General features: G+C 45.8%; 2 protein-coding genes across 2 annotated transcripts; both read right to left on the bottom strand.

Annotated features, from left to right (window-relative positions):
• Positions 1-9437: 9437 nt before the first annotated feature.
• Positions 9438-43562, bottom strand: ELMOD3 (ELMO domain containing 3). Its single transcript, XM_066593164.1, has 13 exons — positions 43493-43562; positions 38827-38974; positions 38663-38740; positions 33631-33703; positions 32927-32986; positions 30070-30090; positions 28729-28820; positions 23945-24068; positions 23087-23209; positions 22808-22938; positions 22631-22707; positions 20943-21070; positions 9438-16794 (listed from the first exon to the last, which is right to left on the bottom strand). The coding sequence occupies exons 2-13, from the start codon at positions 38836-38838 to the stop codon at positions 16574-16576; spliced, it is 1140 nt and encodes a 379-aa protein (XP_066449261.1). The 5' UTR covers positions 38839-38974; positions 43493-43562; the 3' UTR covers positions 9438-16573.
• An 8127-nt stretch (positions 43563-51689) lies between these two features.
• DBNL (drebrin like) lies at positions 51690-81631 on the bottom strand. The gene is made up of 13 exons (XM_066593166.1): positions 81458-81631; positions 72967-73022; positions 72680-72792; positions 72526-72600; positions 66228-66371; positions 66047-66124; positions 65816-65967; positions 65632-65665; positions 63928-64021; positions 63619-63807; positions 63436-63533; positions 63262-63346; positions 51690-54668 (listed from the first exon to the last, which is right to left on the bottom strand). The coding sequence occupies exons 1-13, from the start codon at positions 81538-81540 to the stop codon at positions 54529-54531; spliced, it is 1341 nt and encodes a 446-aa protein (XP_066449263.1). The 5' UTR covers positions 81541-81631; the 3' UTR covers positions 51690-54528.
• Positions 81632-134196: the final 52565 nt, after the last annotated feature.

Genomic DNA, 134196 nt, shown 5'->3' on the forward strand with positions numbered 1-134196 from the left:
CCATGTGACTTGGACAGGGCTCGCACGGAAAACTTGCCCATGTGAATAAGCCTAATCCTTCTTCTTCCCCGGCTTTGTCTGATCTGTAAGTCATGCTGGTTGGACAAGCTGAGAAGTGTATAACAACCTCAAGATCCGCCGACTGTCTTCCCCGCTTGTCAATCATTAAATATGGGATTAGTCCATAAGGCTATGGATGCTTCATATTCCTTCCGACAGGGTTAACATTCCTGAGCAGTGCGTCTGAGTCTGGAGAGACGGAAACCGAGCCGCAAGTGTGCAGATGTTCTGCTGGACCTACTGCTCCACCTTGGAGAAGAAGAAAGCCCGTTTGTAGTGGAGCCGCATCATCTGCTCAGGCTCCGCTCTGGCACAGACAATAAAGACGGGAAACAATGCAAAGTGCATGCAGAATGTCGGCTCCCGGGCTCACTTAAAGGAGACGGTTCCTCCTTTCTGGAACCAGAAAGCCTTTCCTCGTGTCTCTACTCCGGGAAACACTCACTTTTATAGTTATTTGTCTCTACATGATCTGTGAGGAACGCTGCAGTCCTATCAACAGAGTTATCAGACAGGGGCGTAACAAAGAAACATGGGGGCTCATAGAATATACTCAAAACAGGGTCCTATTCTACCCTTGGGCCATCACCACCAGCAAATTCGGAACATACAGAGCTTAGGACTATTTTGCACAGGGATAATGCACAGAGTGATGTTACAGTACAGGGATAATGCACATAGTGATCTCACAATAAAGGGGTAATATGCATAGTGATGTCACAGTACAGGGATAATGTAAAAAGTGATGTCACAGTACAGGGACAATACACATAGTGATGTCACAGTACAGGGATAATGTACGCTATATGTCACAGTACAGAGATAATACACATAGTGATGTCACAATACAGGGATAATGTACGCTATATGTCACAGTACAGAGATAATACACATAGTGATGTCACAATACAGGGATAATGTACAGAGTGATGTCACAGTACAGAAATAATGCACGGTGTGATGTCACAGTACAGGGGTAATACACAGTGATCTCACAATAAAGGGGTAATATGCATAGTGATGTCACAGTACAGGGATAATGTACAGAATGATGTCACAATACAGGGATAATACACATTGTGATGTCACAATGCAGGAATAATATACATAGTGATGTCACAGTACAGGGATGGTACACATAGTGATGTCACAGTACAGGAATAATGCACAGAGTGATGTCACAGTACAGGGATAATACACATAGTGGTGTCACAGTACAGGGATAATGTACAGAGTGATGTCACAGTAGAAGGATAATGCACAGAGTGATGTCACAGTACAGGGATAATACACAATAGTTATGTGACAGTGCAGGGATAATGTACGGAGTGATGTCACAGTACAGGGATAATGGGCATAGTGACATCATAATAGTAGGATAGGTTGCATGTTGTTGTCACAGTGCAGGGATAATGAGCACAGTAATGTCCATTACAACTTACAGCCCAGGAATTGTACCCCTCAGTGCCTGTAAGTGAATACCGACCCCAGACCACTGTTTGTATATTTCTTAAGGGGATCTGTATTTACTGCCATGCTTTGGTCTGGGTGAGTCTGTATTGTCTAGGGTGTCTTTAGGGGTGTGATGGGAGGGGGTCATATGCAATTTGTGATTCCTATGGCACAGTTTGGGGCATGTTCTATACAAACAGGTGGAGCGTAATAATCATCATCATCCTAACAAACCAGCGGGCACCACTATGTATCCTATCATAGACTGAGCGCCCGGCCTCTCCTCCTCCTGGATCACTCGATCACGTGAAGTGAAGCTGTTTGCTATTATAAAGCTGCTCTTGGACTTTTCTTGCTTTTATTAAGGTTGTTCCTTCAAATCCAATAAAATAACGCTAACGTTGTACAGGACTCAGCATCTTCACAATGTGATTCTCGTTAAGCCGTACAGTTCGCCGCCGTTCCAAGTTGTGCACTGGCTTCCATGGCGCATCGTAACATCCTATCCTGGAGAGAAGAACAGACCGCTGTGGAATAACACACATCGCCGTCTTCCAGGAACGCTTGGCTGGCGGCTCGTGTCACGTATACAGGGATTCGGTGTCATGGGTTCGCATTCAAAATGTGTTTTTCGCACTTAATTCCATCGTTTTTGAACATTTGCAGCATTTCAGATCTTTTGAAAAAACCCGTAAAAGTTTTCTGTATTAGCGGGTAACCAGGAGGGGAGTTTTTTTCTACATTAGCCACTCCTGTTACCGACTATTACGTGAAAAAACCGCGGGCCGCTGCTACATGATGATTTTCAGGGAAAAAGCGCAGCTGATGCTCAAACATCGCATGAACAAAAATGCGATATTGCCATGATTTTCGCCCTGCGATATCGCGCTCGCCAGTGTGAAGTAGCCCTTAGGCGGTATTTACAGGGGTTGTTTTTTGGGCAGCTTTTTGGACATAATTTTTTTTTCTACAATTGATGCAAAACTACATTTTTGATGAGTAATCAGACATTTGAGCCGTGGATTCCTGCATTCATTTCTGCTCATCATCCCATGTGAATGGAGATGAGCTACTTACCAGTTCATGGACAAAGTGGAGCTATTACAAACCGCTGCCTGCACCACCAGACTTCATTTACATTGGCTGCAGCAGTCATGTGTGTATACGGAGCGTCAGCGCTGCAGCCAATCAGTGGCCTCCGCTATCTCAAGACGTATACCGCTAAGGCCACTGTGTATAAATGCTTCTACAGACGAACGTATGCGCAAATATACTCATCGCAACGGTGACAGAGAAAACAACGTTGTTTTTAACCATTTTCCGCCCTTTACCCAATTTTTAAGTGACTCTGAAAACTTCTTTAGCAAGAAACAAGGTAAAGCAGGAAAACCCAACGAGGATTTGTTACAGATACTGACAGAGAATAGCGGATTACTCAGTCTTCAATGATTGTGTCCGGAATAGGATGTTAGTCATAAAGGACTGGAAAAGGAAGTTTATGTGCGGGAAGTAAACTGAACTCGGCTAACGAGAGTCAGATCTGCGGATCCTGACATGAGGGCAGCCAGAGCTTTGAAAGGGATTACAAGAAAAAAAAAAAGAAAACTTTCACTGAAAAACAAATAGAAGAGAAGCCGCAAAACACCCCCAAGTGGCTCTTTTAGAGAACTGCAGGGTAAAAAAAAAGTCATCAGTCAGCAAGAAATCGGTATATGCTGTATGGACTCCACAGGGACCTCCAATGCTGTAGGTTTGCTTCAGCAGAAACGTAGGAGGTCTGAGGCCGGATTTGCGTGCGTATTTTATGCACGTAATACGCAGAAAATGGAACCCATTCATTTCAATGCATTTACTCAAATGCGCGTATTTGCTGTGCGGAAATCAGTCAGACAAATAAACACACAGCATGCTCTACTTTCTGGCGCATTTATGTAGGGAAAGAGAACATTTTGATCTCATGAAACTATTGGCCATGTCAATGGCTGAGCACACCGCTGCGGGTTTTTTTTTTTTGCAAGTGCAAAAAATACATTAAAGTATATCAATGCAAGCAAAATATGCCAAGCACAAATATGCAACGCCCCATCGCAGAAATGTGCGCGAATACACTTACACTTCTGTAAATCCGGTCTGAGTGTTCTAGACGGACAGAATAAGGACAGATAAACGTTGTTCTAGCGCACCAGTCAGAGTGAGGCCTCAGGGCTCCGTCACAGGGGCGTTTATGTGTGCGCAAAAATATAGGCAATAGAACCCATTGAAATCAATGGGTTCCATCATATTCAGTGATTTTCTGCTCGCAATTCTGTCGCAGGAAAAATACATTAACCACTATTTTTCTGCGCATTTGTGCATTCAAGGCTCAATAGGAGTCTGTTGGGGGTGGCACAAATGCGCCCCCATCTGCACGAAATTGCACGCAAAACCGGCTGATTTTGTTCCAATTGCCAAGACCGGGGAATAATAATTAGGCTGCTGGCTCCGCGTGAATGTGAACGGGCTCAGCAGCGCAAAAATGTGCAGTCAAGTACGCTGAAAAGGACGTGATTGCGCTCCATTCAGAGTACAATCACGTCATTCTCTTGCGAGCGTACTGTATATACGCATACGCTCGTGTGCAGTCACTCAGGCTGTGTTCACACAAAGCTGATTTTGGTGCAGATCTGCGGGAGAATTTACTCCTTCAACTTGAATTTAATCGAAAGGATGAAATCCGCTACCTGTGAACGCACCCTAAGACAGATTTTCCATGCGCAAGTGCAATTTTCCATATCAGAACTCTGCCCCTTGACCGTGCTAGATCCACGTGCGGATCCATGTAGAAAACTGCGGATCCGGTTGTTAAACAGGCTAATGATGATGTTACGCTCTAATATATACTGTATTGTTTGCAATCCTCTTCATGAAGTCCCACGGAGATCGTGGCGCGGCTTCAGCTCACACAGTACATGTGGAGGAGCTACAGAACACATGTCATTCCCATTAACCCGAGCGAACACTGGAGGCTTTTGTACGTCTGGCAGTGAAACGCAGTAAAATGAAATTCCACGTGTGCAGCAGAGATGTGTAAGGAGCGCCGCTCCCCCAAGAAAACGCCAAGTTATGGAGATATCTTACTTAACATAACATGAGGGATAATTGCTTTCCTTAAAGGACCCATCGCCACAACTACCATATATGTACACGGCGCAACCAAAATCTACTTCTCCGATCTAATAAAAATACGGGGCCATGTTTAATGCCAGATTCACACGGGCGTATGCACATTTACGCCATGTATTTGCGCACCAAGCGTTGCGTTTTTGCACTTGCCTCTGCTTTTTAAATACAATTTTTCAACGATATGTGCAAAAAAAAACAACACACAACCACCATCCCAGCCCTGGAAGTGGTCATAGTGTAATCAGCTCCATATGTTCTATTTCCCTGCGCAGATGCATGGAAAAATACAATAGACCGTGCAATTTTTTGTGCAACGGAAATGTGCGTGCGAAATACGTGCTTGCAAATGATTGGGTTCTACTCACTGCGTATCGCACGCGCAAAAATACGGTCGTGTGAATCCGGCCTTAGTGGTCAAAATACCATTAATTTGCTCATTTTACTTTTTTTTTGACCAAGGTCGATGTCACACAGGCGTAAGCTCCTTTACGTTGCGCATTTGCAGGATGGACATTGCCTGTCTGTAAGCCAATAAAACCCATTGAGGTCAATAGGTTCGTTCATACGAACGTATTTTTTGCATGCATTTCGTGCCACGTACAAAAAAAAGTAGAATATCCTCTGTTTGCCTGCGTATTTGCGCACAAAAGGGCTCCATAAAAGTCTAGTCGCATGCGCAAATGCACAACGGGACGCGCAATACACTGTGCAATTCTGTGAAAAAGAACACATGTGGACCTCATTAGGCTAGATGATCTTTTAAATTACAGTGGGGGGTGTTGTGAAGCGTGCCTTGCGTGCACAAAAAGTACAGTATAAAGCGCAGACACACATGCAAATCAACCTCGTTTATTTTGCACTGAAATGTGCGCATTTGCGCATACCCTCATCTGAAGCCAATCTCATTGAATTAGTTCAATATGCGCCATTTTCGTGCGCAAATGCGCAGGACAATGGAGTATACTGTGTATTTTTTTGTGCATATGGAACGTGCACGCAAAATATGCTTATGTGAACAAACCCATTGAAATCAACGGGTTCTATTTACGGCGTATTCCGTACACAAGTTTTGCATGCGCAAATACGTTCGTGTGACACAGGCCTTACGCTTGTTACCCCAGAGTCACATGACCAGAAAAGTGCAGCACCTTTCCTTGCAGCCGGTAGCCCCACCTGGCAATCATGTGATCTTCTCCCCTGCTTGGTCCGCCCCTTCAACAGAATGTGACAGCTACCTGCTCCTTCCTGTAGCTGAGCCGTACAGCGCGCCTGCACTGTAGAAAGGAGTCAGGGGTTTGTGTACATGTTCTGCCCAAGTGGTGGGGTGAGCAGTAATATTATATATATATATATCCCTGCACATTTGGAATCCCCATGACTGCAACAACCTGTGCTATTCGTTGAAAACACGGTTTGTTTGCAAGTACAAAACAAGGACGCTCTCAGCCTCCGTGCCTAGAGCAGCATATGCTGTGAATACGGGACTAAAGCCAGCGCTTTCACTTCCTGCCCTAACCACTTATGACAACATCGGGCCCCGCTGCACTGCAGATGATCAGCTGATGGATCCACCCTGTACCAGTCACTGCACCAATTGCCCATCCAGTATAGAGTACCTCACTCTCATCCGTAAATCTCTACAGTACTGCACCACCCTATAGCTCCTTCATCTGTCTACTTCTCTACCCCTGCTCTTTGTTCAGCCAATGATCTGAGAATAACATCCTCCATAATCTAAACCTCCCACTTCCGTTTGCAAGACTTTCCCCGAGCTGCACCAGTTCTCCGGAATGCGCTACCTCAAACAATCCAGTTAATTCCCAATATCTACAGTTTTAAGCGTGCCCTAAAAACACATCTTTTCAGGCAAAACTATGCCGTTCCCAGTCTAACTCTTCTCAATTTACCTCTCTTCTGCATTATTCCTCAGAATGGGATCCCTTCATCCCACTGAATCCCCCACATGCCAATGCACTTCATTTCTTTACACAGAGAGCGGACGGTGAGTGGCTCCTGCAGCTTTATGTATACTACCCCATTTATATAGATGGTTCGACCATTGTACAGTGCAAGCCCTTGTGCCTCTTGATTGTAAGCTCTTCTCAGCAGGGTCTTCACCCCTATTGCTTAAATTATTTATTAGTGGACCATGCAGTGAGCAGGGGTTGGACCTGATGACCCCGGAGGTCCCTTCCAGCCCCTCCATTCTGTACTGTATGATTTTGCCCGTGTACCTCTGATGTGTAACAGAATATGTTGGCACTATATAAATAAGAGATATTATTACTTACTAGTGTTAGAGGTGATCGGCAGCGTCAGTAGGGCTCCCAGAGCGAAAACCAAAAAACTATTATTGGAAAGAGACTTCATAATTTGTAGTTTCCATGTGGAAAACCCATTAACTCCAACTGTGACACACAGAATGCAGCCAACTACATACACTCATGGCAATAGCGCAATGAACTACGATCATCCATGCAGAGTCACCTCATCGCTTAAGTTTGAAGTACTTTTATGGAAGTTTCCTTTTAAAGAGAACACAAGATTAGGGTCAGACAGAGAAAACCTCAGCCGCAGAGTATGACGGAGGCCGGCTGTCTGTGGCCTGAGGTTCCATACAGCTAACATTAACCACTCTCTGTTAAAAGGAACATCTCACAAGTTTGTCTGGTTAAGCTAATACCGTGATGGAAACACTTCGGATTTCTTCAGCCGTGTCTGTGAAGATGTTGTAAGGCTGGGTATAGCCAAGGAGAATTTGCCCCAAACACACTACTGGTTCCAGATCTTCACATTCAGCAGGATCGGCGTTTCCACACTAGAATATATGTTATAATGGGAAAAGTTTTTAAAGAGATCAGAAACTTCCTTGGAATGGAAAATTAGTAACAGATTCGAATGACAATTGGTCAGACGGTAGGAAAAAAATATCACCTAATGTCAGCTTTTACACTTATTTCCATAGATATAACTTTGTGGCAAAAAGATTTTCAATGTCAGCTTTTTAAAGGAAAGCTTTACTGTCTGACTGAGGCATGGGATAGAGGAGAAGACGCTGAGCTGGGGGATATATAGTTTTATATGGTTTAATACAGTAGTTTATGTAAACAGTACTGCTTTCCCAGCCCACACAGTTGTCAATGACTTTATGGGCAGGAAAAGCAGGACTCACAGGCTCTCTCTATAAGGGCTCACACCCACTTGCGTTTTTTTAACGCAATTGTCAATGGGACTTTCTAATGTTAAAAACGCATCGCTTTGCAATTTTTGTGTGACGCATTTTTAACATTAGAAAGTCCCATTGATAATCACGTGAAAAAAATGCAGCGTCGCTGCCTGAAAAAAACGTGCAAGAAAAACACAAGTGCGCAAGAGTCCTAAGTCTGGTATTATTGTATCTTGTCACCACCAGGAAGTACTGGTGGAGACAAGAGTGACAGGCCGGTTACATTCCCTGTAGTTGATTGGCTGCAGAGCTGGCTGGCGTGTAGGTCCTGGCAGGGTACTAAGGTTCCCGAGGCAGCCTGTAGAGCAGGTATATGCCAAAAACTGGGAGCGGTGGCACGAGATCCACAGGTAACGAAAACAGTCGAAGCGCCGGTGGCAGCAGAAGATCCTGAGGATGCACAGGCTGCGAGCGGTGGCAGCGCCTCCGGCAGGACATGCAAGGGCAGCAGTGGCAGGAGAGCCACAGCCATCCCTAATCCCCCAAGTGCAGACTCGGAGCGGCTGCGGCGCCGGCAGGAGACACACTGGCAGTGCAGCGGCGCAAGCACAGCCGGAGCAGTGAGACAGCCGAGCAGAGCCTCAGCGCAGGGGGATTGCTGCAGCACAGAGGTGCCGGCTACAAGGGGACATGCAAGGGGGGTGGCTGCTCCGGGGAAACTCCTAGCAGCAGCGTCTGTATATAATGATGCACAGTTAGGGTGAGTTTTGATCTTAGGCTTAGATTATTAACTGTAACTGCTTCCATGTTACCCCTGTAACATGCAAGTATTTACAGCTAAGCTATAAGTCTTAGCAGCATTTATGTTTTTTTTTCCTTTTACATATAAAAGCAGAATCGATACATTGAAAACTATATATCTAATTGTTTGATTTCTATGCTTCTATTGTTTTCCAAGACACTGCAGACTGGAGGACCTAAATCTTAACAAATTCTGTCAGTGTAAACTTATAACTCCACCCCTAGCCCTGCTCCCCTGTTGTGAATGTGCATTAACTGCCTTTCCACTGAGCTATTACAGAGGGCTGTATGATAGTGCTGAGGTCATGGTGGAGAGCAAAGCAGAGGAAGCTACTATTACAGGAGGGCTGTAATTCACTGCAGGTGAATTTTCTGCTATTAGCAGCAGCATGGGACCAGCAGAGAGGAGATAGACAGAGGTGTAGTATTGAGTGGGTGTGGTTATGCTACACAGCCTCTGAGAGAGAAGGAGGAGCAAAGCTTGTGCACATTCCTGAGAGAGACCAGCTGATCAGTGCTGGCAACACCTCCTGAACCAGAAATGTGAACTGCAAACCAAGTATGAGGCTTTTTAAAATGCATCGAAAGGAAAACTGAATGCAAAAAAAAAAATATATATATATATTGTCGTCTATAGGGACTTAGTAAGATCTTTAAGGTCACATTTACCCTAACTTTACAGGCCAACCAGCTTTTCCTTTTTCACCTTGCCAAAACCAGTCCGGGAGTTGCCTTAACAAATGTTCTGCATCAATATAAGCAATAGAAGACAAAAAGTTTAAAATATCATGCACAGATTTATTGTTGCACATGCACATATTACATAGCATCACATTCCCATGTAGAACAGTACACATACAGCAAGTGCTCTATGATCATATACATATCATTAGATGTCCAAAGCATGAAATTATTTCCTTGTGTTTTCAATGGCTCATCTAAAATTCTATATTACTCTCAAAATATCCAAAATATTGTATATCACATTCATTCACAATCATCCACAGTGTGCCTTTCAGCGATATCACATACAAGGTTCATGAATGCGGCAGACATCTGCTGGCTTCTAGCTGCCAAGACGCTCTGAAAGATGGATAGTACATAGTGCTGAGCCAAGCCTCACAGCGTAATATACCAGAACAGATGATGGAATGAATATCATGACTGCAGCCCTTTAAAGCCACCTAAGTGCAATAATATTTCATTAGCTCCAAATTATGACCAATCTATAATGTTAAGTATGTGTATGCACTATATCCAGTGCCTTCAGGCCTATGGTAATATACTAGAACCCATAAGTCCTGGTGCTAGACCTGGTGCCATATTCCCACCCCTTATAACACCTATCACAGAATTAGCAATCACTGACTCTTACTAATGTAGAAAAAGTCCCAAAATTGGCAAATAGGCCATGCTGGTGATTCTGCAGTTATAAGGCAAGGGAGGGGGAAAAAAACGATGCGCCTGTGATCCCCTGGTGCGTTATAGGAAAGGTGCATATGGTCCATTGAAGCTTGTCCACATTACTTAGAAAAAGTTAATTAATAACACAGGGTGTAGTATGGAATGGCATAACTGGTGACCAGACGATTTTCCGCGTTTCTTTTGGTAGCACGGTGCCTATTCAGCTTTAAAGGGGCTATGTCTCTTATAAAACCCATTTTCGTAGACCCCTATTACGGAATTCAGAGTTAATAGAGGTGGGTTCTCTGTTCAGGATCCCCCTCTCTTGACCAGAGTGGAGAACCGTTCTCACTCTAGAAGACCTGTCCTCTTCTGCATTACACAGACAACCTATTGATTTCAATGGGCATTGTGTAATGCTTCATTTCCACTGTGGGGGCGCTGCAGGAGAGATGAACACTTACTGTCAAGTTTTTCTACAAATCACCATTGATTTCTGGGAGGGACAGCAGGGGTGCATTTTGTGATCTGCTAGTAATAGACGCTTCTAAAAAAGTAGGGATTGTCCAAAGAACCTTTTTAAGATTAAAGTGACCCTCCGATTTTAGGACAAAATTCTGTCCCGGGATAAGAGGAACAGGAGGGTATAGTACTTGCAGTTGCTCTTCTCTGCCCTTCTATCCCCAGTTTTGGGACCCATTTTCAGTTGTCAAAGATGTCTGCAGCAATTTTCTATCTACCTAATGCGCTACTCTCAGATTGGGTAGTCCTGATCACATGAGCAACTCTGGCCAGAGAGCAGGTATAGTGCATTAGGAGTCTAACCCTACCTCTAAGATTGCGTCGGCCATCTTGAATTAGGATGGATGGCCAAAGGTTAAATAAAAAAAAATAAAAAAAAGAACCTGGAAGCAGAGGATCAGAGCGGTGGCAGAGAAGAACAACTGCCGGTAATATACCCCGCATCTGGTCCTTGGACGGAATTTTGTCTAGAAACCAGAGTGTTGCTTTAAATGACTTGTCAGTTGAGACAGAGTGCTTACTATGGACACACTGCCTAACTACTGCATTTTATATACAGTATAAATACATAAAATAAGCCAATTATCCTTTACATTACCATCTTATAGGGATAAGCTTAAAGGGGTATTATAGTAATACCAGGTTATCCCCCATCTACAAGAGTGCTTGTACCCCCACCAATCCCAAGAAGTCTTCCCCATTTTCTGTTGTCCTGCTGTTTGCAATCCACTATCATGTGTAGCAAGCTTAGTATTCGGTCAGTAGTTCATTGTCCTACACTTCTCTGCCCTTACTTCCTATGCTGCATTACATGGTCTCTGGTCCAGTCAGCAGGGAGGCAGTATCCCTAACACCATACAGGCATTCTGGCCAAATGGTGAGTAAACCCAACATAATGTGTGTACAGTCACCCCCAAGAGAGGCGGACATTGTATTGATCCTTATCACAGTGTCTGCAGATCTGTAAGCCTGCAGGCTGAGTGCAGGGGAGATAGCACCTCCCATGGTTGCTATGGAAACATCTATGTGTCTTTGGGTACAGGGCTCCTGTAGTAACAAAGACAGAGAGTGGATTGTAGAGAAGCTGGAAGGGAAACCTCTAGTGGCAGCCACTTTAAATGTGATATACAGTGCTAACACAAGCTAATAAATGAGCAGACGTTGTCTGAAAAGTTATTGCCCCTTTAAAGATTGATTTTTTTAAAAAACAATATTGGACTCGCTTCTGTCCTGCACTGATCGGACAGGGATAAAGAGGATTGTACAGCCCTGGCATATATGGCTGCAGAGATCTCCCGATGATCGGGCAGCAAGCTTCACCCATGCACTGCCAGATAATTAAGGCAGTGGTCAGGGGGCTCTGAAACTATCAGACCACCCCACCCCCAGCTCTGGACGATAAGGCGCAGGTACTTTTCAGAAAGATTTTCTGAAAACTGCGTCTTACAGTCAGAAAAATATGATAATCTGCAGTGTTTTTAATATTTATAAAAATAGCTTTTTCATCATTTTTACCTCCATGTGCCCTTTTTGGGGGTGCTGCTAGTCTGTGCTGCTGGGGGGAGACGCTTAGCAGAATCAAGTCTCCTTCCCTGTCTACCAGCTGACAACATAGTCCCTTCTTATTTTCTGTGCTGAAAAAGACTTCTCAGCTATACTTCCATGTATGATAAAGGTTCTTTTCCTTCTGACAAGTAGAAAGCCATTTCTTTTCGCTGCCCTACAGTGAACAGAGGTTCACAATGTAGAGATCTGGTTGTGGGGAGAGTGACTGAGCAGGTGTGTCCTCTTGCACTCAGCTTATTAGGTGGTCGTGCACATTATTATACATTGTGAACACCAGGTGGCACTATCTTATGTAAATAAATGTCATAACTCTTCACTGGATTGTTTTTTTAACAGCATGTAAATGGCAAAAACTGTTCTCTTTTTAGGCTCTAAACAGTGAATATGATATTTAATGTCAAGATGACCTGTTTGAAGCACCATTATGCCAGAAGAATGGTGCTTTAAATAAATTATATGGTCACTTTAAAAGAAACGCAGTGAACGTACAGACCTCTCCTGCCTAAGCCAACAATTAATGTAGAGGACAAAAACATATGTCACAAATACAAGAGTATTATTTTAGTTTCATTTATACGAAACTGGAAACCCTTGTTAACCTTAAGAGGAGTGCCTAAAGTGGCAGACACCAAAGGACAATAGCATCAACTCATGTATATCATCATATACTTTATTATACTTGCTCGTTTCTGAACCTATAACCTGTAATGCACAGAGAACAATGGATGAAATCTGGCATCAAAAATAGAAGTTATGATACTTTATTTAATCCATTAAAATGGCAACTTTACAACTTCCTACATGTTTCAAGCGATGACACTTTTCCTCATTCTTAGGCCAGTTTCAGAAAAGCATATTGTCACGTCTAACAAAGATCCCTTATATGAAAGTGGCTTTGATCAGCATTTGCCTCCATATTTGCCATTAGCTTTTTAAATAAATACAGATCCATATCTGCCCAACAGAAAATAATACCAATGAATGCAAACAGAGAAGCAAAAAAACAGCACACTCTGCATGTGTAAAACACTGGCATGCAACATACGGCCATGTGAATAGATACATAGATTTACAATAGCTCCATATTACGATTTCCAGAACACGGCCCGAATATAGAGCAAAATTACTCTCTGAAAGTGGCCTTATGAGTAAGAGTGTCATGGCTCGAAACGCGTAGGTTGTTGTAAAGTTGCCTTTTTAATGGATTACATAAAGTATCAAGTTTATCCATTCTTCTCTGTGTAAGTTGTGCTTAAAGCTCTTCCGGTGTACAGCTAATTCTCGCACCAGGGAAGTAACACTTGGACTATTATACAGGGAAAGTCGATCTACAGGTTTGGTAAGCTGTATTTTTTTCCCTTTCTTTGGATATAACCTGTAATTGTGCCCTCATTTATATTTTAAAACCATTTTGCAAAAACAATCCGCGCTCAAAAATTTTTTGTGGCACTCAATCTATAAAACACAAGTTACCAAATCACACAATGTCACAAACACGGAGGAAAATGAACAGAGTTGTATCCTGTGTAGTAATATACATTATATGCTTCCCTAGTAATGAACGAGCAATCAGCAGGAACCTCCATGAAGGTAAGCAAAGTATAACATGGAATTTTGGATACAACGCTCTAGTAACCTAACACATTCGCTAAAAACCTCGTTGCTCCTCCCACGCTTACAAAAATAAATAATTGTTGAAAAATAAAATCTATCCCTTTCCCCTCCATTCACATTCTACATGTCCACTTTACTGTCTCCTCTTATAAATAGGCTATTTACAGAGTGGGCGACGCGAAAGTAGCCTGACACCGCACTCCTATGAAAGCTGTCTACAGAAAAATGGGTCTTTGTTGTCATAGCAGCCAATCACAGCGCTGCTTTCATTTCTTATACTACTGAGGAAAAATGAACACTGCGCTGTGATTGGTTGCTACGGGCAACAAAGACAGATTTTCTTTTAACCGGCTTTCATAAGAATGCGGTGCCGAGATACTTTCCCATGGCCCACCATGCATTTGGACTACAACAAAATGGCTTCTGATGCCTTAAAAGTGCTAAAAACGCCCGTACACAGGCAAACTCTGGATAAAATGTGAACATATACCCGATTCAGCATAAAGTCGAATCACCAGGAGCCTATCAGAATGCCTGGTGGGTGACCAAGCAAGAGAAATGGGCTAGTGAATCATTTAGGTGTAGGCTATCTGTATAGGTAGCAAGGAGAGGGGCGACTACCAGACATGACTGGTGCCTCTTTAACTTAGGGAAACAATAGAACTGGATATCAGTCGCTTGATTTTTGCTGTCACTGTTGCAACTGTACTAATGAGTGCGTGGTGTCGCAGGTAAACTTTGGTAATATCAGCAAAATTGTGTGGCCAATTAAAGGGGTTTTCCAGAAAATTTTTATTTTCTGGATAGGTCATCTACAGTTGATTGCTGATCAGTTGGGGTCTTGAGGAGCGGACCCCAGCCAGTTTGGGCACCTGTTGTTACTAATAAAATACAGAGGTAGATAGCTCTAATCCCTGTGTTATATAATAGGTCACCAGTGCTGACTGCACAGGGGTTACCTGCCTTCCAATTGCATCATTAGTGGCCCATTCGAAGGGTGGAGCCCTGTTTAATCATGCAGTGGACAGACTTGATCACAGCAATCATAGCCCTAAACAGCTGGGATCAGAGGGTCTCCGATCCTGGCTGTTAGAACAGTAACTAGGCTGTGAGACAACCAAGCACATGCTCTAGGGCGGCAAGAGACATATGACAATGCCAGAGCTGCAGAATAAGGCCAGTTACAGGGGTTTTCCATCACATGGGTGTATTTTCTGTCCATATTGTTCACTGACTTATTGAATTAAATGTTTGTTTTTTTTATAAAGCCAACCAATTCATGCATGGAAAGGAAAAAAAAAACAAAAAACAAGCAGTCAATGTGCATTAGCATCCATATTTACTGCGGTTTTTGTGCGCAACCTGTTTTCTGTTGCCTTCTTGCATTATTTTTGTGTGCGTGAAGACGGAGCAATATAGGGTATGCTGCGTTACGGACTAAATACGGACAGAAAATACGCCTCTGTGAATGGGCCCTTACAGTGATATAAATGCAGGTCCTAGAGGTGGGACCCGCAGCTATCTTTATTTAGGCCCTCCACCACAACTGACCCTACCGTATACGATGGCCAAGATCACAGAAGCAGCCAGGTAGGCTTTGCTACGCTGCTTACATAACCTCCATAGAAGTCATCAGAAGTTATGCGAACCGTGCAGCAGAGTAACCCATGTACGCAGTTATCCATAGCTCCCACTGACTTCTATTAGACCAGCTTGGCTCTTTCTGTGCTCCTGGCCACATTATAGAGAGACGAGTTCCTATTGCAGCCATATTTGGCCAGGTTGGGAACACCCCTTTAATAACCGCCATAAAAAGGTGCATTGGCAGTCATTAAGCTGTTAATCAATGCAGAATTTTGCACCCATTACATTAGAACAAAATTAAAACAAGCCAAAAATGCTTTGATTTATTGTGCATTTTAGACCCTTTCAGGCCTTTTTTTGCCATACCTGCCAAACGGGCACTCTTCTGTTAAAAAGGGGGCATGGTCTAAATTCTTCCCAAAAAATTGGGCCAATTTGCGCCAAAATTGTGGAGCAATTTTTGACAAACTAAATTAACTAAAATGTGGTCGGAACTTGGACTAGATAGTCTTAAAATGTGACAGCTTTATCGTTCACCAATCGATCTGGCACATTGTAAGACTGTCTAGTCTACGTTTGCACCGTCTAACTTATTAGTAAATAGGCCCCATTGACTATAAGCATCAGCGGTGTAGACTTGCCTGAAATCGGCACCACATATTCACATTACAGAGAAGGAAGCATCATCTCGGACCCGGGTCCCTAGGACTCATCCTGGATAATCATCAGGGGGATGCTCGACGGATGAGCTAACATTTATCTACTTGTTGCTGGTGGCCAGCGAGATGTAAGCCAGATGTGCATGGAATATTCATGGCTCAGACATTAACAGCAAGCAGACGATCACGAGAGCGGTGGAAAATTTTAGAAACTGGTCTCGGAATCACAAACTATTTAAAGATCAGAGCTGATCTACATCACAGAAATAGGAGATTATTCCGTCCTCACGCCATCACCCTGACTGATGTATATGTGCCGTATAGGACTTCTGCATTATTGATCAGCCTGGATGAAAAGCCCTGAGCATTTTACATTCTCATACCGGGCGTGCAGCTCAGTTTTTACACCTGATCTATAGACTACGCCCTAGAAAAGCAGTAACCAAACATCATCCATTACCGCCGTCTACATTCCTCAGTGTTTGTTCGTCAAATGCAGACACGGACATTGAGAAAATTGTTGAGCAAATTAACTCAACAGCTGGTTTTCAATGCCATCCAGTATTACCCACTGTGCCCGCTCTCAAATCAGCCTATCCTCCTGCACCTGCTGCTCGCAGACCCCCGTGAAACAGATCCCCCCTGTCTGTGCATCGCTCCCCTCGTGATTTTCAATCCGTTGCTCAGCAGGGTGGTGCGTCCAGATCTCAAGGGGCAAATCCTTGGGCAAAGGACGTTCTTTCAGATGGGTATCCAGCTGGCGGAAAAGCTCTTTGGGCTTTTTCTTGGCAAGAACTTCAAGCTCTATAAGAGGAAAATAGAAATAAATCATAGTGAATTGGTGACTTCCCATTCGTCACTTTAATGGGGTTTTCTCCAATGGGGCTGGACAATTGATGACCCATTCTCAGGATTGGTATTGCAGGCACAGCTCCCATTCTCTTCAATGGGAATGTAGCTTCAGTACCATCTCAGGCCACTGCAGAGTGTATGGAGCTGTAGGTTTCTGGTGCAATGCACTAACACAGCAGGCAGAGAAACAGCTGATCAGCAGGGGTCCGGAGGGAGGGACACCCACTAATTAGCTCTTAATGACCTGTTCTGAGGATTGATAATCAATTCACCAGTTCTGGAATATTCCTTTAGCAACATTTCCTGATCAATAAACACATTACATAAATTTGCACACCCTTAAAAGAAAGAAAAAAAATGATATATTTCATATCTATCTATATCTGTATACATACAAACATTATTGCGTTCCGTGGTACCACAAGATTTCCGCTTCTTTGTCATTTGACGATCTCCGCCTTTGATGATGCCATATGCGAATTAGCCCATCATCCAGCATGTTGATCATGAGTGAGTGCATTGCATTTATTATATATGTTGTTTCTGTCTTATATGTTATTTGTATTGCTTGAAAAAGGCGTTATACGCCGAAACATGTTGCAATATAGAACATTATAGCTATATCTGATTACTCTGCCTGATATCCCCGGACCTGGTGAGCGCGGAGTGTTCAGTTTTTCTACTTGAAATTCCTATTTGTGGCGAGGCTTCACTGTTGGTGAAGCTACTTACACTATTTGTACACTTTTCTCAAATATCTTTCTCTGTTATCGGTATACCCAGGATGCATGGGACGCGATTTCATTCTCTGAAGAGCATCTGAAAGTGATCTTGGGCCCATGTCAGAAGCTTTGCTTCTTCTGCCATGACCGCCAAGCTGCGGGTCCCTCCTTGGTGATTTATGTATGCAACGGCCATTGCACTGTCGGTTTGGGCCAGGAGGGGCACAAAGTGCTGCAGTGACAAAAGAATGGCCCAAAGTTCTAAGAGGTTTATTGGCAGGGTGGACTGCTGTACTGTCCAAGTCCCCTGCACTGTTCGTTTCTGCAGCGTACACCCCCAGCTAAGTAAACTGGTGTCCGTTGTGAGAACCTGGCAATGCAGCATCAGGGGTGGCCCAGAATGATCTGCAAGAGTCCAGCCACTAAAGAAGATCATGTTGAAGCTGTCGAGGTAGTTGGAGATTACGATTGAGAGAGTTCGCTGATTTGTCCCACCAGGAAGGAATTGCCTACTGGAGAGACCATGTATGAAACTGCCCGGATGGGATGGCTTCAAAGGATAAGACCATCAGTCCCAGTACTCTTATGCAGCGGTGAATGGTCACTGGAGACTGGGTCTGCAGTGAGCGCACCTTTGACTGAAGGAAATGTTTTTTCTGGGATGGGAGCAGGACTCGGCCCAGGTCGTGTCGAATTAAAGACCCAGAAAGATCAGACGTGGAGTCGGTAAGAGGCAGGATAATCCACCCGAAACGAGACAAAGTGTCCAGTGTGATGTGGAGACTGTGGAGATTGTGCAACAGAGTCGGAGCTTTCACCAAAAGGTCGTCGAATTAGGGAATGGCCACTATCGCCTTGAAATGGAGAAGAGCCATGGCCAACCTGAATGGAAGAGCCGTGAACTCGTAATGATCCAAGTGGATGGAAAAGTGAAGGAATCTTGTGCACTCGACATACAGAGACACAAAGATGTGTGCTTGATTTCTATAGAGCTTATTGGCATGGTTCTAGGGTATTTATGTCTAATTGTAGTGTCGTTTTTCACTTGGTGCAGATTCACTTTTAACCCATTACTTTCCTAATACAGTTTCTATTTGTGATGGGGCATTCTGTTCTCACCATTCCACACAGAGGGGCTTTTATAATTCAATAAAGCTTTTATATTAATTCTCGGTTTACATTTGCTGTAATTTTTTCACTGCTTTTCATCTATCTATAGACACACACACACGTATTATATATACTCACACATGCATACATATACACACATATGTGAATATATATAACATATAGGTTGCGTAATCAAATTTGATCCTGTTAATTGCTCATTCAGTGTTATTTGATATCTATTCCCCTTAGTTCTGAGGAGTTTCCATGATTTCTATATATTTTCATATCAGTTTTCCCAGTTATGGAGAAAAATCTAGGTTTTTATTTATTTTTTTTTAGCCCTTTTTGACACATAGGAGGTTGTGGAACATCACCCTATTTTCATATATACATTGTCTTTATATTCACTTTGCTTTCCCTGCTTACGATTTTTTAACTCTTTAAACTTTAACTTTACTTTTTTTTTTTTAATCATTTTGTTAATAAAACTCTTTTTCTAATTATACTTTATATGCTAAATAGAGATGAGCGAGCACACTCGGATAAGTCAGTTACTTGAGCGAGCATTGCTCCTCTCGAGTAACTGCATTCTTGTTCGAGCAGGCTCGGGGAAAGCCGGGGTGGGGGGAGAGACAGAGAGCTCTCTCTCACTCTCTCCCTCGCTAACCCCCGCCGCCCCCCCGAGCCTGCTCGGACAAGAATGCAGTTACTTGAGAAGAGCAATGTTCGCTCAAGTAATTGACTTATCCGAGTGTGCTCGCTCATCTATAATGCTAATCACTGCTAATTGTTCTTGACCCGATTTCTCTACTCCATAGGAAGGAATCTTACTTATCCCTAAGTATATGTTGACCCATGAATTGCTATACACTGTTTGCAAAGTCATCTATTTCATTATGTCCTATAACCACCATGTTCCAAATGTTGGAATGTATGAGGTCTTCATTTTATATTGTAAATGTCATTACCAGAGATGAGCGAGTATACTCACTAAGGCACATTACTCAAGCGAGTAGTGCCTTAGCCGAGTATCTTCCCGTTCGTCTCTAAAGATTTGGGGGCCGGCGCCGGTGACAGGTGAGTTGCGGCGGGGAGCAAGGGGGAGTGTGGGTGGGGGGGGAGAAAGAGGGAGAGCGAGATCTCCCCTCCGTTCCTCCCCGCTCTCCCCGCCCCCCGAATCTTTAGAGACAAGCGGGGAGATACTCGGCTAAGGCACTACTCGCTCGAGTAATGTGCCTTAGCGAGTATACTCGCTCATCTCTAGTCATTACCCTTTTGTTTTTCATTTTCTTTTTTCCTTTCTGCAATTGTCTTCCCTCACCTTGATAATGGTTTCATGTAACAATTAATGTGCCACCACCAGCTAGGCTGAGGAAGGGGCTATCTACCCCTAAACACATTTTGCTGGGTTTTGTCAATAAAAGACAAGTCAAACTTTTCAATTTTGTCTCAAAATTGTCTATATTAGAAGCTTGCGCCGCTACAAGTTTTTTGATTTACGTTACGAATAACAATAGCGAACTATTATAAGCAGCGCTAGAGTCTTGGGTTCAAATCCAACCACAGAAACATCTTTATGGAGTGGTGCCATTTCTGGGGGCAGGAATCCCTTTTTTTTTTTACTTTAATCATGAATATACATGGCATCATAATTAAAGAAGCATGCAGGCTGAGGGCACGTGTAGTACAGCAGCGTCCCCAGGACAGTCCGTGCTGTTCATCACTAGAAATCTGCAACTGGAATGAATCATAGAACTCCCTGGCACATATGGATTTACAAGGAGAAATATGGATTTAGGAGACCGGAGATCTATTTGCATTTCACGTGTTGGGTTGGCAGAAAACAAATGAGGAGAAATGCCGAGACATCCATTTGGTACAAAAAAGGTCATGGGCAGCATAAGTAGTGCAAAACCGGACATCAATTATGATGCATCTTTTACTCCCCCAACAACAAACAGCGACGTTTCGACTTTTTTCAGCTTAAGAAATACCTTTTGCAGAAGGTCGAAACTTCGCTGTTTGTTGTTGGGGGAATAAAAGATGCATCATAATTGATGTCAAGTTATGCACTACTTATGCTGCCCATGACCTTTTTTGTATTGGACATGTAGTTGGATTCAGGGCCAGGATCCTTTATTTTGGGCTTACATCTAGCCACTTCCCTGGATTGAGGTGCTAGGTATGTGCTGCCGATTACATATCTTATATCGGAAGACATGAACATATACAGAGTGACGTATAAAAGAGGTGAAGTCCTGCACCCACCTTTCAGGATAAAGCCAGAATCGCTGATTGTTTTGTTCTGCGTCTTCCACACGTGATAGAGGTGGTAGTACATGGCCACATACAGGTCATTGAGTACAGCAAACACCTGTTGTCTGCGGTTACATTCCCTGTAAGTATAGGAGGGGAATATACACATTCAAAGGAGAATGATAAGGTCTCAGATGTAGACTAGAACAAACTATATATCAGACCAAGGGTCTACTGCATGAAGCAATGCTTCTCACCACAACTGTCATGGCATCACTACTTAATCAGCATCATGACATTATCACAACTGACCGCTTATGGCTTCTGAAACCAGAAAACATCTTATCCCCTGCATAATGATCAAAGTACAGCAAGTCATATAAAAAGATGTAGCAGAGCTGAAGTTCAATATCTTAGATATTTAAGGCATAGCCACAGAATATGCCATAAAGATCATATAGATGCTTGTTCTACCTTTTGGACCCACACCTACCTGTCACACCTGTTGAGGCAGCCACTATGAACGAAATAGGGGCTGGGATTACAGAAACAGATGTGCTCACTGTATAGCACACCGAAGTGGGCCATTTCTGTAATTCCAGCTACCTCTCCATTTACAGTGTCCACCTAAACAGGGAGGAAGAGGAACGGTTAGAGGACCCCCATTCTGGAATCAGATAGGTTTGGGTGCATGAGGTTGCATACATCAGACATTTATAGCATATCTTGTTGACATGCCTTATATATCTAAAATGAGAGTGCCCCTTTATTCCATTAAGGTCCAAGCACCGTGAATTTGTGGCGCTTGGTCCTGTGCTTTAATCCCGGCCGATAGCAAAAAATATGTCGTGGGATTAAAGCCCCTCCTTCTGCAGTGCAGTAACAGTAACAGCCAAGGATCCGAAGGAAGAGGCAGCAGCCACTATGTAGCCATCTCTCTTGCAAGCTACATAGTGTTTAATGACTGCTGGGTGCCCCCTGCCACAGCAGAGCTGCCAGTGACTAATGTTACTACAAGGGGAGGTTTTCCTCTGTAACTGGGGCTCCAATGGGTGCCCCAGCTACAGTGAAAAAGTAGGAAATTAGGAAGAAAAAAAAAAAAACAAAAAAAAAAAAACAGGACAATGTCATCCAGAGGTCTTGTGTAACATCATGGGGAACATAGATGTAAAAAAAAAAAGTTACAAAAACAAATGGGAAAAAAATGATTACAGAATAAAATAAAAATATATAAAAAAGGAAAACAGCCCACCATCGACGCCAACCAAAACTGTTGACATATGTGCCCTGCAATCCGAGACTATACAAAATTATATATCAAAACAAAACGAGGAACCCGTTCCTGTGCTTTATTTTAGCGTAAATATACTAATTTTAAATAATACCAATTATAAAAGTTGTTTGGGTTTTTTTTTAAAGCTTTTAACCCTTTAAAAACCCTGAAAAAATAGGCCTATATCTTATGGGCAAAAAAAAAAAAAAACGCTCCAAAAATAATCTTGGTAGCTGAGGAAAAATAAAAAAAGGGCTGTAAAATCCCCCCCAAAAAGTGTCTGGTCCTTTTGGACCAAAACACTCGTCCTGAAGGGGTTAAGAGAATTAAAAAAAGGATCTATGCAATCCTACATAAAACACATCCATCTCCATGAGTTACAGCAAAAAACAAACTCAGCTCTGCTACAATGATAAATGCTACTCACCGGCTGACTCGCTCCTCTCTCAGAACCTGGATGCAGATTCTTGTGATGTTAAGGGACATAAGACAAAACGGGAAATTCTGGAAGAGAGTTGACAGCATTGTAATATGTGACAGTACGACAAGTGAGGGTTATAGAGCCAACGATACCGCATATATATTTATGGTAGCTTATACGGACCTGTGTGTGGTGCTGCGACAGGCGGAAAATATCGTGGGCTAAAGGCAGTATCTGGGGATCCATCACCATGTGCAGCAGGTGCATGAGACCAAGCAGGCCGGCCGCTCTCAGGTCAGTGCCAGGATCCAGACCTGCAGGGCAAGAGAGTGGGCACCTCACAAATAGACTAACAATCAGTGTGGCAATATAGACAGAAATGAGATACAATACACCGTGGGCATCAGAGCAGTGGTGCAGCCATTGTTGTTTCTCCAGGACCGGAGGGGCGCTTTAGCTTACCTTGAAATCCAAGTTGCTCCCAGTGTAATCCAAATAAGGGACAGTCAAACCTGGCACCAGTCAGCTTCTTGTATATGGTCTGCAGAACTCGAACATGAACTTGTTGACCATTATCAAGTGGACCTAAATACATAGAATAGATAGTGTATATAGGATCACAGCAGAAATAATGTGATTTTACTGTCCATGGCTCAATTTCAGTAAGACGACGAGTGCCGATCAGCATTCGCGTAAAGAGGCTGATGTACGGGGAATGAAGATCAATACAGTTTGGCTCTCATACTCTTTCATTATTGTCGGTAGCATATTTCCAGTTTACACAGAACGACATACTGTCAAAGGTACCTCTACATGGGACAACTGTCAAGCGCATAGGCAAAGACTATTGCTCCTGTGCTTCCGCTCACTCGGATAATACACTGCTGTACTTCTGTACTGCAGTATATTATGTGATTTCTTTGCCAACACTTGCAATGACGGATCTGGAAGCCACCGTTAGATCTCCGGTTGCCATGGCTATCCAACGGCCCTCTGCCTTTCATGGTGGAAGGCTGATGATGTCATAAAGTGAGCACCCTCCCTCTGTTAACTCCATACATGCCGCGATCAACATTGATCCCAACATGTAAGGTGTTAACAGCAGCGATCAGTGTTCTTGCTGACCGCTGTCGTTGCAGCAAGAGTCCGGCTGTCAGTCAAAGACGGCTCCTCCTGCAGATGGTGAAGGCTCAGCTCCTGAGTCCGCACCATCCACATGATATAATTATATCTCTTCCCATCTAGGTCATACATATACGCCCTAAGGCAGAAGGAAGGGGGTTAATCAGTTGCCTTATGAACCCCGATAGGTATACTTACATTGTGCTATGGTCAGCACCAAGTCCCTCTCTGCATGCAGATCTCTTATGAGCCGAGGAGGCCCGAACAGTAGGTGAGTGACGGCAGACAACCCTGAGCGCCTTACATTGGGCTGAATCTTTTTCTGTAAATATAAAGATGAAGAATAACTTATACAAGTGGAAGGAAGAAACGGCTGCTGCTTTCAGTCTTTATAGAACTTTTGCCCATCTAACTGCCTATGTGTGTATCATCAATCTTCTAATATGCTTACATTACATTTTTCTTTCTCGTCCGTGTCATTTGGGGACACAGCTTGGACAGTGGGTATAGCTACTGTCAGTAGGAGGTGGGCACTAAGCAAGAAAAAAAAAAAAAAAAGTAATATCTCCTCCTACCAGCTGTATACTCCTCCTGCAGGCAATAAGCTAGCTAGTTTTATCTTAGTGTCCGTAGGAGGCAGATCTCTTCCTTCCTGATTAGGAAACTTCAGGGCTGACATTAAACGCTCACTGTTTACTCCACCAAGGAAGGTGAACAAACTGGATTTAAGCCTCTCTGTTGACAACCCGACCCTCAGAGGACAAAAAGGCTCGGCCAATGTTAGTTTGACCCTGACCCGCCAGCCACAGTGATGATTTTTCCTGTTCAGGGAGGACTGGATCGCTCATGTCTCCGACACCTGGGTTCGGGAGGTTATCTCGTTGGCCTACACCATAGAATTTTCAGCTTATCCCGCAGATCGCTTCTTTACTTTCAGTGTCTCAGGGAGTAATAGTTCCTGTTCCTCCCTCAGAATGCATCAATAGCTTTTACCTCAACTTGTTTGTGGTGGCCAAACAGAATAGTACTATCAGACCCCTTCTGGACCTTAAGAAATTGAATCACTTTGTTGAAGACCATCACTTCCGCATGGAGTTGTTGAGGTCAGTAAAAGCATCCATGGAACAGAGGAATTCCTGTCTTCCATAGACATCAAGGACGCTTATCTTCATTTCCCAATATGTCGAGCGCACCAACAATTCCTCCACTTTGCCATTCACCCAGCTTACTACGAGTTTGCGGTTCTACACTTCAGGTTGGCCACAACCCCTTGGATTTTCACAAAGGTTCTGGCATCTGTGACAGCTTTCCTCCACTCCAAGGGTATAGTGCCCATTTCCTACCTCAACAACATTTTGGTAAAAGATCCAACTTGGTCAGACTTTCTGTAGTCTCCACATAACTGTGGACACTTTGTCCCAGTTTGGGTGGATTATCGACGACGAGTCTCTTAACATTTGATCTGTCATTCAACACGACTCGAGCCTGAGCTCTGCTCCTGCCACCGAAAGTGCATTCCCCTGAGTCGAAGGTGCGTTCACTGCAGACAGTCTCCAGTGACCATTCGCTAGTGCATTTAAAGGGGTTGTCTCGCGGCGGCAAGTGGGTCTATACACTTCTGTATGGCCATATTAATGCACTTTGTAATGTACATCGTGCATTAATTATGAGCCATACAGAAGTTATTCACTTACCTGCTCCGTTGCTGGTGTCCTCGTCTCCATGGTGCCGTCTAACGCTGTCTTCTCCTTCCTTTAGACGCGCTTGCGCTGTGCGGTCTTCTGCTGTGTTCAATGGAGCCGCTCCGGCGTGCTCGCGCCGGAGAGCTGGTCTGCGCATGCGCAGAAGACCTCGGTGGCGCGAGCACGCCGGAGCGGCTCCATTGAACACAGCAGAAGACCGCACAGCGCAAGCGCGTCTAAAGGAAGAAGACAGCGTTAGACGGCACCATGGAGACGAGGACGCCAGCAACGGAGCAGGTAAGTGTATAACTTCTGTATGGCTCATATTTAATGCACGATGTACCGTATATACCGGCGTATAAGACGACTTTTGAACCCCGAAAAATCTGCTCTGCAGTCGGGGGTCGTCTTATGCGCCGGTAATACATAAAAAAAAAAAAGTGTAAAAAAAAATAATTTATTACTCACCTCCCACGGCGTTCTGTCGTGCTCCGGCAGGATGTCGCTCGCTCCTCGTCCCCGCCGCAGCATAGCTTTCTGAATGCGGGGCTTGAAATCCCCGCTTCCAGAAAGCTAGTACACACGCCGGCAGCCATGACAGCATTGAATGGCTGTGATTGGCTGAAGGCGCACGTGTTAGCAATCACACCCATTCAATGATGTCATTGAATAGTGTGATTGGCTGAAGCCACGTGCGCTTTAGCCAATCACAGCCATTCAATGATGTCATGGCTGCCGGTGTGTGTACTAGCTTTCTGGAAGCGGGGATTTCAAGCCCCGCATTCAGAAAGCTATGCTGCGGCGGGGACGAGGAGCGAGCGACAGCCTGCCGGAGCGAGCGACATCCTGCCGGAGCGAGCGACATCCTGCCGGAGCGCGACAGAACGCCGTGGGAGGTGAGTAATAATTTTTTTTTTTTTCTCCACTGTATACCGGCGTATAAGGTGACAGTTGGGGGGTCGTCTTATACGCCCCGTCGCCTTATACGCCGGTATATACGGTATATTACAAAGTGCATTAATATGGCCATACAGACGTGTATAACCCCACTTGCTCCCGCGAGACAACCCCTTTAAGTTTTGGGGGCTAATGGTCTCATCTTTTGAGACCGTATCATTGGGGCAGTTTTACACACAGTATCTCCGGTGGGACAAATCAACGAACACTCTTGATCAGAGAATCCGACTACCTTAATAGTTTCAATACAATCTTCTCTGGTGAAATCCGTACAGATCATTCTGGGCTGCTCCTTTCTAATGCTGCACTGGCAGGTTCTCACAACGGACACCAATCTACTCGGCTGGGGAGTTACGCTGCAGAAATAACAGCACAGGAGTTCACACTTCTGATAAACGTCTTAGAACTTCAGGCCATTCTTCTGTCACTGCAGCTCTTCGCCTCCCAGGTAACTGGCCCTCCCAACCGAGTCAAAATGGACAACACAATGGCCGTCTCGTACATAAAATCAACAGGAAAGGACCCGCACGGTCATGGCAGAAGCAGTGAAGATCCTGAAATGGGTCAAAGATCACCTTCCAGCGCTCTCGGTGGTTCACATACCAGGGGTGGACAATTGGATAACGGACTTCCTGAGCAGAAACCAGTCGACCAGGGAGAATTGGAGTTGCATCCTAACGTGTTTCTCGAGCTCTAGATCCTTGGCAGCAAGATTGAACCACAAACTTCCAATCTACGTGTCCAAATCTCAAGACCCTCAGGCTCGAGCAGTATACTCGACGCTTTAGTATTTTCTTGGGCCGAATTCCAGTTCCTGTACATCTTCCCTCCTTTTTCTCTCAAATCTTGACTTCTCAAGAAGGTCAAGATGGAGAGTTTGCCTATGATTCTCATTGCACCAGACTGGCCTTGTCTCTCGTTTTATGCAGACTCATTGAGCTGCTTGATGACACTCCATCTTAGAGAACCTCCACCACCCCAGTTTGTCTATGATTTACCAGAGTGACAGTTGAAGCAGTGGCCTTGAGACCTGTGGTTAGCAAGTCCTCCTCTTCCCGATTTTAACATAGTGATACATAGGTCATCCGCAAATACATTAAAGCATGCGGATTTGATTTGCAGACCTTTTGGTCTGTAAAACAAATCCCAGCATGCTCTATTTCACCGCGGATCCTGCATAGATGGCTTCCATTGAAGTAAATGGAAGCTGTCCGATCCGCGGCCCACGGGAAAGCAGGAGTATTCGCCATAAGGAAGAAAGAAGATCCAGTCAGGACACATAAGACCCGCACAGGTAAAATACTATCCTCGGCCGCGGGCAGGGTGATTCCACTGCAGGATCCCACATGCGGAATCCGACCTGCCCATGGACATGAGGCCTTACTCTTTCCACCTTTCAAAGGACTGATCTGGAATGTCCCATGGTCCCAGGCTGTGCCCCCTAATCCAGCGGATGATAAAATAAGATTTTTGTACTTACAGTTAAATCTTTCTAGTTTCATTCATAGGAGAACACAGCACTTACCAAAAGCATTGTTAAAGGTTGGTCATGTTTTTACCATGTTCTCATCCTTGCTGGAGCATTCTCCATGAAGTTGCACATGGTTCTGAGCTCTGTTACATTGTTTAAGGTTTTCTCTAACTGTTTAACCCGTTTTTATCCTGCTTGTTGCTCCTACTGTTTGCATACAAACTGGCTAGCTTGGTGTCTGCAGGAGGAGTATAGCTGGTAGGGGGAGCCGACACTTTTTTTTTTGCTTAGCGTCAGCCTCCTAGTGACAGTAGCTATACCAATGGTCCTAGGTTGCGTCCTCCAATGAACGAGATGAGAAAGAGATTTTATGGGAAGTACAAAAATCTTGTTGTTTTACCCCGGAAAATCATGTTTGAAGTGGCTGCCACTGGGGGTCTCCCTTGCAGCAGCTTTTCAACCCATGCCTGTCATAAGGCATTTGGCTTCTCTAGTAACAAGGGCATGGGGACACTGCTAGTAACTACTTACAACAGAGCGGTGAACATTCACACGCTGCCTTGCAATTAAAGAAGAACTTTGCAAGACAGCATGGAAGATGTGGGACAGCAACTACTGACCAGTACAGTACTGCTTAAGTAGATTGCAAGCAGCAGAGCAGCAGAAAAAAAAAAAATAGGAAAACCTACATGGAAAACTGAATTGTTAGAACTGAAACTGGGTGTAAATAGCAGCAAAGCAGCAGCCCATGAAGACATGGGCTGCTGCTTAAAACTTTTTGAAAATTCTTGGACGCTTAAATATTACAACATTTTTCCATTCAGATGTGCACACTTGTGATTTGCTTTTGTGTATATTAGTAGTCTTCATACCATATATTCTGACAGGTCTGCTGTCTGGAAGTATTGTAGTGCTTCATTGAAGGATATCAAAGGCGTCTGTCCAGGAAGCACCCCAAGAAGCCCTGTATATAAACAAAGGAGAAAAGGAATGTCTCAGTATCAATGAAAGAAGGTATAAAAAAAAAATAAGGATATTTATAAAAATCTGCAAGGGAAGTTTGGGGAAAGGCTGGAATAAACGAACATACTAAAGTAATAATCTAATGTAAGAACCAGGTGTATTTTAGAAAATTTGTTGAAAACTTAGGTATACCCTAACCGCTTAAGGACGCAGCCCCCCCCCCCCCCCCCATTTAAAAAAATCTTTTATTTAGCCATTGACGTAGCTGTTTTAGGGCTTGTTTTTTGCGGGACGAGTTGTATTTTTCAATGGCACCATGTAATGTGCCATATGACGTGCTGAAAAACTTTTTAAAAAAGTCTAAGAGGAGTGCAATGGAAAAAAAAACTAAATTCTGCCATCTTAGGGAGAGGGGGGGGTTGTTTCTACAGTGTACAGAATGCAGCAAAAATGATGTAATGCCTTTATATTATGAGCCAGTATGATTAAATTAAATTAAATTGCTGTACTACTTTTAATATATAAAATATCCCTGGGAAAAAATAAACATATTTTCTGCTGCCATCTTCTGACAGCCATAACTTTTTTCCGTTTTCCTTTTTGGATTTTTATATTTAGAGTGTTGTATTTTAAATTTGGCAAAAGGTTTTGTTTCTTTTACTTTTATTACCTTATATTTTTAAAATAATTATTAATTTTTTAAACAGAGTTTGCCTTTTTTTTTTTTTTTAAAGTCCCTATAGGGACATGAACTTGTGATGATGCAAGTATGATGTAATACTATAGTATTACTTTATACTGCAATCTGACAAGCAGGCAATCAAGCCACACCACAGGCATGGCTTGATAGGCAATCTGCAATGGCAACCCTGGTGGCTTTTTAGAAGGCCCTCGGCTGCCAAGGCGACCTCTTCACAGGGAGCCGCTCAGGACCCCTGAAAAATCGATCGGGACATTTAAATGCTGCTGTCAGAACTTTAAAAGGGATTTAAAGATTAACAGCTCCGATCAGCATATCACAGTGTATGAAGTGGGATCAACCCCGATCCGCCTCCATACGAACCTCCATTAAATAACTGTATGTCATTAAGCGTGAAGGGGTTAAACCCTACTGAAAAAAAAAAACACAAAAACATGCACCCCCAAAGGTGTCCATAGCCTTTAAGCTGTCAGTGGGTAACCCTGACATCAGCTGGACCAGACAACAAAAGATAAAAACCCAGTGTCTATAGTCAGATGTTTGTACATACCTGATTTCTTGCAGTACAGCTCTATAAAAGAAAGCAAAGATACAGTTAAAGTTTACACTAACAGAAGAGAATCCTAACAAGGTGCAGGTAGTCGGAGAGGTAAGGTAGGAGGAGGAAACATGACAACACAATGCAAGAGAATGATGTGAAATTGGAGGTGAATAATGTGCAAAAATACTGTAAATGTCGGTCAATTAGTAAAGCAGGGCATGGAGCTGACTTTCCTCAAGTTCCTCAAGAATTTCTGCCTAGTAACGAGTGCCAATTAAAAATAACGGCATGTTTATTTGTTTGTTAGTCCTGTCCTTGTCTTGGTTTAAGAGTTAATATGTTTGGGCAGCGAAGATCTGCCATAAGAGAGTTGAGAAAAATGAGAACATACTCAATTACTTGTTGCGAAAGCACGTTTATTTACAGTATTTGACAATAATCCATATTACATTGGATTGTGCTCATTTTGGTTAAATGTATGTTTTCTAAATTGAAAATCCGGAATAAAATACTTTTTGAACGAAAAATAACGGCACGTTGATCGGTGCTCATTTAGTGCACAATCACCCTAAATATGGGAATGAGCGATCATTAAAGCAGTCGTTCGTCTCCATACAAGTTTGCGTTATTGTCAGCAGGAAATCCCGTTCACACAGGAAGATTACCGCAAACAAATTCTGTTCTATCATTTTTAGTGAACAAACCAGCATTTACTCATTTGTCAACTTATAACTGCCATTCTACACAGGGCACTGATCAGGAGTGAATATTCTTACAAACATTGGAATGGCTGATTATTGGCTCATGTAGAAGGGCCTTTAGGTTTGGGCACCAATTGTGGGATCAACCCAAGCTGCCAAAGCCAGTGGCGCCCTCTTCTGTAGCCTTGTGCATGGAGATATGGATTTCACGCTGAAAAGCTGCATTTTAGTTCCATTAAACCTCAATAGAGCTCACACACACATCTAATTTCAGCCATGGAAAATACTGAAAATCCAAGATACATTTGCCCAGTGCAAATGATGACAGGGTGAATACTGCCCAATTGTTTCACTCTAGTCCTCCAAATACAAATCCAGGATGCGCTCTACACTATATGCCCTTAATACCACAGGAAATAATAAAATAAATGTACATTACCCACAGGGTCATATAAGCCACTAGGAACTGAAGGGCCAGTGCCTAGGGCGGCTCTTTGCAGGGGGGCAGAAATTTTGCCACCGTCAGCATACAGATTTTTTGGTTAGACATGTTAGTTTGCGTAATTCCACAGACAGTAGACAGCCCTGTTATAGCCTAAGAGGCTATACACAGACATGTTTCACATGGAGAAATGGTCTGCATAAAAAAAACTCATGGCATGTCTATTCCTGCCCATTTCATTGACCAAAAAAATAGGTCATGCCTGTGAATATGCTGTGTTCTTGTATACTGGACAGCACACAGATGTGTCCATATGCTGTCTGATACGAGTTGAACCCAAGTCTCTAGGATGCAACTCACAGTTCTGCTAGTGTTCCCCCAGCCTTACATGCACACAGAACTGGCATCCCACCCCCTATGATCAGTATAGGGTTTACTACTGCAGGACACACTCCGCTATTCACAAAATCAAAGCAGATCTCTCCCATTTATACAATCAGGTTCGCACCTGGTACAAAATGTATTCGCTAGCTATATACACTGAACGATCACTGCTTTAGGAACACCTATTCAATAACGGATTGGTTCATCTTTCTGGGCAATCACAGCATTCAGATTTCACAAGGAACTTCTCAATGCAATCCATGCCTGCTGCAGAAGTTGGGGTACATTTTGCAAATAAGCGGAAGCAGATCTCACGGACCTTTCCAGCATACCCCAGATATATTCAATGGGGATAGAGACAAGCGAGTCTAGGGGCCCAGGCAGTGTGAAGAATTAATGGTCATCTTCCTCCAACCACTCCCTATTGATCCGAGATCGATGACACAGAGCGTTGCCCAGTTGAAAAATGGCACTGTGATCGGGGAAGACTTCCTGAAGATATGGGTGCAGATGGTCAGCTAACTGGTTTCGGTAGTGTTCCCTATTCAAGGATTGTGGTATGATGACTAACAGTCCTAGACCATGCCAGATAAACACTCCCCAGACCATGACACTGCCACGACTGGCCTGCTGAACCCCAATGGTACATCCATGGACACAGCTTCATGCTGCTTACACCAGATGCGGAACAGGCCATCCATATGGTTTAGCAGGAAACAGGACTCGTCACTCCAAATGACCTTCTGTAATGTGTCCAAGATCCATGGACATCTTTCCTCAGCTCTTGCAAGGTCATCAGGGATACTTGTCAGTCCCCGGCTATTGAATTCCAGTCGACTCAAGATAAGCAGCGTCATCATTGTGGAAATTTGTCTAACTTCCCCGATTTTGTATTACTGGGTTGTGCAACGTTCCCAAAATGCCAGACATGCTAACCAATACTCACCTCTAGGATCAACCACACTTGGCCTGCTGCTGTGTGAACTTCTGTCGGATGTCTGTCTACAGTTCAACCAGTCTTAGTACAACTCTTGATACCGTAGTTTAGGAACCTCTAACAAGTGCAAAGGTTTCAGAAATATTGGCACCATGCCACGGACGCCAACAATCTGCCTGCAGTCAACACGCACACTCAAGTCAAAGCGTTTACCCATGACTGCCAAATGTTGCCTTCTGCTGCACAGAGGAGCGGTCAGCATGTTATTGGAGAGCAGATCGTGATGCGGCCATCATGTGGAACCACGTTACTGATCACTAGATGTCAAGTGCCAGCTGTTCCTAATGCAGTGATCATTCAGTGTAGTCAAACTCAAACATTGTCAAGTGATCACAAACTGACCTGTCTGTATATTTTCCAAGGCGTCCCATTCCTGTTCGGCTCTGAGCAAGTCTTCACTTTCTGCAAGCAAAAGAAATGCAAAAAAATGAAGAATACTATAAAAGTAAAAGTGAGCAACTCTATAATGAAGACTAATCTAGGATGAACAGCAATAATGCCAGTCAGCTGCTTCTAAAGCCAGTAAAATATAGTCATGCAAACTCAAAAAGACAAACTCTTGTTGCTTCCTCATGACTACACAGTCCAGCTCTGAGCACCACTGCATGATAAAAGGTTGCCCGAGAAGAGATAAGGAGGCAAAGTCTTGAGAACCTCGCTTGTCAGGTCTGACCTACTGTCCATATTGTGCGAGGAAAGAAGGCTATATTTACACGGGTGATATTCACACACGAGTTCTGTGAGAATGCAAGATGCGCAGATCTAGTGAATGAAGAGAACTCATTATCTTCCGCTGCGAGAGACACCCATTATTTCCTATGGGAGTGTGAAAAAAACTCATTGCATAGCCTTGGATTTTTGCAGTGGATTATGTAGCAGATCCGTGTCAGATTTTTCCACTGCATACAAGTGCCATGTGAACATGCGATACGTGTAAAAGATTTTATCCGCTGACAGGACATATACTGTATAACTATGCATTCAACCCATTAGGAATAAACGAATGGCGGAGTGATGGGACGATGGCTGGGAGGATGGCGACGTACCAGGCTCCTTCTCAGGCTCCTCGCTCTTGCTCACCAGGGTCTGTAAAACACGGTTCTGTTTCACAGCAGAAATCTGAAAGATGGAAAAAGTATTAGTGGTCAGATCTAGAGATGAGCGAGTATAATCGCTAAGGCACATTACTCGAGCGAGTAGTGCCTTAGCCGAGTATCTCCCCGCTCGTCTCTAAAGATTCGGGGGCCGGCGCGGATGACAAGTGAGTTGCGGCGGGGAGCGAGGGAGAGAGAGATCTCCCCTCCGTTTCTCCCCCGCCGCTGCCCGCCCGTCCCCGAATCTTTAGAGACGAGCGGGGAGATACTCGGCTAAGGCACTACTCGCTCGAGTAATGTGCCTTAGCGAGTATACTCACTCATCTCTAGTCAGATCCTTACAGACCACAAAAGGATATATGTCCATGCTTATAGAGCTGAGATGAGGTTTAGGGGGCCAGGGGCCAAACCTATACCCAGACCCTCCACTGACATTAAATGGATCATATCCCAACCATGGGCCCAAATGGAAACTGCACCAGGTATGAGTAGGACATGTCCAGACTAGAATCTCACTCACCATTCACCCCTATTAGAGGTGACAATCCCTGCTGTCACCAAAAACAGCCATCTAAGTGGATGAACTTATCAGCACTCAATGCTGTAATGTGGGTCCAAATAAAACTGCACCATTGGGCGAAGTGTGCAATATGAAACCTTTCATGACCAAGGGTCATTGATGTGCCTGTGTCCAGGTTATAATCTGCATTTCTGGTACTCCCACTTTCAAAATATCATTTTTTTCTTTTTTTAACGATATATCTACAGGAGGACTTGTTTTTTTTGCTAGATGAGTTATAATTTTCATTGATACCATTTAAGGGTGCCATATAATGCATTGAAAAACTTTTTAAAATTTCTAAGCAAGATAAAAATAGGGAAAAAAAACTACAATTATGCCTTTTGTTCAATGTTTTTATTGGAGTCAGTGTAACCAGAAAAAAAAAAAAAGCACAATTCTGACATTACTTTTTTTCTGACAGTTTTTAATGTGCAGGATTAATAATGTGATATTTACTAAATTGGACAGTTACAGATACAATGATACCAATTTTTACATTTTTTTATGTAGCAACTATGAAAATTGCTTTTTTAAACCTTTAATATGTTTTGTAATAATTAAAGTCTTTTCCTTGCTTGTGTCATTGGGGGACACAGCAAAGACTGTGGGGATATAGCTACTGCCACTAGGAGGCAACACTTAGCAAAAAAAATGTTAGCCCCCGCCTGCTGGCTATATCCCTCCTGCCGATCTGAAGAAGCTGAATCGGTTTGTGAGGGTACGACATTTTCGTATGGAGCCTCTGCGTTCCGTCATTGCGTCTATGGAACAAGGGGAGTTTCTCTCATCCATAGACATTAAGGACACGTATCTGCATGTCCCCATTCACCCAGCGCATCAGTAGTATCTGTGTTTTGCAGTCCAGGAAGATCGCTTTCAATTTGTGGCTCCTCCTTTTGGACTGGCCACGGCCCCCAGGGGCTTTACAAAGATTCTGGCGGCGGTTATGGCAGTCCTTCACTCTGGAGGGATCGTGGTCATACCGTATTTAGACATCATTATGATAAAGGCAGCCTCTTGCCAGGGCAACCTGGAAAGCTTGCAGATTACGATGGACACCCTATCCAGATTCAGGTGGGTCATCAACTTCCAGAAATCCTCGCTCATACCATCCCAGTGCATGGAGTTTCTCTAAATGATGTTCGACACCAGCCCGGGCTGGGTGTGTCTCCCCTCGGAGAAACGTCGGTATTTGCAGAAACAGGTGCGCTCCTTGCAGTCTCGGCGTCCGGTGACGACCCGGCAAGGGATGAAGGTGTTGGGCCTCATGGTGGCAGCCTTCGAGGCGATTCAATCTGCGCAATTTCATGCCCACCCCCTTCAGTGGTCCATTCTGTCATGAAAGGACTAGTCAGTAGCCTCCCTCGAGCACCGGATTCTCATCCTGCCGAAGAAGCAGCGTTCTCTTCATTGGTGGTTGGACTCCCCGAGAATACAGCGGGGCAGGCCGTTCCTGCCACCTCAGTGGCGGGTGCTCACGCCGGATGCCAGTCTGACTGGATGGGGAGGCACGCTAGGAAGCTGGGTGACACATGGGACCTGGTCCAACCAGGAGTTGCGCCTTCCGATCAATGTGTTGGAGGTGTGGGCGGTTCTCAAGTCACTGCAGTTTTTTGCACCTCAGCTGTCGGGTTGTTCAGTGAAGATCCAGTCAGACAACGCAACCGCTGTCGCCTATATAAATGACCATGGGGAAACCCGCAGCAGGACAGTCATGGCAGAGGTGGAGGGGGTTCTGTCATGGGCAGAAGATCATCTCCAGGCGCTGTCGAATATCTTCATTCCAGGTGTAGAGAACTGGATAGCAGATTTCCTCAGCAGGGAATCAGTGGATACGGGGGAAATCAGGACTACATCCCGAGATTTTTCAGGCGATCTGCCAGAAATGGGGCCAGCCGGACATAGATCTGATGGCGTCCCGTCTCAATCGTAAGCATCATGTCTTCATGGGCAGATCGAGGGACCCGTAGGCCCGAAGAGTGGATTCTTTGATAGCCCCGTGGTCAGGGGTGTCATTCTCTTATGCATTTTCCCCGATGCCCCTCATTCCTCGCTTGCTCAGGAGAATCCGGAGGGAGGGTCTGCCGGTGATTCTTATAGCTCTGGGTTGGCTGTAGAGGGCGTGGTACGCAGAGATAGTCGACCTGCTAGCCGACGTATCATGGCGACTTCCTCTAAGAGAGGATCTTCTCTCACAGGGTCCCCTTTACCACCAGAGTTTGTCCACGCTACATTTGACAGAATGGCTGTTGAGGCCGTGGTTCTGAAGGCTCGCAATTTCTCAAACTTGGTGGTCCAGACAATGATTGTGAAAAGGGGGGGGGGGGGTTCGTCCCATGCGTTTCTCTGTGTTCTGTCTTCAGTCCTATCTCCAGGACGGGCTCAAATGGGACTCAGTCCCTGCTCCATCAAGGGCCAGGTTTCTGCCCTGTGCATTTTTTTAGCGGCCCTTAGCATATAGGTCACATTTATGCACGGGGTCACACATTCTGAGCCGCTGTTTCGATTTCCGGTGCCACCCTGGCATTTTAATTTGGTCCTGGACGCCCTTCAGGCTTATCTATTCGAGCCATTGCAAGAGATGCCGTGGAGGATGCTGTTCTGGAAGGTTGCCTTCCTGGTTGCAGTTACTTCGATTCAGAGGATGTCTGAGATAGCTGCGCTATCGGCCACACCTCCCTTCACGGTTTTCCAACCGGATAAGGCGGTCTTGCGTCAGTGCCTTTTCCTTCCCAAGGTGGTGACGGCTTTTCATATTAATGAGGATATTGCCCTCTTTCTGCCCGTCAGTGGTCCATCCAAGGGAGCAGGCATTGCATACTTAGATCTGGTCCCTGCGTTAACCATCTATCTAGACCTAACAGAATCATTTAGGCATTCTGATTCTTTGTTTGTGGTTCCGGAGGGGCCGAGGCGGGCCTTGCGGCCTCCAAGATTACCATCTCTCGCTGGGTCTGTTCGGCGGTATTGGAGGTGTACCGAGTAAAGGGTAGGCCTCCTCTATTGAGGGTAACAGCCCATTCCACCAGGGCGGTGGGGGCCTCGTGGGCAGTTTACAACGGTTCTTCTGCCTCACAGGTGTGTAGGGCGGCTACCTGGTCGCCGCCGCATACATTCACTAAGTTCTATCGAGAACATACATTCGCGTCGGCTGACGCCTCGCTGGGTCGGAAGGTGTTGCAGACAGCTGTAATCTGACTGCATGCGTAATTTTTTGTTATGTTTTCTCACCCTCGGGGACTGCTTTAGAACGTCCCATGGTCTTTGCTGTGTCCCCCAATGGCACGAGCGAAAAAAAGAGTATTTTATACTCACCGTAAAATCCCTTTCTCGTCTAGTCATTGGGGGACACAGCACCCGCCCATCTTTTCTGTTGTTATCAATTACACCACTTTCAGGTCCTGACTGGGATCTTGGCTCCGTAAGTCTCACATGGGGCTGTATTTTAGTTGCAACTGTAGCTTTTGGTATCTTACTTTTGTTGAACTTCGCTCCCGCGTAGTTGTACTCCTGCTGCTTGTACACAAACTGATCAGCTGGGTGTCGGCAGGAAAGATATAGCCAGTGGTATGGGCTAACACTTTTTTTGCCTAGTGTCGCCTCCTAGTGGCAGTAGCTATATCCCCACGGTCTTTGCTGTGTCTCCCAATGACGAGAAAGGGATTTTACGGTGAGTAAAAAAAAATCCTCTTTTTAAAGCCTTCATAGGGGACTTGAACTTGTGATCGTTTGATCACTTATGCAGCATAGTGCAACACTATGGTATTTCATTATACTGTATTTTAAGAGGCTTCCTATTAGATGTGCCACAGCCATGTCTTAATAGGCAAACCGTCATGGAAGCCCTTGGGGTTCCCAGAAGGCCCCAGGCTACCATGACACCATCCACGGTCATAAAGGACATTTAAATCTTGCTCGATTGGGACATTTAAATGCTGTCAGAATTGACAGCAGCATTTAAAAGGTTTACAGCCATGATCTGAGTTATCTCCAATCGCAGCTGTTGTGGGCAGGTATTGGCTGATGCCTTCCATGTATAACTGGGCTCAGCTTCCACCTAGCATATACTGTGGACGTTATGGGACATATGCAGTTAGGACATGTATAGCAGTATGTATGACTGGAAAGGGTTCAAATCCAACATTTCCATACCATGGGTGACATCAGGATTTCAGAAGACAAATTCCTAAATCTGAGGCACACTACAACATGGTATCATATGGAACAAGATAAAGTTACGAAGAAACCATGAAGTTTTCCATATGGGAAAAGTTTAATAATGAGTCACATACAAATGTGCGCAGTACAACCACAGGCATGTGTGGGGGAATATATAACAGGGAGGTCACATGGACTAAAAAACAGCCAGTGCTATGGTAGATTACTGCTGACAACTAATGCAGTTCTGGTTGTCATACTTACTGGCATCAATTTGATGGCTGGCAGGAAGTTATTGTGTGTTTGGCGAACATCAGGGCTCACAGCCCAACCATTCATTACCTGAGACAAGACAAAGTGGAAATTTGATTACTTCTGGACTCAAAAAAGGGAAAAGTTGAGTTGAGTGTGATCGGAGTGACCCGTACCTCGCTATCCATGCTTCATCCTGGTGTGGCATCGAAGTACTTAGTGCAAATAAAGTGTTGTTCTAGTTATAGTTGTGCAAATGTCACCACATTCGATCCTACTGCCAGTCTCCATTATGGGCTACACTGGGCAGTCGGTAAAAGCGACCTAATCAGAAGAGATGCAAAAATAAGCAAAATTGTATACAATTATACAAAAATAGGTTTATTGGCTATGAAAAATAGTGTTCAATGCACAAAAGTATTTTTATTATATGGATTTTTCTGATTCGGTGCATGCTACACTTATATCCCCTATGACAGACGTCAGAACGCTACCTTATTTGATGTGGCCCGCTGACTGGGCATCTAACCCATGCAATGTTGCACTTAACCCGTCTGCAGCTTTGATCCGGCAGCGGTAGTCTGTGGCCTCTGACCTTTTCCCCACACCGGTCCTGATTTCTGCGTGTACCATCCTGTATGCAGCACGGATGCCGCAGGTAGAGGCCAATAGTCACAGGCTCAGAAGCGACTGTACTGCCAGACCGAAGCTGCAGGCTGGGTGAATGGAATGCCTATAGAGTTGCTAGCTGGCCAGAGGCCATTAGAGAAGACACTATTAGTACTGGTCCCATCATGGTGGGCACTATTACTACTGAGCTAACATAGAAACCACTATTAGTACTGAACCCATCATGGTGGGCACTATTACTACTGAGCTAACATTGAAACCACTATTAGTACTGGACTCATCATGGTGGGCACTATTAATATTGGATCCACCATTAAGGGCACTACTACTACCTGGGTCACCAATATAGGGGTAAACATATGAAAAGGTTTCCATCATGTCCTCCTCTCCCTTCTCTCCTCCTGTAACATATATAAAGGTTTCCATTATGTCCTCCTCTCCTCCTGTAACATATATAAGACCTCTTTCACATGGAATTCAAAATCTTGCTACAAAACACATGTATGTGAAGCCCATGCTTTCCAATGGGTTCTTTCAGGCTACAAAACATCTCTCATGTGAAGGAACCTATTGGAAACCATGGGATTCACATACATGCGTTTTGTAGCGAGATTTTGTAGCCCGTGTAAAAGAGGCCTAAAGGGTTCCATCATGTCCCTCCTCTCCCTTCTCCCCTCCTCTAACATATATAAAGATTTCCATCATGTTCCTCCTCTCCCTTCTCCCCTCCTGTAACATATATAAAGGTTTCCATCATGTCCCTCCTCTCCCTTCTCTCCTCCTCTAACATATATAAAGGTTTCCATCATGTTCCTCCTCTCCCTTCTCCCCTCCTGTAACATATATAAAGGTTTCCATCATGTCCCCCTCTCCCTTCTCTCCTCCTGTAACCTATATAAAGGTTTCCATCATGTCCCCCTCTTCCTTCTCTACTCCTGTAACCTATATAAAGGTTTCCATCATGTCCCTCCTCTCCCTTCTCTCCTCTTGTACCATATATAAAGGTTTCCATCATGTCCCCCTCTTCCTTCTCTCCTCTTGTACCATATATAAAAGGTTTTCATCATGTCCCCCTCTCCCTGATCTCCTCCTTTAACATATATAAAGCTTTCCATCATGTCCCCGCTCTCCATTCTCTCCTCCTGTAACATATATAAAGGTTTCCATCATGTTCCCCTCTCCCTTCTCTCCTCTTGTACCATATATAAAGGTTTCCATCATGTCCCCCTCTCCCTGCTCTCCCCCTGTAACATATATAAAGGTTTCCATTATGCCCTCCCTCTCCCTTCTCTTCTCCTGTAACATATATAAAGGTTTCCATCATGTTCCCCTCTCCCTTCTCTTCTCCTGTAACCTATATAAAGGTTTCCATCATGTCCCCCTCTCCCTTCTCTCCTCCTGTAACCTATATAAAGGTTTCCATCATGTCCCCCTCTCCCTTCTCTCCTCTTGTACCATATATAAAGGTTTCCATCATGCCCCCTCTCCCTTCTCTTCTCCTGTAACCTATATAAAGGTTTCCATCATGTTCCCCTCTCCCTTCTCTTCTCCTGTAACCTATATAAAGGTTTCCATCATGTCCCCCTCTCCCTTCTCTCCCCCTGTAACATATATAAAGGTTTCCATCATGCCCCCCTCTCCCTTCTCTCCCCCTGTAACATATATAAAGGTTTCCATCATGCCCCCCTCTCCCTTCTCTCCTCCTGTACCATATATAAAGGTTTCCATCATGTCCTCCTCTCCCTTCTCTCCTCCTGTAACATATATAAAGGTTTCCATCATGTCCTCCTCTCCCTTCTCTCCTCCTGTACCATATATAAAGGTTTCCATCATGTGCCCCTCTCCCTTCTCTCCTCTTGTACCATATATAAAGGTTTCCATCATGTCCCCCCCTCTCCTCCTGTAACATATATAAAGGTTTCCATCATGTCCCCGCTCTCCATTCTCCTCTCCTGTAACATATATAAAGGTTTCCATCATGTCCCCCATCTCCCTTCTCTCCGCCTGTAACATATATAAAGGTTTCCATCATGTCCTCCTCTCCCTTCTCTCCGCCTGTAACATATATAAAGGTTTCCATCATGTCCCTCCTCTCCCTTCTCTCCTCCTGTAACATATATAAAGGTTTCCATCATGTCCCCCTCTCCCCTCTCTCCTCTTGTACCATATATAAAGGTTTCCATCATGTCCCCCTCTCCCCTCTCTCCTCTTGTACCATATATAAAGGTTTCCATCATGTCCCCCTCTCCCTTCTCTCCTCTTGTACCATATATAAAGGTTTCCATTATGTCATCCTCTCCCTTCTCTCCTCCTGTAACATATATAAAGGTTTCCATCATGTCCCCCTCTCTCTTCTCTCCTCCTGTAACATATATAAAGGTTTCCATCATGTCTCTCCTCTCCCTTCTCTCCTCCTGTAACATATATAAAGGTTTCCATCATGTCTCTCCTCTCCCTCCTGTAACATATATAAAGGTTTCCATCATGTCTCTCCTCTCCCTCCTGTAACATATATAAAGGTTTCCATCATGTCTCCCCTCTCTCCCTTCTCTCCCTTCTCTCCTCGTGTAACATATATAAAGGTTTCCATCATGTCTCCCCTCTCTCCCTTCTCTCCTCGTGTAACATATATAAAGGTTTCCATCATGTCCCTCTCTCCCTTCTCTCCTCGTGTAACATATATAAAGGTTTCCATCATGTCCTCCTCCCCCTTCTCTCCTCCTAGAACATATATAAAGGTTTCCATCATGTCCCCCTCTTCCTTCTCTCCTCCTGTAACCTATATAAAGGTTTCCATCATGTCCCCCTCTTCCTTCTCTCCTCCTGTAACATATATAAAGGTTTCCATCATGTCCCCCTCTTCCTTCTCTCCTCATGTAACATATATAAAGGTTTCCATCATGTCTCCCCTCTCTCCTCGTGTAACATATATAAAGGTTTCCATCATGTCCCTCTCTCCCTTCTCTCCTCGTGTAACATATATAAAGGTTTCCATCATGTCCCCCCTCTCCCTTCTCTCCTCCTGTAACATATATAAAAGTTTCCATCATGTCCCCCTCTTCCTTCTCTCCTCCTGTAACCTATATAAAGGTTTCCCTCATGTCCTCCTCCCCCTTCTCTCCTCCTAGAACATATATAAAGGTTTCCATCATGTCCCCCTCTTCCTTCTCTCCTCCTGTAACCTATATAAAGGTTTCCATCATGTCCCCCTCTTCCTTCTCTCCTCCTGTAACATATATAAAGGTTTCCATCATGTCCCCCTCTTCCTTCTCTCCTCCTGTAACATATATAAAGGTTTCCATCATGTTCCCCTCTCCCTTCTCTCCTCCTGTAACATATATAAAGGTTTCCATCATGTCCTCCCCCCCTTTGCCATAGAAATTCCAAGTCTTCCCCAATAAGTTTTGTTCTTGGGGCTTTCTACCATTTTTATAGCTCATCTTTAGTCTTATTCTGCTTTATCAATGCCTTTCATTAGATGAGGTCTCCAGAACTGAACAGAGTGTCCCAGATTTTAGTGAGCCCCAATGCTTCCAGTTATAGTTGTAACCCATTTAATTCAGCATCTCATAAACCAAAACTTCTGCTAGTCCGGCATTTATCAGCGTTCACCTACAAGACAATCCAGGCTGTCAGAAACTAAAGACCAAACAGAGATCATGTATTACGAGACTTCATGAACATTTCCACAATGCAGATTTGTCCTACAGGCTGGGGGGTCATTTGGTTGCAGAGACCACACTGTGACGTTGCCTGTAAGTGGGGTTGCAATACTACATGCGACCATGACACAAAAAGAAGAATCAAGCCATTGGTTGCAAATTGCAAAACCAAAAGCAGTTTTTGCAGCAAATAGCTTCATGCCATCTGCATGCAACATGTCAGGTTTTAGTTCCTGTTGGGTGTTGCAAATCTTAAATGCAAGCAATTTGCAACCAAGCAGTGTCTTCCCAAAACTGGTGCAATGGATGGATGCATGGATTTCTAGCCTATAGGGGGCGCTGTGCTCATGCATTCTATGAACAGGTTCGTTAGTCAGTGACTAACAAGCAGTAAGTGCGATAGTGATGTGCATAAATCAACCACTCAGTACAATGTCACTTGCATGCAGTACCAGTCCCCTGCAACACTACATATAAAGAGAACCTGTACAAAGTCCTGGCCCAACTGGCATTACATCATCACACAGCCGCTGCACGCACCAGCCCTTACCCCTCATAGCTCCCTCCAATCTCTGCGGCCATCATCAACTTTCCCGAGTCCTGGCAACCAAGCCGCTTACTGCATCCTGGGAAATGTAGTTTAACAAGAGCATTCCTTGGCGTTAAAGAAGCCAACGTAGACTACAATTCCCAGAAACCTCCGCTTTACGGCTCTGCTACTGCAACTGTCATATCTTCTATTCCTGTCTTCAGTATTGCCAGCTGAAGGGTAGGGCGGCGGCCATCTTGTTGGAGACCATATTACATTACGGTTAATGAGAGTAGTCTACGGTAATATGGCTCCTGAGCAGAAGACGTGGGTATGAGCAGCAATCAGGATGTGGCAGTGATGGCTGCAGAGCCCATAATCTGCTCAACGGCTTCTAATGGTCTTTTGGGATGTAATTCCTGGACGGGCTGTGATCTATATGCCACGTATTTCATGTTCCAGGGCCTCTGCATGTAAACAAGATATGTGCATAATGCACAGGTTGTAGCAGCAGCAGTTGGCAGCTGTAGTCCCCACAGGACCGGTCCCTATAGTAACAGTGCCTAGTGAGGTGACGTTTCCTCCCACACAATCTTGTTGGGATTCGGCGTACACTTCGGTATATATAACCTCAGCACAACATGGCGCTAGTCATCTGCAGTGCCCAATGTCGTCGTACTATATTCGGGTGTGACCATAGACGAAGGAATCCCATGCGCAAGATGATTAGATGAAGGGCGCGTTCACACGCTGCACGCCAAAATGACGCAATAATGTACAGTACAATGCAAGCGAATGAAGTTTTACCAAACCCCATCCACAGCGGGAGAAATCCGCAGCGGAAAATAGACATCCTGCCGATATTCAAATCCACAGCGTGCGCCATTTCTTGTGGAAAAGTGACAGATTTTCACGACCAGTTTTGTAAATTGCAAAGCAATGAGTGAAATCTGCAAGGCAGTCCCATGCAGATTCACACGAGCGTATGCGTATTTGTGTGTGCTTTGGCGCCACATTTTTCGCACTGGATGTGGCGTTTTCGCAGGCGCAACTGTGTTATTTACTGTACTTTTTGCGCTTGCAAAAAAAAAACACGCTCCGATACTCTCAGCCATTGAAATATCCAAGTCGTTGAATCAGTTCAAGATGCGTTCTTTCCCTGCGCAAAGGCGTCGGAAAATAGAGGATGTAGCATTTTATTTGCGTGACAGAATTGCGCGGGTCAAATACCCGAATGTGAACGAGCCCATTGAAATTAACGGGTTCTATTTTCTGCGTTCGTGGGACACAGGCCTAAAGCTGGCTTCACACGGGCATAAAAGTATTTGCGCAATGGGCATTGCGTTTTTGCACGCTTGTACATATTTCACAGTATTTTTTGCGTGCTCAAAAAACGTCCAAGCGTGCTCCCGTTGATTTCAATGGGCAATTAAATTTTATTTAACTTGTGCTATTTTCACTCGCAATGCGCACGAAAATAGGACATGCCGCAGAAAACCTTTTTTTTTGAAGATTGATATACGTGTACACAAAACGCACGTGACTAAAATCAATTGGTTCTATTCACTGGGCATTGTGTACGCAAATTGTGCATGCATAATACACAGCGCGAATATGTTCATACGAAGAAGTTGTTACCGGGAGCTCCAGGGCCCAATATAAAATCCTGTAACCCCTTAGTGACCAAGTTTGTTTTTCGGTTTTACACCTCCCCCTTTTGAAAAATCGTAACTCCTTTATTTATCCATCGATGTCGCCGTATGAGGGCTTGCTTTTTGCGGGACGAGATGTAGTTTTCAGTGGTGCTATTTAATGTAGCATATAATGTACTGAAAAATATTTACAAAATTCGAAGTGGTGTAAAATTTAAAAAAAAGCGACATTCCGCCATGTTTCAGTGCGTCATGTTTATACGGCGCACAAACAGCAACAAAAGCGCCATGATAGCTTTATTCTATGGGTCGGTGCGATTACTACCATACCGAACTTATAGAGATTTTTTATTTGCTGTACTACTCATTTTTTTTTAAGACATTACATTTTTTTTAAATTATTTTCTGCCGCCATCTTCTGCACGCAATTACTTTTTTATTTTACCATCAACATAGTTGTCCTAGGGCTCATTTTTTGCAGGACGGCTTGTCATTTGCGTTAGTACCATTTTGGAATACATATGACTCTTTGATCGCTTTTTATTACATTTTTTCTGGGAGACAGGGTGACCAAAAAAAAGCGCATTTCTGGCGTAATTTTTTTTTGGACAACGTTCACCGTGCGGGGTAAATAATACATTACTTTGATAGATCAGACTTTTATGCATGCAGTAATATCAAATATGTATCTTTGTTTTAGGATTTAGATTCTTTTAATCTTTTATTACTTTTTTTAAAATAATTAGTAAAACTTTATTGTTCCTATTTTTACTTTTTTTGTTAGTCCCCAGAGGGAACAACAACAACTTACAATGCTTTGATGGAGGTATTGTCTGTTTTGGGCTCCTCCATATATCAGTCTGGACTCTGCATGTCTGAGGCATATGTGGTTTATATGCCTGCCCTCTTGTATCAATGTATCAGTAAGTATGGCCGCTCTCTGTGATTTTTGTTTGTTTGATAATACCCTTTCTGTGATTTTACCTGTTAGTGTACCCACTGAGACCCTTAATTATCAAGGACCTGTGACGTGAATTGTGGGCTCACGTATTTTGGCCAAAGTATCAGCACATACCTCGCATTTATCAGTATTTATCTAGGACATGCAGTGCGGCTTTGAACGCTGGCGGAGCCCAGGGTGCTAGTATGGTTCCCCTATGAGGTGCAGGGCAGCCCGCTGATTTGAAATATGGCATCATCAATAGGTTGTAGGCCTGCATGGTGCACTACACGTACTGTGTAGCCTGAAACACCCAGTATTGACATTATAAGGAGCGTTTGGGAGTGTTCATCTCATCAGTGTCCTCACAGGTGTCTGTTTTTTGCTCCTCCGTATAGCAGTCTGGCTGTTTGAGGGATATGTGGTTCATATGCCTTCCCCCTTGTATCAATGTATCAGTAAGTATGGCCGCTTTCTGTGATTTTTAGTTTTTCCAATTATTTTAATGGGTTTGTTCACATGTACATATTTTTCCTGCGCATTTCGGTTACTGAAAAAAATGCAGCATGCTCTATTTTCCTGCGCATTTGCACACCAAAAGTTCCCATAGAAGTCAATAGTTGATCGGCAAGGTTCCGCCACACTGGATTCCCACTGATCAGTTGTTCACTGGGCCTGCTATCAATGCGGGCAGGAAGGAGATAGAGCAGTGAAAATTGCAGTGGCCCGGACTAGTACTGCAGGCACAGCTCCCATTGAAATCAATGGGAGCTGTGCCTGCAGTAGGAGCCCAGGCCGCTGCACTATGGGAAGCACTGACAGTGGGCCTGGTGAACAGATAACTGGGGGGGGGGGGGGGGGGGGATTCTGCCGATTAACTGCTGATGATCTACCCTGAGGATAGGTCGTCCGTAGTAAATGTCCTTGACAATTCCTTTAATGTTATCATGAGGTACCCCATTGTAAGTCAATAAGATCCATCAACCCATTATTAAAGGGGGTGCCTCATAGAAATAATCCCTGTACCCCCCTGTCCATATGGTCTATTAGGACATAGGGAGTTCACAGAAGGGCATCCCCCACTTGGATGAGAGCAGATTTTTTAAGTTTCAACATGTCCTGTTTGTCGCAGATTTCTTCCAGATTTGCTGCAGATTTGAAGTTTTGCATTGCAATAGGTGTGATCTGTGGCAATTTGCATAATTTAAATATGCAGATTTCACACCATTATCCAGGTTTGTGCCTATGACAGGAGGACACATTTGCAGTATTCACATGGACAATTTGCCATCAATTGCTAACATACGGCACTACCACTTTATCTTTAGGATTTCGACGGGTCCACCTGACTCTTCTGTTGGATTTCAACGATGTGATCCTATTGGTCTCGGGAGATAAGCTGCTGCCAGAGGAGTCAGCTTTCTCCCCTCTTTACATTAACACCACATACATACCAGCCCAGGCAAGGCCAGACCAAGCCATGAATGCAAGTCCATGGGGGTGTTGGACGAGTCAGCCATCAACCGAATGAGTCTTTAGTAGACGGCTATCTAATGGAATGGGCAACCCAACCCTTACGTATGTCACTGCATGATGCTCCCCTGGAAGCATGCTTGGATCTGATGGTGCCTGTATAAATCCAACAGAGTAAATCCCCATATGAAATTCAAGTTGTACAGAGGGTACAGCAGGACCCGTTTACATTTAGGAGTGAGGACTCTGGGCCCCATATAGCTTGGAGGGTGCAGGACCATAACAGAGACAAAGGCTGGTTAACTATTAAGATGAACCATACAACCAGCCTCCTTGATGATGCGATGGACACAGAGAGAGGGGCCATACCACGTGTACCCATCTCCGAACCAGACCAGACGTGGGGGTTCCCACACCGCGGGTAAGAATGGGAGGAGGGGAGGAATAATTGTCGGTAGAACAAAGCATTCAACCTGCAAATAAGGCCGCATTCACATCACAGTTTTGTTTTCCGTTTTTCTGTTTAGTCCTAAGAGCAGAAAAATGGAAGGGGAAGAAAAACCACAGACCCAGTAAACTCCCCATTGATTTCAACAGGCCTTATCACGTTTCAGCTTACTTCAGTTCCGTCCTTTTTCCTTTCCCATCTTGGAAAAGACGAACCTGCAGAACGTTTTTTTTTTCTTCATCAAATTAAAAAAAGAGGGCCCTTCTGTCCAGTTTTGTATTACTATATTATCATTGTATTCAATGGGGAACAGACACAAAAACATACCATGTTTCCTGCAAAATAAGACACTGTCTCATACTAATTTTTGCCCTAAAAAAAGGGCACAGTGTCTTTTTTTCGGGGGAAGTCATACTCACCTGGCCCGCAGCGTCCCTATAGTCTTCGGCGGCGCTGCGGTAAACTACGTCCTCCTCGGCTCACAGCTGAGCTTCTTCCTGGTGACGGGGCTTTAAATACCCTGCCTCCAGCAAAGCAAGCGCTGTGATTGGCTAATCGAGCTATAGCAGCCAATCACAGCCGGCACTCGATGTGCCAATCATAGCCAGTTATGTCATTCACTGAATGGCTGTGATTGGCTCAGAGTGCCAGCTATGATTGGCTACTGGTGCTCGATTAGCCAATTACAGGGCTCGCTTTGCTAGAGGTGGGGTATTCAAAGCCCCATCACCAGTAGAAGTTTGAGATCGCAGACGGGGAGGACTCAGCAGTTTGCCACAGCGCCGCCGGAGACCATCTGGACGCCGCGGACCAGGCGAGTATTTTTTGGGGGGAGGGGGGGAATGTTAGCTAGGTCCTATTTTAAAGGTAAAACCAGGATCTATTTTCGGTAAAACACAGTAAATTATTTCATATAAAACCACTGTAAAGCAGAGCTACATTGCAAACAGATTAGTAATTAGAAAATTATAACACCAGTATTTGTGATATGTAGCAGAACTGTATGTGTGTGATGCACAGCTCTGCTACATGCGTGTGTCACACACACCACACACAGCTCTGGTACATGTGCATCACACACACCACACAGCTCTGGTAGATGTGCGTCATACACACCACACAGCTGTACTGTATACGTTCTTTGTCAGCCTCAGCTGGTTTAGGATCTGTGATGACATCACAGTCATGTGATCAGTGGCGGCGCTAAGAGCTGGTGACTGATCACATGAGTGACATAATCACAGGTCCTGTCAGCACACGGCTGCTGTCCTGCTCTCCCGATTTTTAGTAAAGTGAAGAAACTGATGACATGACAGTCATGTGATTAGGGGCGAGGTCAGAGTCCAGGTGACTGATCACATGACATCAGAGCAGCCATGTGCAGACAGCACCTATCAGGCTCTGCATGTTTTATGCTTTAGGACCTGCAATGACGTCACGGTCATGTGAATAGGGGCAGAGCATGTAAAGCACTCACTCACGGACAGGTGGTTGTTAGCACTTTGAAAAACAGATCTGTTAAGACCCGATCATGACGGATGTCTAACTGAAGCCAACGGAAACTATCCAGGTTTTTTTGATGGATCAGTTTGCAATCAGTTAGCACTCCTTCACCCGAGTGTATGCACATTTGCAAGCGGCTCAGCGCTGCATTTATGCAGTATGAACAATGCGTTTTTGCGTACTTCTTTACATAATCTGCTGTACTTTTTCTGCCCGCGGGGCATGTTCATTTGCGCACAGCCAAAATAACAACGCTTAAAATTGCTAATGAGTTCCAGATGTGCAGTGCAATCACGTATCTCCTTGCATATTGCGTGCGCATTTGAGCACTCCCCATTAACTTCTGTGGGGACCTTCGGTGAGCAAATATGCAGAAAAGTAGAGCGTGTTGCATTTTTGCGTGACCGAAATGTGTGCGCAAAAAAGGGAAACGGGAACAAACCCATTTAAAATCAGCGTATTCTATTCTCAGCGTATTGCGCATACAAATACACCTGTGTGAAGGAGCCCTTAGAGGAAAAAACGAATCCGTTATCATAAAAAGAATGTGAACTCCGCTTAAGGCCTCCTTCACACGACCGTATACATTTTTACGGTGGCCGTACACGCCGCAAAATTGCATGAATGAAGAATTGCCGCTATTGAGTCACGAACCTTACCTGCGTATTTTCGGCTGTTTGCGCAGACTGCTGCTATATAGCAAAAAAAAATAAAAATACGCTGCAGTGCGGAAATCTGTTGATCAGTAGAAATCCTCGGAATGACTACTAATGCTTAATTAGAGCCGGCTGTCTTCTTTTCCCAGGGTTGTACGCCAAATAACTCCCTCTATATTTTCCGCTGCCATAGGAGTCTATGGGAGCTTCATGCATATCTTGGCCAAAAGATAGGTCTTGCCCTTTCTTTTGACGCAGTGTATAAAATTGCGACTGAAAACGGTCACCGATGTGCCATTTTTTTTCTGGCGCAATTTTTTTAATGCACCCCAAAATCATCCATCTGAATGAATACATTAGAATCCAATGCGTCAGATGGTCACGATCTTTGGACGTGGCTAAATAGCTGCATACATACGGTCGTGTGAATCTGGCCTAAAGCGGTCGGCCAGCTTTAGTTGGTTTACGCAAGACTTGTGACCGACTATACATTTTCAGATATTAGTCTGTAGATCCCACTAAAAATTAAAAGTCCTGTTCACATCTGGTTATTGGCTCCGTCCAGGGGCCCGCTCATGGTGCACGTCTAAGCCCATAGCAGAGAATGGGGCAAAGGAATGGAAACCTGCTGAAGAGGAGACCTATTGGTCTCCGCATCAGCAGTTCTCATAATGGCAGCAATAGGCAACGTCCAGGAGTTCCGTTTTTAGGATTTTAAGTGTACAACCTGATGGGAGCCGATAGTGAGATGTGAACAAACCCCAATATGTTTGGGGATGTCTACTCCAGCTGATTGACTTCATGTACCTCTTGTGTTTCTTGAATTCATGCTGTGACCTCCGACTTGGGGAGAGCACAGTGTAGGCTAATCCACATCATGATATAGGTACACGCTGAACACATCCATAGGGTTACAGTATCTATGTTTGACTAACCTCATTCACCTACAGCAAAAAGTATGACCATTTGTTGTAGAAATGCAGTGGATTTTCACTGCTGAATTCCACTGTGAAAATCCGCATTTGGATTTTAGGCCTCCTGCAGACGGCGGGGTCGGATCCCGCTGTAAGAATTCTCGCAGCGGGATGCGAGCCGTGCCCCTGCACTGACCACTGCGGCTCACCTGCTCAGGCATCTTCTCCTCTCTGCTATGTGCCGGCTGCTGCTCAGCCGACACATGCACAGAGCAGAGCCGGTGCGTCAGCCATGACATTTCTGTGCGGGCCACTGCGAGGCTTGTACAGAAATAGGACATGTCGCTATTTGTTTACCGCGCAACTTTAATGCAGTCAAATCGCGTCTGTCTGCATAGAATTGCATTATCTAATGCAACCCTACGGCCGCGGGCACGGGTGGGAAATCCCGCCGCGGAATTTCCGCCCGTGTGCAGGAAGCCTTACTCATCAATGTGCGATCGTACCCCGATCCAGCGCATTGGAGTGCTCCCCAGACTCATGACATGCTTGCGATTTCAACCCTCCTAATCCCAAATAGGTCCAACAGTCTCACACAGCCACCACAATGGTAAATAACGAATATCCGGCACTTGTTATCAAAGACTTTTATTTTATATTCTAATGATTAAAAAAAGAACAAAAAAAAGTTCCAACATAATTACCAGGTGATTTCACAGAGCATGTGATTTACGCCACCCCTTACATGACAGGTCAGACAGGTTTTCACAGACTGAGGATTGTTAAAAAAAAAAAAATCACACAAGAGGACAAGAAGAATGTATCCGGCCCTGCAGAGGGCATCTTCAGCTAATTCCCGCATACCACCCAGCACCGTACCCACAGGCCCAGAATATACATAACAAGCGAGGCGGGATCGTGGCAGCCAGTTTTTTCCTATTAGACATTCATTGTGATAATACTGCCCTATACAAAAAAAAATAAAAAATTATCGCAAAATCCATACGGTTATCAGATGCAATGATCAGTTTCATGTTAGAGCTAGTATACGGTTCCTTAAAGGTACACTCCACTTACAGCATTTCTCAATCGTGTACAGATTTGTAATTACATGACGGCTTCTTCTCTATTCACAGATAAAGCAAGGTGCAAACTTTTACCAATTGCCTGTGACCACGGGGCAGTACAATGACACCAGCAGAATGCAGCTATGTATATAAATGGAGGAAACAGCATGAAATGACCTACTATTGACCCAAAACAGGTAAAGTATCAGCAATGTTACTGTTATTGAAGGTGCAGCAGTGAAATTACAGTTCGAAACAGTTTAGTAACCCGTAAAAACCTAGAAGCGTGTCGCATTTCTCTAGCATCGCCTGGAAAGCAGGCATCTGATTGGTTGTTTGGTACTTTTTAATGCAGTTACTGGTTCTAGTTGTAACAAGTCAACAAATCACATAGCACAAGCCAAGTCCGTGAGAAGACACAAGTAGTACAAGGACGGTCCGCCCTGGACATAAGGATCGGAGAATGGCCTACATTAAATAGCACTGATTCAGTCTTTTACTATAGGTATAACTCCAATATTGTGTACTGCAGAGTGTATGGGCCAAAAGTCAGTAAAATCAGTTTTACGTATTCCAGACAATATTCTCCAGGGAGGAACCTACCCGTAGACCTCCCCATATCTGGTTACCATTTGTGTAAACATGGGCTGCTTTAAAAGGGACACTCTTGCATAATAGAAGGGGTTGTCCGGTTACAATAGGCATTGTTCATGGCAGGTGCACATGTGGTAAAATAAATAATCCAGCGTTACTTACCTGTCCCCAGTCCCGGTGATCCAGAACCGAAGCCCCACAGTCGGCAGAAATTGTAGTCATTGCATAATCACCTGACCGCTACAGCCAGAGGCCGCCGCATCACTGCCCATTCTCCTGGCATCAGCGCTCACATCCTGGGCGCCATGATATCAGGAGTTCAAAACGGACGTCAGGCGATATCCTGTGACATCACCTTCCGGTGGGACTAAGGACAGGTAAAGAACGCTGGATTTGTCGTTATTTTACCAAGTGTGCAACTGCCACTAAAATTTCATATAGTAACCAGACAACCCCTTTAATGACACACCAAACACACACATTTCTGATAACTGCAGGAAAGACGAGCAACCAATGCAATCTCCATCAAGGGCCATAAAGAGGTATAGGAAAGGCAATGCTGCGGCACAGAAGCCAGTGCCTTTCTTAAAAAGGAACCAGTAATGCCCCATTAGCACCATAAAGCAAGTTACGATGCTCATAGGACAGGGAATGCAAAGTCTGGGGGTGTACTTTTTATACCTACTTGATCCCCTATTCACTTGCTGTCACCCCAGGAAGTCAGTCTCGGTCTGTGAGCACGACTCTTTTCTTTAGTCCGTGCATGCACACTTCCATAGAGAACAGAAGAAGGGTCAGGCAGACAGGCCATTCCTCTGGAAGTCTAATGTCACATTATAGAGGGTCCAACAACTTATGGGGTGTCATCATACTGTATTCTTGTTTTGAGCACTTCTATCAGAAGAGCCCTTTTACACGGCCGGTTGATGAGCACCGATCAATGGGATCGGCACTTGTTTAACTTCACTGGCCTTCCCAAGTCCAATTCATACTGCATGGGTGATGAATAATTCTTCATACCCAATACATCTTCAACACTGTCAGCTGCACATCCCATTTATACAGGAAGATGTGCTGCCAACAAGGACTATTTTTACGATGGCCGATGGCTGATTGGAGGCATATTACCACTTTCTAATGATCGGGTAAACAAGCATTCCTAAAACAGTTTGTGTCCAATCATTGGGACGTGTAAAGGGGCCTTTAGGAATGAATGAAAAAATAAGACCTGGAAGAGTGCCTATTGCTAGCAAGGCGTGGATGAAATGAGAATTAATCAATTGTCTTGTATATGAATAGCTCACAGGAAAAAAAGTGGAATGTAAATCCAAGAAGACACAATCTCAAGTAAAAGGTGCCAATGCAGAAAAGAACAATAAGTGTAGGGAAGACAATGTGAGGAGGTACCCCCTCCCCCAGCGCAATTGTGGCACAAACAAAAACAAACAGCAATAGGTCCTCGAACCCTGAACCCTAGAGGTCACTGCAATGCAAAGACAGCAGGAAGTACCATAATAAACCTTGGTAGTTGAGTTATCCTTTGGTCAAACTCCTTGGTCTATGTGAACACAAAGAATAGAACAAAAAGGGGGGGGGGGGGGGGGGGGAGAAACGCACGTGGCTTATAGGAAGAAATTGTGTGTACTGAGTTAAGGAACCGGCTGTCTGCCTCACAGTTGAGCATAAGGAGTTACGTTAAGTACATTAGGTGTTTCTTGTGTGGTTACAGCCCATGATAATATAACCGTTTCAGTGCATAGGGGCCTCATTCGCTGTAAGGTCCCTCTTCAATCTCTTCTCCCATCATCTCTCATTCCAGCAGTTCCACGTAGTTGGCAGGAAACATGCCATAGTGCCCGTCGGGTCCATATCCACGCCACCAGCCTTCGTCAATCATCTCGATGTGCGTAATAATTTGGTCGGGGTCAAATGAAATCTCGGTGTCATCAGCTGTGTAGAAAAAAGAACAAATAAGGGAGATGGAATAAATCCTCCACAGTGCCACCTATTGAAAGGCAGCACTCCTTCAAGCCAAAGTCAGAATTTTTATACAAGCCTTGTTACAATGACTGGGAATTAAAAGCAAAGCCAGATTTCATGCACAGACAGCTGTTTCAGGGTTTTTGCCCTTCATCAGTGTACAGTAGGAGTCTGGCTTTGCTAGTGAGAGGCCTGGCATGGGGGTCAGAAACGCTATCTTTTCTCCTTAGGGAGAGCAACTATATTATAAACTAAGTGAGGAGACTCAAATGGCCACGCACGCTCCTCTGGGTAATATGCAAATAAGGGAGATGGAATAAATCCTCCACAGTGCCTTCTATTGAAAGGCAGCATTCCTAGCGTTTCTGACCCCCGAAGAAAGAACATGCATTGTTATGCTTTATATTGCATCTATTATAAAGAGGAAATACATAAAAATACAGCAGCTCTACACGTCTCCGAGAGGTGATAACTAGAGATGAGCGAACACGTTCGGCCCCGCCCCTTTTTCGCCCGAACACCGAACTTTGCGAACACCTCGGTGTTCGGGCGAAAAAGTTCGGGGGCCGCCGTGGCAGCGCGGGGGGGGTGCGGCGGGGAGTGGGGGGGAGAGGGAGAGAGAGAGGGCTCCCCCCTGTTCCCCGCTACTGCCGCCCGCGCCGCCGCGCATCTCCCCGCCCCCCGGCGGCACCCGGACACTTACGCGCGAACACTGCAGTGTTCGCTAAAGCCGGTGTCCGGGTGCGGATGTGTCCGTAACGGACACGTTCGCTCATCTCTAGTGATAACCCTTTTAAAAAGGCTATAGAAACCACAAGATATGGGTCTATTGATTTTTCATGCACAAAGTCCCTTCTGAAGAAAAAAAAAAATGCACTTTACTGTTTTGGTTTTTTTTTTTGCATTGAGTTTTCCTTCTCATGCATTTAGAAGGCCTCATAATGGGTTTGCAGGCTCTCCTACATGCAAGTTTCTGGAATGGGGGTGTTTTCAGCATCTGTCAAAAGGTCTCTCATGAAAGTGCACAAGTTCATCTTCCCCTACCCTCTCCTTTCCAAGGCTGTGTAGCCTGACCACACCCACTCAATACTACACAGCTATCTCATCCTCTTTCTGAGTAGCTGCCGGTCCATTCCCCCTCACTGCTGCCAAGAGCTCCTGATCCCCTCCACCATCCCGCAGCACTGTCATACAACAGCCTGTAATAGCAGTTTTCTCAGCTCTTTGTCCTATTCTGACAGGAGAGCAGGCTAGAAGAGGAGCTGCAAAACATGGAGGATTGCAATGAGCAGCCAGTGGAGGGACCAAGAGGAGGGTGGCATTAGAGGAACAGGAGAAGTTGTAAAGGAGTCATGCGGTAGGGTTAGGATGGATTGGAGAGGTTTTAGTATTGCAGCTAATCTGTGTGCACTAGCGTCTGACTTCGCGGTGGCACCTGTGAAAACTGAAAAAGGCAATGTGTCTACCACCTCAAGTCAGATACCCAGTCACTCTCACTATCCTACTAAAAGTAATTAGACAGCTGAGCAAGAGTAAAAATAGTATTAATAGTAGCCATAGGTTATTACTTAGTGGTGCCTCCCTTGGCCATGGAGGTGTACCCTGACATTTTAGACATTAATATGCTGCCAACACTGTATAAATACTCTGGGAATGGTCAGCCATACTGCCAACAAGACAACGCGCCTTGTCATACATCCAATGCTGTTTTACATTGGTTTGAGGATATGGATCTTCCATTATTGGACCGGCTGCACAGAGTCCCAAACTGAACCCTACTGAACATCTCTGCGCCAAACTGAAGGGTCAGGAAACATGAACAGGATTAATCTTCTTTGAGAGAACTTGCCAGACATTTGCAGGATGAATGGAGGGAAATGCCAGCAAAAGTGTATCAGACATTAGTAGAAAGTATACCACGGAGAGTGGTATATATCCAATGTCATTAGAGCCAAAGGTGGCCCACTAAGCATTAACATATGGAAATCAATACAACTTTTGATTCTTGCTCAGGTGTCCAGTTACTTTTGGAAGGATACCTGTATTTTGGCACACATCTTTTGTAATATCATGGTCATCTACATATGTGTTAGGATACATACATATATATTACTTTAGGATATCACGCATTTTCATCTCACAATCTATATTTGACAAAAGTTCGAAGTAAAATTCTTAAATACGTTTAACATAAACTTCATCTAGGTTACTTTCTGATGGTACGTTCTCTTTAATATAAGCTGCGAGCGAATTCTACACGGTCGCCTTCGCTGGTTAAAAACTCACAATATGCAAAATAAAAATAATCATAATACGACGTTCAAACCGAAGGAACAATGGCAGGATTTCATAGCTTCCTCCAACCTTAAAAAGGGATGTTCCCATCTCGGCCATTCCTGTAACCCCCCCACCATCGCTCACTGCGCTACACTGTTTCCACATCTCTCATCGATTTCTACAGGAGTTACGGAAAGTGCAAAGCGAAACCTGCTTGGCAGTTTCCATAATCCACACCACTTAGTACAGTCAAGCCGGGGACTGTTGGAGCCAGAACAGGAGATATATATAGGTGGGGGTCCCACCTCTGACTTTTAAAGGCATATCTTGCGGATATGTCATAGACATCTGAAAAGAATATCCCTTTAAGAAAAAATAAATAAATAACCCCACGATGCAGAACATGGCAGATGTCTATGACACGCTCCGTAACACTTTCTAGAACACCAGCCTGTGAGAACTGCAGCTTTTATCACACATCATCTTTATGAAGAAGTGGTTAGAATTCTGGAAACCCCGACAGATACTCTGAGAACACACAGGAAGTGGCTCAGACATCGTTCCTCCGTGGTCTTGTCCCATCACACGTGGTAACACTGCTGACCTTATCCAGTAACTGGGCCTTTATAGCATTTGTTTCATGTTAAAGCTAGCATCTTTATAATATATATCACTATTACCTTTTTGCTGTTTTACCTACTTTCTCTCTGCATTATAGGGGAAAAAAGGTGCTGTTGCTACATGGGAAGTCAATTGGGTCTGACTGCTTATAAATGGAGCTGCATGGAATACTAAAAAAGGTTCTAGTTTTTGACAATCCCCTTTGGTGCGGCAGAAGGAACTTGGCATCAAGTGTTCAATTCTACTCCAGCACCCCCTAGAGGTAAAATGAAGAATGAAGCGCTTGTTAACCCTCTCCAATTTCCCTGCATAGCTCTAATGTTGGACGGAGTCTGATACAGGTTTCTAACAGTATGCAGGACAGCGCTCCAATGTTAGAGGCTGTTGTGCATATGTATATTGTAGTAGGCAGAGCAGCCTTCAACATTGGAGCGCTGTCCTGCATAGTGTTAGAAATAGGTGTCAGACCTCGTCCAAAATTAGAGCTATGCAGGGAAATCTTAATGTCTGACAAAGGTCCGACCCTGGATTGGAAAGGGTTAAAAACAATAGGCTGTCCACGTACTGCACTGAACATTTGTGGTCTTCCAGAGACATATTACAAAGCTTGGCAGCGCCACCTATTAGAAGGTACAGTAGCTTTCCTACAAGTCAATGTCTGACTTTTAAAGGGGTTTTCATGGGACATAAATAAAAGTTAAGAGGCTTAACCCTTTCCAATCCACTGTCTGATGACATTCTGATTAAAGCCTGTACAGCTCTGATGTCGGAAGACGGCCGGCAGGGTATTTTTACTGTATATTACTGGCCGCTCTGTTGTCAGGGGTCTCTCATGCATTTAGAATGCCTCATAATTGATTTGCAGGCTCTCCTACATTCAAGTTCTGGCATAGGGGTGTTTCCAGCATCGGTCAGCAGGTCTCTCTCTTGAAAGTACACAAGTTCATCTTCCCCTACCCTCTCCTTTCCGAGGCTGTGTAGCCTGAGCACACCCACTCTACTACACAGCTATCTCATCCTCTTTCTGAGTAGCTGCTGGTCCATTCCCCCTCACTGCTGCTAAGAGCTCCTGATCCCTCTCCACCATCCCGCAGCACAGTCATACAACAGCTTGTAATAGCAGTTTTCTCAGCTCTTTGTCCAAATCTGAGAGCAGGCTAGAGGAGGAGCTGCAAAACATGGAGGATTGCAATGATCAGCCAGTGGAGGGACCAAGAGGATGGTGGCATTAGAGGAACAGGAGTAGTTGTAAAGGAGTCATGCGGTATGTCCCATACAGCAGTACTGGCTCTAGCCAGCAGATGGCGCCATCCTATAATGGCAGAAAGATAAAACACCCTAGGAAACCCTGAGTCCAAAATTGGATTGCAAAGGGTTAAAATGAAATACAATTTGAATTCTCACCTATCCCAGCCGCTCTCTGTGCAGCCCTGGTGACCGCTCTCTGTGCAGCCCTGGTGACCGCTCTCTGTGCAGCCCTGGTGACCGCGTCATGGATCCCAAAAGAAGTGGTGGGCAATTCATTGTACACATTACTGCTCAGCTATTCACAGGCTTCAGCAGGCATGAAAGAATCCCCACTGAAGCTGTTTTCATGGCTGACCAGTCAAATGACCACCTACCGTCCTGGGCTCCGTGTGGCGGGCAGCACTTTCCTGAGAGCAGCCAAGAGGAGAGGAGAGTATTCAATTATGTCATTTTAAGCCTGTTTAACTTTTTTTTTTAATGTCCCCGAAATCCTTTTAACAGGTCTTATTTCCAGTCATGCTACAAGGACTGTTAAAGGGTTGGACACTGACTTGTAGTAAAACTACCTTCTAATAGGTGGCGCTACCAAGACATTGTAATGTCTCCGAATCGTACAGTAAAATAGCAATAGTTGCAGATGATACAAAACTATGTAACAACAGAGGACAGGATATAATTGCAAGAGGAACTGGATACGTTGGGGCAGAAAAGTGGCAAATGAGGTGTAAAACTGATAAATGTAAGGTTCTGCACATGGGCAGAGGAAATACATATCACCATTACACACTAAATGGGAAACCACTGGGCAACACGGACATGGAGAAGGACTTGGCTATCCAGGTAGCATTGGGATACACCGGGGTCGGAGTGGAAGCCGCTGCTCTAGCCCGTGTAGTGACCGGCACTTAGAATTGCAGGCGCTGCTCCCACTGATTTCCAAATTCTAAGAACCCCTTTAACCATTACTCAATCTCGTAATTCAGATTACACTTTCCGCTATAATCGTGGACATCTTCAATAAGAGTGGAGTAAATTAGCCAATTATCAATGCCCGTGCGGTGACAGGCGGCACACCGTGCGCATCGCCCCTCCAGTTCATCATACTACTGCATTACTTAGGAAAATTATTTTAGGCTCACCATGGCGTACGATAAAATCAGCACCATATTACATGACAGTCCGCTGGATTACTATAGTAACCCTCAGCCGTATTTCATACAACCGCACAGAAGTTTGTGGTTTACTTAGAGCAGGATTAAGTCTGGTCTGTTTAGCTTGGATACAGGGGAGAACTGTGTATAAGGACTGGACAACTTCCAAGTATAACATTCCTCGGCTTCTTAAACTGCGAGGGGCACCTAAACTAATCCCTTAACTATTCGTAAACTCTATAGTAGCAACATTTATTAAAGAGCAATATAGGAAAGTGAATTAATTAGAGAGGACCTCTACCCAAATGTAACGTTACAAAAACCCGGGTAAAGGGGCAGTAAGAGATGGATAATGGGAGAGTTGTGGGTGGCTACCAAGAATGTGTTTCACACTGAAGGACCTAGGTCATCTATGCATTGCATGGACAGCCCATTGTTCCAAAGGTCTACTGTGGAATGCTTAAAGGGGTTTTCCAAGGAAATACTATTGATGTATCCTCAGGATAGGTCATCAATAGATGATCGGCTGGAGTCATGTCGACGGGGACACCTGCTGTCAGCGTCACACCACACAAGGGTAAGGAGCAGAAGCTGCTGCTCTGACCCGTGTAGTGGCCGGTGCTTGTAATTACAGGCACGGCTCTCATTAAAATCAATGGGCTCTATGCCTGCAGTTACAAGCGCTAACCAACACATGGGTGGGTCGGAGCGTCAGCTTCCAGTCCTTACCCCTGCAGGTTGCAGCCTTGACAGCAGGCCCTGAATCAGCTGTGGTCAACAGCAGTGGACCCCAGGCAATCAATTATTGACCTATTTTGGGGATACAGCATTGGTCATATTTACCTGAAAAAACCCTAGAATTTCACCCGAAGGGGCACAGCAAGGAAATTGGACACTTGCTGCAAAGGTCTCACATAGATTGCAGCCAATTGTTGGATCCCAACAGGGAAAGAATCGGTGATCAGTTTATCATTGGGGAAATCTAAGAAAAAGGATTTTTCAAAGCAGATCTGACTTTTCAGAATAATAAGTTTCTGTGCGTGTACATGACACTTTTCCTGGCCATTATATGACTTTTACCCTGCATTTTCCCCCAAATTATCCCTCAATCATCTTAGAACAGGCGGGAGGAGCCTGGCAGCTGTGCTGTGTTCTACAGACTGTACACAGAAAACTGCAGATCCTGGTCTCTAACAGACAAAATTATCAGTGTACAGCAAGAGACAGCAGTGCAGATCAATTTCTGCAGCTAAAACACAGCAAACAGTGAGTTACTATTAGCTGCAGGCAGTGTCAGTTTGAGTCCCTCTTCCTCCCTCCCCCCTCTATACATTTCAGTGAGCATGATGCACCTCTTTTATCACTGTTCTGATGTCTCCACGTTTCCCAATTAATCAACTGAGAGCAGGCAGCGGACAGTAAGCTTGAAGGACGGCAGACCCATAGTGGCCAGTGCTCTAGAAGGATTTTTCAGCACAAAAACGTCAGTTTAGGTAAATAATTAGCCATTATGAGAACTACCAAAAGTGCCATCATACAAGTGGTCTGAAAAGATAGTGACCATTTAGGTCCTGCCAAACTTCCACACCCTCAATATGTTACCAATAGTGCTGCTATACATCACACAATAGAGGCAGATTTTATATATATATATATATATATATATATATATATATATATTAATAAAAGAATCATGACCCTCGAGCCTTACTCATACGTAATGAACAGACCACATCAATTACCAGTCTACACATTTTTTGTGAAATAGCCTTGTCCCTTAGCCTCCAGTCACTCACTAATGCAGCTCTTCTACTATTACCATTATACATTTCTGGCAGGAGACCAAACCATATTAGTAAGAGGAATGTGCTTAATGTCACTGCTGTGCGGTCTGTCTAGTTCTGCTATACTAAACTTCAGAGCACTCAAATGGATGTGTGTGGCTCTTGGACAAGCATACACAGGGCTAATATTTGGGATGTGTCACACAGAATACAGTAGTCATAGATATCTATTGTTTTGTATTGTACAATATTACCCTACCAAAAGTAACTGGTCACAAATCACAGGTAGTATTTATTTACATATGTTAGTGGGGCTCCTTTGGCCCTAATGACATCGGACACTCTCTGTGGCATACTTTCTACTAATATCTGATATACTTCAGCTGGTATTTCCCTTCATTCAGCCTGCAAGTGGCTGGCGAATTCGCTTTGAGAAGAGAGATGTTTATATTTTCTCACCCAATGCCCCAGTTTGTCCCAGACATGTTCAGTAGGTCCAGGTTGCGACTCTGTGCAGCCGGTCCAATCGTGGAACCTCCATATTCTCAAACCAATGTAAAACAGTGTTGGATGTGTGGCAAGACGCGTTGCCTTGTTGGAAGTATGGCCGACCATTCCCAGAGTATTGCCACATTGTCAGCAACACACCGTTATCTAGAATGTCAGAGTAAACCTCCATGTTCATGGTTCTTGTCACTGCAACCAAAGGACCGAGACCACGACCCGCAAAACATCCCCAGACCAAAATATAAGCTCCGCCGAACTTAACTGTCGGCACAACACACTCAGACAGAAGATGTTCTCCAGACATCCTCCACACCCAAGTACATCCATCTGATCTGAAGATGAAGTAGTGCGATTCATCACTCCATAGAACGTTCTTCCATTGCTCAACTGTCCAATGACGACGCTCCCTGCACCATTGTAGACAGGCTGATGTAACTTCTTTAGAAGAACATTTATGGGATGAATGGAGGGAAATACCAGCTGAAGTATCAGAAGTTATTGGAAAGTATGGCATAGAGGGCATTTACTCACCTGCTCCGGATCTTCCCTTCGCCGTGGCTTTATCTCCTCTCCGGCGCGGCTGGATCTTTTTTCTTCGGGCCGGCGCATGCGCGGGGCACGCAACCGACGTGCCCTGCGCATCCGCCGGGCCGAAGAAAGAAGATCCGGCCGCCACGGAGAGAAGATGAAGCCGCGGCGAAGGGAAGATCCGGAGCGGGCGAGAGGTGAGGCAATTCTTATTTTTATGCCTCATGTCCACGGGGCAGGAGGGACCCGCTGCAGATTCTCCATGGAGAATCCGTAGCGGGCCTGATTTGCCCTGTGGACATGAGGCCTAAAACATCTCATCACATAGAATAGTTTTGAATGTACTTTAAAAAAGTAATGGTATCAAGGCGAACCTACAAAAACCTTTCATCCAACCCTGCTGAGAGAACTAAAGACATTTTAATTTGATGCAATTTCCAGGCTCACCCGCTTGGTAGTCATACAAGGCCCTCGCACACAGACCCCGGTCTTCATCTATCCCAGTCTCATAGATGGGCTCCTCCTGCGGCACCTCAAGTAACAGAGTAAGGGAGTTCAGTAACTGCACAGCATTAGTAGGATGACAAGATGTCAAATGCTACAAAAGGAGAAAGCCCTTACTGCAGAATCCACCTGAGGAGGCTCTTCATAGACGTTGTTGTCTTCTTCTGGCTCGTGGTATACATCCTCCTCTTCCTGCCGGTTGGAAGGGGCTTGCTCTGCAGAAAGACACACACACTCCCCACATGAGCTCAGCAAGTACATATCAGCCTACGGCAACTACTGTTGGTTACATTCGTGTACCTTTCACATTGACAGTGGGTTCTGGAGGTGCATGAGATACAGGGGCAACAGGAGACTCTGGGGGAGTCGGATGGGCACAAGACACAGGGGATGCAGGGGGTTCTTGCACACGATTTACAGGGGATGATGGAGGAGATTCTGGCTCAGGCTGACTGGTCGACTTCTGCAGGAAGGGACTGCGCAACCTTCCTGAAAACGGACACCATGAGACACAAAAAGACATACTCCATGATGCCACAAAAAACACAAAGTGAGGAAGACGCAGCAGAAGAATGTGACACATCTCCATCAGCCGTGGCTGGTACTCACCGGGCTGGCTGCTGGCAGCGGGTACACTGGGCAGAGAGCGCTCTTTCTGTAGGAACATCTCTCGTGCATTTACTGGCTTCTGGGCACTTGCGTCCTGGAGAAGGCATGAAGGATGCAACATATAAATTATATTAATTGGTTGTTATTTTGTAAGTGTCCAGGGAAGGGGTTTTGCATCACCGTTATAAGTAACTAAGATTGGATTGTGTACTCCTGACTAGGGTCCTTTCACTCTGGAAATATTGCGGCTTTTTGTTTTTTTTTTAACATGATTGTCAATGAGACTTTCTAATGTTAAAAACGCATCGCACAAAAATTGCAAAGCACAAACTTGCAATTTTTGTGCGATGCGATTTTAACATTAGAAAGTCCCATTGACAGTCGCATTTAAAAAAAAGCAGCAATATCGCAATCGCAAGTGTGAAGGCCCCCTTATAGATTCCCCTGCAAGGACAAGCGCCAATCAACAAGATTGGTGCTACTCTACCAGGCCTTCACAGGGGGCAAGGGACACTATTATGGCTTTTTTACATGGGCCGACAGTTGGGTAAACGACTGCACGAGCGCTGACATCACCGCTAAGGTAGTTGGTGCTCGTGCAGAGTTTATACTGACAGACTTCACCGCTGGATCGCGGGCTTCTCGCTCAGCGCTTCACCTTCTATGTGAAGCGGGGAGCGTCTATATAGAATAACAAACCCACGATCCAGCGATGGTTTTTTAACTTGACAAAGTCAGCGATAAAAACCTGTAAACCAATAGGGAGTGATTTTTGGGCATTTACACTGCCCGATTATGGCTTTACTGCACCGATCGGTGGGGATCCCAAGTGGCAAGCAACTGCCGATCAACTATAGATGACCTATCCTGAGGATAAGTCACCAATAGTAGAGTCCTGAAAAACACCCTCATCTGGTACCCATTCCAATGAATAGGCGACCATGTGACACCGCTGCACCAAAACCCCCAGTGCAGTTACTCAGGATGTACAAATAAACTACTGTTGGTTTGCTAGTTAAAAGGCGTTGGCTCACTGAGCAGAAATGTACAATTACTGGAGGGGCTACAAAGCAGCATGATGGTTTCACAATTGTTCAGAAATACACTTTAAGAGTGGCTTCACACAGGACAACTATCTACTGAAATATCGCTCAAATGAACGATCTTCAACAGGGCACGTAGTGAGAAATAACTGTCGCTTTGTTTCAAGCTCACTGAAATTAAGCAACTTAGTGAGCGAGTTCTCGTTCAGTGTAAACAGGCAGTCCACCTTTGAATGACTGCCTGTTCACAGTGAAAAGAGACGGCCGTCTGGAAGAGATGTCCTGCGCACTCCGTCTCCTTTCACTGAACGGCTATCGCTCCTGTGTAATCGTTTGGATGACTGTCAGGTGTTAATGCGTCCAACAGTCGTCCCGAGTAAGGCTGCCTGTCCACGGATGATGATCTGCTCTGCAAAGCTTTCCATAGGGTTACTATGGAAAGCACACCGCCGGCATCCATGAGTGGAGCATCATAATGATTCTCCACTCGTGCGATTTAAATCTATATCTATTAGATAGGCTCATCTTGGAGACCCGTCAGTGCTCCCACCTCCACCCCTGTGGTGGAATATCGCTAGCGATATTCTGCCTCGGCCGTGGACAGGGGGCCTAAAGTCACCCTAACCCTTTGCAGCATCCCACCACCACTGCAGTCACTCACCCGATCTTTTTTTTCAGCCTCTAGCTGTGTCCTCCTGTATGGGAGTAAAGAATAGCTAATAAGTAAATTTCCTCTACAACTGTTGCTAAACTAAGACTCCCAGCATGCGGGAAGCTGACAGGACAAGCCGAGAGCAACCATTCTGCAGGAATGCCGTATGTTGGGAATAGCCTAATGCACTAACCTTTGCGCATCTATTTCTCCAGCCCTTTCCTTATATCGTCTTTCCCTGGCTTCAGCCTCCTTCTGCTCCCGCTCCTTCCGCTCTCTCTCCAGTCTCTCCCTCTCCAGGTTTGCTCTCTTCTGTTCCTCCAGTCTGCGCTCCTCTTCATCTTTCTGTGTGCAGAAAATGAACAAGAAGTTATGCCAGCAATGCCATCACCAAGCCGCAGCCATTGGCACAGACGGCCCTCACCTCCGCCTTGGCCCAGAAGTTTTCTTTTCCAACACGTTTTATCTCAGACATTGCATTTGTTTTCTGGTAGACGGAGCCCTGCGGTAGAAAGGGAAACCTCAATGTCAAGTAGCGTGCTACTGTTATTATCCAACAGCTTTGTAAGATACACGATTCCCTCGGACCACCAGGATTTCCTCACCACTGGGCCCTGAGGAGCATCGTTGCCTCTGTTGGTCTCCTTGTGAAAGTTGTAATTGGCTCCAGAAGCTTTGGCAACCTTTTCTATGATCGATTCCGGCTCCACATCCTCATCAGCTCGGGCGTTGACTGTCACATGGGCTCCCTAGAACAAGACAAAAGCTTAGATGGAGGATCCAACTGGTGGCGATTGGACATACAGGCGTTTTTGCAGGAGACCATCCTCAAGTGAACCATTAGATGCAGCTTACGCATGATTAACCTTATCCTAATCCCATGTACTGCACTTCATTCCAGCAGTCTTCATCCTCATCCTTCCGTTTCATAAGAGGACGGCGAGAACTACAGTGGATAGTGACAGAGCAATAGGAGAAAGGAAGAAATGAACACACCTACCAAACACTATGAAAATACCGCCCAGCCCCGTAAAATCATGGGCGCCTTCATGCAATATTGCATTAAAGAGTACTCCAGGTGGTGATAACATAAACCATTCTTATATCCATCACCCTTGGTGGTGACTGGATCGGTAAAGATGGTCAGTATGGTTATGTGCACAGTAGATTCTGACGCAGAATTCATGCCGGCACCAATGACTTTGATGCGGAATCTGCATAACAGGTCACTTCTTATGCAGATTCCATGTAGGGTTATCCGCACACGGATTAGCCGCACTAGATGAGGCTTATCCACTTGCAGATCCAGGGCATCTGTATGTGCAAATCCACAGTAGAAATCCAAGGTGCAACCTTAGACTTCCGCTGTGGATCATGTAGCAGATCCATGGTGGATTTTTTCCAACGCAGCTGTGAGACTACCTCAACATGGTGGGCTCTTTGTTCCCAATATCTCATGCAGCTTTGCACCCCCCTATCCCTTAGGGTGGCATTACACGGGATGACTATTGTTTGGATTGTCACTTGAAAGTGTAAATGTGAGTTTTTCTGTGTAACCACCAACAGGGCGATGAGCAATAATTCCTTCACTAGTCACTTTGTTTCAGCTCACCTAAAAATAGTCGCTAGTTGATAAATTGTCTGATGTGAACACGTAATCCTTTGTCTTTCAATGACTAGCCAACAGCTTTGCAGGGAGATGTGCGCTTCCGCGAGCGCAAACATGAACAACCGCTTTGTGTAAAAGCGCATAAAAGTCATTTGCGTGTAAACTACATGCCGCAATGACTATTTGAACAATAGTTATCCCGTGTAAACCCAACTTTACACACACGACCAAGTAGTAAAGCTGCTCATGCTTCTCCAATAAATCCTGCAAGATCTAAGCTCTAGTACTTACTAGTCTAGCCGCCACAAGCGTTTGATATTATGAAGTATTACATATGTACTTGACAGTAAAAAAAGACAAGATTTCTAGAGGCCCAAGAAGCTTTACGAATATTAACATAGAGCCTTCAAGTAGGGAAAGGAGACTTACAGTACAAGCTGCCAGCATTCAGCACAACCCGGCCTTCTGTAAATATTGGTATGCCGCTCTATTGTTTTAATCTCTAGTTTCCATGTACAGATAATACAAAGGTTAACTTGGTGCTCACATGTACTGAGCCTTCCACAATGCGTGGAGTTTGTGTATTAATTTGGACGCACAGTTAAAGGGCCTATGTGTTCCCAAGACCCTCAGGAAGTCGCTATTGGTGGCTCACTTCTCCTGCAGCAGCTGCTGCTACACAAATGGACTATTACAGTTCCAATCAAAATTATTCAATCTCCATTGCAAATTAAGTTTGTTTGCAAAAAACAAAACAACTCAAATAGCTCAACATAACTAATATGATAATGACACTCTTAAAAGGAAACAGTCAACAGGTATGAGCTCCATAAACCAACTGGTTGCTATGGGAGTGCGTGCAGCCCGTGGTCCGACTGCATGGTCCACGCCGCCTTTCAGGAGCGACAGCGCTAGATAGACGAGCAAGGTCAGTATAAAATACCTACCCAGACTAGTTTATGGTGCTCAGATCTAGTGGCAGGTTCCCTTTAATGGCTCATGAGGTCTCAAATTATTCAATCTCCTGAATAGAATCCCTCATGAAAGCACACATTCGCAAATCAGAGGTTATCTCAAACACACCTGAGGTAACTAATCAAGGGCTTAATTAGTTGCATCAGGTGTGCTTGAGATAAAACATCAAATACCTTGATTGGCTAGGGCTTTGTTGACTTTGACGTTTGATTGCATGTTAGAAATATAGAAGTCAAGAGAAGAGATCACTGCCTTGCACAAACAAGGAAAAGAATACAAAAATATAGCAAAGTCACTGAATGTTCCTAGAGATACACATGGAAGCACAGTTTGCAAGTTCAAGGTAAAGAAACACTAGCTACACTACCTAAACAGGCCAGAAAGAGGAAAAGTATTACTAAAAGTATTACAGATCGTCAAAGACCCTCGAGTGACTAATAGATCTGCAGCAAAATATGGTGGCAGCAGGCACTGAGGTTTCCATGTGCACAGTAAGGGTGCATTCAGACGACCGTATATCGGCTGGGTTTTCACGCCCAGCCGATATACGGCATCTTTCCCTGCAGGGGGAGGAGGCTGGAAGAAACGGGAGCAGTGCTCTGAGCTCCTGCCCCCTCTCCACCCCCTCTCCGCCCCTCTGCACTATTTGCAATAAGAGGAGCCGGAATGGGGGCGGAGCTAAGTTCTGGGAATTAACTCCGCCCTCGTCCTGCCTCTCCTCATTGAAAATAGTGCAGGAGGGTGGAGAGGAGGCAGAGAGGGGGCGGGAGCTCAGATCACTGCTCCTGGCTCTTTCAGCCTCCTCCCCCTGCAGAGAGAGATGCCGTATATCGGCTGGGTGTGAAAACCGAGCCGATATACGGTCGTCTGAATACACCCTAAAGCACATAATAAAACGTTGAAGGTCTTCATGGCCAAATTTCAAGATGTCTACTCTACTTACCCAAAAGCACAAAAAAAGTTAGCTGCAGTATGCGCAAAACCATATAAATAAGCCACAGAAGTTTTGGGAAGCAATTAAACAAAACTAGAGCTGTTCAGGCCTCTGGGTCAGCAGTATGTATGGAGGAGGAAGAATGAAGCATATGCTAAAAAGAACACCCTGCCAACAGTGAAGCATGGCGGTGGCTCGGTGATGCCCTGGGGCTGCTTTACTTCCTCTGGCACTGGAAACCTGTAGCGTGTGGAGGGCAAGATGGATTCAATCAAGTATCTGGAAATCTTAGGAGTAAACGGTCATGCTTTCTGCGAGGGGGATGAAGCTTGGCCATCATTGGATCAGGATATTGAACAGGACAATGATCTCAATCATACCTCAAGGTCCAACAAGGCTTAGTTTCAGTAATACAAGAACATCCAAGAGTGACCTTCATAGTCGCTGACTTGACCGCCATAAAAAATCTTTAGTAGGATGTGAAGACGGCAGTTGCAGCATGCAAACCCAAGAATATTAGTGAGCTGGAGGCCATTATCCATGCGGAATAGGCTAAATGACTCAGGAACGTTGTCAGAATCTGGTGTCTGGCGATGCAACAGGTCATAACTAATGGTGCTCTACTAAGTACTCAATACACTTATTAAGAAGGGGTTGAATAATTCTGAGACTGCAGGAGTCATTAAAAGTGGTATTTTGTATCGAACTTGGAGAAACTACTTGTTACCATGTTTCCCCGAAAATAAGACAGTGTCTTATATTAATTTTTGTTCAAAAAGGTTTAAGTTTTTTACATGTATAGCTGCCTGGACACTATTTAAATTGACTTTTTAATTAACTGTTAGCAGGGCTTAATTTTGGAGTAGGGCTTATATTTCAAGCATCCTCAAAGAGCCTCAAAAATCATTTTGCATCCTCAAAAATTGTGGAAAATCATGCTATGTCTTATTTTCAGGGAAACAGGGTATATTACTTGTGTTGAGCTATTTTGATTTACTTTTTTATTTTGCTAACAGATAAAAGTTTGCAAATTTAGCAAATAAACCTAATTTGCAATGGGGGGGGGGGCGGCTGGAATAATTTTGATTGCAACTGTATATGTGGCCATTCAAATGAATGACTGTTATATAGTATATCACACACGGGCTTATAGAAGGATGTGCCAAGATTGGACCCCCCTTCATCCCCCATGACATCCTTATGTGCTTATAGGGCATATGGACAGAGGGCAACCCCTACATGAGACAATCCTTTTAACAGGCTGCATCTGATATTAAACCTAGCTATGATGCCAACTATGCCTGGAGCCTACTTTAATGTAAGAGTATATTGACATGTGGGAGCATAGTTGCAGAAATGTCAATGACTGTCCCATCCATCAGAGTGGGCTTCCAAAAATCCATGTTCATGCTGCATAAAACCCCACTTGGATGTACGGAGCAGATTTTCAATAGCAAACAAGTATGCAGCCTATCTGCCAAGTGTGAATATACCCTGAAGGGAAGCCGATGATTTGTAGCTCTGTGTTAGAGAACAGAGTTCCAACCCCTATAAAGATATAGCGTGAAATTAAACAGCTTGGGGATTCTGGACCTGTTTAAATTAAAATAAATGAAGTGATCTGTACTTTATCCAAGGAGCCGTTATGTAAATTATCCTGCGCAAACGATAATACAATGAAATCTGACATTAGTGTCCCTTTAATAAGACAGAAGGGACAGAACATATTGTACGGCGCAGCAGCTGATCAGCTAAGCTTTCATTAGTCTTACTACACCAGGAGTCCTAATGGTTGCTATACAACACCTCGCTGCTTCGTAGAACACGCTCACAGGAAGGATGCCAATATGCATGCAAGTGAGGCTCCTGGCACCAAACCCCCCCACTTAAATAGGAGATGAGATGCTTTTGGGGGCCCAGGACAGTTCAATCAATAAGATCAATACAGTCATAATAAGTTTTCCCTTAGTTTGTGCCAAGTTCCTTCCATGTACTTTCCAATAGAAGGGCCTTTCTAGGCTATTATCATACGCCCTTCTTTAATTGGATGTAATACTGTATATACTGTACTGAATAACCACTTTATCAGAGACCCCTATCTAGTAGGATGTAGGACCTCCTTTGGCCTTCAGTACTGCAGCAATTCATCGCAGCATCAATTCCACTGGGTGTTGAAATACGAGTTCTGCAGGAATATCAGCCCAGGAAGATAGGAAACTTCTTGTAGTTGCCGCAAATTAGATTGAGGCACTGACATGTTGACAAGAAGGGTTCACCGATTCATGCTGCTTGCACCAAATTCTGACCTCCCATCAGCACGGTGCAACTGGATTCATCTGATCAGGGGATGCTTTTCTGCTGCTCAATGATACAATTTTTGTGTTCTTCTGCCGCCTCCTTTTTGCTTCTCTTAGACAGCCATGGTGCTGGAACTGGTGGTATGTTCTAGCCCATCCGTGCTATGGAACAACGAGTTATGCCTTTGAACGGATTAGTCGGAGCACCAGCATTGTGTTTGACTGCTATTTCGCTGTGCATCGCCTGCTCATCAGAACAATTCTTCACATCCTCCTCTGACCCCTTTTATTGACAAGTTTTTTTACATACACTGGATCCCCATTCGCTGGTTGTTTTCCTCGATCACATCATCCCTATATACTCTCTACATCAAGAAATACACGAGAAATCCCGACAAGGTTGGTAGTGAAACTCTGGACCTGGCCAGTCTAACACAGATGACCAGGGGTTCTTGGAAGTCACTCTGATCACTTGATTTTCTCGTTCTAATGTGGATTCACACTGAAACTGATCTACGGAAAACTTGCTCATGTGATTTTATGCTGCAGCGAAGCTCCAATCATGACAAGGCCAGTGGGCTCTAATAAAGTGGCCCTGCAGTGTAGGTCGGACAATGCACTTGAATTTTGTATATGACATATATGATTACTGTCTCTGTCTAGAAGTCCTGGCAACTGTCAAAATGAGAGTTGCTACAAGCCCCCAATCCCAGTCTTATAAAACTATGGATGCATAAACCAGATAGCTCAGGACGAACCCCTACTGGTAAAAGAGCTGTGATTCAGGCAGCTGAGCGGAAAGCAATGGACCCCCTTACAGTCAACGGGGTACAGAGAGGCTCCGACAGCAGAGTGGCTGGCAATAGACAGTAAGAATACCCTGTCGTCCGTCTTCTGACATTAAAGCTGTACAAGCTTCAATCAGAATGTAGGAAGACGTCACAGTGGATTGGAAAGGGTTAATGCACAGTGTGAATCGGGTAGTCAGAGAAGTGGTGCGGCCATCTTTGTTCCTCCTGGATCAGAGGGTCACCTTAAACATTAATGGATGGCTGTAGGGAGAAGATACACAGTCACAGAAGTTTTACCTTAAGAAAGTTTGCCATTGTGCTGACGTGATTGGCACAAACCCCTTTCCTGGCATCATTCACCCCTTCGCCTGTCTGGAGGAGAAAGAAGACATGACATGAGTGGGAGAAGAGGCGACGGATGGGTGATAGTCTGGTACTACAGTGTCCTTACCCAGTTAATAAGGACATATTTGGGGAGACCAGAGTTGGGGTCCTGTACTCGGCAGAAGGCGTACATCACTTTACCGCTGCTCAGCTCATCTACGAGTTCTTCCAAACCTCCATCTGTGAGGAGGAGAGAAGACAGATAAATGGCGCAGTCGCAGACAAGAAGAGGCGTGTGGAACAGAAAGAGGAACCCTGTGGTAGATGTGAGGTGAAAGGAAGGATTTTCGCAGGCCGAGTAGCTGGTGGTTAAAGCGATGACTAAGACTTCACATACAAGAAGGTTTCACAAACCTCCAGTCCCTGCCAGTCTGATGTCGTTGCTGTTGCCTTCATACGTGAAGAGAGACCTGCAATAAAAGCAGGAAATTAGGCCATGTGGTATACAAATCATCAAGAACTAGCAAGAATGAATGCCTCTGCTGATCTGTCAGTTTCCATAGAACTACCATACCCCAGTCTTATGATGCTCACAGTCTAAAGGCTCCTTCAGACGCAGGTATTCGCAAATACGCACATTCCAGCGTAATGTATTTGCGCAGTGTACAATATTGATTTGCACACGTGTCTGCATTGTTTTCTGTCCTCTTTTGCGCATGCAGAGCCTGTTCATATGCACGCAGACCACACGCACACGCACGCGATTTAAGTGAGTTCTAGATGTGTTCTGTTCTACATGGAATTGCGCAGCGTATTGCGCATTTGCACACCTCCTATAGATGTCTATGGGGACCTGTGCTGCGCAAATATGTAGAAAAGTAAAGCACAAAAAAAAGACAATGAGAACAAGCCCATTGAAGTCTACGGGTTCTATTCTCTGTGTTTAGCACACGCAAAGATGTGCGCAAATAACGAAAGTCTGAAGGAGCCCTAAAGCCCAATGTCCATGGGCAAAATGGGATTAGTAAAACCGCACGGGTGTCCCGCATGCGTGATCCGCGCCCATAGAGAATCAGTGGACACCCGCAGGTAATTAAATACCTGTGAATGAAACCACCTGCAGCATACTCCATTTGGGGCAGTTTTCCCGCACGTACGGCTCCCGCGGCTTCCTTCGAAGCCTACGAAAGCCGTCTGGCCCTACGGCACTCTCACAGCTGTATTTGTGCTGTGCCGCAGGACCACGGGAAAGCAGGAGTTTAAAAAGAAGAATGACCATGGCGCATGCGCGCGGCACACTGCCGGTGTGCCGAGCACATCCGCCAGGCCAACGAAAGAAGATCCAGCAGTGACATAGGGGAGACCGGCAGCATCCAGACAGGTAGGTACAATCTGATTTCTTGGCCTCACATCTGCGGGCCAGGAGGGCCCCGCTGCGGGATTCTGCATGGGGAATCTGTGCGGGCCTCAATTTCCACGTGGACACGAGGCATTAGGGTGGTTTAACATCTGTGTTGGATTCTCCGGTTGGAGGTTCTGTCACAGGTCCGGCACAAAATACCGGAAGAAAAAGACAAGCAGCTAAGTGGAAAGCGAACGGATCCCATTATAGACCATGTGGTCTGTTCAGCGCTGTTCGGTCCTGTCACAAGACGGAGCCATTTGGCCGCGGGTATTCCCCTTTATTACTCCCTGAACGGAGCAGGAAAGCAGAACTCCGGACGCAGATGTGATAGCAGCCTAGTCCAGATGTAAGAATAGCAAATGGCATGTCATATTGGTCTTTTAAACAGAGCCGATAGGTGTCGCAGTTTCCAGTGATTATTCACCCCTGTGTAGCGGTACCTCAAGATCCCCTCTGCTTCTCCTCTTCTGCTGTCTTCATCAGCTAATTTATGACAACACAGTTTATCTTGTGGCCATAAATTAGCTAATTTACACAAGCCAATTCTCGTTTGAACACGCGCAGGAGCGTATGACGTCACTTGAGATTTGTTTGCACTTGTTCGCGCTCGTGCAGAATGTTTAGACTGGCAGAAAGTCGCTGAGAATCATTCACTTCTCGTTCAGTGCTTCACCTTCTGTGATACAATGAGCGGGGAGCGGGGGAGCGTTTAAACCTAACGAAAAAGTCTATATACAGTGATATGTAGGAGCTGCAGAAGAGAAACGGCGCAAAACTTTTTAAAATTATATCTACTGCAAAAGGGAGTCACCTTTTATGCCTTTAGGCCTCCTTCACGCGGGCGACAAAGTCATGCGATTTTGTTGCGTTGCCACAATGCTACAAATCGCATGTATGTGACGCTCATGCTTTCCTATGGGTTACTTCATACGTGTGATGTTTTGTAGCATGCAACAGCCCGACACAAAAACCTCACGGATCCCGATATACGCACACGACTCGTGAGGTTTTGTAGTCTATGTTTCCCTATGGAGCATTCCTCTCTGTTGATTGCATCGCTCGAAAACATGATTTTTGTTCGGAGCGATGCAACTTTGACAGTAGGAAATCCTACTGTCAAAGCCCTGTCCCACGCTGTCAGCTCGGCCGCAGCTTCTCCCCGGGTCCCCGGCAGTGATCTTCTCTTCTGGCCGGGGATTCAAAAATCCCCGCCTCCTATAAGCTCTGGCTGTGAATGGCTGTCTCTTAGCCAATCACAGCCAGCACTCGATGAATGGCTGTGATTGGTTCAATCACTGCCATTCATGGAGCGCTCGCTGTGATTGCCTGACGTTAGTCAATCACAGCCAGCGTTTCCAGGAGGCGGTGATTTTTGAATCCCCAGGCCAGAAGAGGAAAAGATCACAGTAGGGGACCCGGGGAGAAGCTGCGGCCGAGCTGACAGCACGGAACAGGCGATGTATGTGTGTTTTGCTTTTTTTTTTTCTTATTTAGCTACTGCTTATTTTGGGGGAAGGGTTTATATTTCAAGCCTCCCCCGAAAAACCTTGCATGTGGTGCTACAAAGTCACGCGACTTTTTAGCACCACATGCGACTTCGTAGTGTTACAAAGTCGCGGTGATATCGCACGGACCAGCGATGCGATATTGCTGCGATTTTTATCGCTGTGTCGCCCGTGTGAACGCAGCCTTAAGGCAACGTTCACACTTGGGACTTGTTATTTGTATAGCACCAACTTATTCCACAGCGCTCTTATGGTAATTTATTTACTACCCCCTCGCAAGCTGGGTACTCATTTTACCGACCTCGGAAGTATAGAATCATGCGGGGATTGAACCTGCAACCTTCAGATCGTGAGCGAGAGATTAGGACTGCATACTGCAGCCTTAACACACTGCAGTTACAACTCCAGCACTGTAAGGCAGCAGTACTAATGACTGCGCCACCATTCTTGCGAAGATGTTGCCCATAGTCATACGTGAACCTAGAACCACAGTGCTAAAAGGTGTGGTGGCTCAGTGGTTAGCTGGAGTGATGGCCGTATGGAGTTTTTCAAAGTTGATGCTGCACGTGATGTGAAGTACAGACCCCAGCATTGTAAGGCAACAGTGCTAACCACATTCACCGAAGAGGCGGCACCATGCAGAAAATAGACAAAACTGGAAATTAAAAACAGATTGCCTTCCAGTTCTATCTGCCTCCCATTGAGTACAACGCAGTAAAAGGAGGATCCGTTTCTGAAACTGGAAACAATAGCGCAGCAGTTTGCGCTCTAGAACCGGTGTAAAGAAAAAAACATGGAATAGCGACAGAAAATGCAGAGGCGGATTGAAAATGAAGATCGTCCTCTACAATACATTTCTATGGACTTGAGCGATCAGCAAAAAGCTAGTGTGAAAAGACCCCGAGGCCACTCTCACATACACCTTTTTACAGCGTTTATCACAGTGTTTCAAACGCCGCGCTACATGCCATTGAACGCCTCCATTGATTTCATGAGCGTTCGAACGCTGCGATTTTCGAATGTCATCTGCTCTATCTTAATGCGTTTCAGCGCTTTTTAGACGCATTACCCATTTTAATGATAGAGTGCATTAAAAACCGGTCGATTGCATTTAAAAACGCCATTCAATAACGCTTTAAGAGGCAGCGTTTTAACAGGACGCCTGCGCGTGAGCCGCACAACGAGGAAAAATATTTATCCCCTAAGGTGTCTATAGCCTGTAAAAGAATGACTAGGTGACCATGCAGCACATCGGCACACCAAGCCCGCCAGCGCGGGAGACGCTCTGTGGCAGGATGTGGGCACGTACGCAAGGCAGATTTCTGAACGAAAGGCTTCTCTGTGAGGAGGAGTGTAAAATGAAAAAAAATTTAAAAAAAAAAGCGTAAAAAAGACTGCGCTGGCGTCACGGAACATTTGGAAACTGCGATTTCTGCCATATGGCGTTACTAGATACCGACTGACAGGATGAACAAAATTATACATATGCCAACAATAAATTCAGCACAAACAGTCAAATTTGCAGCATCTGGTTACAAAATGGCCATTAGTCATGGGGTGCCCAGACTTCTGCACGATCACTTTCTATCTCGGTGTCTGGAAGTCACGGGTATGAGCAGTGTGGCGGCAGGCGATTCCGCCCCATTACCAGGGGGGGCGGCGTTCTGTCGCTGGGTTACAATCCAGGACTGTGGAGCGCGTTGTGCGGGGGTCAGCGGTCACTTCCTACACAATGCCATTTCCTATTTAAAAGGTCATCACTTCCTCAAACAGCTGAAAGTGATGGTAATAACTGCAACAAGGCCGACGGGAACCCCGAAGAGGAAACTACACCCCACATCCACAGCCAGAATTGGTTGCGGTCCGGCATATTATTCGTATTCCCGCAAACATACAATTAAGGCCTCATTCATACAGGCGTACGCAAATTTGGTACGTGAAAATGCAGCATTTTCACTGTGTGCGTTATCGGTACATATGTGCGTTTTTATGTCCGTGTTGCAATCACGTTCTCAGTGCTTTTACACGCAAACAAGAAGAAAAAAAAAAAACACGTCAAACGTCCAAGCGATACCAGTTTGTCACAACCCACAAAAACAGGGGGGTAGATTTATTAAAACGGTTTAACAGTAAAAAGGTCTATGTTGCCCATAGCAACCAATTAGCGCTCCGGTTTCATTTTACCTCAGCAACTTAAGGCATAAGAAGCAGAGTTCTGATTGGTTGCTACGGGCAACAAAGGCCGTTTTGATAAATGAGGCCCTGCGTTTTACACAACCATGTAAAGTGGAATGAGTGATTTTAAAACAATGTACCAAAATAGGTCATTTAATTTAATTCAGTGGGTCCTTGAGCTGAAAAGTACGGACTGAATATAAACAAGAAATCCGCCCGTGTGATTAGACATTAAGGCTACCGGCGCACCAGTGTAAGGGCTCGGTCACACGAACAAGAAACTCAGGCGGGTTCTATGCGATGTGATGCGCACGAATACGAAACGCATTCTTTTGAACAGTTTTATTCACATGAACGAATTTTTCTTCTCAGAGATGCGGCAAGGAAACAATTTAAATAAAATAATAAATAAAAATCGCAGCATGTTGTATTTTTGGGCGTTCCCGCAGGAAGCACCGTTGTTTCCTATGGGACCTTGGAGAGGAAAAAAGAAAAAGTGTGACATGATTTTTTTCTCCCGTGTCTCGAGTCTGCAATCCTTTCTCACGTGTGAAAGGCGCAATTTCACAGAAAGGATGCGATCTTTTAATAAAAAACCGCAAATCGCAGGATGGCAAACATGATATCGGGCCCAGTTTCTCGGCCTGATATCGCGCTCAGCGGTGTAAATGCAACCCAAGGCCCCCTGCCCATTCTTATAAACAGCGGGTCTACCAGCAGAGACTGCTGAAATTGCAGCCCATATGTAATATATTGCATATGGACAGCGTTTTATACGCTGCCTATACACTGTATAGGGCTCACACAATGTATAGGGCTCTGCATGCGTACGCAGAGAAAGAGCGTGCTGCAATCTATTTCCTGTGTATTGATACGCAGTGTCTACATGGACATGTGCGTGGATCAAGGATTCCATTCACTGCGGATGACCATGCATTCACGCGTAACACGCAATGAAAACACGGTCATGGACATGAGCCCCAACTGTCTGAGACTCGGACATAACTCACATCAGACAGCACATGGACACAAATCTGTGCGCTGCCCATCATACATGGGCACAGCACAATGACATGCCTTGGCATATCGGATTTCTCATCTGTGAAACGGGCAGAAATAGCATATGCCATGAATTTTTTTTCATGTAGATCAGAGTCCCAGTCACGTGGCTTTAGTCGTGGCAACGTATCCATATTTGCAAGCCACCTCATGTGTATATCCGACTATATGTGTACACGCCGTTATCAGTGTCCTGTATATATGGGCTCATAATATACTGCCATCTGATTGTATGTGTCACATGCCACACAGAGGCGTCATACCACAATGGCTGTGTACGAGGCCCCACAAACGGGCGATGTCTTAGCATCCTCCATTCATTGTTCTCCTTTGAGCGTAGAGTCCCTTTAAGGCGTGCAGGGCGGTCAGGTGACATCATGCAGCGCTACGCTGCTAATATGTAATTATACGGGTGGGACGCACGGCTTGGGGTTTGGTTCGGGGCCAGATTCTGAGAATATCTTTTCCCTTAAATCCGAATACATAAAGCGGCTCGCTGTTATCACATACTGATATCCGGAAATGTCGCCAGCTCTCAGCTGTCCCGCGCTTCCTTCGCTTTTATATAAATGTCACACAACGGCCAATGAGCCGCATGTACTTTTGGTAACAAATTATTACCTGGCTCTATTGTGCAATTATTAGATAAGTGAGGCACACCCCGCCTGTGACCGCGCTGTCGTGTTTCTGGGTGTCCCGGGCCTACAGTATCAGCTCCCTGTCATGTCCTCACCAGCCCAGTTATGTTAATGAGGACATTAGGAGAATTTATATGCAATTTACAAGATGATTAAACCGGAGGCGAGCTGGAAGGGAATCAGGAAGTCTTACAATGTCTCTATACACACCGCTATATACATGGCAGCAGCTCCATACAAGGGGATTCCCCTCATCACTGAACACCTTGCGCTAATGTCACAGTGTTCCGTTATGAGGGGACTCCCCTGCCGCTGCTGTCACAGTGTTCAGTGATGAGGGGACTCCCCTGCCGCTGCTGTCACAGTGTTCAGTGATGAGGGGACTCCCCTGCCGCTGCTGTCACAGCAGAGGCTCAAGATCAGGATGTTCCATCATTGCTTTCAATGGGCCCGGCGCTGAAAGCACTGGGATGAAGGGCGATATTGCAGAAAGAAAGGAGAAACTGCGATTTTTTTTCACGCAGCATCGGTTTCATAATCATGCATTTCAATCCCTCTCACAACGCAAGAAAATCGCGCAATTTTTGTTCGATGCGAGTGCTAGAAAATGCAGAATTATTAAACCCATGCTCTTTCAATGGTTGCATTCTCATTTGCGATGTTGCGAGATTTGTAAATTGCTGCCTGCCCTATCTTTCTACGTTTTGTGTTTTTTTTCTCGCCCATTTTTCCTATGGAGCCTCCGATGTATCGCATCGCAAGGTGCGAACATACCATCTTCGTGCAATGTGTTTTGAATATTAGAAACTCCTATTGTCTATTACGCAAAAAAAATCACGGCCGCAGCAATGCGAGATTATTCTCACTGATGCTCAAACATCGGCGCTCGCCAGCACGAGGGAGTCCTAAGGGCGTGTTCACATGTAGCCGATCAGCTGCAGGTTTGTCTTGGATCTTGATGCAGATCTGCAGCAGATTTCACCCCTTCTATTTGAATTCACCTGGAAGAGGTGAGATCTGCTGCAGATCTACGCCAAAATCTGCAGGAAATCAGCACCGTATGAACGCACTCTTAGGTTACGTATACACGGCTGAGGGTTCAATTGCGCTGAGAAACGTGGCCAGATATTGTGCGGCGTTTTTCTGGCAAAAACGTATTTAACCAATTCTGTGAAGCAGCGATCCTGCGGCGCGGCTTTCAGGCGCGTTAGAGGACCGACAAGTGTTTCTCATTGTCTTGTCTTCCGCTGCAGATCTGCTACGGAATGTCCACAGCGAACATTCCGCTGCACATTCTGTTCCGTGCGGACATACCCTTAGGTTGGCTTAGCACAGGCATAAGTGCATTTACATGTGTCTCTGCTTTACTGTATATGCATGACATGCGCCCGCTTCCGCAGCTCCGCCCTTTTACGTGGAACGATTGTAGTCCAGTTTTTCACCAGATTACGTGAAAATGAGCGATAATCATTCAACGTAAACGCTGCAGCGACTGAACGACAGACAATCAAATCAGACCGTGAAATGATCGCGCTCCGCCTCCATCAAGCGAACAACTATCGCTTCTTTGTGCAAGTACCGTGCAGACATTCGGAGGGGGGGGGGGGGGGGGTTAACGACACGATAACGCTTTTAAAATGACGGTTTATTCTTCTGCTACAATTTAATTACATTTTCTGAGTTTGGACTAAAAGATGCCAATTTAAAGGAATTTTACACCATTTTATTGTAGACTTGCAGCACGGACATATGGAGGATATAAAGGCAGCACCCCATTCCATCAGTTAGTGGCGCTTCTCCTTTAAAGGGCCATGTCGCGGCTGCGTGTCCTGCAGTCGCCCATTCATTTGTATGCACGCAGCCCGGTCAGTAACTTCTAACCTCCCATACTTGTACCAGTCAAACCAGTTGTAGATCAGCAGGGAGATGGAAATGACTTGCAGCTGTCAGTGCATGCTGGGGGTTGTAGTTCTTCACTAGCATGACTTTATGACAATAATGACAGTCTAGTGAGCAGCCACCCTTTCCGGCAGAACTACAAGTCCCAGCATGCCTAGTTGCACAAGGCAGGGTAAATAGAGAGAGGCTGCAGCACGTCCACACCTCCTCCATGCAAGGCTTACCAGTCAGTCTTGGTCTTGCCATCCACCACGTCCTTGTAGGCGGCCTGCAGGGCTGCCCCGTTCTTGCTGAGGTTCACAGACATGATGTTGGGTCTCTCCCCGGCTCTCCTGCTCTGTGCTGCACCCTCCGCGGCGGCGGCTGCTGCTGCTTCCTCCTTGTACAGCGGAACTCCTCCCCGGGCAGCGCCACCTGCTGGCAGCAGCGTGCAGCGCCGCTCATGAGTCACCTTGTAGAAATGCTTTCTGTTCCCTTTCCTGTCTCATCTATTGTGTCTGCATTTCCTACTAGAAGAGAAGGGGGCCATAACACTAAAAGGGCAAGGGGTATCCTGCTGCCAGGGGTACAGCTGGCCATGGGATAGGGTAGAGGTGCAAGATGGTGGAGGCCCAGAGGTGAGGCCATAGGAGACCCAGGGTGGTCTCAGGCCAAGGGGCCATTTGGGATGGTACGGAAATAAGAGGAATGGAATGTTGGTCCTCGAAAAACGGACTGCGCGTTACATGCGTTTATTGTTGCGTACGCAAAAGCCAGTAAAATATCCCAATGTGTGCGTAAAATAGCAACGTTCTTTCCGCTAACACGCGGTGCTCATGCGCACACACATACGCCCTCAGGCCGGATTCACATCGGCATATTGGTGAGCGTATTTGCGCAGGCAATTTTTGCGCAAAAAATGGAACCCATTGATTTCAATTAGTTCACTGACAAGCAAGTTTTTTTGCACCCTCTATTGTGTCATTCAGAAAAAACCGCAGCGCGCTCTATTGGCCGGAGCATCTGCGCAGAAAAAAGAACACACTGGCACGTATTAAAGAATTTGGCCATTTCAATACGGGGAACATTGGTGGACATTTTTAGGCGTGCCCAATTTGGCGTGACCTGCGCGCATGAGAAGTAGGATAAAAAGTGCAGTTGCGTGTGCAACTATGCTACTTTTATTCCACAAAAGCATGCAAAAATACAGAAACGCTCGTGTGAAGCCGGCCTTACCTCACAGCTGGACATAGGATAGAGTAGAGGTGGAAGATGGCGGAGGCCCAGGGTGGACTCAGGCCAGAGGGTCATACGGGGCTGAGCACGCGGATGATATATGAATTTATAGTCCTTGAAGACCGATGTCGCTGCGTGTGTATCTGCGTGTTACATGTGGTTTTAGTTGCATTTTTTTACATCTGTGTTTTATCCGTTTTTGCAGAGGAGATGGAGGAATACCTCTGCAGTGCCACCTATTGGATGGCAGCATTCCTGCACGTCAATGCCTGCCCCTTTATATAGGTCTATGCAGCAATGATTGGGAATTGAAAACCAAGCCAGAATCTATACACATTCAGTAGAGATGAGCGAGCGTACTCGTTTAGGGCGATTTCGCAATCGAGCATCGCTTTTTTCGAGTAACTGACTACTCAGGCGAAAAGATTCGGGGGGTGCCGGGGGTGAGCTGGGGGTTGCAGTGGGGAACAGGGGGGAGCTTTCTCTCTCTCCCCCCCCCCCCCCACTCCCCTCTGCAACCCCCCGCTCACCCCCGTGCCCCCCGAATCTTTTCGCCCGAGTAGTCAGTTACTCGAAAAAAGCGGTGCTCCATTGCGAAATCGCCCTAAATGAGTTTGTTCGCTCATCTCTAACATTCAGCTGTTTCAGGGTGTTTGCCCCTCATCAGTGTGCAGTAGGATCCTGGCTTGGCTAGTGAGAGGCCTGGGACGGGGTCGGTAGGGGTAACATCTCTCCTTAGGTTTTATTCCCACGAGCGCATATACGGCGCGTTTTCACGCCCAGGCGCATATACGGTACCTATGTAAAGCATTGATTTCCAATGTATTCGTTCACATGGGCGACTATACGGCACGTAACTATGACGGCAGCCAAAACATAGTTCTGAACTATCTTTTGGCCAATATACGCCGGCGGGTCCCATAGACTCCTATGGGAGCAGGGAAAGAGAAGGGAGGGAGAGGCATTTTTGCAGCGTCTGAGAAAAGCTTACAGCTGCCTCTATATAAGCACTGGAAGGTATCAAGAGGATTTCGGCAGAGTGAGAGTTTTCTGGAGTGCGGTGTATTTTTTCGCTAAAAACAGCGCTCGCCGTTGTGTGAATGGGCGAGAAAACGCTGGCCTTGATCGCACAAAAAAGCCCATTCGGCCGCTTATACGGAGTAGGTGTGAAAACATAAAAAGGCTGTCGCCGTATATCCGCTCGTGGGATAGAGCCCTTAGGGAGAGCACAAGAAGGCGAGTGAGGAAACTTATAAGGCCATTCATGCTCCTCTGGGTAATATATACAAATAAGGGAGATGGAACAATACCTCTGCAGCGCCACCTATTGGAAGGCAGTTTTTCTGCAAGTCAATGTTAGACTCTTTATACAAGCCTTGTAACAATGACCAGGAATTGAAAGCCAAGTTCATCTATTTTTCACATGCTCAAGAAAAAGAGCAAGAAGCCTCACTTTTTTATTCTTTACTGGAAACATAGAAAATGTAACTCACACGTATGTAGCATACACGTTCACTGCATTTTTTTACACTGCCATAGACTTTAGGGGCTCCTTTGCACGGGCATATGCAATTTCAGTATGTGAAAAATTTCACTGTGTGTGTTTTTACATCCGTGTGCCATCCGTTTTTCACGCTCGCAAAAAACAAAAAAGGGCAGGGAGGCACTGGAAATATGAGTAAAAACTGCAGCGCACATGTATGTAGCATCTGTGTCTGACATGTTTTTTATATGCCCCCGTGGACTTTCATGGGCCATTTGGGTCATTGAATACAGATCAGAAGAGGACTTTGCTGTGATTTTCTGCGTACAAACCGCTCGTGTGAATAGCCCAATTTATTGATTGGGTCTGCGTGTGTCTGTAATCAGTCAGCAGCAAATACGTGTTACGGGGGAATTGCCTCCGTCCTGATTTAAAAGTCTAATTAGCCTCTCGAGGTTTGCGCAGTGTTTTGCGTATACCCTCATGTACCTATGGGTACCTTTGGTGTGTGAATGGGTACAAAATAGAGCATGACCTATCCTGATGTAGCGCTAAACCAGCCGCTCCAATATTGACAGCACTATCCGCACTTACAGTGAACCTGGTGACCCGTAGACCTCCACAATTAACTATTGATGACCTGTCCTGAGGATAGGTTGTCCACAGTAAATGTCTTGGGCTATCCTATTAGCTCCTTAGCACCTCTAACTAAGTTTACGTCCTGGCGGAAGCATACTTAATGGATCAAAAGTAAGCCCGCGCCATCCCACAGCGAGAGCCGGCGAGCCTCCTGCTACTCATGTAGGGCCGATGGACTATTGTAAGCCATAATACATTGCAGTACAGTAGTACTGCTGTGCTAGATCATATTTTCTCCAGCAGGCTTCGGGGTATTTCTGTAGCTTCCAAATTGTATAGTGTGCACACATCATCGACCAGATCAGACACAAGTTATTAGTCTCATATCCAAAATGGCTCTGGAGAGAAACACCCAGACAGCCCCTTTTATTGCAAGACATAACACTTGCCCTTTAATGGGCGTGCAACAGATTACATCAGTAACATATAGGATTCTCATTTGTCGGATCATATAGAATCCCCCACCCCTCTCCGAAGTCCACTGTGTGTCTCATTTGTCCTTTGTTCTATTACTTTCAGTTTTGACCGCATGTATCTCTTTGTTGCAGAAGTTAGTATGGAGAAGTTTCTGTGTGGGGGATGGGAAAGGACTGGGGAAACACTCAGTATTAAATACAAGCAATAACATATAACACTGTGATTTAACTCTTTCCTTATGCAGCAGAGTTCCACATTAGGCTGAAGTCACAAAACACACATAATACGTCTAGTTTAGTACAAATCGATAGACATTTTACACTGACTAATCATCATGTCTATCACAATCCCCCCTTAAAATGTCTATCCTCTAACTCTTCCCGTCAAATTTTCACAGTTCTCTGCGTGTGAGCCTATAATCGAAGCGCGTTGAAGGTTCGATTTAGGGTCTTCAAGGGGTGTAGGACTTGTCATTGTGGGAGTAGCTTTTCCAGCATCAGTTTCACAGGTCTCTCTGACACAGGGGATAACACAGCAGACTAGAACAGAAAAGGTAATCATCAGTTCACATACAACAGCGACGCCCGTCTGTGCCAGGATCCTTTACCACCCGCTCATCCATGGCGAGTACTGGTCCCAAAGGTTAGCTCTTTTTAGTTAGTGCGGTCAGCTTCTTAATGGCAACTGCGTCTTTACCCGCGGGTCACGTGTCGTCTGGGATGTAGGTACAACAAGTCTCCCCTATCATCTTACAGACACTCCCCTTTTTAGCTAAAATCATATCTAAGGCCATTCTATTTTGAAAAGTCATAGTCGAGGTAGGTCCTATTGGTCGACTAGTTGCTAATTATAATAAACATAATTAATCCAGCCAACGTTTTATTTACCATAATGATCAGGGAAATGGACTCGAATCTAGTTTTAACTTGGTCTCTAATTTTTAAAACTTGTCAGGTACCCCCCTTGGCTATCCTATGACGTCAATGTACACGTGTAGATCAAAACTACCACCAGGGGTCTCTCTTCTCGCTCTAGTATAATGTTACAATACTAGTAGTGTGCACAGGTACGGACGGCGTGGGACTCCCTGATCTTCACCCACACCAATGTCCCTCCTGGAGACAGCCCAGATGGTGGACATGTCCAGCCCACCGACACTGACCCTACACTACCTAGTGACAAGACTGGAAGGAACCGCCGTACCTATGCGGAAAACAAGGATAGACCAACATGACAGGATAACCACAAAACACAGACTGAGTTGGATCGAGATAAATTAACTATTGGGGGTAACCTCATTATCCTCAATGTTGTCTGACAGGATGTGGAGGAGCATAAGGGCTTTACTAAGGCACACTCCCCTGTCCAATTACCTTCCAGGCGGGTCCTCTACCTCATGTCTCCACAAAGCCAGTAAACGTCTCCTAAGGACTGAACCTGATTCTGGATCCATTCCCCTCCTATCGTACCGTAGGAGGACCAATACCCGTTGGTGAGTTCCCCAAAAATCTCCCTCCATCCTGCCTATTTGCCTGGCAGGTGTAGTTTCCAGGGTAGTCAGTAATACTCTCTCTGGTGCAAAACACTTAAGTAGTTATAGAGTATTCCTTCTTCCACTTCTCACGGACAGTGTAATTAGCGGAAATGTTCGTGAAGAGACTAAGAAACCACTCTTCAGCATCTACCGGGAGATTTAGGGGGACCATCCCCGAGTGTGGTCGGGCACTACCGCACACGCAACAGTTAGACTTGTTGCTCCTGTTAGCATTGTACCTCGTCAACTCCAACCAGAGATTCTGGTCAGAGTAGCCAGTCGCTACTGTAAGGTGTCCACAAAGGTAGGGTCGGCTATGATCATCATGTTCGTCAAGGTCTTTATCTTACAGCGGAGGGGGTTAATTATGGGCACGGGACTAAGTGAACGCTTCCATTCGGGTGCATCTACCATATCCCTTATTTTAAACTTCCCTAAGGGATCTGTCCTCCCGTACCGGTATGTCCCCAGACTGTAAGTCCCCCCCGTCCCCCGGGCTTGGATCTCCCATGGTTAGTGTAACAACCGCATTAAAACCAAGCAACATACTAAGTTCAGCCTTCCAATACCTGCTGTCATTATTCTCAAGGAGGGTTATACGACTAATTAGGGATTTCCCGCTCTTATCTTTCTTATTTAAGGCACTTTGCGGTTTATAGGACCAGTCTATTAAACATATTGTATTCCCCGGGTATGTAAGTCATATAACCAGCTGGACTGAGCTAAATCTGGCCTGCGGTGGGATCTTGGGCCTAGACACGGGACCACAGTACAATAGTCAAAGGAATATGTGGCTACTTGAGCATTGGACGAGTTATACCAGAAGGTAACCATACCCTCATATTCTTCCGACTAAGGATTCCAGTTGCCACCCTCCTCTCTCACTAGCCCTAACCAGAGTAATGTCCTCGGCACAACTAAGACTGGTCTCCCGGATCTGAAGCTTTCTTACAGTATGAAGCATGGATCCATGTAAGTCTTTCGGCTAGTTTCACAGCTGTGGCAGTAGTCAGAAGCACCTGGTAGGGGCCATCAAATCGGGGCTCAAGAGGGTGCTTCCTGAGGAACTTCTTGACGCACACCCAATCCCCAGGCTGCAAGATATGTGTCCCAGTGTCTGCCTCTGAGTCTGGAAGAGAACACCTGTGCATAGGCTTTGGTTAGTGCTTTAACAACGGAAATCACATACTTAGTCAACACATCAGATTGTAATTGTAACTACTGAGGATAGTAACGACCTAGCCTTGGGGCTAGCCCAAACAATCTCGTAGGGAGATAATGTCAAAAGACGAAGAAGATCCGCAGCAGGCAAAGAGATGATGTAAAAATAGTATTCCTTTTATTCCAAATCCATAAAAATAGATGGTACAGGCAGCGACGTTTCAACCATTGCTGGTCTTTATCAAGCATACACTACCGTTCAAAAGTTTTGGGTCACATTGAAATGTCCTTATTTTTGAAGGAAAAGCACTGTACTTTTCAATGAAGATAACTTTAAACTAGTCCTAACTTTAAACAAATGCACTCTATACATTGCTAATGTGGTAAATGACTATTCTAGCTGCAAATGTCTGGTTTTTTGTGCAAAATCTACAAAGGTGAATAGAGGCCCATTTCCAGCAACTATCACTCCAGTGTTCTAATGGTACAATGTGTTTGCTCATTGGCTCAGAAGGCTAATTGATGATTAGAAAACCCTTGTGCAATCATGTTCACACATCTGAAAACAGTCTAGCTCGTTACAGAAGCTACAAAACTGACCTTCCTGTGAGCAGATTGAGTTTCTGGAGCATCACATTTGTGGGGTCAATTAAACGCTCAAAATGGCCAGAAAAAGAGAACTTTCATCTGAAACTCGACAGTCTATTCTTGTTCTTAGAAATAAAGGCTATTCCATGCGAGAAATTGCTAAGAAATTGAAGATTTCCTACAACGGTGTGTACTACTCCCTTCAGAGGACAGCACAAACAGGCTCTAACCAGAGTAGAAAAAGAAGTGGGAGGCCGCGTTGCACAACTAAGCAAGAAGATAAGCACATTAGAGTCTCTAGTTTGAGAAACAGACGCCTCACAGGTACCCAACTGGCATCTTCATTAAATAGTACCCGCAAAACACCAGTGTCAACATCTACAGTGAAGAGGCGGCTGCGGGATTTTGGGCTTCAGGGCAGTGTGGCAAAGAAAAAGCCATATCTAAGACTGGCCAATAAAAGAAAAAGATTAAGATGGGCAAAAGAACACAGACATTGGACAGAGGAAGACTGGAAAAAAGTGTTGTGGACGGATGAATCCAAGTTTGAGGTGTTTGGATCACAAAGAAGAACGTTTGTGAGACGCAGAACAAATGAAAAGATGCTGGAAGAATGCCTGACGCCATCTGTTAAGCATGGTGGAGGTAATGTGATGGTCTGGGGTTGCTTTGGTGCTGGTAAGGTGGGAGATTTGTACAGGGTAAAAGGGATTCTGAATAAGGAGGGCTATCACTCCATTTTGCAACGCCATGCCATACCCAGTGGACAGCGCTTGATTGGAACCAATTTCATCCTACAACAGGACAATGACCCTAAACACACCTCCAAATTGTGCAAGAACTATTTACAGCAGAAGCAGGCAGCTGGTATTCTATCGGTAATGGAGTGGCCAGCGCAGTCACCAGATCTGAACCCCATTGAGCTGTTGTGGGAGCAGCTTGACCGTATGGTACGCCAGAAGTGCCCATCCAACCAATCCAACTTGTGGGAGATGCTTCTAGAAGCGTGGGGTGCAATTTCACAAGCTTACCTCAACAAATTAACAGCTAGAATGTCAAAGGTGTGCAATGCTGTAATTGCTGCAAAAGGAGGATTCTTTGACGAAAGCAAAGTTTGATGTAAAAACAATGTTATTTCAAATACAAATCATTATTTCTAACCTTGTCAATGTCTTGACTCTATTTTCTATTCATTTCACAACGCATGGTGGTGAATAAGTGTGACTTTTCATGGAAAACACAAAATTGTTTGGGTGACCCCAAACTTTTGAACGGTAGTGTACATCTGACCCCTATCCTCCCACCTTATATACTAAAAGTACACACGTCAACCAATGCAATCTATTCCCAATAACCACTCCCCATATGCAATCAACATATATCAAACAGCTGCTGGTGCTGGTTTTTTTATTGTACTCGTATCAACCCTAATGTTTGTCTTTTTTTGTCTTTCTCCCTAGTTGTCTCAGCGTGCTATGCTGTCCGGTCCCTGAACACAGAGCCTCTTCCAGGGCATATGATTTTTTTCTGATTCTATAGGATCTTACTGGTCACATAATGTTCATTAAAATCCTCTTCTTTATTGAGACATGAGGAAGCAAGCAGCCACGTATCGACCCTGTACTCGGGTCTTTATCAAGCTTGATAAAGACCCGAGCACAGGGTCGATACGTGGCTGCTTGCTTCCTCATGTCTCAATAAAGAAGAGGATTTTAATGAATGCTGCCTGGGTTCTTCCTTTCTACATTGATGACCAACGGTGGACCCGGGGAGTCGGGACCCTAACTGGGCTATTGCATAGTGCCTTGCACCAGCGGTGTGGCTGAATCCTTGGAGTGCTGCTGTGATTCTTTTTTCTTCTTGTGGTCACATAATGTTGATTGTCTGACATCATTGGCAGTGATCTATGTTTTAATATTGGTTTTGATACAATAAAGATTAATTTCACTAATCTTATCTAGTAACATGCGTTTTGTGAGTGGAGATTAATGATTGTAAGTAACAATATATATGAACAATGAGAGAGCCCTCTTATTTAAGTATTAAGGTTGGTGTTTTGAGAGCTTTGTTGCCATTATCAAAAGACAATTGTAGTAAAAAAAAGTGAGATGAGTACGAGTCCACTAAATCTTATAACTATTGTGGAGCATTATGCACATAAATGTTGGTGTCTCTACACACTTCAATAAGATGAAATAGTGCAGTGACTGACTGATTACTATGGTAGGATTATGTGATACATCCATCGTTTGCAGGGTGCTGTGCCTGTGGAGTCCGATCAGATGTTGCCATAGATACCAGGAGTTTACTCTTTGTGAGTCACTACTTGAGCGATTGGCTTCCTGGGATTGAGCGGGATGACGCAATAGATGGGCGGGGCATATATATGCGGCGCCGCGTGTCATATGGAGATCGCAGCCTCTGCCTCGAGGTATTGGCCGAGTGTGCTGACGTCATTGGTAGGCGACGCGCGCTTGGGGTGCACGTCGCCGCACGTGTTGGTGCGACGGCGTGTGTCTGTGTTACTGTTGCCTGGAGCGCTTTGGAGATGACGTGGCTTGATGCACCGTGATGACGTCCTGCCCACTGCCTTTGATGCCAGACTCCGACTATTGGCCGTTTGGAGCTGAAGCTCATTATGCAGAAAACCCTGTGGTAAGGTGACCGGCGCCAGCAGCTGTTTGATATATGTTGATTGCATATAGGGAGTGGTTATTGGGAATAGATTGCATTGGTTGACATGTGTGTACTTTTAGTATATAAGGTGGGAGGATAGGGGTCAGATGTATGCTTGATAAAGACCAGCAATGGTTGAAACGTCGCTGCCTGTACCATCTATTTTTATGGATTTGGAATAAAAGGAATACTATTTTTACGTCATCTCTTTGCCTGCTGCGGATCTTCTTCGTCTTTTGAGTTGGTAATATATAAAGGTTGGTCCACCTTTGCTGATCGGCTGTGCAGAGAATTCTTCCCCATGTTTGGGTATTGAGAACAGTGCTGCGGGATCCCTCTTTACATATTGTAGGGAGATAATGTATAATCCCCCCTGGGTTCATATCTAACACTGTATAAGGCTATTGGATGACAGTCTTTCCAAAGTGGCGTCATTTTTAAGTATCTTACTTTTTAGCGTGCCACTAAGTCTCTCCACCTTTCCACTACTCTAAAGATGGTAGAGTATGTAAAAGGCCTGGGATACATCCATAGCAGACATGACATGTTACATTCACCTGCGAAGTTTATATCTCTGTCTGACTCTGAATCACTTCTGGTACCCCATATTCACAGTTTACCTCGTTCATGAGCTTCTTTGCGGTTACCTAATTGTTTGCCTTGGTAACAGGGTCGGCCTCCAACCTGCAAAGATATCAACAACAACAAGCACGTATTCATACTTCCCAACAAGTGGGAGCTGAACGTAGTCAATTTGCAATCCCTGAAATGGGTAGAGTGGTCCCGGCAAGTGTGATGTGGCAAATTTACTTCTGCCCTGTCTCACCCATGGCATAGATCATGCTAAACTGGACAAATGATGCAGCAGCTACAGAGAACCCAGAAGTCGCCCATCCTCTTTCAAGCGTCGTCATTATTGCTGCTTTACTAGGTGGGTCTTTCCGTCCATCAGCTGGGCCATCATGGGATACAGGAACTGTGGTGGGCAAGTGCTATTGACTGTTCACCATACACTGTCCTGTTTCTGCTGCTCCCATATTAGTCCATTTATTCTTTCCTTCCTTGCTGGCTTGTAACTGTAAAAGTCTTTAGCATATCAAAGTCCAAGTTTTTGTCAATGTCCAAAGTTTTAACCACTGACTCATGCTGTCAGTATCTTTTCTTCTTTCTTCCACGGCTTGAGGGCCGCTGCCTTTACTGTGCTGTCGGCGAGGGTGTCGTCTCTCGCTTCTCCAGTGTAGGAATCTGTGCAAACTCTCAGCTTTGTCAGGTAGAAGTAGGGCCTCCATGAGACTCTGCACCGCTGCACCATTCTCAATTGGTTGTCCTGCTAAGGTAAAAACTGTCTGGCCTTCCATATTGGGCCGTAATCATGAGCTATGCCAGATGCATACCAGGAGTCAGTGTAAAGGGTTGCCGTCCTACCTCTCGCCACTCTACTCACCTCAGTGAGGGCCTTCAGTTCCGCTTCTTGTGCTGAGACATGCGGAGGCAGAGCTCCTGCTTCTAGGACATCTTGTTGTGTGACCACTGCATATCCGATGTGGAGTCATCAATCCTCACCCTGGTACCATCTGCAAAAAGCTCAACATATGCATTATCAACAGAGGTTCCGGTAACTGTTTGCATACCTGCAGTTTCTTACTGTATTAGTACTAAATAATCGTGTTGATGTTCTTTTTCACATGGCTCGGAATCTTGTTATCTTATTCCATTTATTTATTTATTTATTTTTTTAAACCCAATAGCTGATCTACAACACCTAGATCATCTATGACCCAGATCACCTATGCCTCCCCCTTTTGAACCGGAATACTCAATGGAAAAAAGAGTAATTGCGTTCAAACTAGTACAAGTTGAAAAAGGAAACCAAGAGGCACAAAAACAAGCACTTTGTAGGTCAAGGTGACATTGTATGCAGCGAAGTCTGAGCGAAAATATCCTTTAGATTTTTTTTTTTCTCTTCAGGTCGCAATTAGCATTTTTTAACACAAGAGGGCGCAGCACAAGTAAAATTTTACGTCACCCAGTGTAATAGTATTTCAGGGAATGTCCAGTGTTTAACTTTTACTCTCCTGTCGGAATATAATTATAGCTTCAGTGTAGACTGACACTAGAATATACAAAAGACTTAAGGAAAAACTAAAGAATACGGATGAATTAACATCCTACTCTGGGCAATTCAGTCCCTCTTTCTCACATAAAAAGTAAAATTACTTCATCAAATTGCGTGAAAAAGTTTGCTGGGTGACTATAGGGAAATTATTCCATCTGTAGGAGCCTTCCATAACATCATCTGTCTGAGCATCCATTGGAGAAGTGGGCAGTGGAAAACAGAGCCCCTGGGAACATGAGAGAGCGTCCCCTGTCATGTATTCCTGGCCTCTGTCCCCCATGCATCAACTCCAATCTTCCATACACTATAAACCAGCTTAGGCATCTACTATGTCCCAAGCTGCATCTTCACAAAGATTTGTTTCCCTGAACTTATCACACATCCAAAGTGGTCACATCTTGGAGTGCAACAAAGTCCGGTCAAACAAAACCTTACTTCAGACAATCATGAGGTTAGCACTGGATACAGTGGCATTGGGGAATATAGGCCTCCCAAGTGCAGCAAAATGGCCACCAGAGGCAGAAAGGGGCGGGGCTACAAATCTCCCAGGTGAGGCAAGATGGCTGACGGAGGAAGAAGGGGCGGGGCTTAGTCCTATCCCGGATTGGAATAGCCGGAAGTAACATCACACACCTTGAAAGTGAGCACATGGGGGGGGAAGTAATTTCAGGGTGGGGGCAGGGCTCACCACATTTGCTGCAGAGTCACACTATGTGGGGTTTTAAACATTGCAAGTGCGGCCGCCATTACAGGGAGGGGCTGTAGTCAACACAAAGGCATTACATTGTTCATAAGCAATACACATCCCCCACTATACTTTCTCATCTTGAATCGCTTTCCTACATTATACCTCCTCCTAGCAATCTAAAAACACCTTTCTTTCTGCTTATCTGTCCATAACCCGACATTTCTTTCTAAAACTTTTCCTGGTCCTTTCCCATTGTTCAGTAAACTCTGCTCCCTCCCCTTCAGCAACCAAATCACAAGCTCTATGGCCTTTGTCCTTGCTCACTTTGCTCCCCATTCTCTAAACAACCTGCGTCTATGCCTAACCTTCTCAATCTGCTCAACTCTATTCTACCTACCAAGTCTATCCTATCCGAAGTTTCTGGACACAGTAGTGTTCCTCTTGTAAAATCTACTTTCTTCAAATCCTTCCAATATAACCTCTCTTTCCCACTCAGATCACAATGCACATTAATTCTACAAAACACAAGACAAAGGGAACAGAAGGGTTAATTGGGAAATGCTTTCAGTGGCTTAACTTCAGTCCACTCTCTTATCAGCAACCCTCCCCTAATAATAAACACTGCACATTCTTTAAACTGTCTGAAACACACAAGGACTGATGATTATTTTCAATGACCAAGAGCTTCTGGAAGCTTCAGCCGTCACACCACGGCTATAATTCCCGCGTATATACCTTTTCACATATGAGAACATAACACGCTCAATCACACAGGTAAATATGCGTATCATAAATTTTCCTAACCTCACACTAGTTACCTAGGAGTAAGTGTCTCTGGCGTGCTCCCTAAGACTTAAACAGCTAAGTCCGCCTTTCTGACACATTAACCCTCACAGAATTTGTCTCTTGGTCTTGTATACACAATTTTTAACCGTCTCAGACATAATATACCCAGCATACATAATACCCCTTAGGCAGGATAAAACGGTGGTCTTTTTTCCGAGTAGAAAAAACTATATTACCTGCCTTTCATTGATTTATCACTCTGGATCAGAAACAGGCAGATTAGCAGTTAGAAATCAGCTCACATCGGTAGATTTTCATAAAGCAATCTTACCGTGTTCTGTAGATTTTCGGGCCCCTGAGTTCTGCGTGCTATCTGCCGATCTCTGTATTTTTCCAGAATGAAAGAAATCAAAAATCTCTACCCGGCCCACCCAGGGACGCCAATTGTGCTTGGATCATATTTTCTCCAGCAGGCTTCGGGGTATTTCTGTAGCTTCCAAATTGTATAGTGTGCACACATCATCGACCAGATCAGACACAAGTTATTAGTCTCATATCCAAAATGGCTCTGGAGAGAAACACCCAGACAGCCCCTTTTATTGCAAGACATAACACCTGCCCTTTAATGGGCGTGCAACAGATTACATCAGTAACATATAGGATTCTCATTTGTCGGATCATATAGAATCCCCCCCCCTCTCCGAAGTCCACTGTGTGTCTCATTTGTCCTTTGTTCTATTACTTTCAGTTTTGACCGCATGTATCTCTTTGTTGCAGAAGTTAGTATGGAGAAGTTTCTGTGTGGGGGATGGGAAAGGACTGGGGAAACACTCAGTATTGAATACAAGCAATAACATATAACACTGTGATTTAACTCTTTCCTTATGCAGCAGAGTTCCACATTAGGCTGAAGTCACAAAACACACATAATACGTCTAGTTTAGTACAAATCGATAGACATTTTACACTGACTAATCATTATGTCTATCACACTGCAATGCATTATCATAGTGATCATAGCTTTTATGGTTCAAGTCCCGTAGAGGGATATAAGAAAAGTGAAAAAAACAAATAGTGTAAAGAAAGGAAACCTTTTTTGCGTACTTTACTAATTGTATATAAAAAAAACATAGGAACATTTTGAAGAATCCACATATTTGGTATCATTGACCTATACAATTAATTGACCACACTATTTATCCTGCAATGAAGAAAAAATATTAAAAAAAAGAGACCAAATGCTTATTTTTTTCATTTTGTTTCCCAAAAAATACAATAGAAGTGATCAAAAAAGGTATATGGAGCCCAAAATGATACCAATAAAAACTACAGCCGTTTCGATGGCCGGCCGATATACGCTACCATCTGATGCATTGGATTCCAATGCATCAGATTACACAGGCGTATTCCCACTGCATAAAAGCGCCCGGCCGGCTAATATAGTCCTGGAACTATCTTTGTGCCCAGAATACATCGATCGCTGCATAGGCTCCTTGGGAGCCAATGACAATGGCCAGAAAAGGGAGGTGAGAGGGAGTTTGGCAGTATGACTGCTAACCCCCCCCCTTCTCTCCTCCTCTCCTCAGGCTGTTTGCAATGGTAGGGGGCGGAGGTAAGCTCCGCTCCACCCCTCCCATTGCTGGCTGCAGATAATAGAAGGGGGCGAGTTCTTAGCTCTGCCACACTCACTCCCATTGCTAATAGCTGGAGGGAAGGAGAGAGGAGGTGAGCCGGAAAAGAGGAGGCAATGGCATTGCGGCCTCGGTGTATATGTGCCAAGCCCCTGCCGTCTGAACGGGCGCACAAACGTTCCCCCCCCCACAGTAGCCCCAGCAATAGTAGTGACCCCCCCACAGTAGCCCCAGCAATAGTGGTGACCCCCCCCCCCCCCCACAGTAGCCCCAGCAACAGTAGTGACTCGCACAGAAGTCCCAACAATAATAGTTAGCCCCCCCACAGAAGCCCCATAGTATTAGCACTCCCCCTAGGCCCCCTATACTTACCTCTTCCTGGTCTTCACAGTGCCGATGCTCCTCTCAGCGCTGCCAGCGGGCGGAAGTGTATGCGCCCTCAGCAGCACCTTCTCCCTTCTCTCCTCTTGCGGAACCAAAGAGGAGAGGTGAGGGGAGGAGAGGATGAAGATTCCGGATGCACACACTGCAGGCAGTGTGTGCAGCCAACCCGCAGTGCTGCAGAGTGATTACCGTCTGGGGAACTGCGGCACCCCACTTAATAATCACTTAAATGATGACCCAACGTTCCAACGGCAGAAAGCGGGACTGTCCCATCTAAATTGGGACCTCTGGTCACCTTAGCTTAACTCGGGCCCTATGGGGTGCTGGAAGGCCTCCATGGAGTCTTGCCTCTAGGCCCCGTCCGTGGAGGGATTACTCAATGAGCGCTCACAAGCTGCAAGGACTACCGCTGCCTGTATTGCATTTAGTGGATGGCAAAATCGGGGGCCATTTTACTGAGCGCAACTGGACAGCGATGATATCCTTCACGTGCTAAATGAACCATAAGTGAGGAACATCTGCAGTAAGGGCCCACTCACACAGGCGTATGTTGTCTGCGTATTGCGTGCATATCTTTTACAGGTGTAATGCACAGGACGCTGCAAATACACAAGTAACATTTATATTTACTGCGTAATTTAAGCATCTATAGTCTACAATGGGAGGATTACCCAACATATTAGGATATGTTTTTCTTCACGTGTGTAAAAAAATCGCAGGTCTGAATGGCCCAATATAAATCTATGGGCTCTTAGTGTAGCATATTACACACTTCATACTGTGAGAGCGGATACTGGCATGGATATCACACAACTGAGAGAAGCAGTGAAAAACATGAAGGGAGCCTTTAGAGTCGCCGAGGGTCGTGAACGACTAAACGGCTAACAATAATAATGACAACACACTTAAGAAATGCGCTCAGAATACGTAGACAAAATACGCCCTAAGTGTGCACACTGGTCAGGACCAGACAGTGCGGAACAGGCCTGTTACTGTCACCTCATCAGAGTGAGGAGTTGCTCATTGGTAGAGGACTAAGTAAAACGGACTATCGATAAGCAAGCCCGCATCTCAAAGACGTTTCTTGCCGGCCCAAACTTTGCCAGTGATCCCCTCTGTTTAATCTTTTACATGCCGCAATCAATGTGACCACAGCATGTAAAGGGCTGACAGCGGGAGGACATTGGGGTCCATTGGGTTGCTATGGCCTCCTGGTCTGTCAGCTACAGTGGCCTATGAGGCTTTATAATACACTGCTATAGAGAAGTATAGTAGAGTATTATAAGAACAATGAAAAGTGGTGAAATTCAAGTTCCCTAGTGGCACAAAGGTAAAAAAATAAATAAAATCAAAAAGTCAAAATCCCACCTTTTCCCCCTTAGGCCGGCGTCACACAGGCATATTTGCGCACACAAAATTTGCACGCCCAATGTGCGGAGATTAGGACCCGTGGATTTCAATGGGTTCGTTCACATGTGCGTATTTTCCTGCACATTTCACTTTCGCAAAAACAAAAAGGGTCATGCTTTACATTCCTGCATAGTCCTATAGAAGTCAATGGGGATGCAGAAATGTACACAGAATACGCAAGGAGAGGAGTAAAACACTGCGTAATTGCGCAGGAAAAAGAACAAATCTGGAACTAACTAGAGTAATTAGGCCTCATGTCCACTGGGACAGATCCGCAGTGGGTGTCCTGCACGCGTAATCCGCGCCCCATAGGGATGCATTGGACACCTATATATACCTGCGGATGTCATTTTCCCTTGAGGCGCGGATTGCGTGTGCAGGAAAACACCTGCAGCATGCTCCATTTTAGTGCGGACGGCTCCCGCAGGCTTCTATTGAGGCCTATGGAAGCCGTCCAGATCCGTGGCACACCCATACCTGAATTCCTGCCCTACGGCGCGGGAGCGCGAGAGAGCAGGAGTTCAAAAAAAAAAGACTGCACGGCACATGCGCGCAGCATGCTGCCAGCGTGCCAAGCACATCCGACGGGCCGAAGAAAGAAGATCCGGCCGCGACGGAGGGAAGATCCGCAGCGTCCGGACAGGTAAGTAAATCTTCTTTTTAGGCCTCATGTCCGCGGGAAAGGAGGGACCCGCTGCGGGATTCTGCATGAAGAATCCGCGGCGGGCCTGATTTTCGCCGTGGACATGAGGCCTTAGTCATTTCATTCAGTGTGCAGAAAAAGTTCAGTAAAATACGCTGATGCATGCACAAAAAACATTGTTTATTCTGCAAAAACGATGCACTCCTGCGCATGCAAATACGCATACGCCCATGTGACTTTGGCCAAAGTATGTAAAAAAACACACCAAAAAACCACCACAAATTTGGTATCTCGGCATTTGACACAAGTAAAACCGTTAGTACATTATTTAACCCGTGCAAGCTGTGAAAAAAAAAACCATGACGAAAAGAGTTAAAGGAGATGTCCCGCGCCGAAACGGGTTTTTTTTTTTTTTTAAACCCCCCCCCCCCCCATTCGGCGCGAGACAACCCCGATGCAGGGGTTAAAAAAACCACCCGCACAGCGCTTACCTGAATCCCGGCGGTCCGGCGTCTTCATACTCACCTGCTGAAGATGGCCGCCGGGATCCTCTGTCTTCATGGACCGCAGGGCTTCTGTGCGGTCCATTGCCGATTCCAGCCTCCTGATTGGCTGGAATCGGCACGTGACGGGGCGGAGCTACACGGAGCTACACGGAGCCCCATAGAGAAGAGGAGAAGACCCGGACTGCGCAAGCGCGGCTAATTTGGCCATCGGAGGGCGAAAATTAGTCGGCACCATGGAGACGAGGACGCCAGCAACGGAGCAGGTAAGTATAAAACTTTTTATAACTTCTGTATGGCTCATAATTAATGCACAATGTACATTACAAAGTGCATTAATATGGCCATACAGAAGTGTATAGACCCACTTGCTGCCTCGGGACAACCCCTTTAACTTTGCCCACTCGCCTTGCAAAGCACGGAATAGAAAGCAATCAAAAAGTCATGTAGATCAAAAGATGGTACCATTAAAAAGTACAACTCGTCCCGCAAGAAAAAAAAAACACACTGCACCTTTGACAAAAAAAGGAAAATACCTGTGACTATGGAGATAGAAAGAAAATCACAAAAAAATCCTGTCTGAATTGCAGATGTCACTTTTCTTCCCTCTATAAAAAAAATTGGAATAAAATGTTGATCAAATGGGTTAAATGAAGAATAGAGCTCATCTAGCAAAAAACAAGCCCCATAGAGCTCCGTCCATTGAAAAATAAAAATATTAGGGCTCTTGGACTGGGCATGTGACTAAGCGGGTAAACTGCTATACACCTACACGCCTGTTGTTTATTCCTCTGGCCGCTTTCACACAGGCGATAAAATCGTGCAAGATTTGTGCATTTTGAAATACACAAATATGAACCCCATTCTTTTGAATAGGGTCACACATGAGCGGTGTTTTTTTTACACATGGCACCACGATGCGGGAAACCAAACGCGTCACGTTCTATCTTCCTGCGTTCTCTCGCATCGCAACCCCATTGTTTTTAATTTCAAAATAATTTTATTGAATTCTTCACTTTTTAACAAACTGAGAAGCTTTAGCAGGTTCCCTGCGCAGAGGGTATCTTAGAAACTGAATTAAGGCAAAACCACACATATAATCAGCTGATACGGCGCAGAACAAACCTCTTTTTCCCTTTTCTTCCCACAACTCTCCAATCTCCCCGTCCGTAGATAACCCCAGAACATCTAATCGCCCTTATTGATTCTCCTTTACATATTATGTTTTGTTAATATAAGTTCTTATTACTTATTTCTACACCCCCCCATTTAATATTATAAAATCAGCTGCACCTCAAGAATATCGCAAGAATCCTCTCTTTTCTCACCATAGACACGCTAAGAACGCTTACTGTTGCCCTCATCCACTCCCGGCTCGATTATTGCAACTTGTTGCTGATCGGCCTCCCCTGCACCAGACTCTACCCTCTCCAATCCAGCCTGAACGCGGCAGCCAGGCTCATCGTCCTGTCCAGCCGCTACTCGGACGCCTCTGCCCTGTGCCAGTCACTGCACTGGCTGCCCGTTAAATACAGAATTCAATTTAAACGCGCTACCTTCATCCACAAAGCCCTCCAGAGCGCAGCGCCCCCCTATATCGCCTCCCTCATCTCAATCCATCAACCAGCCCGGGCTCTCCACTCTGCTAACAAAACTAGACTGCACGCCCCTTTAACTCGAACTTCTCATTCCCGCCTCCAAGACTTCTCCAGAGCAGCATCGGTCCTCTGGAACGCACTACCAAAGGCTACCCGAGCAATCCAGGACTCTCAGAACTTCAGGCGTGCTCTAAAAAAGGACCTCTTAACCCCTTGAGTGGCAGGTTTCCTACCACCCTGTCGTGCCCACAAGGGCAGGTTTTTTAAAATGGTCTAATCATTGAATTTCAACTAGTTTTGCAGTTGCGTTTCAAGAGCCATAACTTTTTCATTTTTCCATTGACATGGCCATATAAGGGCTTGTTTTTTGTGGGACAAGTTGTGATTTTTTAAACAGGGGAGAGGAAAAAAAGAAATGGCGAAAAAAGAAAAAAAGGGGCCATGTCATTAAGGGGTTAAATAATGTATTAACTTCCTTCTCTGGGTCATTACGACGCACGGATACCACATGTGTGATTGTATTTTTGATTTTTTACAAAGTAAAGAGAGAAGTGTTTTTTTATTTTTTTAATAATTTTTTTCCTTTTTTTTTTTTTTAATTTTAAAAAAAATTTTTTTTTTTGTCCCTTTAGGAGACTTCCACAGGGACCCATCAGGACCCCTGATCACATTCCAGGGGTCCGATGGTGACAGCCCTTTACATGCTGCAGTGACAACCCTTTACATGCTGCAGTCACATAGACTGCAGCATGTAAAGGGTTAACACAGCAGAGATCGGAGGTTTTCTCTGATCTCTGCTGTAAGAGCTAGTACCTAGCTGTCCTCTGACAGCCAAGCAGCAAGCTCTCCCTGCCACAGAGACCATCGGCTTGCTTCTGACAAGCCGATGGTCTCTATGGCAACCTGTAAACAAAGCAGGACATTGCCGACATGTCGGCAATATCTTCTGCTGGTTTTTCAAAGCCCTTGCACTGCTCTGTGTGGGTCTGTGCAGGCAGAGCACAGTGTCACAGCTTGTGGCATTGTGCTCTGCAGCTCCCATAGTGATACATAGCCCGGAAATCTTCCGGGCTGTATCGCTATGAGCAGTGGAGCTCGTCCCCGGAAATTTTCCGGGCGTGCCACTCAAGGGGTTAAGGGAGGCATACCGCATTCCCTAAACCAAACCCCTGTGTACTCTGCTTGATAACATGCTCCCTGACCTACTGACTGCAATCCCTGCTAGCCATCATCAACTGCCCCCAACAGTCATACCGATCCTGCCGTCACAAGGCCAAATGTCTGACCATTGTCTGTGTATATAGCATCCCACACTCTCCACCTCGCCATACGGTGCACATCTCCAGCGCCTTTACCTTCTGTATCACCCCATTACTTGTAGTATGTAAGCTCGTTGGAGCAGGACCCTCACCCCTATTGTTTCCATCAGCTGATTACTATGTAACCGTGGTTCTGTAATGTTTGTACTCTTCTCTTTCTGTATTCCCCCTGTCTATGTAAGCGCTGCGGAATATGTTAGCGCTATACAAATAAAGATTATTATTATTAAAATCGATTCTGGCTCTGACTCCTCATGTGCTGAGAAGTCTGTTTATACCAGGTATTTCTAGAAAAGATGCTTATGGCTGCCACGTTTTGAGAAATAAGTCAATTTTACCATCCCTCATGGCGCAACCCCATTGTTTTTAATGGAGCCGGTGACAGCCATGCCAGGGGATCACTTCACCCCTAAAGTAATGCGAGGCTGCTTTCACATGAAAACACCTCACATCCATGGAGATTTTACATGGTGGGGAGTGCAATATGGGGCGAGATTCGATTCACGGCCCCATATAGCGCTCGCCCGTATGAAGTCAGCCTACGGCCTGGATGCACACGACCGGGTCGGATTCCACAGCATCTAGCCCAGCGTTTTAAACACTGTAGACCACTCCCATTGATTTCAATGGGGCTTCGCAGACTAGCGTTCGAATGCGTCGTTTCTAAAGCCACAATTTTCAAGAGCTCTCTGCTCTATTTTCGGGCATTTTAGCAGTTTTTATTGCACCTCATCACCCATCACAATGATGGGGTACGTTAAAAAAACGGTGCAGAGCGCTTTACAATGCCTTTCAAAATGCCACGTGGTAAACCTATGTTCCTGTGACCGGGTCGCATCCACCTCCCACAACACATACAGTCCCTTCTGACATTAACCTTACATGTATGTCGGGAAGGGCTAGAGAAACCTTGTAGACCTTATAGCCTCAGAGCTCACGTGTCGTTCATGCAGACATGACTGCTCAGACCAGCGACTACATGCAGCATTCATGTGAGCACTGAAGATAATGTCATCACCTCCTGCTTCAGCGGGGACCAGAGTGGAAGGGACCAGTTTAGCAGTGGTTTTTGCCATTCCCTACTCTGGGTCAAGTTCTTTAAAAGCTTGAAAAAACTTTTTATGCAAAGTAGGAGGGATAGAACGAGCACCGTATACTTATAGTATCAAGCACTATGACACGTATTTCCTACCATGTTGCAATAAATACGATCCTTCCTATTTTACTGAAAAAAAAGGAAGGAACATCTTTAACCCCATCCCGACCGCATAATGTAAATATAAGTAATGCAGTTGTGAAGGGTTTATTGAGTGGGCTCAGGAGCCTTCATACTTGGCAGCTATCAGCTGCTTTTGACAGCTAATGATAACTGCCACAATCGGAGCTAGCTCTCATCATGGCAGTTTAGATGCCACGGTCAAAGCTGACCGCATGTTTAAACAGACGAAGGAGTGATGCCCCCATAGCCCCCACCCCCCATGACGTGTTCACGAGGAGTTGATAGGCTAGCATAGCAGTCCACAACTAAGTGTGGGCTCCCAGCGCTGCTTTCATGAATGCCCATTAAGCGCTGCCTACAGCAAGGCTTAATAGGCAACTGTTGTGTTGGTTTGAGTTGCACTCTGCTGGTGCTTTGGTTTTTCAGTGCACTGGTGTCTTTCTGACACTGATGGCAGTGGTTGTGGGATGTTAATGTTAGAGCACACCTGAGGGGTATTGGGGGGGGGGGGTTTATTTCCTCCTCAGCCATGAGACAGGGAGCGTAGGAGAGAATAGCTGTGTTCAGAGGCTCATCCAGAGTTTAGATTCTGTGTCCCTTCAAGCAACCTTAAAAGATAAATATAGTGGAGTTTGTACACTGGTTTGGGGGTATATTTATCTCTGGGTCAGGGATAGGACTCTTTCACACAAGCGTATATCGGCCGCTGTTTTCATGGCCGGACGATATACGCTATGATCTGATGCATTGGATTCCAATGCATCAAATAACATGGCTGTATTCCCGCGGCGTGAAAGCGCCCGACTGGGGCCAATATATAGCGCAAGGCGCTTTCACACCAGGCTAAAAAGATAGCCTGGAACCATCTTTTTGGCCGAAATACGTCCTATGGAAGCCAATAACAGCTGTCAAAGAAGGGAGGTTGGAGGGAGTTTAGCAGTGTGACTGCTAAACTCCCTCCCTCTTCTCTCCTTCCCTCTGGCTGTTTGCAATAGGAGGGGCGGGACGGGGCAGAGATAAGCACCGCCCCATCCCTCCTCCTCCCATTGCTGGCTGCGGACAAGGGGCAGGAAGGGGGTGGGAGCTTAGCTCCGTCCACGCCCCTCCTATTGCAGACAGCCGGAGGGAAGGGGAGAGGAGGTGAGCCGGCGAGGGGGGGAGGGGTAACGGCATGGCGGCCTCGGCGTATATGCACCAGGCCCATGCCGTTTGAACGAGCGCACAAATGTTGGATTTGTGCGCCTGTTCACGTCTTTTTATGGCGTCGGTGGGTGCACGTAAAAACGCCTAGGGCCGTGTGAGACCATGGTGAGAGTCCCAGGTTTCACCATTAGTGCATCCTTATCAGGACGATCTATTCATTATTTAGGTAGTGACTAGAGATGAGCGAACGTGCTCGGCCACGCCCCTTTTTCGCCCGAATACCGCGATTTCCGAGTACTTCACTACTCGGGTGAAAAGTACTCGGGTGCGCCGGGGGGCGGGGAGAGGCGTGGCGGCGTGGGGGGTAGCAGCGGGGAACAGGGGGGAGCCCTCTCTCTCTCCCTCTCCCCCCCCACTCCCCGCTGCAACCCCCCGCGCCGCCACGGCAACCCCCGAATTTTTTCGCCCGAGTACGGAAGTACTCGAAAATCGCGGTATTCGGGCGAAAAAGGGGCGTGGCCGAGCACGTTCGCTCATCTCTAGTAGTGACTATCACTTGCTAGAGTTCCATAGGGATATTTTTCTTCTTCTTTTTTTTTTTACGACTTGCAGTTTGCTCTCTGGGTTCTGTGGTGTGAACATTTCCCAAGCATTTATTTCAGGAATAAAGTTACACATGTTCGTTGCAGACGTAATAGCAACATTGAAAAACACCATATAATGCAATACTGAAGTATTGCAATGTATAGTGCAAGCAATCAAATGATCGCAAGTTCAAGACTAAATAAAAATCTATTAAAAGGTTGAATACAAATTTTTAAGCAGTAAAAAAAGGAGAAATAATAAAAGTTTTGAAAAAAAGCTTCAGCAACTTTTCTCATTAAAAATCCAAACAATGGAAAAGAAAATATTTGGTATCGCTGTGTTCTTAAAAGTCAAAATGATAAAAAAATATCACTATTTATTCAGCAAGGTGAACAATTAAAAAAAAGGGGGATTTTGGATGCAGGATATGATACAGGCGGGCATGGAGGCATACAGGTTCCATATGGTATCCTGCGGCATATCACTCCACATTTGCTGTAAGTGAAGCTCTAGATCGTAAAATAACTTATAGACTGTCAAAGTTGGCATCCTAGATGGTCCAATACATGTTCTATTGGTGATAAATCTGGAGATCGATCAGCCATGGAAGTGTGACAACGTTGTGGGGACATTCCTGTGACCCCCTTGTGTGTGCGGCCGAGCATTATCCTGCTAGAAAATTCCTCTTGGAAGCCACCATGAGAGGAACACATGTGGCTGCAGGATGTCCTGCACATATCGCTGAGCTGTCATTGTCCCTCGTACCACTACTAGGGGTGACCAACTGTCATATGTGATGGCCGCCAGGTGGTCTATCAAAGGCATCCTGAGCCTGGTCCCCTTCTGTGTGTGTGCCCTCACTCATCCACTGGTCCCAACACATCCTAACAATCTGGTCAGAACGGCCCAGGTGGCAGACAGTTCGTCAATACGATCTCACATTACAATAATGCGCCCCTCTCAAACTCTGGTAACAGGTGAATTCTCTTCTCTGCATCGTGGAGGCGTCTAGTGGTCAACAAGCTCTACAGAAGCAGAAGAGGTCACTACACACAAGGAGCCTCTGAGAGCCTTTTATAGGCCAAGGGGGGAACCACTTTTAGGGCCTCAGGTGGCAAGACCGTCCATCTAATTAACACAACTCTAATCTTTTGTATATCTGCCTGAGATGGTACTGCATGCCGAGTTTTGAAGCAAAACGATAACTCCTATGGGCTTTTTTCTACAAAGAGTGTATTACAGAACGGCCATTAAGACGTATAGTTGTCTTGATGGCTCAAACTCCTCTAGAACAGGGGTTCATAGAGGAGACTCCCTTTGCTCTATACCGTTTATATACCCTAATAGAAGAGATAAACAGGGGTTGTATTCTTGGAAAAACCTCTTTGAGTGGGGTCTCTCCTGTATATCCCAGAGAGCAGAGCAACTCACAAAGATTGGCTCTTGTTTGCTCTGGCATATGCAGCATGCCCATCCATTACATGACTGTCTATTTATTTGACTGGGTGGCATGTTATACTACATTACGGCTACAGCTGATCGCTAGAGGGTATATACAAAAGGAGCTGTCTACATGAGAACCACTGAAGCTCTTTCCCTATTTATGGAGATTCCTGCAAAAATGAGATGTGGCAAGTATGAGGTTGGAGCAAAGGTGTCTAGAAGGTCAACATTCCCTTTAGGGGTTGTCCAGTTGTAAACTATTAGTTACCTATACTCAGTAAAGGTTATCAATATTAAATAGGCTGAGGTCTATTGCCTGGGACACTCACCAATCAGTTCTTCACCGAGCCGGCATGCTTGTGCACTGAACTGATTTCTGGAGGAAGCAGACAGCTCCGTTCTAACTGCAGAGACCAGCCTTGGTATTCATTTCAATGAGAACTTGGCCTACAATACCAAGCCTGACGACTGCTGTAAGAACGGAGCTTTCAGAAAGTAGCTATGTGCACAAACGCAGGAGCCTGGCAGACAGCTGATCCCGAGTGATTGACTTCTGCTGATCTACTATTGATGACCTATCCTGAGGATAGACTAGCAATAGTTTACAACTGGACAGCCCCTTTAAGAAGGTCATAATAATGAGATAATGAGAAATGTCATTCTGCACACAGGGCTTATACTCTTTGTTCTCGGTGTTTATTTGCAGGATCCTGGTTAATACTGTGTCATCATCACATGCTGATGTCTTTGAACGTTTTCCTGGACCTATCTGAATAGAAAGCACAAACAATAGTATTAAATAGAGAATTATTTCTAGGTTTATTTCCAATAGGTGTAACATTAGTTGCATATACAAGCATCATCGAGCCCGTTCCTGCTAATAACACATTATCTCAGCATTCATACATGTTATTTTAGCTTAAAATAACAACTCTGCATAAACCATGGGAGAAGAGAACGAGCATAATCTGCTTACTGGGGTAAAAAGGAGATCTGTACTCATGCAGACGGGGACTGCCAACTGCTACAGAAACATATTGTTGCTCACTTCTCCCTGAGTCCGGAGGTCCTTCTAGTGCTCGTGCATATGACTGTGCCCTGCACAGCGCCAATATCATTTGCTGTGTATGATGGAGTCCATATCACTTGACCGTCCTGTGTTAAAGAGACATCACTTGTCTGTAAGTCTAAAAGGCGTCATACATATGGCGATTATGGAACCTGTGCTAAACTTTGCCATGTATATTAGTGTGAGGGTATATATATATATATATTGCCATATGTTCTTTATACTTTTATACCTATATGCAAGTTTTATTCAATTCCAAATGAGAAAAAACTTAAATGTCGCCTTAAATCAGATATGCCAAGGCTTTGCAAGAAGATGTTCTAGAAGTTCAGAGAAGATACCGAACCAGACGCAAGGACGCATGTACTTGGCCGATTTCCCAGAAGCGCTGGAACAGGATATCAAGATGTTCAAATGTACATGACTGTTATATGATTTTCACTGTCTTAGTCCGCAAATCCGGACTGCCCATATATGGTTATGAGCCCATCACCCCCTAGTGGTGAGAGGGCAGAGGGTATAAGATCTCATGTAATCTGTAATAAAGTGCGCAGTTTTTTCTCCCGTGTGAGGAGCTAGACCAGACTCCTGTGTGTGGTGTCTCTTCTTACGGCCGGCAACGGGGCAAGTGGGGTGGGCCCGATTGGTGTTGCACTTAGAATTTTAACCCTCATAAATGGCGCCCAACGTGGGGCGGTAAAATCGGAGCTTACAGCGCAATTCGCCCGGATCCACGCTACTGAGAAACCGTCCTACTGCAAACCGAGCCTGATCAACTCACTTAGAACTCCAGGTAAGACAAACATATATTTATGTTGTGTTTTACGCTGAGAGTCTTGCAGCAGGACTGACTATCTGTGGTTTGTGACCGGACGGGTTGGGTTAAGAGTTCTACACGGTAACTCGTGTGGGCTCCGGGTTTGCCGTCATGGACCACTGACCGTGATATGCGCACCAATGGCTCACCCAGAAACTAGTCTGTAGTTTATTTGTACTTTGAAGTCCGTAGCGTTTTAGCGATAGTGGAGATTGTTTGTTGTATCTGCAGAATTTTTTTTCTCTTACTTTTCATTTGATCTCACAAGAGAAGGGACCCTCAGGTTAGTTTAGTTAGTTGTTAATGGTTTAGCAGAGAGGGATGCATTTTGTGAGAAGTCTCATAGAAATAGGGACTCTCGGTTGTTTTGCCTTATATATGGGGCTAACGATTTGATTTCAGAGAGATTCCTTTTTTATGGGACTGGTTCCATAAGAAGAAGATGCCTTCGGTTGTATTGCCATATATAAGGGGCTGACAATTTGAAAATTAAGAGGGATGCATTCTATGGAGCGTGTTATTTTTTGTTGTTTTTGTTGTAATATGCGTAAGATCTTATTAAAGAAGATAGAGCCCCTCAAGGGCTGCCGCCGTGTGGATGAATCTGTAGAATGTAAGAAAAATCTAATGAAAATGTGTGACACCGACCCGCATGGTAGATTACAAAATGGTGTCTGGGAGGAGGTCTTTAGGACCAAGAGGTGCCTTGGAAGACCAAGGTTTGCTAGGAGGAGAGAGAGAGATAGTCAGAGTAAGTTACGTATGTACACATTATTTGTTTAAGAAAGTGTCCGTAAGTGAAATGTTGAAAAGTACAGTAAGTGATCAAGAGGGCGTCAGGAGAGTGTCTATTGAAGGTTATATTGGCAGTTAGGTAGGGGAGAGAAATAAGGGGAGCAGGCAAAGTCGATAAGTAAGTTACAATGCACGTGATTTGTTGGCAAAGAGAGAGAAAGAAAAAGTGTATAATACAAGATAGATAATAGATAATATGTATAATCCATACTAGGTGGGTATATGTGTGTGTATATATATATACTGTATGTGCAAATAGTTAACAGCTTGCTCTTAGGGGAGAAGAGGTTGTTGACAAGTAGCTGCGACTCTGTGTAGCCTTCCAAGGTCAGGAAGATAACAGCGAGAGAGAAAATACAATAACATTCTTGGTTAATATCTTGGCTTGCTTGCAATGAATTGAAATGAATTTAATTAGTTATACTGTCTTAGTAGGCAGGGAAATATAGTAATTTCTAAGTTATATTCTTACTTATACAGGGGTTGAAAATGAATGTTGCAAGGTCCCAGCATATGTGTTAATTATGATTTTAAAATGCAGGCAATAGTTTGAGCTCAAAATTATTCAGTATGTGTTTCATAGTCGCGGAGAGATAAGAGATTTATTTTAAAAAAGTGGGGGCTTTCAGAACTCACTCCAAATTCAGGGTCACAGATTCTAAAACACTTCAGCGTTTAATACAGCATATAATAGCTTCAGTAGATAAGAAATATAGAATATTTCAGTCACTTAGCAAAACTTTTTTTCACATAATTTGTCATAGATAGCGCTCATTCACAATCTCATCTCAATAGAATTATGTACTTTATAAAATTAAAAGCACTCACCTCGGTGTTTTTCAACTGATGTATGTATGTTTGCCAAACTTTTTTTGTCCGTGCATCTGTATGGACTGGTACACCTTTAAAGGGGGGTGACGGAGCAGACTTGAGAGAATGGATGGATGTGAGTTAGTGACCCGTGTTTGAGCTGTGGTGGAATGTGTGATGTGGATAATTGACTGGGGATAAAAGTCCTACCCCATGCATGGGACTTTGCTTGGTTGAGATGTGGACGTGTGGACGGTTAAGCTGAAATTAAGTTGAGAAGACGGACGCAATGTGCCAATATCGAAGGGGTGGAGCTATATGATGTAATAGTACGTAATGTTTCATCCCTCCTCTTGCACGAGGGAGGGGGGAGGATTTTGAGCAGCTAGTTTTTTTTGTTTTGTTTTTTTTCTCCTGTCTGAAATTTGATAAAGATATTGCAGGCAGGAACAGACTAATAATGAATTCACTTAAAGGGATATCACATTTCAAATATTAATAGATGTTTTGTAGATTATTCTTCCCCGGTGTAACTCATGTCTGTTATAGGTGCTAACATTTTACAGGCCTTATCTGCATCCATCAAATCTTTTTACAATGTTATAATAACTTAAACCCGGCTACTATTGTTCCAATTGCGTACCCTGGTTTAAAGGGGGGGAGGAGAAGGCATAGGTAATCTAGGTATTGCAAGTCAGCCATTTTTAAATTCAGCCATTTTTAAATTTTTTGCAAGCCATTTTTAAATTTTTAAAATTTTTTGCAACAAGATTCTGATCTATTTGAAATGTAATACCAGCATGATTGTCTAGCAGTGATGCAACAAGAAAATTTAAGTTTTAAAAAGTTACTGAAGCCCTTGTTAATAATGCATATTTTTAGTTGTTTTTTATAGATGGTACCCAGGGTGATTGACGACTCCACACTGGATATACAGTGGTTACACAACAAGATGTCCTAAAAGCAGAATGTCTCCGCATGTCGCAGTACAAGAAGCGGAATTAAAAGCACTCACGGAGGCGTGTAGAGTGGAGGAAGGTAAGACGGCAAACATTTACACTGACTCCCGGTATGCATTTGGCATAGCTCATGATTACGGCCCAACATGGAAGGCCAGACAGTTTTTTACCACAGCAGGACAGCCAATTAAGAATGATGCAGCGGTGCAGTCTCATGGAGACCCTACTTCTACCTGACAAGGTGGAAAGCTCACACCAATTCCTACACCAGAGAAGCAAGAGGCAACGCCATCACAGACCACACAGCAAAAGCAGCGGCCCTCAAGCCGTGGAAGAAAGAAGAAAAGAAGAATTTGATAAAAATCTTGGACTTTGATAAAAATCTTGGATTTTGATAAAAATCTTGGACTTTGATATGAACTTGGACTTTGATTATAGCTTTGAACTTTGACTAAAACTACAAATGGACTAAAAAGGGACGGCGTATGGTGAACAGTCAACAGCACTTGCCCACCATAGTCCCTGTGCCTCATAATGGCCCAGCTGACGCACGAAAAGACGCACCTCTTAAAGCAGTAATGATGTCTATGCTTGAACAAGGACGGGTGGCTCCTTGGTTTTCTGTAGCTGCTGCATCATTTGTCCAGTTTTGCATGATCTTTGCCGTAAGCAACAGGGCAGAAGTAAATTTGCCACATCACACTTGCCGGGACCACTCTACCCATTTCAGGGATTGCAAATTGGCTACACTCAGCTCCTACTTGTTGGGAAGCATGAATACGTGCTTGTTGTTGATTTCTTTTCAGGTTGGAGACCTACCCTGTTACCAAAGTAAATAAGCAGGTAACTGCACAGAAGCTCATGAATGAGGTAATCCGCAGATATGGGGCACCGGAAGTGATTGAGTCAAACAAAGGTACACACTTCACAGGTGAAATAATGCAACACATCATGTCTGTTTTGGGTATATTCTAGGCTTTTCACACACCCTACCATCCGCGGAGTAGTGGGAAAGTAGATACAAAAGGCAATGAAGGAAATGGGTAAATTTTGAATTGAGTGTCTTCTATTAGTTTTTCTTTTTCTCTGGAGGATACATGCCACAGTAGCTGAGTTTGGGGAATGATTTTCTTGTTAATTTTGCCATAGGTTTCTCCAAGGAATTGTTAGTAATGCATTCTGCAGTCTCTGCTTTTCTCTCAGGTCCGACAGATGAGTGTCACAATCTTAAACCAGGTGACAGGGTCTATGTGGAAAAGTTTGAGAGACAAACCCTGTTTAAAGGTCCTTACCAGATGTTGTTCACCATCCCAACTGCAGTAAAGCTCGAAGGAAAACCCACTTGGATCCACACTTCGCACTGAAAAAACTAATGATCCTGCATATCCTTTACATCACATGTGTCAAACACAAGGCCCGCGGGCCGAATCCGGCCCGCTGCCTCATGTTATGTGGCCCGCGGCATGCCGACGGCCGCTCACCACTGTAGTGATTACCAGCTGGGGTGCCGCAGCTCCCCACTTGTAATCACACTGACAGCGCTGATCCCAGCGCACACTGACAGCGCTGATCCCTTCTCCCCTGAGTCCCCTGCTCTTCAGTTCCGCAGGAGAGGACTCAGGGAGGAAGCGTGCCGTGCTGCACCCGGGCGCATAGGAACTTTTTCCACAAGGCTTTTGCACTATTGAGTAATTCCAGCAACCTGATTGGTTGTCTGGGTTGGCTGATTCACAGTGATTGGTTGTTTGGGTTCGCTGATTCACCAAGCAACCAATCAGGTTGCTGGAATTGCTCAATAGTGCAGAAGTCTTGTGGAAAAAGATAATATGCCACCCGGGCTCAGAACGATCCGAGGAGGAGCATCGCTGACAGCAAGGAGGAGGTAAGCATATGGGCTGGGGAAGGGGGAAGTTAATATTGCTGCTGGGGGGTGGGGAGTTAATATTGTTGTTGCTGGGATGAGGTTAATATTGCTGATTGCTGCCGGGGGTGAGGGGGTTAATATTGCTGGTGTGTTGGGGGGGTGAGGGGGTAAATATAGCTGATGTGTTGGGGGGGGGGGGTTATATTGCTGCTGGGAGGGGTTAATATTGCTGCTGGCAGGGGGTTAATACTGTTGCTGGGAGGGGGTTAATATTTCTGCGGGGGGGAGGGGTTAATATTGCTGGGAGGGTTAATATTGTTGCTGGGTGTGGGGGAATAATATTGTTGCTGGGTGGGGAGTTAATATTGCTGCTGGCAGGGGGTTAATATTGCTGCCGGGTTGGGAAGGGGACGGGGGGTTAATATTGCTGCTGGGAGAGGGTTAATATTGCTGCGGGGGTGGGGTGGTAATATTGCTGGTGGGGGTTAATATTGCTGGGAGGGGGTTAATATTGCTGCTGGGTGGGTGGGGGTTAATACTGTTGCTGGGAGGGGGTTAATATTGGTGCGGGGGGAAGGGGTTAATGCTGCTGGGTGGGGGGGGTTATATTGCTGCTGGGAGGAGGTTAATATTACTGTGGGGTACCCTGTTACTACTGGGGCCACTGTGGGGATCGCTATTACTAATTGGACCACTGTGGGGGGCAATATTTTTACTGGGGCCACTATGAGAGTCACTATTATTACTGCGACCACTATAGGGGTCACTATTAGGGCTCGTTCACACGGGTGTAATTGCATTTTGGTCGCACAAATACGCTATGTATTTGCGCAATCAAAAACCGCTTATGCTTACGTATTTGGGCATGCAGAAAAGAACACAGATGGCCCACTGAAATGGTGCGCAAATATGCAGTGAATACATCGGTTTCCTGTGCATTCGCCACGTATTCACTTCAATGGCCTATTGGGGTGCCTAGTAGGTCCTGCTGTGTGAAAATATGCATCATATGAACGAAATTACTGAGATCAATGGTTTCTATTCACTGCATATTATGTACGCAAATACGCTGGTGTGAACGGACCCTTACTGTACTGTCTTACAATCGGCCCTTTGAAGGTCCCCATAAGCCTGATGTGGCCCTCAGTGAAAATGAGTTTGACACCCCTGCTTTACATGCTATAATGTGGTACAATTCCTCTAACACACACCTTTGACTACTGTACACTAGCCCCCTGTTTCAGAACAAATTAATATAATGAAATGTGCAATAAGCCTACACTGAGGGTGAGAATCCAACACAGGAACGTGCTAGGAGAGACATTGACACTCCAGGTGGTAACTTTGATCCACATGTACACATAGATACAATAGGTACACATAGATACAATAGGAGTGCCAAGGGGGGTGGCAGATGAATTTAATTCTAGAGATCAGGTTAAAGCAAGTTTTGAGTCCTTATTTGCTATTGTCACTGTTAATAATAATGTAGATTAGATGAATTATATCTATTACAATCAGCAGAGGTTTGTAAACTACACCAGAGATGCTTCGCAAGGGTTAGCTGACCAGTTAGGGCCCACTGCATCCATGGCGTTCCAAAATAGAGTGGCCCTGGATATGATTTTAGCAGAAAGAGGTGGGGTATGTAATTTCTTGTATGTGTATTTTCCCTTTGATCAAAGAGTATGAGTAAGGGACTGGATAATGTGACCAAAATTTCCCTTGTTTAAAAAAGATGAAGAGCCAGTTCCGATAATGACAACCAGATACGTTACCAGAAGAATGGAGAGATGGACTAGTACTGTGTCTGCCTCAGTCTCATAAGATGGACTGTCAGTGGACTTCCCATTTGCCCAGGGAAAGTGCAGAAGACCTTAGGTTCCGGCGAGGGCACACCCTGTGGGGTGTTAACTTGTACAGATAGAGGGTATGGAGGCCCGGAAATAAGCCCAGGGAATCCATGGCCTCCTTCTGAGGTGAGGTAGGGATCCCTCCCTTTTAGGAGTAGGGACTTACGGGCAGTGGAGAAACCCTGACGCAAGGGAGAGACGACTGAGGAAAAGTGCAGTCTGATGCTTGATCTCCATATTAAGTTTTTTAGGGGGGTTTGTGAGGGTATATATATATATATTGCCATATGTTCTTTATACTTTTATACCTATATGCAAGTTTTATTCAATTCCAAATGAGAAAAAACTTAAATGTCGCCTTAAATCAGATATGCCAAGGCTTTGCAAGAAGATGTTCTAGAAGTTCAGAGAAGATACCGAACCAGACGCAAGGACGCATGTACTTGGCCGATTTCCCAGAAGCGCTGGAACAAGATATCAAGATGTTCAAATGTACATGACTGTTATATGATTTTCACTGTCTTAGTCCGCAAATCCGGACTGCCCATATATGGTTATGAGCCCATCACCCCCTAGTGGTGAGAGGGCAGAGGGTATGAGATCTCATGTAATCTGTAATAAAGTGCGCAGTTTTTTCTCCCGTGTGAGGAGCTAGACCAGACTCCTGTGTGTGGTGTCTCTTCTTACGGCCGGCAACGGGGCAAGTGGGGTGGGCCCGATTGGTGTTGCACTTAGAATTTTAACCCTCATATTAGGGTCTCATAGGGATAATACGTTTGCACCTTTAGCCAAGAAATCCAAGAAAAAAGCCTTCATATAAAATCCGAGACAAATAGAGGCACAGTGTAGAGGGCATACATTTTCAGCATACAGCAAAAGAAAGTCTAACCCCGTGGTGGCCTTGCAGTCCTTGATATGGGGCTACCCTACCCCTAGTCATACTTTTTGTACCAATGGCCGTGGGAAACCCCTGGTTGTGCCCACTTGTCCCCTTAAGCAGATTTTGTTCCCTTTGACTAACCTTTGTTGGGTGCCCAGGCCAGAGCACACACCACAGGGTCTGCCATAAAGCTTGCACCAACGCACAAGCAAGGTTCTTTGTTGTGGAACTTGTGGAATACTTGCTATGGTGATACCATACCACCACCGTTGGAGTGCAGAGCCATAAACTGGACTTCTACAATCCCATGGCAATAATTCGAACCTTGCATAACATTCCGCCCCTACATAACACCTAGCCTTTGAGAACACAATAGATGGGTTACCCACCTTCCTAAAGCTGCCCTACCTAGGCATCTAGGAACCATGAACTATGTAGCAAGGCCCATCTAATCCCAGTACCGGGCCCATGGCTAGGGCCATCTGACCCCTCCTTAAGGCTTCTCCGTCAAAGTCCCTAATGTCATTTAATTATGGCCTTTTGCACTGCTTCTTTCAGTTGTGTGATATCCACGCCAGTATCAGCTTTGACAGCATAACCCATCGTGTTCTTTGGTGGCCGGGTCTTCCTTGTGGTAACATTACAAAGACAACAAATATAAAGCTGTTTAAATGTTTGATTTTTTTATTCAATAAATGCTATTTTCATGAAAAATATTAATTTATTCTTTCTAATTTTTTCACCTTTTTCTAAACTTTATTAAGCTTTAATTAACTTTTTCTGTATCATTAGGGGATTTTTACTTATGGCCCTAATGAGAGGTTATGTCCGTTTCGTGATAGTTGATCATGTGACTGTGATCTCACGACCATCAACGTTCAGCCATCTGCTAAAATAGAGAACAATCATTTCTCTTTGACGGTAATGGAGGCAGCCGCGTATTCCCATAGTGGCGTGGGGATGTGGGTCCCGCAGGTGCAGGACATGGTTCTTTCTTGGGTGAGACCTTGCAGGGATGACAGACGCACCAATGTATTTTGGAACATAATGTTTAATCTCCACATAATGGAGGCATAACTCCACAACAGGCGCAAAGGACTCGGGGAAGAGTCAGATTTTCCAGACACTCGCCGACTTCGATGAAGACACAACTGGAGCGTGGGAGTATAAAAATACATCACCCATCCCGTATGTACTTGCTAGTGGACTATTGGAGGTAACTAAATTTAAATATTTAGGAGTTAACCCTTTGCAATCCAATTTTAGAGTCAGGGTTTCCTAGGGGGCTTTCTCTTTCTGCCATTATACAATGGCGCATCTGCTGGCTAGAGCCAGTACTGCAGTATGTAACATACTGGAGAGGCCCCCCGACAACAGAGTGGCCAGTAATCTACAGTAATAAGAATACCCTGCTGGACGTCTTCCGACATCGGAGCTGTACAGCCTTCAATCAGAATGTCTTTAGATATCAGACAGTGGATTGGAATGGGTTAATATAGTACAGTATCACGAACATACTATAGCTGAAAATATAGACCCCCTGTATGGCTCAATAAATACTAAAGTTAAGATCTGGTCCGGACTACCTCTTTCGGTAGCCGGCCACATAAATTTAAATAAAATGGTAATTCAACCCAAATGTTTATACTCCCTACAGCATATATCAGTTAAAGTCCCAGAGAAATATTTTTGGATGTTAAACTCCTTACTCATCCGATTTATATGGGGCCGATCCACCCTGTTTCCCTGAAAATAAGACATACCCTGAAAATAAGACATAGCATGATTTTCCAGAATTTTTAAGGATGCAAAATGATTTTTCAGGCTTTTTGAGGATGCTTGAAATATAAGCCCTACTCCAAAATTAAAGGGGTTGTCCCGCGGCAGCAAGTGGGTCTATACACTTCTGTATGGCCATAATAATGCACTTTGTAATGTACATTGTGCATTAATTATGAGCCATACAGAAGTTATAAAAAGTTTTATACTTACCTGCTCCGTTGCTAGCGTCCTCGTTCCCATGGAGCCGACTAATTTTCGCCCTCCGATGGCCAAATTAGCCGCGCTTGCGCAGTCCGGGTCTTCTGCTCTCTTCAATGGAGCCGCTCGTGCAGAATGCCGGCTCCGTGTAGCTCCGCCCCATCACGTGCCGATTCCAGCCAATCAGGAGGCTGGAATCGGCAATGGACCGCACAGAAGAGCTGCGGTCCACGGAGGAAGCAGACCCCGGCGGCCATCTTCAGCAGGTAAGTATGAAGACGCCGGACCGCCGGGATTCAGGTAAGCGCTGAGCGGTTTGTTTTTTTAACCCCTGCATCGGGGTTGTCTCGCGCCGAACAGGGGGGGGGGGGGTTAAAAAAAAAAAACAACCCGTTTCGGCGCAGGACAACCCCTTTAAGCCCTGCTAACAGTTAATTAAAAAGGTCAATTTAAATAGTGTCCAGGCAGCTATACATGTAAAAAAGTTAAACCTTTTTGAACAAAAATTAATATAAGACACTGTCTTATTTTCGGGGAAACACGGTAGATCCAAACTAAAGCTTGCTAACTTACAAAGATCTAAGAAGCAAGCTGGAATGGCATTCCCAGACCTCAAGCTATATTACTTGGCAGGTCAGTTGCGAAATCTTCGCTCCTGGATCGTGGATGAGAAAATGCCTTGACAGATCGTTATTAGAGATGAGCGAGCACCAAAATGCTCGGGTGCTCGTTGCTCGAGACGAAATTTTCGCGATGCTCGAGGGTTCGTTTCGAGTAACGAACCTCATTGAAGTCAATGGGCGACTCGAGCATTTTTGTATATCGCCGATGCTCGCTAAGGTTTTCATTTGTGAAAATCTGGGCAACTCAAGAAAGTGATGGGAACGACACAGCAACGGATAGGGCAGGCGAGGGGCTACATGTTGGGCTGCATCTCAAGTTCCCAGGTCCCACTATTAAGCCACAATAGCGGCAAGAGTGCCCCCCCCCTCCCAACAATTTTTACTTCTGAAAAACCCTCATTAGCAATGCATACCTTAGCTAAGCACCACACTACCTCCAACAAAGCACAATCACTGCCTGCATGACACTCCACTGCCACTTCTCCTGGGTTACATGCTGCCCAACCCCCCCCCCCCACGACCCAGTGTCCACAGCGCACACCAAAGTGTCCCTGCGCAGCCTTCAGCTGCCCTCATGCCACACGCTGGCCTCATAGCCACACCACCCTCATGTCTATTTATAAGTGCGTCTGCCATGAGGAGGAACTGCAGGCACACACTGCAGAGGGTTGGCACGGCCAGGCAGCGACCCTCTTTAAAAGGGGAGGGGCGATAGCCCATAATGCTGTACAGAAGCAATGAGAAATCCAATCCTGTGCCACCTCCATCAGAAGCTGCAAACGTGGGCATAGCAATGGGGAACCCATGTGCCACACACTATTCATTCTGTCAAGGTGTCTGCATGCCCCAGTCAGACTGGGAGGACTCCCCTTCCCCTCGATTTAGCTCCCCACTATCTATGAAAAGAAACACGACAACTGGCTGGTGTTTTATGTGGGTAGGCCACAGCTTTATTAAATTTCTCTTTTAACCAAACTTTGTAACTCTTCGTCTTCCATGCCGCTTAAAACTGCTTTGGAAACTTTAATATATAACCACGAAAACCAGGCATAAGAAAGCCCCATGATGGGCCTGAACAGCCCTTCCATCCATTGCTGGCATGGAAAGAAATTTACCGCTAACCTCAAGCTGTGACAACTTCCATAACCGACTTAACCTCTGTGTCAAGGCCTATCTCACCTCCCCTTCGTCATAAAGGGTGGGTGGGCGTCTTCTCACTTCTTCTCTCTTCAGAGCACTGAGCTCCTCCTCTTCCTCCCTCTCTCCTTCCTCTCACTGCATCACCCCTCCCTGGTCACTTCCTTCCTCTTACCTAAATCACCCCGCCTCCCAGTCCCCCACAGCTTCGTTATACACTCTGCTGTTCCTTAGACTGGGAGGACTCCCCTTCCCCTCGATTTAGCTCCCCACTATCTATGAAAAGAAACACGACAACTGGCTGGCGTTTTATGTGGGTAGGCCACAGCTTTATTAAATTTCTCTTTTAACCAAACTTTGTAACTCTTCGTCTTCCATGCCGCTTAAAACTGCTTTGGAAACTTTAATATATAACCGCGAAAACCAGGCATAAGAAAGCCCCATGATGGGCCTGAACAGCCCTTCCATCCATTGCTGGCATGGAAAGAAATTTACCGCCACGAAGGATGCAGCATATCCCTATGCTGCACTCCGCCCCCCACATGCCAGCCACAACGCCTCCTCCACCCCGTCCTGTAAACCTGACAAAAACGTGTCGGTGCCAATATCGCTAAGGTGTACACCGCCACCCCTGAACATACCTATCTCTCACTTTTCTAACTCCCAGTGCCTAATTGCTACCCCCCCTATTGACTGAACAAACTTCGACATTTTAAAATTCACATTCTTTCTCGCTCTTTCTATTGCTTCCATATCCCGCGCTTGTCTCCAGAACCTTCTGGCCACAATATCCGACCAGACAAAATAACTTCATTAAAAAACTTTTTGAAACGCCATAAGTCCTTCTTCATTAGTGTTAACAACTCTCCAACTTTTACCTTCCCTAGATCGTTTCCACCCACGTGGATTACCAATATTACTCTGTCTGGGGACCGCCTGCTGATTTGCAGCACCTCGTGGAGCAGCCCGGTCCATTTTAAACCTCGTATGCCGTGCCATTGCACGCTTACGTCTCTTTGTCCCAGATGAGCACCTATCGGCCTGGCTTTGGCCCTTTTTTCTGCCCAAAATATATACGAGTGGCCAACCACCCACACTGTCCAGTTTGAACCTGTAGAACAAAATCAAAGAAAACAGGGGAAGAAATGTCCCCAACATCAACCTCTTAACCATTCTTACAATACCCTCAAATCCGGCCTTACATGCCGGATGCTTCCGACTTCCATCTACCCACCCTTTTTACTTCCTCACTCCGCAGACCGCAAACGAACGCCGACGTGGCCGCTCCGATTCTAAAGGAATGGGAACCGAATTCATTTTGCACGAAACCCAGCTTTTTAAGACATGTCCGCATTACCGCAGAAAACTGGTACCTTGTTAACGGAGATCCCGACGCGTGCACCAACAGCGGGCCGTCCCCGCTGTGACGTGCCATAAAGTCTTTTATCAACAGTACTGGGCACCACTCTGTCCCCAGCGCTCCTATCCGAAGCCATTCCCCCGTTCCGTAAACATCCGTTTTCGATTTCTGAATACAGATTTTAATATCGTCGCTCCCGACCAACACGTCCGAAAATTGAAGACCTCCTGGATTATTTTTACTCGCCGAGACCAGTTCCCCCAGCCGTAATGCTGCAAAAAAGGCCAGAGAAAATGCCACCCTAAAAAGCGTCGTTTCCTCTTTGTTCACCCATACTGACCCCATGACCTTTATCATCGCGCAGAGCAGTTCGAAAGTGATCGGGCATCTCCCATCCCGAGAAGACTTCTCTTTCTTCCAACCCTTCAGTATTTGTGTAAAAACAAAATCCTTTGTCACGTCGCGACTCCCGTGGAGGCGTAACAAAATGCTATTGCCGATATGTGTTTTTTAGCCGCGTCCGCCGACGCTCCTTGACCGTGCAGGTTCGCTAGTATATCTAAAGTTACCGCTCTAGCCTGTTCCGTTTCCGGAAAAACGCCCCCGGCGGCCACGATCCATCTTTTCCAAATCGCATTATATCTCTTCCAGGTGGCTTCGGTGACCGACTTACGGACCAGATTCAGGAGCTCCTTTCTATTATTTCCCACAAGAAAGCAGGGCAACATACCCCCTCGACGTCCGCAGTCGGGTGCAGCTCCCTGAATTTCGTCATCTGGAATCGAGAAAGAGCGTCATCGCTTTGAACTTAATGTTATGTTGTAAACAACGTAAAACCAAATGGCGTAGTGCCGCCAATACCAACACCGAGGCAGAAGACTGCTTATTCACCGCTCACACCACCGTCTGGTTATCAGACCAAAAACAGATGCTTCTGTCAGCCAGATCCGGGCCCCATAGTTCAATGGCGACCATGCTAGGAAAATCTCGAGCAATGCTATGTTACTCGTCCATCCTTTTCCGACCCAGGCTTCCGGCCACGATGAGTTGCACCACTTGTTACCAAAAATTGCGCCAAAACCGCACGCTCCGGATGCATCTGATACTAAGCCCAGCTCCTCGTTGTCCACTTCTTCCCGTTGGCAAATGACCTGCCCATTGAAAGTTTCGAGGAAAATCTTCCATATGTGCAGGTCCGCCCTCATTTCTTTTGTCACCCTGACAAAATGATGAGGCTCCCTTGCCCCTTTTGTCGCCAACGACCAATGCCTCGAGAACACGCGTCCCATGGGGATGACCCGGCACGCAAAATTTAGCAGTCCCAGTAGCACCTGCATTTGATGCAGTGTGACTTTCCGCGCCGTACTAAGAGTCTCTACCATTTGCCGTAAACACGCGATTTTTTCATCCGGTAACCGAAAAACCATAATTTTTTGTATTGATCTCGATACCTAAGAACTCCAGGGATAACGCCGGACCGACCGTTTTTTCTGCCGACAGAGGAACACCTGGCCTTTTCATCAGCCTCTGAAAAGATGCCAATAACAACCCGCATACTCCTGAGTCGGGGGGCCCAACAAATAAAAAATCGTCGAGGTAGTGCAAAGCCGATGGGATGCCCATCTCAAATCGAAGCATCCATTCTAAGAAAGAACTGAACACCTCAAAATAATAACAGGAAATCGAGCATCCCATCGGTAAACACATGTCTACAAAATAGCAACCGTCCATTTTGCATCCTAAAAGGTGGAAACAATCGGGGTGTACTGGAAGCAAACGGAAAGCCGACTCAATGTCGGCCTTGGCTAGCAGAGCGCCAGCTCCCGCCCGCCGGACTTAATGCACAGCCCGATCGAAAGATGCGTACGACACACGCCGGAAAAGATAAGTGATGGATAAGTCGGAATTTGCCCGGTTCCTTCTTCGGGACCAGCCCCAAAGGTGAAACCCGCAAATTCTCGAATGGGGGCTCCTGGAATGGGCCCGCCATCCGACCCAATTCAACTTCCCTCAGTAACTTCTCCATCACCAACTCTTTGTTGTCTCGAGCCGATTTTAAATTACCGCTGAGCCTGAGCGAACAAACCGGGTTATGTGGTATCGGGAAACCCTTCGTAAAACCGGATCTAATTAGATTTGACTCCTGCTTCTTGTGGTACCTGACGAGCCACTGCTCCAGGTACCTGACGTTCACCGGGGTTCGCTCCTGCGCCGGACACCCCTGGTGTAGCAGCTGCCTTCTGACGTCTAAAACACCGTATGACAGAGTGCGATCCTCCACATACTGAGCACTCGTGGCGAAATTTGCACGAGGCGTAGAATCGACAATGACCTTCGTTGAAGGCCCAACAAGAACCGGACGGTTTTGGGGCCACAGGCGCCTGTTGTCCACTGGCGACTGTGGCAGTTCCTTGAAAAAACGGCTTAACCGGTTTTTGTGACAAGATAAGCTGGATCCAAACGTCCGTCGCTTTTGTGGCCCCACTTATATCTTTTAAACCGGAGGTACGATGCCTAAAATCCTCATCGTATCGCCACCAGGCAGATCCACCGTGCAGTTTATATGCACTGTGGATGGTATTTATATAAACGAATAATTCCAAGCCTTTCTGCACGCCTGTAGCCAATTTCCAAAAGTTTTGGCTACTTTCGCTTTCTTGTCTGTTACACGTTCCGAAAAACGTTCTTTGTCCACGGCAACATGTTCCACCGACAGTAGTGACCATATATCAATGTATAAACCGTTCTTGATTTTCTCCGTCACATCTTCAGCCAAGCCCACCCCTAAAGGGGCTACCCCGCAGAACAACGAGTCTGCGAATTTCAAACCATCACCACACAACTCTTCGCCCCTACGACTCGCCTCTCCCTGCGAGCTCTCGGCTGCGTGAGACCAACCACCAGTTTCCAACGGGCCTCGTAGCCCTTTCTCCACCTCAAAATGATGTACCAGCGCTTTAAGCGCAACCATCAACTCCTCATTACTCTTATCATTCCGTGGTAATGAAACATCCCAAACATTTTTATCAGGTGACTCACCCGCCTTATTCCCCTCTGGCCCTGCCAAGGGGAAGCTCGGGCCGGGTGGCGCTGGTCGACGGTCCCGCCTCTGGCCTGCGTGTCGCTCCGGTCCCAATTCCTGGGTGACACCACGGCTCCTCTGGCTCTGTGCACTGAATGCCCTAGCGGCCGAAGATGCCAAGTTGTGCCTAACTCTGCGGTCAGAATATGTATTGTCTGCGGAAGAAGCCGGTGAAAGAGATGAAGTATCACGTGTAGCCCGATCGCCCCGCTCCCGGCCGCTGCGCCTAGAGTATCCAACCACCGCTTCTGTCCTTCCGTGCTTGCCTGATAAAGGGAGCCTCCTTTCCCGACGATCGCTGTCTGGAGACGCCGACGCTGATGAGCTTGTGCAGACACGCGCTCTTATGGCGGACCTAACCCGCTCCACCCCCCCTGTGCGGCTGCGCGCAATCGCCCCGTGAGACCTGCCCTATCCTGCTGTATGTTCTTCTGTGCCGCGCCAACTTGCTCGCTCCGCTGCCGAGCTGCCCGGTGCGCGCACGCACATGCGTCGCTCGCATCGGCCGCTCTGCGATCCGCTGCATTCGCCTAATGCCGCTGCCACCTGTCGCCGCGCGAAAATTCGCTGCCCCTCCCCCACCCTGCTAGCCGCAGGCAAAGGGGCTGTTGCCAACGCCCCATCTCTACCTGCTGTGGATGCTACGCTACTTACACTATCCTCACTATCCTGTACCTCCACTCTATCTAACCTTCTAACATTTTCCCTAGTTACCTGCTTCCTCCCTCTCCTTTTCCCTCCAGCTCTCTTCTGTCTTCCTTCGCTTCCACTAAAATCCTCCGGGCTGAATAGGGACTCACTCCCGTAGCCCCCTGCGGCCTCTCTATGTAGTGCAGGCCTCCTGCCAGGACTACTTCCTGTTTGCGGATCCCTCCGCTTCCTGAGGGAGACACGTGTACCGCATTCCTCACCCTTTCTGCTCGCCTGAACAGCCGCGGGACTCCCCCCTCCCGCGCCGGACTTACCCGACCTCTGGCCCGCTACTCTGCTCCTGGTAGGAAACCCGCCGGCTTCCGGTCCTACCTCGTCCCCGCTCCTCCGCTCCCTCCGGTTGGCTGCGTCCACCGGGCGCTGCGACCGCGCCGCTCCGCTCGCTCCTGCCGCTCTCGGGCTGCTGTTCCGGCCTCCCATCTTCGCCGCCGGGCTGGGGCTCAATCTGGCTGGCGGGTGCCTTCTCCGCTGCGGTCTACCTCGCGGCTCCATTCCGCTGTTCTCTGCCGGGAGTTCTTCCTCTGCTCTCCCCTCCGCTGCTGCCGCCGCTGCTGCTGCTCCAAGTTCTTCGGCCATCTTCACGAGCCACAGGGGGCCCTGGGTGGCCACTGCTTCCTCAATTTGCTGTACGAGATGCTCCATCTTCCTTCTTGATTGCAGCCGTGTTCTGGTACGTCTTCTCACTTCTTCTCTCTTCAGAGCACTGAGCTCCTCCTCTTCCTCCCTCTCTCCTTCCTCTCACTGCATCACCCCTCCCTGGTCACTTCCTTCCTCTTACCTAAATCACCCCGCCTCCCAGTCCCCCACAGCTTCGTTATACACTCTGCTGTTCCTTAGACCGGGTTTTTTTTATAAATAGTCACAGGCAGGTACAACTCCGCAATGGGAATTCCGTGTGCACCCACAGCATGGGTGGCTCCCTGGAACCCACCGGCTGTACATAAATGTATCCCATTGCAGTGCCCTGGACAGCAGAGCTAACGTCCGATTAAATGCAGGTGGGCCCACACTGCATGCCCCAGTCACACTGGGGTTTTTTATAAGTAGACACAGGCAGGTACAAATCCCTAATGTGAAGTCCCTGTGGACACACAGCATGGGTGGCTCCCTGGAACCCACCGGCGGTACATAAATATATCCCATTGCATTGCCCATCACAGCTGAGGTAACATCAGGTTTAATGCAGGTGGGCTTCGGCCCACACTGCATGCCCCAGTCAGACTGGGGTTCTTTAGAAGTGGACACATGGAGTTACAACTCCGTGTGGACCGACAGCATGGGTGGGTCCCAGGAAGCCACCGGCGGTACATAAATATATCCCATTGCATTTCCCATCACAGCTGAGGTAACGTCCGATTAAATGCAGGTGGTCTTCGGCCCACACTGCATGCCCCAGTCTGAGCGGGGTTTTTAATACATAGACACTGGCAGGTACAAATCTCTATTGTGAAGTCCCTGTGGACCCACAGCATGGGTGCCTCCCTGGAACCCACCGGCGGTACATAAATATATCCCATTGCAGTGCCCATCACAGCTGAGGTAATGTCATGTTAAATGCAGGTGGGCTTCGGCCCACACTGCATGCCCCAGTCAGACTGGGGTTCTTTAGAAGTGGACACATGCAGTTACAACTCCGTGTGGACCGACAGCATGGGTGGCTTAATTTGTAACTAGGCCTGGAGGCAGCCCAGTTAAAATAAAAATTGGTTCAGGTGAAAGTTTCAACGCTTTATTGAATTGAGAATTGAAACGTATAAACATTGTTTACAAAAATTATATGACTGAGCCTTGTGGGCCTAAGAAAAATTGCCCGTTCGGCGTGATTACGTGAGGTTTCAGGAGGAGGAGCAGGAGGAGGAGGATGAATATAATACACAGATTGATGAAGCTAAAAGGTCCCCATTTTTGATGGTGATAGAGAACGATGCTTCCATCCGCGGGTGCAGCCTACGTATTGTTTAGGTATCGCTGCTGTCCGCTGGTGGAGAAGAGAACTCTGGGGAAATCCAGGCTTTGTTCATCTTTATGATTGTAAGCCTGTCGGCACTGTCGGTTGACAGGCGGGTACACTTATCCGTGATGATTCCCCCAGCCGCACTAAACACCCTCTCTGACAAGACGCTAGCCGCAGGACAAGCAAGCACCTCCAGGGCATACAGCGCGAGTTCAGGCCACGTGTCCAGCTTCGATACCCAGTAGTTGTAGGGGGCAGAGGCGTCACGGAGGACGGTCGTGCGATCGGCTACGTACTCCCTCACCATCCTTTTACAGTGCTCCCGCCGACTCAGCCTTGACTGGGGAGCGGTGACACAGTCTTGCTGGGGAGCCATAAAGCTGTCAAAGGCCTTGGACAGTGTTCCCCTGCCTGTGCTGTACATGGTGCCTGATCTCCGCGCCTCCCCTGCTACCTGGCCCTCGGAACTGCGCCTTCTGCCACTAGCGCTGTCGGATGGGAATTTTACCATCAGTTTGTCCGCCAGGGTCCTGTGGTATAGCATCACTCTCGAACCCCTTTCCTCTTCGGGTATGAGAGTGGAAAGGTTCTCCCTATACCGTGGGTCGAGCAGTGTGTACACCCAGTAATCCGTAGTGGCCAGAGTGCGTGTAACGCGAGAGTCACGAGAAAGGCATCCTAACATAAAGTCAGCCATGTGTGCCAGGATACCTGTACGCAACACATAGCTGTCCTCACTCGGAAGATCACTTTCAGGATCCTCCTCCTCCTCCTCCTCCTCAGGCCATACACGCTGAAAGGATGACAGGCAAGCAGCATGGGTACCCTCAGCAGTGGGCCAAGCTGTCTCTTTCCCCTCCTCCTCATGCTCCTCCCCCTCCTCCTCCTCAACGCGCTGAGATATAGACATGAGGGTGCTCTGACTATCCAGCGACATACTGTCTTCCCCCGCCTCCGTTTCCGAGCGCAAAGCGTCTGCCTTTATGCTTTGCAGGGAACTTCTCAAGAGGCATAGCAGAGGAATGGTGACGATAATGATTGCAGCATCGCCGCTCACCATCTGGGTAGACTCCTCAAAGTTTCCAAGGACCTGGCAGATGTCTGCCAACAGGCCCACTCTTCTGTAAAGAATTGAGGAGGCTGACTCCCACTACACCACCCATGTTGGAGTTTGTATTCCACTATAGCTCTACGCTGCTCATAGAGCCTGGCCAACATGTGGAGCGTAGAGTTCCACCATGTGGGCACGTCGCACAGCAGTCGGTGCACTGGCAGATTAAACCGATGTTGCAAGGTGCGCAGGGTGGCAGCGCCCGTCTTGGACTTGCGGAAATGTGCGCTGAGCCGGCGCACTTTTCCGAGCAGGTCTGACAAGCGTGGGTAGCTTTTCAGAAAGCGCTGAACCACCAAATTAAAGACGTGGGCCAGGCATGGCACGTGCGTGAGGCTGCCGAGCTGCAGAGCCGCCACCAGGTTACGGCCGTTGTCACACACGACCATGCCCGGTTGGAGGCTCAGCGGCGAAAGCCAGCGGTCGGTCTGCTCTGTCAGACCCTGCAGCAGTTCGTGGGCCGTGTGCCTCTTCTCTCCTAAGCTGAGTAGTTTCAGCACGGCCTGCTGACGCTTGGCCACCGCTGTGCTGCCACGCCGCGCAACACCGACTGCTGGCGACGTGCTGCTGCTGACACATCTTGATTGCGAGACAGAGGTTGCGTAGGAGGAGTAGGAGGGTGGTTTAGTGGAGGAAGCATACACCGCCGCAGATACCAGCACCGAGCTGGGGCCCGCAATTCTGGGGGTGGGTAGGACGTGAGCGGTCCCAGGCTCTGACTCGGTCCCAGCCTCCACTAAATTCACCCAATGTGCCGTCAGGGAGATATAGTAGCCCTGCCCGCCTGTGCTTGTCCACGTGTCCGTTGTTAAGTGGACCTTGGCAGTAACCGCGTTGGTGAGGGCGCGTACAATGTTGCGGGAGACGTGGTCGTGCAGGGCTGGGACGGCACATCGGGAAAAGTAGTGGCGACTGGGAACCGAGTAGTGCGGGGCCGCCGCCGCCATCATGTTTTTGAAAGCCTCCGTTTCCACAAGCCTATACGGCAGCATCTCCAGGCTGATCAATTTGGCTATGTGCACGTTTAACGCTTGAGCGTGCGGGTGCGTGGCTGCGTACTTGCGCTCAAACACTTGCACTAGCGACGTCTGGACGGTGCACTGAGAGACATTGCTGGATGGGGCCGAGGACAGCGGAGGTGAGGGTGTGGGTGCAGGCCGGGAGACGGTAGTGCCTGTGTCCTGAGAGGGGGGTTGGATCTCTGTGGCAGGTTGGGGCACAGGGGGAGAGGCAGTGGTGCAAACCGGAGGCAGTGAACGGCCTTCGTCCCACCTTGTGGGGTGCTTGGCCATCATGTCTGCGCATGCTGGTGGTGGTGGTGAGGCTGGTGGTGGTGGCTCCACGGCTGATCTTGGTGCGACAAACCTTGCACACCACAGTTCGTCGGTCGTCTGCACTCTCAGTGAAAAACTGCCACACCTTTGAGCACCTCGGCCTCTGCAGGGTGGCATGGCGCGAGGGGGCGCTTTGGGAAACAGTTGGTGGATTATTTGGTCTGGCCCTGCCTCTACCCCTGGCCACCACACTTGCCTCCCCCTCTGAAGACCTGTCCTCAGTAGGCTTAGCAAACCAGGTGGGGTCAGTCACCTCATCGTCCTGCTGCTCTTCCTCCGAATCCTCTGTGCGCTCCTCCCTCGGACTTACTGCAATTACTACTACCTGAGTGATAGACAACTGTGTCTCTTCGTCGTCGTCCTCCTCACCCACTGAAAGCTCTTGAGACAGTTGCCGGAAGTCCCCAGCCTCATCCCCCGGAACCCGGGAACTTTCCAAAGGTTGGGCATCGGTCACGACAAACTCCTCCGGTGGGAGAGGAACCATTGCTGCCCATTCTGGGCAGGGGCCCGAGAACAGTTCCTGGGAGTCTGCCTGCTCCTCAGAATGTGTCATTTTCATGGAGTGAGGAGGCTGGGAGGAAGGAAGAGCAGCAGCCAGAGGATTCAGAGTTGCAGCAGTGGACGGCGTAGAACTCTGGGTGGTCGATAGATTGCTGGATGCACTTTCTGCCATCCACGACAGGTCCTGCTCACACTGCTCATTTTCTAATAAAGGTCTACCGCGTGGACCCATTAATTGTGAGATTAATCTGGGGACGCCAGAAACGTGCCTCTCTCCTAATCCCGCAGCAATCGGCTGCGATACACCTGGATCAGGAGCTCGGCCTGTGCCCACACCCTGACTTGGGCCTCCGCGTCCTCGCCCGCGTCCACGTCCTCTAGGCCTACCCCTACCCCTCAGCATGGTGTATTACCAGTAGTGCAGAAACAGAATGCTGTAATTAAATGTGCCGCTTATTGGCCTGTGGTTGGAGGCTGACTTCGCTCACGGAACGCACAGCAGAGCCAGGAAAGAATTTTGCACAAGCCTGTAGTGAGACGTAGGTGCGTATGACTGAGCTAGTGGAATTCACAGCGCAGAAGCAGTCAAGTGTCCAAAGGCCACTAGTAGGCCTTAAATATTTTGCTTCTATTTTTTTAAAGGCTGAGCTGAGACAGCAGACAGATACTGTAGGCAGCGTATATATGTATACTGTTTCCCTCTGGACGGGATGACGGCGTGATGTAACGGGCAATGCAGAGCCAGGAAACAATTTTGCGCAAGCCTGCTGTAACACTTAGCTGCATAATAATTAGGACTACTACCCCCAGCAGAGACGCAGTACACTCAAGACGGTCACAGGCAGCCCAAAGATAGTATTTTTCCCAAATTTGTTTGAAAAAGCCCACTGCCTATATAGCCAGTATACCTCTTTCCCTGCCTCACCAGTACTGGCCCTATACTCTGTACAATGACTGCAGACTGAGTACGCAATGCTCTGCACGCCCGATATACAAAAAAAAAAATTGTGCAACACTGCTCACAGCAGCCTCAACAGTACTGCACACGGTCAGATGTGGCCCTAAGAAGGACCGTTGGGGTTCTTCAAGCCTAAAATAACTCCTAACACTCTCCCTATAGCAGCTCCGGCACCAGCAGCACTGTCCCTGATCTCTGTCAGAACGCATCTGTGGCGAGCCGCGGGCGGGGCAGATTGAAATACTCGGGTGACACCTGATCTCCCCAGCCACTCACTGCAGGGGGGTGGTATAGGGCTGGAACATCACAGGAGGAAGTTGTAATGCCTTCCCTGTCTTTCTATTGGCCAGAAAAGCGCGCTAATGTCTCAGAGATGAAAGTGAAAGTAACTCGAACACGCTAATACTCGAACGAGCACGTTCGCTCATCTCTAATCGTTATTTGTCTAGTGAGGTGGCTGGGCGAAATCTGATAGGATTTCTGGAGTACCCAGAGTATACAAAATCATCCAAACTTCTGCCCATACATGGACTGGCTTTGTCAGTATGGCGGGCAACCAAGGAAATCCAACATTTCACTGATACAATCACCGATACTCCTTTATGGGATAATCCCACTCTGCCATCACTGCAAACACTGCAGGATGTTGGATATTGGATTGCTCTGGGGATACATCTATTAGGACATATGTATGAAGATAATGTAATGCTATCTTATACACAGCTACAAAAAAGGTTACAGATGCCCAGGTTGCAGCTTTTTAGATACTTTCAGCTAAGGCATGCCTTAAACGCTCAATTCCCGCCAAACTCTGCCAAAATTTCTAAATACCCAATAATGGGAATTCTTAAAACGCAGGGACCTAGGGGATTGATATCACAACTGTACACACATTTACTGTCGGCCAGAATGGACCATGACCCATTGACGATATATGATAGGTGGAAAGCGAATATCCCCACACTGACAATAGAGGATTGGCAGGAGGCAATGGGATCACACCTACTGGTGTCACCAGCAATCAATACTAAACTAATACAAGTATATTGTATATCAGGCGTATCTTGCACCAGTCCGTTTGAATAAAATGGGTAGAATTAGCACAACAACCTGCCATAGATGTCACCAAATAAATGCGGATTTTTGGCACTTGATGTGGGAGTGCTCCTATATAAGAAATTTTTGGGAAGAAGTATTCACCTTTTTATCTGTACTCCTACTGGTCTCTTTGGTTTTAGATCCCAAAGTAGCAATATTTGGGCTGATAGATGAAGAAACATGGAACCACCACGACAAGATATTCATCAGAGAGGTACTGTTTTTGGCCAGAAAGGTGGTGGCCATGAGATGGATGGCAACGAGATCGCCCTCTGTCTCATGTTGGATGAGGCTGGTTGATATTGTAATTCCCTATGAAAAGGTGATTTATCAGCATAGAGGTTGCCCTAATAAATTCAAAAAAGTATGGACTTTGTGGACAGGCTCGCACAATACACTGCAAGTCGAATAAACATAATTTTGATCCCATGACAGCGCTATAACTTAGTATATTGTGCTGTGGGGATGGGACAGTTTTCCTCTTTAGGACCATGCGTTTGAGTAGAGAAGGCTTGGCATGAGCAGGCACCTCTGGCCACAGACTCAGCATGGGAGCTGGCACCTCTGACCACAGACTCAGCATGGGAGCTGGCACCTCTGACCACAGACTCAGCATGGGAGCTGGCACCTCTGACCACAGACTCAGCATGGGAGCTGGCACCTCTGGCCACAGACTCAGCATGGGAGCTGGCACCTCTGGCCACAGACTCAGCATGGGAGCTAGCACCTCTGGCCACAGACTCAGCATGGGAGCTAGCACCTCTGGCCACAGACTCAGCATGGGAGCTGGCACCTCTGGCCACAGACTCAGCATGGGAGCTGGCACCTCTGGCCACAGACTCAGCATGGGAGCTGGCACCTCTGGCCACAGACTCAGCATGGGAGCTGGCACCTCTGGCCACAGACTCAGCATGGGAGCTGGCACCTCTGGCCACAGACTCAGCATGGGAGCTGGCACCTCTGGCCACAGACTCAGCATGGGAGCTAGCACCTCTGGCCACAGACTCAGCATGGGAGCTGGCACCTCTGGCCACAGACTCAGAATGGGAGCTGGCACCTCTGGCCACAGACTCAGCCTGGAAGCTGGCATCTTCGGCCTAGACTCAATGCTGACTAGTCTAACGCAACAACCAAACTGCAATCAGCTATTATCGCTGGGGATAGTTGCAGCCTGTCCAGTACAAGTGGCATCACATCGGTCTGGCTATGTAATACATGTCTGCAGTTTTCCAGGGCAGTAGTTTAGAATATGGTGGTCTTTGGGATTCACCACTGGTTACAGTCCATGCAAAGTTTAAAAAATGACCACAGATTATTTTAAAACCTATCCCCAGAACCCTATAGAACAACAAGCATAAGGATTAAATGAGTCAATTATGTTGCTGAATCAGAGGTTGACGCAACCAGAGAGAACTTTGCAACTTATGATTACTTCTGAGAAAACCGGGATCTTCACTTACAAGTGGGGGGCACCCCATCAGTTAGACCAATCTCAAAGTATGAGAAGCATCACACTAGAAGACTCCTCAGAATCTTACAGGGGTATTTTTTTCTTTCTACTGATAACCGACAGGTCATGAATAGATGATCGGCGGTGACCTGCCGCTCGCGTCCCCACCAATCAGCTGATTCCCAAGGCCACTGTTTACCGCAGTCAGCGCAGGAAGCAGTGATTATAGTGCAGCTTCGGTTAAGTTCAGTGTTCAGAAATCTCTAAAAAACTATGGAGCGTTCCAATCTCAGTTACTGATTATGATCACACAGCTCCTGTCACACAGTTATAATAGAGGAGATCATAGCTCATCCTTTTGACTACATGCGTATTGCCTGTAGCTTATTCAGAAGAATATAGAAGGTAATAATAATTAAATTGTCCCCCCAGCAGGCAACATGGTATAGCCTCAGCTAATGCTGTGCTGATGCATCATGGGATTGATGTAAAACTCAAAGAAAAAAATTCTCACTCTCAAGATGTTGGCAGCTAAGCATTGGACAGGGGACTGCAATGCATGGAAGTGAATGTTATACACAGATGAGACCTCCAGAGTGTGGCAGGCAATCAGGGGAGGGGGCTGGCATAGAAAAATGTGTGTTTGCTAGAGTGGCCAGTTTTCCAGGCAAATTCTATTGACAACCTATCCTAAAGATAGGTCATTAATCACCGGGGACCAACCGTCATTAGTGTAACAAGTGGAAGCATCATAGAGCGCTTCATTCCTATTGGAATCAATGATAGGGCTGTCTCCTATTACACTTTTATGTCTGACCCCGGTGTCGGAGTTGGACATGCCAGAAGTATAATAGGAGGCTTCAGTTTTCATTGATTTCAGTGGGATCGAAGCCCTCTATGACTTTTCTGCCTCCAACACGATGACGATATCTGGCCCACTGCACTGATAGTAGACCAGATGATCAGCTAATCGCTGGGGATCCTGAGTGATGGGTCTTCACCGATTAACTATTTATGACCTTTCTTGAGCATAGGACATCAATAGTATTTGCTTGGAAAAACCCCTTTAATTATGATCACCTAGTACTTTAAATGAAAGGAACATTGATGTCTTCTGGGATTCACTCTCATTATGTAGGCATTATTACATAAAGCCTGTAGAAGTTTGTCCTCAAGCTATTACACAAGTGCTCATCCCCTAAAGTAGGTTGCTAAGACTACCAACTGACTTTCGAGAAGTTCTCCCTTTTCTTCTGAGAACAGGAAATATTCAACATTTCTCGCTAGATATGTTTCTGCTAAGAAGATCTTATGACGACTCCCATAGATCAGCTGCTGCCTGTTCTTCTCACCCTCTGTGAACAAGGCACTGTTCATACGTATCTCCTTACGTCAACACGTGGTGTATGCAAATGTAGCTATAGATGACCATT

This window comes from Eleutherodactylus coqui, chromosome 2 (assembly GCF_035609145.1).
Source record: "Eleutherodactylus coqui strain aEleCoq1 chromosome 2, aEleCoq1.hap1, whole genome shotgun sequence".
In the NCBI taxonomy this organism is placed as follows: Eukaryota; Metazoa; Chordata; class Amphibia; order Anura; family Eleutherodactylidae; genus Eleutherodactylus; species Eleutherodactylus coqui.

Coding starts and splice junctions, on each gene's coding strand:
- ELMOD3 (XM_066593164.1), bottom strand. Junction 23,210..23,944: donor GGTGCTGACCATAGCACAAT/GTAAGTATACCT, acceptor CTATGTATTTAG/GTCCACTTGATAATGGTCAA. Junction 22,708..22,807: donor TGTCGCAGCACCACACACAG/GTCCGTATAAGC, acceptor ACTCTCTTCCAG/AATTTCCCGTTTTGTCTTAT.
- DBNL (XM_066593166.1), bottom strand. CDS start 81,540: ATGTCTGTGAACCTCAGCAAGAACGGGGCAGCCCTGCAGGCCGCCTAC. Junction 72,793..72,966: donor CAGACTGGCAGGGACTGGAG/GTTTGTGAAACC, acceptor TCCTCCTCACAG/ATGGAGGTTTGGAAGAACTC. Junction 72,601..72,679: donor AATATGTCCTTATTAACTGG/GTAAGGACACTG, acceptor TTTCTCCTCCAG/ACAGGCGAAGGGGTGAATGA.